This window comes from Odontesthes bonariensis, chromosome 24, assembly GCF_027942865.1.
Source record: "Odontesthes bonariensis isolate fOdoBon6 chromosome 24, fOdoBon6.hap1, whole genome shotgun sequence".
Lineage (NCBI taxonomy): Eukaryota > Metazoa > Chordata > Actinopteri > Atheriniformes > Atherinopsidae > Odontesthes > Odontesthes bonariensis.
In genome coordinates, this window is record NC_134529.1 from 25,068,972 (window position 1) to 25,198,467 (window position 129,496).

The window sequence follows — 129,496 nt, forward strand, 5'->3', positions numbered from 1 at the left end:
TTTAAATGTTCACGTTCCTCGAACCACAGGCAGAGGAGGAGGAGTGGCAGCTATCTTCAGATCAGGGTTACTCATCAGTCCCAGACCCAAGATTAGTTTTAGCTCTTTTGAATATCTGATTCTCAGTTTTTCCCATGCAAAGTGGAAATCCCAGAAACCTCTTGTGTTTGTTGTTGTGTATCGTCCACCTGGCCCTTATTCTGAGTTTCTGTCTGAATTCTCAGAGTTTTTATCCCAGTTAGTGCTGAGTACAGATAAAGTCATTGTAGTGGGTGACTTTAATATTCATGTAGATGTTGAAAATGACAGCCTGAATATGAACTTTAATTCTATATTGGACTCTATTGGATTTTCTCAGAGTGTTCACAGACCGACTCATTGCCTTAATCACACCCTTGATCTTGTGCTGACTTATGGCATTGAGAGTGAACAGTTAACAGTGTTCCCTCATAACCCTGTCTTATCTGACCATTTTCTGATAACCTTTGAGTTTACATTACTTGACTATACAGTTTCTGAGAAGAAATTTACGTATAGAAGGTGTTTATCAGAGGATGCTGTAACCAGATTTAAAGAATTAATTCCATCATCCTTTTCTTCACTGCCATGTGCAGATATGACAGAAGACGACTACCTAAACTTTACTCCAGCAGCACTTGACTCTCTTGTTGACAGCACTATAGTTTCAATGCGTACAGCACTGGACAATGTTGCCCCTCTGAAAAGGAAGGTAATCAGTCAGAAGAGGCTGGCTCCTTGGTATAATTCACAGCTGCGTGCTTTAAAGCAGACTGCAAGAAAGCTGGAGAGACAGTGGCGTTCCTCTAATTTAGAAGAGTCTTAGTTAGTCTGGAAAGAAAGTTTAACAATGTATAAGAAAGCCCTTCGTAAAGCTAGAACTGCTTATTATTCATCATTGATAGAAGAGAATAAGAATAATCCCAGGTTTCTTTTCAGCACTGTAGCCAGTCTGACTAAGAGTCCGAGCTCTGCTGAGCCAGTTATTCCTTTAACTCTCAGCAGTGATGATTTCATGAGCTTCTTTATTAATAAAATTGTTTCTATCAGAGAGAAGATTGATGGAGTCCTTCCCACTATTATTAGTGATGTATCATCAAGTACAGCAGCTTTAGAAGTATCTTTAGAACCTGATTTATATTTAGACGGCTTCTGCCCAGTTGATCTCTCTGATCTAACAACAGCAATAGTCTCTTCTAAACCATCAACTTGTGTTTTAGACCCAATCCCAACCAGACTGTTCAAGGAGGTTTTCCCATTAATTGACACTTCCATATTGGATTTGATCAATCTGTCTTTGTTGACAGGATATGTACCTCAGACTTTTAAGGTTGCTGTAATTAAACCTTTACTTAAAAAACCTACTCCTGACTCAGAAGTGTTGGCTCATTATATACCTATATCCAATCTCCCTTTTATGTCTAAAGTTCTTGAAAAAATAGTTGCAGCTCAGCTTTGTGATCATTTACACAGAAATAATCTGTTTGAAGAGTTTCAGTCAGGATTCAGAGTGCATCATAGCACAGAAACTGCACTGCTGAAAGTTACCAATGATCTCCTCTTAGCCTCTGATAGCGGACTTGTGTCTGTGCTTGTCCTGTTGGATCTCAGTGCTGCATTTGATACGGTCGATCACAGTATCTTATTACACAGACTTGAACATGTTATTGGGATTAAAGGAACTGCATTAGGCTGGTTTAAATCATATTTATCTGATAGATTTCAGTTTGTTCTTGTAAATGAAGAATCTTCCTCACACACCAGAGTAAGTCATGGAGTTCCCCAGGGTTCTGTGCTTGGACCGATTCTTTTTACTTTATACATGCTTCCATTAGGTAACATTATTAGACAGCATGGCATAAATTTCCATTGCTATGCTGATGATACTCAGCTGTACTTATCTATAAAACCAGATGAACCCAATAGGTTGGTCAGACTACAAGCATGTCTTAAAGACATAAAGACCTGGATGACTCAGAACTGTCTGCTGCTAAATTCAGACAAAACTGAAGTCGTTATCTTTGGACCTGAGCGTTTCAGGGAGAAATTGTCTAGCTATATAGTTACTCTAGATGGTATTTCCTTGGCTTCTAGTTCTACAGTGAGGAACCTTGGAGTTATTTTTGACCAGAACTTATCATTTGACTCGCATATAAAACAGGTTTCTAGGACTGCCTTCTTTCACCTTCGTAATATTGTTAAAATCAGGAACATCTTGTCTCAGAGTGATGCAGAAAAACTAATTCATGCATTTGTTACTTCAAGATTGGACTACTGTAATTCTTTATTATTGGGCTGTCCCACATATTCTCTGAAAAGCCTTCAGTTGATCCAAAATGCTGCAGCCAGAGTTTTGACGAGAACTAACAGGAGAGATCATATTTCTCCAGTTTTAGCTTCTCTTCATTGGCTCCCTGTTAAATTCAGAATAGAATTTAAGATTCTTCTCCTTACATATAAAGCTCTTAATGACCGAGCTCCATCATATCTTAAAGATCTCATTGTAAGATATTTTCCTAACAGAGCACTTCGTTCCCAAACTGCAGGTTTACTTGAGGTTCCCAGAGTTTCTAAAAGTAGAATGGGAGGCAGAGCCTTCAGTTATCAGGCCCCCCTATTGTGGAATAAGCTGGCAGTAAATGTTCGGGAAGCAGACACCCTTTCCACTTTTAAGACCAGGCTTAAAACTTTCCTTTTTGAAAAAGCTTATAGTTAGGGATGGCTCAGGTGATCCTGAAACATCCCATAGTTAAGCTGCTATAGGCCTAGACTGCTGGGGGGCCTCATCTGACACACCTTTCCTCACTTTACTCTCTTTATGTATATGTGATATTATTATGGTCATTAACTCGTGTTTCCCTGTTCCAACAGATATCCTTTGAATGGTGTTACAGTGCCGCCGTCGCGGTGGCCCCCTGCCCCCTCCCCCCCCCCCCTCCTTTCTGTCTTCTCAAACCCCAGCTGGTCGAGGCGGATGGCCACCCTTCCTGAGTCTGGTTCTGCCAGAGGTTTCTTCCTGTTAAAAGGGAGTCGTTTCTCTCCACAGTCGCCTCAGGCACGCTCAGGCCGGGAGATTGGACCGAAAAACAAAAAGTTTTCAGTGCAATCTGTTGGTTTTCTTAGCTAGGAAATTGTTTTTGAATTGGCTCTATATGAACGAATTGGATTATTTTATGAATTATGATTATTATTAATTAATTGAATTCCAATTGGCTTGAATTGGACTTACTATCTAAGTGCCTTGAGATGACATTTGTTGTATTTGGTGCTATATAAATAAAAATGAATTGAATTGAATTGAATTTAAATTATAATGTGAATATCAAGTTAAGTATAAAGTTGAAAGAGAAGGTAATATTTTGGTTTAAAAGATCGTTTTTATTTACATGTATTTACAAGGATATTTCATGAGACTTCATGTCAAGCTAAACTTTATGTTAAAAACAGTCAAACTTTGTTTGTTGCAGTTTTCACTCTGCCATGTGATGCCAGATTCTTCAAGTAAACAACAGTGAAATGTTAACTACAGTACGGACTCCTGGTTATTGCATCAGAGTTTAACTTGTTGGATAGCTTCAGTTAATACACTGCAGTGAGGACAACACAGTGAAAAGATTTTGAAGTTAGCATTGAACATCGAGTCAAGATGGAAACTAGATCTAATAAATCAAGCAGAAGTGGAAGCAGCTTTCATTCATCTGCCTCATCAACCAATGCTTTACTTCGCACACGAGCAAAAGCAGCAGCTACAAAAGTGCGTGCCGAATATGCTGAGCAAGAAGCCAAAGCTAGGATAGAAAAAGTTAAAAAAGAGACTGAGATTGAAACACTAGCCATATGCCGTGAAGCAGCAGAAGCTGAAGCCGTAGCAGCTGTCTGGGAGTCAGCAGTTACAGGGAGCAACCATTATATTGTGCTGGACGAAACAAAGTCAACAGAACAAAGCAAACTTGAACGAACAAGTGAATACATCCAAACTCACTTCCATTCCACTAACCCTGTCCAACAAACAGCCATGGAGGCTAGTCCGCCACCAACGCAGCCAACCACCTATGCTACTCTCAGTCACAGCCCGAACAACCCCTTTGTTTCACACCATCAGCCGCCTGTGTTTTCATATGACAACACAAACAATGTGGATTTTACAGACTATGACTTGGACTATGCACCACCAGCAGACAAACAGTCAGTCAGCCAGAATCCATTTGCCAGAGTAGGGTCCCGGGTCATTCCCAAGAGTCTCACTTCGCAGATCAGCGACTTGAATATTAGCGCTCCATCCTTCAACCCCCAGCAGACAAATACTCAAAGTATGTCTGCAACTGAACACCTGGCACAATATTTAGCTCGGCGTGACCTAGTGAATACAAGTTTGTACGAGTTTGATGATAAACCGGAAAATTATCGTGCTTGGTTGTCATCATACAAAAATACCACACAAGGACTTGGTCTCACAGCCACTGAGGAATTGGATTTGATGACACGATGGCTTGGAAAAGAATCCAGCAACCAGGTGAAACGTCTCCGTGCAGTGCACATAGCAAGCCCACAAATAGCACTGGTGAAAGCCTGGGAACGTCTTCAAGAGTGTTATGCAGCCCCAGAGGTGATTGAAAAGGCCCTCTTCACCCGGCTGGATGCATTTCCCAGAGTCTCAGCCAAGGAAAATCTGAAGCTACGAGAGCTAGCTGACCTGCTTATGGAAGTGCAGTGTGCAAAAGAAGATGGTTACTTACCAGGCCTGTCCTACCTGGACACGACGCGGGGAATTGAACCTATAGTGACCAAGCTGCCTTATGGACTCCAGGAAAAATGGATCTCGGCCGGTTCTAAGTATAAAGAAGCAAATGGAGGACGGTTCCCACCGTTTGATTACTTCACGAAATTCATATGTTATGATGCCAAGAAAAGAAATGACCCCAGCTTTGCCTTTTTAAATACCACTACAACATCATCTGTCCGAGCTGAAAGTGCCTTTCCTAAAACCATCCAGAAACCCATTGCAGTTCACAAGATCAATGTCACTCCTACAGAGACAAATGTCTCCAGTGATCCGAGTAAGATCTGCCCAATACATGCAAAACCCCACCCACTGAAGAAATGCAAAGCCTTCAGAGCCGAAACTCTGGATGACAGAAAGGCATTTCTGAAAGAAAACGGAATCTCCTTTAAGTGCTGTAGCTCAACCAACCATATGGCAAAGGACTGCACTACAATTGTGAAGTGTTTTGAGTGCAACAGCACCTGACATGTCTCAGCTATGCACCCGGGACCAGCACCTATGACTCCTCTGACCTCGCCACAGCATGGCGGGGAGGGAGAAGGGGTAAACAACACCAGTGAGATTAGCTCAAGCTGCACAGCAGTATGCGGCACAGGACAAGTTGGACGGTCATGCTCCAAGATATGCCTGGTAAGAGTGTACCAGAAAGACCACCCAGACAAAGCCATCAAGGCCTACATCGTGTTAGATGACCAAAGCAACCGATCGTTGGTCAAGTCCAGTTTCTTTGACAAGTTTGACATCCACGCTGAGCCATATCCTTACCAACTGAAAACATGTTCTGGGCTAGTAGAAACTTCTGGCAGAAGGGCATTCGATTTTATCGTGGAGTCCCTCAATGGATAAGTTACGATTCCCTTACCACCACTCACTGAGTGTAATGACTTACCTGATAATAGGTCCGAAATTCCCATACCAAGTGCTGCTCTTCATCAACCTCACCTGTCAAAGATAGCAGAACACATCCCAGAGCTGGACCACACAGCTGAGATCCTCCTGCTGCTAGGGACAGACGCAATCAGAGCACACAAAGTACGGGAACGAATAAATGGCCCCGCCAATGCGCCCTTCGCGCAACGCCTTGACTTAGGCTGGGTGCTGGTCGGAGAAGTCTGTCTAGGGAACACACACAAGCCAAACGTCAGTTCCTTCCGGACGACCATGGTCGACTGTCATCGGCCATCACTCTTTCAGCCATGCACAAGCCTTTTGCACATTAAAGAGGAACATCCCTACAGACTGCATAGAAACAGTGCCTTACCACCCAGAGCTAAAGAAGACAGTCTTGGTCAAAATGTGTTTGACCGCACCGAACAGGATAATAACCTAGCACCTTCAATTGAAGATGAAACCTTCATAAAAATGATGGACAAAGAAGTCTACAGAGACGATTCACACATGGATTGCTCCAATGCCGTTCAGACAACCAAGGCAACAGCTTCCCAACAACCGCGAACAAGCACTCAAACGGTTTGAATCACTCCAACGCCAATTCAGGAGGAAGCCAGAAATGCAACAGCAATACGTGGAATTCATGGGCAAACTGCTGAAAAACAACCATGCTGAGGTGGCACCAGAGCTAAGAGAAGAAGAGTGCTGGTATTTACCAAGCTTTGCAGTGTATCACCCACAGAAACCCGATCAAATGAGGGTTGTGTTTGATTCAAGTACCCAACAGTCTGGGATCTCCTTGAATAATGTGCTCTTGACTGGACCAGATCTGAACAATACCCTTCTAGGAGTGCTCATGCGGTTCCGAAAAGACAAGGTCGCTGTGATGGCGGATATTCAACAAATGTTCTATTGCTTCCTTGTGGCCGAAAAGCACAGAAACTACCTGCGATTCTTATGGTTCAAAGACAACAACGTAGCCAACGAGGTCATCGACTACAGAATGAAAGCGCATGTCTTTGGAAATAGCCCATCTCCTGCAGTGGCGATCTATGGGCTCAGAAGAGCCATCAGAGAAGGCGCCGAGAAATATGGAGCAGACACAGTCAACTTCGTCGAGCGGCACTTTTATGTTGACGACGGCCTCTGTTCTGTCCCAACTAATGCAGAGGCTATTGGGCTGCTCCATAGGACTCAAGCCTCACTTGCCGAGTCTAACTTGAGGCTCCACAAATTTGCCTCAAACAGTCAGGCTGTTCTGGAAGCCTTCCCAAGCGAGGACTGCATACAAGCCAAAAAGGATGTAGACCTCAGCGGAGATGAGTCACCCACCCAACGCAGCTTGGGGCTCCTGTGGGAAATAGCAAGCGACACATTCACCTTCTCTGTGTCAACCGACACCAAACCATTCACCCGTCGGGGGGTTCTTTCCATGGTGAACAGTGTCTTTGACCCTTTAGGGTTTCTGGCTCCAGTTACGATCAAAGGCAGGGAACTTTTCAGAGAGTTGAATTCTGAGACATCGGAGTGGGACACCCCATTGCCTGAAGATAAGTTAGGCAAGTGGGAAGCTTGGAGAAATTCGCTTCAAGACTTAAGGCACTTTCACATACCTAGGATGTACACAGGCATCTGTTCAACCAAGGCTGAGCGAGTAGAACTCCACGTCTTTAGCGATGCATCTGTGGAGGCCATTGGTGCCGTGGCCTACTTGAAAGCCATCCAAGGAGACACAGTGGACGTTGGATTTGTCATGGCAAAGGCCAAACTTTCCCCTCAATCAGACCCAACCATTCCCAGGCTTGAACTGTGTGCAGCAGTCTTGGCAGTGGAGATAGCTGAGCTGATTCAGGATGAATTGGATCTAAAGCTGGATGCCACCAAGTTCTACACTGATAGCAAAGTTGTCCTTGGATATATTTACAACCAGTCCAGACGGTTCTATGTGTACGTTCATAATCGTGTCCAGCGTATACGCCAGTCTACCATCCCTGAACAATGGCACTACGTGAACACCGAAGACAATCCAGCTGACCTGGCATCACGGTCGGTTCCATCAGCATGCCTCACACAGACGATGTGGTTCAACGGACCAACCTTCTTGCGCAAGCCCTCCATTCAGCCAGACCCAGCTCAGCCATTCAGCTTAGTCTCACCAGAGTCCGATGCAGAGGTCCGTCCAGTTGTGAAGAGCTACATCACTGATCTACAAGGGAAAGTTCTCAGCACAGAGCGCTTTGAAAGGTTCTCCACATTCGACACTGCAACGAGCCACCGCACTCCTGATTCACATAGCAAGATCCTTCAAGACTCCAACAGGCAAGTGTAAGGGATGGCATCGCTGTGACTTACCTCGCTCGGTGGATGAGCTTTCACAAGCAAGAGAAGTCATCCTCAGAGCTGTTCAGAGGAATACTTTCGTGAAAGAATTTGAAGCTTTGGAGAGAGGAAAGCAAGTTCCGTTAAACAGCAGCCTCCGCTCTCTCAACCCAGTCTTACAGGACGGCTTCCTTTGCCTTGGGGGCAGACTGAAGAATGCGGATGTGGCTATTGAACAAAAGAATCCTGTCATTCTCCCAAAAGAACACCACGTGTCCTTGCTTCTCACCAGATACCACCATGCCCAAGTAAAGCATCAGGGCCGTCATTTAACAGAAGGTGCTGTACGAGCTGCTGGGCTCTGGATCCTGGGAGGCAAGCGGCTTGTTAACTCAACTATTCACAAGTGCATCACCTGTCGCAGACTTAGAGGACGGGTGCAGGAACAATAAATGGCAGATTTGCCCACAGAGCGCCTTACAACCTGCCCTCCCTCCCTCCTATGTGGGCCTGGATGTCTTCGGACCTTGGCATGTTCACACCAGACGCACCAGAGGGACGCAACCTGAGAGCAAGTGCTGGACCATACTATTCTGCTGCATGAGCTCCAGAGCAGTTCACGTCGAGGTGATTACCTCAATGGACACCTCAAGCTGCATAAACGCATTGAGGCGTTTCTTTGCCATAAGAGGGCCAGCCAAACAACTGAGGTCAGACTGCGGCACAAATTTTATTGGGGCCTGTAAAGAACTCGTGCTGAGTGCAGATCAACCAGGCAGCGCGATGCAGAGGTACCTGCACCAACAAGGATGCTCCTGGGTGTTTAACCCGCCTCATGCCTCACACATGGAGGGTTCATGGGAGCGCCTCATTGGAGTAGCTCGAAGAATCCTGGATTCAATGCTCTGTGAATGCAAGACCATTAGTTCCAGTATCGAGTGATCCAGAGAATCCATACATCCTCACACCATCGATGCTGTTAACGCAGAAATTCTGTCAAGATTTAAGATACAAATAGCTGAAATGAATAAACCCTCATGTTAATGTGCCAGCACATCACAACTTTGTAGAAACAAACAAAAACAAAAAAACATCTCAACAGAGTGGGACAAAATGGTTCCTTTTTGGTTATGGGAGAACCTTACAGAGCAGAACCACCATCAGTTCAGCCCTCCTCAATAATAATAACAATAATAACACATTTTATTTAAAAGCGCTTTTCTAAATACTCAGACCAGAGCTATAGAGTAATACAGAGTTACGACACTCCCATTGACTCCCGTTGTAAAAAATGGCGGACGAAACTTTCAATTCAATTCAATTTATTTTTATTTATATAGCGCCAAATACAACAAATGTCATCTCAAGGCACTTAGATAATAAAGTCCAATTCAAGCCAATTGGAATTCAAATAATTGTAATCATAATTATTCATAAAATAATCCAATTCGTTCATATAGAGCCAATTCAAAAACAATTTCCTAGCCAAGGAAACCAACAGATTGCACTGAAACTTTGTTTTCCGTCCAATCTCCCGTCCTGAGCGTGCCTGAGGCGACTGTGGAGAGAAACGACTCCCTTTTAACAGGAAGAAACCTCTGGCAGAACCAGACTCAGGAAGGGTGGCCATCCGCCTCGACCAGCTGGGGTTTGAGCAATTACTGGTAAATTAATGAAATAACAGCATTTTAAACGTCTTTTACATTTTTTCAGAAGTATACTCTTAGACATCGTTTTTTTTTTTACATTTGGTTTGCATGAAATGTCAATGTTAATGTTAAAAAAGTAATGGATTTAGGGACCTAACTGAAAACGTCGTAACGGAGGCAAACGTGAGGTAATTAACGTGATAATTTCAAAGCCCGTTAACTTTTTATTGTCAGGTGACATTATGTAATGTTGTTTTGATTGTTAGGTTTTAAAACATTACCAAAATACTATTATATGCCTATAGTAATAATGCATTTAATATTTTTTTTTGGCATTGTGAGGCATTAGCTGACCGTTTTTTTAATTAATTAAGTAGGTTTTTTTCAGTATTACTTTGCAGCTGTGATAATGAATTGTTTCTCTGTTGTTGTTGTTGTTAGGGATCAGATGTGATGGTCGCTGCTGTCATGCTGCCATGGATGAACCATCATTAGGACTTCAGAACTTTTCTACAGTGTCCAAACCCTTAAATTTGATCAAATACAGTCACTGTTACATAATAATCTACCCAACAGTATAAATAGCAGTAAAATAACTTATTTATTAAGGCTTGTTTTACATTTTCCATGGTGACATTTTATAATAAAATGTTTGGGTGAAATCTTTTTTTTGTTTTTTTGCACATTTGACACAATCATTTTGTCATTTACTATGGTTTTAACCAGAAAAAAAGTTGTTGAATTAATATTTTAATAAATTAATTAATACTCTACAATAGTTTTCTGGATTGAAGCACAATAAACAGGGTTACAGATGTTTTGTTCAGTTCACAAGATATATAGAATTAAATTATATCTTCTACAGAAAAGAACAATTCATTCTGGCTCATCAGTCAAAGCATCTACAGCCACACATTTCCCTCTAAGTCATTTAAAGCTTCTTTAAAATTATTTATTTATCGCAGCTTTGCCATTCAGCTCATTTTTCATCTGACACCAGAGAGAATCGACAGACTTGTCAAGTGTGGTGTAGAAGGGGAGGACACGGATGCGGACTTTCAAAGAAAAGGGTTTATTCACAAAAACAAAATACTTGACTTGATCAATACTTGGGAAAACAAAACAAAACACTTAACATGGCATGGATAATAAATACTTAGCTTGCGTGGAAACGTGGCGTGGAAACTAACATCAACCTCAACAACAACAAAGATCCGGCAAACTGAAAGGGGAGGCAGGAAACTAAATAGGGATTGAGTGATTAAGTGAGTGGGTGCAGCTGGTGGGGAATGAACAGGTGAGGGGAATGAACTAATGGCCTGAGTGAGGGAAGTGAAGGGAAAACTAAACATGGACTGAAAAGAAACATAACCTAAACATGAAAACTAAAAACATGAGTCTCTGGGCGTGACAGAGCCCCCCCCTCAAGGGGTGGATCCCAGACATCCCAAAAAAGTCCAAGGGTGGGAGGGAGGGGCTCGAAGCCGGTCGGGGAACCAGAAACGGGCGTGGTACCGGCTTCGGGCAGCAGGAGGCAGTGGTCTGGCGGACGCCCAGACCGCAGACGGCGTAGCCGGAGCAGGCGGTGGTCTGGCGGACGCCCAGACCGCAGACGGCGTAGCCGGAGCAGGCGGTGGTCTGGCGGACGCCCAGACCGCAGACGGCGTAGCCGGAGCAGGCGGTGGTCTGGCGGACGCCCAGACCGCAGACGGCGTAGCCGGAGCAGGCGGTGGTCTGGCGGACGCCCAGACCGCAGACGGCGTAGCCGGAGCAGGCGGTGGTCTGGCGGACGCCCAGACCGCAGACGGCGTAGCCGGAGCAGGCGGTGGTCTGGCGGACGCCCAGACCGCAGACGGCGTAGCCGGAGCAGGCGGTGGTCTGGCGGACGCCCAGACCGCAGACGGCGTAGCCGGAACAGGCGGTGGTCTGGCGGACGCCCAGACCGCAGACGGCGTAGCCGGAACAGGCGGTGGTCTGGCGGACGCCCAGACTTCCGTCGGCGTGGCGGCAGGAGACGGCGGTGGTCTGGCGGACGCCCAGACTTCCGTCGGCGTGGCGGCAGGAGACGGCGGTGGTCTGGCGGACGCCCAGACCTCCGTCGGCGTGGCGGCAGGAGACGGCGGTGGTCTGGCGGACGCCCAGACTTCCGTCGGCGTGGCGGCAGGAGACGGCGGTGGTCTGGCGGACGCCCAGACTTCCGTCGGCGTGGCAGCAGGCGGTGGTCTGGCGGGCGGCCAGACATCCCGTGGCGTGGCAGCAGGAAGCGGTGGTCTGGCGGGCGGCCAGACATCCCGTGGCGTGGCAGCAGGAAGCGGTGGTCTGGCGGGCGGCCAGACATCCCGTGGCGTGGCAGCAGGAAGCGGTGGTCTGGCGGGCGGCCAGACATCCCGTGGCGTGGCAGCAGGAGGCGGTGGTCTGGCGGGCGGCCAGACATCCCGTGGCGTGGCAGCAGGAGGTGGTGGTCTGGCGGGCGGCCAGACATCCCGTGGCGTGGCAGCAGGAGGTGGTGGTCTGGCGGGCGGCCAGACATCCCGTGGCGTGGCAGCAGGAGGCGAAGACCGTCCCCCGGTCGGACGGACCTCCGACGGGGGGGGAGCCCCCCCTTTAAGGGATGGATCCCAGACATCCCCAAAGTCTGGGGGTGGGAGGGAGGGGCTCGAACCGGTGAGTCCATGTCGGGCCCTGTGGCCTCTTGGTCAGGCCCTGTGGCCTCTTGGTCGTGGTCAGGCCCTAAAGCCTCTTGGTCAGGCCCTGTGGCCTCGTGGTCAGGCCCTGTGGCCTCGTGGTCAGGCCCTAAAGCCCCTTGGTCAGGCCCTAAAGCCTCGTGGTCAGGCCCTGTGGCCTCTTGGTCGTGGTCAGGCCCTGTGGCCTCTTGGTCGTGGTCAGGCCCTGTGGCCTCTTGGTCGTGGTCAGGCCCTGTGGCCTCTTGGTCGTGGTCAGGCCCTGTGGCCTCGTGGTCGTGGTCAGGCCCTGCGGCCTCTTGGTCATGGTCAGGCCCTGCGGCCTCTTGGTCAGGCCCTGCGGCCTCGTGGTCAGGCCCTGCGGCCTCGTGGTCAGGCCCTGCGGCCTCGTGGTCAGGCCCTGCGGCCTCGTGGTCAGGCCCTGCGGCCTCTTGGTCAGGCCCTGCGGCCTCTTGGTCGTGGTCAGGCCCTGTGGCCTCTTGGTCGTGGTCAGGCCCTGTGGCCTCTTGGTCGTGGTCAGGCCCTGTGGCCTCGTGGTCGTGGTCAGGCCCTGCGGCCTCTTGGTCATGGTCAGGCCCTGCGGCCTCTTGGTCAGGCCCTGCGGCCTCGTGGTCAGGCCCTGCGGCCTCGTGGTCAGGCCCTGCGGCCTCGTGGTCAGGCCCTGTGGCCTCTATAGCTGGGACCAGCTCTGGAACGGCTGGGGCCAGCTCTGGAACGGCTGGGGCCAGCTCTGGGACGGCTGGGGCCAGCTCTGGGACGGCTGGGGCCAGCTCTGGGACGGCTGGGGCCAGCTCTGGGACGGCTGGGGCCAGCTCTGGGACGGCTGGGGCCAGCTCTGGGACGGCTGGGGCCGGGGCCAGCTCTGGGACGGCCGGGGCCAGCTCTGGAACGGCTGGGGCCAGCTCTGGAACGGCTGGGGCCAGCTCTGGAACGGCTGGGGCCAGCTCTGGAACGGCTGGGGCCAGCTCTGGAACGGCTGGGGCCAGCTCTGGGACGGCTGGGGCCAGCTCTGGGACGGCTGGGGCCGGGGCCAGCTCTGGGACGGCTGAGTCTCTGGTGACTGTGGCTGAGGAGAAGCTGTACAGCATGGTTACCTCGTATGGCTCCAAGCCAAAAATGTCCTGGGTTGCCGAGCGCTGCACGCCCATGACCTCCACCCAGATGTCCGCCACCTCCGGCAAGTGTCGGAGAACCTGTTTTTTTAAAAAGAAGTCCACCAGGTCATCAGCCACGTCCAATTGCTGCCAGGCGGTGCCGTCCCGGGCCAAGCAGCACCAGAACTTTGTGACCAGCCTCCAAAAAGCGTTCTCGTCCGCCGCGTCCATTTTTGGCCGGATCTTTCTGTCAAGTGTGGTGTAGAAGGGGAGGACACGGATGCGGACTTTCAAAGAAAAGGGTTTATTCACAAAAACAAAATACTTGACTTGATCAATACTTGGGAAAACAAAACAAAACACTTAACATGGCATGGATAATAAATACTTAGCTTGCGTGGAAACGTGGCGTGGAAACTAACATCAACCTCAACAACAACAAAGATCCGGCAAACTGAAAGGGGAGGCAGGAAACTAAATAGGGATTGAGTGATTAAGTGAGTGGGTGCAGCTGGTGGGGAATGAACAGGTGAGGGGAATGAACTAATGGCCTGAGTGAGGGAAGTGAAGGGAAAACTAAACATGGACTGAAAAGAAACATAACCTAAACATGAAAACTAAAAACATGAGTCTCTGGGCGTGACAAGACTGAATGACATCTTCTACAGATGGGGTGTTTGGGACAACAGGAGTAAATCCTGGGAACAGACATTAATATCATGCTCTTTTGAAGGATGTAGATCTGAAGGTAAGCTTCACTGGCATGATTAATAGTAGAGCGACTACAAGGCCAATATGGCAAGAATCGTGCAAATTATGATACAAGCGTGTAAATTGGCAGATATTGTCACGTCCATGGACTTATGTTGGGTTTTGTGTTTGGGATTTTCAGTTCATGTTTGGTGTTTCGGTCTTGCCATTAGTTTTCCCCTTCACTCTGTTAATTAGTTGATTCCCCTCACCTGTCTGTCATTGTCTCCAATCACGCCCAGCCCTCTATTTAGTCTCCTGTCTCCCCTGTCTGTCTGTCGGATCTTTTCATGTCTTCTGTGCCCTGTATGTGTGTGTTTTTCACCTGCCTGTATGCCATGCCACAACCTGTTCAGTTCTGAGATAAGTATTTATTGGTTCCTTTGTTATTTTGGTCATAATTAAATCCCGTTCATCTGAGGTCTGCATTCGTGTCCTTCCCTGAACTGCACCAACCCTGACAGATATGTGCCCAAGACCAATGCAATCAAATCTACCCGATTTGCCAGTTGATATGGCGGCCATTTTCCAAGATTGCCGCCAAAAAAGACCTCAGAAATTGATTTATTGCATAGAATTGACCATGCAAATTATGATACAAGCATGAAATTCAACTTAAGTGTGCTCAAGACCAATACAATGAAACCCACCTGATTTGCCACTTGAAATGGCGGCCATTTTCCAAGATGGCCGCCAAAAAAGACCCTAGCAATTGATTTGTTGTACAGAATTCTGCAAATGTGGTCTAAATAATTGTTCACTCTCCTTAAAAATGCTTTCATAGATGATGAAGGGATACAGATATTAAAGATGTTTCCCAATGACAAATAAGCCCCTTATAACACACTAATAACATGGTGATAACATGCTAATAACGCCAGTTCTCGATGTCAATGGAGGGCGGTGCGTGATGATGCCACTCGATATCGCCATGTTATGCTAATAACATGTTAATGGAGGGCGGTGTGTGCTGATGCCACCCCCTCCCCCCAATAAATAAGCCCCTTATGACTTATGACATCACTGCAATCTCTTGGGCTTCAAAACATGTGGCTTGAATTCGGTCAAGCAGCCAGTACACGCTGGCTTCCCATTGAGGAAATTGTGGCAGGCATTGGACCCCAAAAAACCAGAGGGTTGCTATGTTTCCATGCATTTACTGGCTGTGATGTTGTGTCATCGTTCCGTGGCAAAGGCAAAAGAACTGCATGGGAGACATGGAACATTTTTACAGAGATCTCTGACACCTTTGCTCTACTAAGTAATGTTCCAGAATCTGTGACTGATGCTGACATGGCAAATCTGGAAAAATTTGTCATCCTGATGTATGACCGATCAAGTTCAGCCTGCACAGTGGATGAGGCAAGATTGGATCTGTTTGCTCGCAAGAACAGGTCATACAACTCGATTCCACCAACGCAAGCAGCCTTGAGAGAGTGTGCGAAACGCGCTGCCTATCAGGCTGGAATAATCTGGGGCCAGACTACAATCGCCAGGCCAGATATTGATAATCCTGCTCAATGGGGTTGGATGAAATGTAATGACACATGGCAGGTTTGTTGGACAACTTTGCCTCCAATTGCAGCCAGCTGTCGAGAACTTACAAAGTGTTCATGCAAAAAAGGTTGCAACCATAGATGCAAGTGCTTCCGTTTTGGGCTTTTGTGCACAGCACTATGTGGTTGCATATGTGAATAGAAGATGTAGTTAGATAACAGTTACAGTGACTTTAGTTATCCCAAAGTTGATGGTGTTTTCTTAAAAACACAATTGAAAAATTGCTCATATTTGTTGTGAAACGGACTTTTATTTGTCCATGCTGATATACTTACTGTCATATTGTTGTTCTTGGCATCCAAGTTCTGTGCCTTGTTACAGTTACAAAAAAAACCCACAAAAAAACAAAACAAAACTAAAAAAAAAAACTAAAAAAAGAATGTTGTTATCGTCTTCTCTGGTTGTACATTCGGATTTTAGATAGGCAAGTTGGTGCATGGCTCTGTCTGTCCTGATGCTGTTCTCTGTTGCACTTGCTCTCTTCTATGTCCCTCATTGCTTCTGAGATTAATTTAGCTCTTTCAGGGTTTGTTGTCTTTGTACATAGTTCATTTGTCATTTGTGAAACACTGACTCTCAGTTATGTGCCTTTTTGCTTGAAAATTCATATCCATATCCGTAGGTCAGTTTATTGGCAGCCATTTTGGAAAAAAATGGAGCTGCCACTTTAAATTTCCATATGAAAAATTACTTCATCAGAAGGAATCACAAATGTAGTGAATGTGAACATTGATTAGATTGTATTGTTTTTTTTTTAGCACATTCATGACCAATTTTCATGCTTGTGTAATAACTTGCTTGATCAATTCTGTGCAACAAAATCCATTTCTATGGTATTTTTTGGCGGCCATCTTGGAAAATGGCCGCCATTTCAACTGGCAAATCAGGTGGATTTGATTGTATTGGTCTTGAGCACATGTATGTCCAATTTCATGCTTGTATCATAATTTGCTTTGTCATTTTTGTGCAATAAATCAATTTCTGATGTCTTTTTTGGCGGCCATCTTGGAAAATGGCCGCCATTTCAAGTGGCAAATCGGGTAGATTTGATTGCATTGGTCTTGAGCACATATCTGCCAATTTACACGCTTGTATCATAATTTGCACGATTTTTATTGTAGCCGCTCTACCATAAGTATAAAGGAGGATACGGTATAGCTGTCCCCTGCTAGCATGCAGGGGCACACTCTACGATTTAAAACAGTCTCTGCAGGTCCAAAAAAGAAAAACGTTGATAAGACACATAGTCAGTGTAGTAAAATGAATGCACATTTTTGGACAATATTTACCAAAAATTGCGTCGTAAATGTTAAAGTTGTCATTTTTGTGCTCCGTCCCGCTAAAACCCGTTCAAACTGACTGACAGCGCAGTGACGTTGGGAACTATTGAGGCTTACATGAACCACGTGACAGCCCTGGCGGCGACATCAAAGCGTGTCGCAACTCTGTATTTACTCTAAACACTTTACATAAAAACAACATAAAATCAGAAAAACAATATATAAAAATTTCTTCCTTAATATGAAGCACATGAAAACAAGCGTTGATTTTGTCAAACGGCATAAGAAAAACCTGAAGACTATGACAGACAAATTTAAGATTAGATTACTTTACTACACTTAACAACTGCAGGCATTGAGGAATTTGGGCTCTGACTGATCATTAACACGGTTCATGACGTCTTAAGATGTCCACTAAGGAAAGCTGTCATAACAGAACAAAATAATGTCTGGAAATATTTAAAAGATTCCACAATGTATCCATGTCATATATTTACTTAATAGCCTACTGGACACTTTAAGGACTGCATTTTGGAGGTACCTTGAGAACAAGGGTGAGCTTTCTTTAACAACTCTCTGGGTTTGCTTTCAGAGCAGTGGAAGCTCCGTGTCTGCTAATGCGGCAAAGCAAACTGACGCTAGTGTGACTGTGACACAAAACAAGACTTGGAATGTCCTGTATCTAAAAGTAGGGAGTCAGACTGAGTTCCACAGTCTCTCAGTACACTGAGGGAATGGCATTATAGCCAACAGCCGGTGATCTCCTCCAACAAATCCTAAAGCAGGGTTCAATCCACGTGCAAGGCTCTTGCTGGGCAGCGATTGGCCGAGACACTTAGTTATGTACCGCCTACGTGAGACTACGTCATCGCTGCGCTGTCTGGAAGTCTGCAGAACTGTGGGAGAGCCGCACTGCACACCGACAGAGCTGAACAGGGCGAGGCGGCGGTCCCAGTGTTGCCCTCATCCATCATCGCAATGGGAATTACCACAACGTTCAATGCGAGCCGTGCCCTCACCCAGTACTATCTGAAACCGCTCCACCTGGACACACAGACTATAAAGCACTGCAGTTGAGACTGTCGCTGCCCCAGAGCCTCTCTCCTCCGGAATACAGAGGATGATGATGATGAGGATGAGAAACATCTAGAGATGAGTAGTATTACTCAAGCAGACAACTTGGACAAGGACGTTTAGTTGACCCTCTTCTGTATTTTTTAAATCACTACGATGCCTGCCATGTGTGTGTCCGCAGTGGTAAGTTCATCACATTTTCATTCAACTCCCTATTCTAAGGACTCCATCAGCAGGTTCTTCATTTAAAGGGCCAGTGCCTGCCCCCCCCCCTCATTTTTTTGCCTCAACTTCAAATCAAGTAACCCAAATAATTTGCAACCCCGATAGTTAGATAAGTTGTAAAAATATGTTAAAATACCATTTTTACTTCAGTAAGCAAGTAATACATTATATTTTGGGTGAACAACACAGAAGTCAAGTGACTGGATGGACAAAGAAAGAACAGTCAGCAGTCTATTGTTATCCAGTTTTACTTCTAAACCTGAAATGTCAGTCAGCAGAACTGACATGCTGTGATGACCCCTTGTCATATCAAAGTTTTGCATGGTTCTACAGATTTTGAAAACACAATAACAAGGAAAAAAGAGAAAGGTTTAACATCTGTAACATCTGATTTTTCGCCCCCATTGAGTGTAAGACAAATGTTTTCATCAAGAAGCACATATTTTTTTATCATAGCATTGTAAATATTAATGATGGATGAATGGATATTTATATGGTTAGTTGGATTGATATTTTCAAATAACATGATCTGGCTGATGATGTAGGGTACGTACTGTAGTTGAGTAGTTGTGTCCTCATCCTCGCAGTCCAGCTCAGCGGGTGAGGCTCTGTCTTTGTCTCCTGTCTGACGCAGGAAGGCAGCAGCTGAACTGAAATGATGTTGACATGTGTAAACAAAGAATGGAGTCTGTCTATCAGCAAGTATCCAATGTATTTCTGATGACACTTGGAGGTGTTAGTTTGATTTAGTTTATCATTTTAGAAATGTATTTTGATAATATCTAAAAAGTGACAGCAATGATAAAGTAAAGAATAAAAAAGTCTTTATACAAACAATTTGAACCTTTTAATGTCCTGGCCGTGGAAACATAAACAAAATACACCCCATAAAAATATTTCTCTGCATTTTTAATTTGGGTGAGGTAAGAATAATGACCCTCTTTTTGTTCCCTGAACAAATGGTTGAGATGTCACTTCATAAAACCGTAATTGCATATCATATACCTATTAACATTACATACCTGAAGAGATGGCTCAGGCAGGTTACTTTCACAATTTTTTAATAATACCACTCATACAGTCACTGAAAAACAAAATGGCGGAATCTTTAGAATACAGGAAAAATGTTTTTGTGTAATTTAGAATGAAAGTATACATTTCATTCTTAACATTTCCTAACTTTGGAACCTCAACACTTCATAAAGTAACAGAATTAGTCAAAAATAACAATACTAGCTCTTATTTAGTTGCTATTTAGTCATAGCTGATGCAGTTTGGGGAGATCTGCAGCACAAGTTTGAACAGTTTGCAAGTCTGTAGTTGGCTCTGTGTGATGTTAATTTTTTCATATGATTATGCCCACAACGACTGATCTGTGTGCTCTGTTGATGAGCAGCCCTCAATTACTGACCACGTAGGAACAATATGCATCAAGTAACTTACAGCTATCCACTGTCTGGGAACCTGAAGGGCACGTCCTGTGTAGTTAGTAAATACATGTTGCCCAGTTGGGCAGGAAATCAAACTAAAAGCCAAGATATTGCACAAACCTTGGAATCGAATGATATTAAACAAAGTCAGAGTGAACTCAGTTACCGCGAGACGTGATGCCAATTCAACATGTTGAATGAAAAAAGATTTTGATGGAATCTGACAAAGGCGACTGTGCTCACATATTAAATCCTTTGCCATCAGGCTGATGTAAGATTTCAGCGTTCCACTCTGCGGTACGAATGCAACCAGAGTAAAAGCCCTTGAAAGTATTTCTGGAAGCTTCACAATCAGTATAACCATCTGAGAACTCAGTTAACTGTTGGGTCCAAATGGACCTTATGGTGTTAATCTGACTCAGTATAAAGACACAGTACATTCACAGTATAGCATGAAAAAAACAAGTAACAGTAGTTCATCACTGAATGTAGAAGTTATCAAAAGGAGAACACGTAGAATTGTATTGTATTTGCTCAATTTTAAATTCAGGTAAAATAACAACATTTGGCTATCTTTGCTCAGTTGCTTGAATGTCTACAGTATCAACATACAGTAATCACGTCATTCAGGAATTGAGCTAAACTTACCGAATAAACAAGTGAGGGTGCATCCTGTTTCAAGTTTTTTTTTTCTGAGGGTAGGGCCAATATAGAGCGTTAAAACTCCTGTTTGCAAGTGTTCAACACCCCATTGTTTTTCCTTTTGTATTACAAACTACAAGATTGTTCTTTTTAAATTAAAAAAATATATATATATTGTCAGTGATCGAGTGAAATGGAAAAAAAAATAAAAAGCTGTACACTCCCCATGACTGGATTTTATAGAATAGTGGTCAGACCAAAAGCGAATGCTTACTGATAAAAGAAGAAAGTATGTTTAGGTATGGTGATGACTCCCTAAACATATGGAGGAAGATCCTCTTGTCAGATGAGACTAAAAGTGAACCTTTTGGCCGTCAAGGAAAATGCTTTGTCTGGCGCTTTGTTGCATCACCCCAAAAACACCACCCCCACAGTAAAGCATGGTAGTGGAAGCATCATGCTGTGGGGGTGCTTTTCATTGGCACGGACTGGGAAACTGTTTGAGGAAATAATGGATGGTGCTATATACAGGGAAATTCTTGAAGAAATTGTGTTCCACATGGTTTTTCATATGGTTTTTCTTTAAGGTTGTTGAGATGTTGGATAAATCTTATTAAACCCCCAATTATATCTATTTTGACCCACCTTGAATATGCATAATTTTACCTGCACAAAATGGACACTATTTAGAGCTTTACAACAAAGACAACCCAAACCATCAGAGACCAAAGTTTTCAAGTTTTGTTTTAATAAAGTATGAGTGCAGTTTCCTCTCATTATCAGTAAACTGGATGCATCTACACAGTTAATCATTGCTGGCTATTGTCAGTGATAAATTCAGCACGACTGAGTCCAAACAAAGTCTCTTTCTCTAAGCTGCGGTACAAGATGACATTGGGACACACGGCAACAGGTGCTGGGTGAACTTGTGTGTGTGCTGGTGGAGGTTAAAAGGTGTGTGATAGTGCATCTGTGTTTTGCTGAGTGTTTATCTGCCACTGTGTTCATGTCTGTGCCTTTTGTGTATGTGTCTGCGTGGGGGGCCTTAAGTTAACAGTAACAGTGGACAGTCATTACAGCTTAAAGTCTTCTGCCACAACCATTCCACCCATGTATGTGTACACCACATAATGTAACACACAAGGTACACGATGGCACACACGTGCCATCTTAAACAGTAGTTTGATTGTTTCTGTTATGACTCACTATACTTAGTCAATGAAGTCAGTCCTGAAAATCTTCACCTTTTCTGTGGGCATTACAACTCTATGGCATCTAAAGCTCCTCAGATGGCCTCCTGTTGTGTGGTAAAGGTTAAAGCATTAATCATAAGCCTCGTAACAGGATGTGTTTGGTAAGTGTTGCAGTTTTCCAACACCTTCAGATCACAACATTTGCAGATGAACAGCTCGTCTCTGGCAGTCAGTCTGGATGTGGTGCCGACATGCAGGTTTGTCCATGTGTATGGTAATCACTTGTTTTTGGATGTTGTTTGGAAATGTTAAGACACTCATAGGCGCTTCTGTGTGTTGTCTGTCATATCATATTTCAGGTGGGTTGGTTCCTTTGGCATTTGTTTGGTTATCAAGGGTCTCAGATGCTTTGTGCTCCTGCGAGATGTTTAAGCATTGATTCAAAACAAATCCTATGACATGATTCAGCATTATTTAGAAAAGATAAGTGACATATACATACATATTTGCTACACTTTAATAGACTCTTTCTTTTTCAAATACACATCCAGATAACATCCTCTGTTGATAACCACCATTACATGATGAGTTATGCGTGGCAGCTCATCACATGTCTGAAATGTTCAGACAACTGACTGGTTCATGCTCACAAACAAAAACAGGGAAGTGAGACAGGGTGGTTCATGTTCAACCATCTGTCACCTAAAAAAGCAGTGACCTATCAGCTTCTCTTCTGCTTGGATGCCTGCGAGCAGCTTGAGCAGTTTGGGCGTGTCACTGGATGGCCCACAAGAACTGCTGTTGGAGGTAGAATTACAGGGTGCTCTACTTGGTTAGTCTCAAAGTTTAGGGTTGTGAAGTTGCTTTTCATTGAGACTATATGTGGTGTGTGATAGATGGGTGTGCTCAATAGAAACCAGCTCTGTAGGGGTGCAGTGGTGCCACACTGTTGCCAATAAGATGTAAACAAGACCTACCTGACTGATGCCTCCACTCTCATGTCTGTTTAATGTCCACTGTTATCCCTTGCACAGTTTCCACGAACAGATTAAACCTCAGAATGCAGCAGAATCGAATACTCCAGGATCAGGTTGCATCAGCTCTATATAAATAGATCCTCACGAATTCTGTAAAACAATATAAGTAGTATGAAAAGCTTTAGATCTGATCCCGGCACAGATAATGCACTTTATGGCAGTATAAGAGGTCAGAGAAAATTTGGCATTATAATGGAAGGGCTGGCAGCATGAGGACAGAAATGGATTCATGAATTGCTGATCAGAGGAGGTGGCCATGCAGAGGCTCCAGTCCAGACAGTGTCTGTCTTCTCTGTGTGTGTGTGTGTGCATATGAGTGTGTGAATACTGACAAAGTGCTACATCTGCACTTTGTTTCTTTCTCAGTTTTTTGTACCTTTTGTTGGCTTAGCATTTTGTCTCAATAGCTAACAGCTGGATCTTACCTAAATGTACAAAAAGGAGAGATTCTTGACCACAGATAGATACACACAGTCATACAACCAATTAGGAGCATGTATTTTGCTCTCATTAGCTCACTGAGCTGTTACCCTGACATGCTGAATAACAGCCGCCACAGTGATTATCTTCACTGGCGTAAAACCATAACTTCAGTCAGGGCTGGGTCATCTGAAGTCAGTGTCTTTTTCCAAACTCTGAATAGAATGTACAGAACAAAATCAGCTTCGTGAACAAGTGCATTTTCCCAATGATGCCTTCCAGGAGCTGTTATGAGTTCTATTGGCATCAGACATCAACATGTTCTTCCATAGGTACATAGACAGTGATTCTGAACCTTCATTCTTTCTGCTATATCCTTTTCTGAAGCATAGGTTTCTTGGTAACTGTGACTGTAATATTTGGATGACACCTTCTGACCAACTTTATCAATATCAGTTACAATGCGTGTGTGTAGACCTGCCGACCAACTTTATTGTGTGGTCTGACCAGTGGGTGCATATCACTGCTTGTGCAGGTAATTCCTTCTGACACATTCTCACCTGATTATGGCATTTGTGGCCACAGCTGTTTTTTTTTTTTATATATTCTACTGGCAGCTGTTGGTTTGTTGTAGTGGTGACAGGGAGCATGAATCATCTCAGAACTGACATGTATTTTTTGACCTTGTTAAGACAGTTGAACATGACTGGTTGAACACATGAGTAGACAACCAGAACCACGATTGATGAAATTTTGACAAGACTTTGCTGACAGATTAAAGTTCTTCATTTTAGACTTAAAAACGTTCAACAAACGCTGAGAAATTAACAGATAGTGGAACAAAGGGTTCATCAAGTCTACAAGTGATGGAGAAATTATTATGTAGTTCTTTCTTGTCTACCAACATTACGTTAGCATTTATTTCGTCGGTTCAATAATGTGCAAGTTTGCTAGCAAAGTGTTTTTTAATGTGCATTCTTTACATTGAATTTGACATTTCAATCAGTCTGTGCAACTTTGAATATTTGGGAGGATCTATCTACTGTTGTCAATTTTGTATTCTATTTGGCAATTAGAAGCTAGTTAGCATGATTTGCTATGGGCTAAAGTCACTGAGTTATTGTTTGGGGCCACCAGAATCCAATTTTTGAGTTTTCGTTTTAATCTTGAAAAGGGAATAATCAAATGATATACAGATTCTGCTGCCTCAACTTTTTATTCTTTTGTAGAATACATAATAACATATGGTGTATATATACACCATATCCTGTCATCCTATATAACACCATATCCTGTCATATTAGTTTATGTGGTCTATATTTAATTTGGTCATGTAGCTCTTAAAGTATAGTTGACACATGCAGTTACCAGGCTGTGAGAGTGATCTACAGAAGGATCACTTTCCATCACAGTGTTTACACAAAACAAGATGTCTGGTATTTCTTAATGAGCCCAACAAACATCAGCTCTGTGGGTACCAGCATGAAAAACTTGAGCTTGTCCTACATCAGAAAGTTCTTTTAATACTGGCATTGACTGGTAAACCTCAATTATGGTTGTGCTCAGAGCATGCTGTTTCAATAGTAAAATTCCCCAAACAAGCAGAGAGAACCATGGGGGGACTGTCCATTGGGTCCTGTAACAAGCAGAATTTTCTAATTTCTCTCTGAATGGGCTTCTTACCCTCATTTTACTTTGAGCACTGATGTGAATAAATACATTGATATTACTGATGCAACAGAGTTACAAGCTGCATGTTGAGAGCATACTCTGATGTTTATGGATGAGGTTCTGGGAATGAACACAAAGAAGTAAATATGTGGTGCAGTGAAAGGGCAATGTTGTGGTGGAAGAATGGATAGCTTCATCTCCATCCACTCTAATTGTAAAACCAGTTTTTTTAAATTAATACATTTTTTGTTCTTTCAAAATAATATAAATGATAAAAATACATTAAAACATATGCTTTATATAGAATGTAATTACTGTTAGAGTTAAACATGATACATTGATTTTATATTGTTATGACTCTAAACTGATGCCTTTTGTTCAGTAGGAGATTAGGATCTGTGTTCATGGTTAACAAACACACATGCGTCATCAGCTGAATTCCTCCCTCAGTGCACTGCTTCAAACCTACTAGTTCTGTTTGTTCTGCATAGCCTACATGCAGGGTGCTTGCGCAAGTCTTGAAAGTCTTAATAAGTATGGAATTTTGAAGCACTGTTTTCCAGACCTTGAAAAGTCTTGAATTTTGTGTGAAAGTCTTAATAAAGTATGGAAAATAAATGTATGGTAGAATTTTACAGTATGCTCAAAGGCATTGTGAAATGAGAAATAGGAAGGTAGGCTATAAAACTATAATTTTACTAACTGATCACGTACTGTATTAGCCTAATGGGATGAGATGTGAGTGAAAAGACTGAATTCTACATACATACATTCATCCATCCATTCATTTTTTTTTATAGATAGTTTTGGTGACACTTGTTTGATGTGAAATTCATGTACTTGTGATTTTCAGGTTTTGAAACGTTTTAATCAGTAAAAGCATCATTTACTGTGAATAATGCATTTGTTCATTGAATACTAGCCTATAAAAATTAACATTTCTAATAAACACAGTTGGTACAATCTCAACCAATGAAGTAGGCAGTAGGCACACAAGTTACAAGTACATAAAGTTAAGGTCTTGGGGAAAAAAAGTATCAGTTTTAAAAAAGTCTGGAAAAAGTCTGGAATTTTAATTTGGAAAAAGAGCAAGCACCCTGTACATGGGTAGTTGATCTTTACACTTGTTTATGGCCCTGTCACACTGTTGCGTATGGCACTAGCGTATGCCAGCGTATGAAAATTATCACTCATACGCTGGTATACGCTGACATACGCTAGGGGAACGTTAGGCATAGGTTGTATACGTTTCAAGCACGCTGGCATACGTTGGCATACGCTGAGGCAGAAATAAATTTTTGAACATGCTCAAAACTTTTGTGCGTATGGTTAATACGCTAAGCATACGCTTGGCATACGCTGAATACGCTAGAGGTACGATATAGGTACGTTACTGATAGGTCGAGAACGCTGGACATAAGTTGCCATACATTGGCATGAAGGTGTACCGTACAGCTAGCGTATTTATAGCCTCCGCCCGTCTGCCGCCTCCATCTCCGCCCGTCACTGACATATCTGAGGCAACCGACGATTCACGGGAGCAGTCAGGAGGAGGAGTTGGGGATCTTGATCGCTCAGAAGCATGTAACTCATCAGCCGCAGGTGCATCAGGCATTTCAGTAGTTTTGAGTGAGAATGATTCTTGTGTTTTTTTGCCTTTTCCTCGACCTCGGCCTCGGCCCAGGGCCCAGGCAAACTATGATTGCTTCTTGGGAGGCATGATCGAGATGAATGTCTTGAGAGATGTTGATAGCGCGTCGTCTACTGCAATAATGGAGCAATGTGGAAAGGCTGCTGATATAGGTGCGTTGAAACGTACGCTGGGCATGCGCAGTTCATATGCTACTCATACACTAGTCATACGCAAAGTACGCTGGTTATACGTTGTTCATACGCTGACATACGCTGGCCATACGCTGTCAATACGCTGACCATAAGCTACTCATACGCTACTCATAGGTTCAATACGGTAAGTATACGCACAATTCTTTATTTTCAAGGACTTTTCGTGCTTCTCTCATACGCAACAGTGTGACAGGGCCATTAGATATAAACATTTTGCAGCAGTGACCACACTTAACAACACATTTCATCACACACCGTCACATCTAGCCTTTAGTGTCTTCATCCTTGTCTGTTGTGTTTTGTCCTCATATCTCCATCTGTCTTGGTCCCTATTTTTCTGTTGTGACACAATAGTGTCTGATCCTTCATTAAGTTACAGGTAACATTTTCACTAGTGTGATACTTTTTGTCAAATTAGACATCAACATCATCAGATAATTAAACTTTTCGTCAGTGCTTACTACACTTAAAGCTGCCGTCGGCAACTTTTTTTAGTCATATTAGCTTGAACTGTCATGGGATTCTGGAAGTAGAATATTAAATAGGCTGTTTAGGAAAAATCCCGAATTCTGTAGCTCCCTCTGAAGCCTGTAATCGTGCTTGCAAAAATCGAGCGCTCCCGGCTGTTTTTAACCAATCACGTTAGGTTTATTATTTATCTATTATCTGAGCAGAGCAGTCACCAACCACGTCTTCCATGCTGAGCGTGAGTCTGCCCCCAGCTTGTGTGCGCGCACACTGGTGTGAACTCACGTGCACAACCTCGTCCACAGAGGGGGAGGGACCAGAAAGTTGTATCAGTTCGAATTTTACGACTTTAGACTTGGAATTTTGAAAACCTGCCGACGGCAGCTTTAAGACCCAGATGAACATAGAGAACAGGTGTTACAGTGTCTGCATAAACAGACAGAACAAGGATCCAAAGGGCTAGGGGGCCTATGTGCCAGAGTGTCTTAGAGGACAACATACACGCACGCACACACACACACACACACACACACACACACACACACACAATTGCACTCACACACCAACCTCAAAAGATTGTTTCCTTTCTGTAACTGACAGACCCAACCAAGTGCTTTCGCTAACAGTGTCTCCCTGGAGAGGTTATCTGACTGTGGCTTTTATCCTTTAAAGATATCATGTACTCTCCCTGACAAGCTTTACACAAAGCCCTCCTCTGTTGCTTCATTTAGAGGAATTAATTTACAATATTTCAATTAAACTAAATCAATTTCTTTTTAAAGCCCTTCTTCAAGAACTAATTCTGAGAGACCATAACTCATCCCCAGAGGCCCAAGATTAAAGTAGGTAGTTTAGTTTAGTAGCATTTAGTACCTCATTTAGTTTTCATTCAGATTTTCTGAAAAAGAGTGCTGGTGTGTGAGAAGCTCACTGTTCTCTCATAGTGCAAAAAGAGTGATGCCGCACAAAGAGTGGTAGCCAACTGGTAACAAGTTCACTGGAAGGAAATGAAACACTATTCCTCTGCTGCTTCTTCAAGTTGAACAGAGAAACAGGCTGCTGTTGGTTAGTTATTAAACTACATGAGAGAAGGCAAATTAATGTTTATTATTGTGGGGCATGCCAGATGGAGTTTCAGGTAGCCTTTACTCTATCACAATTCAGCTATTGCCTGGTTTTCATTACCATGATTGATTTTTTTTTTGGGTTGGCCTTTGAAAGTAGTTGCATAATCACCTCGTAGCAATTATTTTGAATAATCATAATACAATCATAATTGTGTTTCCTTATATGTAAACAGGTGGATACAAATAACATAATTGCTATCTCACCATCCAACATGATCTTCTCTGTTTAAGGTTTGATTCTCACCTTAAATTATGCTATTTCATTGTTGCTTCTTCTTCTTTCTGTTATGTTTCATTGACACCTAAGTGGATGGGTACTGCTACAAACTCCTTATTCCATCCATCCATCCATCCATCCATTATCTTCCGCTGGTCCGGGGATCGGGTCGCGGGGGCAGCAGCTTGAGCAAAGAGACCCAGACGTCCCTGTCCCCGGCCACTTCCTCCAGCTCTTCTGGGGGGACCCCGAGGCGTTCCCAGGCCAGCCGAGAGACATAGTCTCTCCAACGTGTCCTGGGTCTTCCCCGGGGTCTCCTCCCAGTGGGACGGGCCCGGAACACCTCACCGGGGAGGCGTCCAGGAGGCATTCTCACCAGATGCCCGAGCCACCTCATCTGACTCCTCTCGATGCGGAGGAGCAGCGGTTCTACTCCGAGCCCCTCCCGGATGACCGAGCTTCTCACCCTATCTCTAAGGGAGAGCCCAGACACCCTGCGGAGGAAACTCATTTCGGCCGCTTGTATTCGCGATCTCGTTCTTTCGGTCACTACCCACAGCTCGTGACCATAGGTGAGGGTAGGAACATAGATTGACCGGTAAATCGAGAGCTTCGCCTTCTGGCTCAGCTCCTTCTTCACCACGACGGGCCGGTGCAGAGCCCGCATCACTGCAGACGCCGCACCAATCCGTCTGTCAATCTCCTGTTCCATTCGTCCCTCACTCGTGAACAAGACCCCGAGATACTTGAACTCCTCCACTTGGGGAAGGATCTCATTCCCGACCCGGAGAGAGCATTCCACCCTTTTCCGGCCGAAGACCATGGTCTCAGATTTGGAGGTGCTGATGGTCATCCCAGCCGCTTCACACTCGGCTGCGAACCGCTCCAGTGAGAGCTGAAGGTCTCGGCCTGACGACGCCAACAGAACCAAATCGTCCGCAAAAAGCAGAGACCCGATTCTGAGGTCGCCAAACCGGACCCCCTCGACGCCCTGGCTGCGCCTAGAAATTCTGTCCATAAAAATTATGAACAGAATCGGTGACAAAGGGCAGCCCTGACGGAGTCCAACCCTCACAGGAAACATGTCCGACTTACTGCCGGCAATGCGGACCAGACTCTGACACCGGTCATACAGGGACCGAACAGCCCATATCAAGGAGTCCGGCACTCCATACTCCCGGAGCACCCCCCACAAGAGTCCCCGAGGGACACGGTCGAACGCCTTCTCCAAGTCCACAAAACACATGTAGACAGGTTGGGCGAACTCCCATGCTCCCTCCAGGATCCTGCGGAGGGTGAAGAGCTGGTCCACTGTTCCACGGCCAGGACGAAAACCACACTGCACCTCCTGAATCCGAGATTCGACTATCCGGCGGATCCTCCTCTCCAGTACCCCCGAAAAGACCTTACCAGGGAGGCTGAGGAGTGTGATCCCCCTATAGTTGGAACACACCCTCCGGTCCCCCCTTTTTAAAGAGGGGGACCACCACCCCGATCTGCCAGTCCAGAGGCACTGCCCCCGATGTCCACGCGATGCTGCAGAGGCGTGTCAACCAAGACAGCCCCACAACATCCAGAGCCTTGAGGAACTCAGGACGGACCTCATCCACCCCCGGGGCCTTGCCACCGAGGAGTTTTTTGACCACCTCGGCAACCTCAGCCCCAGAAATGGGAGGTCCCACGTCCGAGCTCCCCAACTCTGCTTCCTCATCGGAAGGCGTGTCGGTAGGATTGAGGAGGCCCTCGAAGTACTCCCCCCACCGACTCACGACGTCCCTAGTTGAAGTCAGCAGAGCCCCGCCCTCACCATACACGGTCTTGACGGTGCACCGCTTCCCCCCCCTGAGCCGCCGGATGGTGGACCAGAATCTCCTCGAGGCCGTCCGGAAATCGTTCTCCATGGCCTCCCCGAACTCCTCCCAAGCCCGAGTTTTTGCCTCAGCAACCGCCGAGGCTGCGTTCCGCTTGGCCTGTCGGTACCCATCAGCTGCTTCCAGAGTCCCACTGGCCAAAAAGGCCCGATAGGACTCCTTCTTCAGCTTGACGGCCTCCCTCACCACTGGGGTCCACCAGCGGGTTCGGGGATTGCCGCCACGACAGGCACCGACCACCTTGCGGCCACAACTCCTTATTCCATATGCCTAAATTCCAATATTTAACTGACTAAATCTTAATTAAATGTACAGTAAGTCACATTAATGTAATGGATTTAGGTGCAAAACCAAACATGACAACATCAATGTGGAGGCATTTGGTTTAAAACCAAATTAAGAAGGATCATTTAATGACTTGGAGGAAGGGATTAGACAGATCTGTAGCAGAGAGGAAGCAGTTTAAAGGTGTTATTAGTTGACCTATAGCAAAGATTGGCATCAAATGCATAGAAAAATACAATTTAAATGTAAATAACAGTAAGTGGTGTGACAGCTACTCATCGGATAATTTCTTATTTAATATTAACCCCAACCATAACCCTTAAGTTTACATAAACGGCACTGGAAAGCAATGCCGCCAACCAGCACCTTTCAATTGACATTCTTTTAACAACAAAAGTTCATATCATCAGATTCAGAATTCAGAAAATACTTTAACCTGATTATAAAAATTATTGACGGTATTGTCAAAGTATTTAACAACAACCGTAAAAAAAAAAAAGTACAACTAGTTGTTTTAAAGTAAAGTTGCTGTGTAAGCCCCTTTGTATTTGTCTGATATTATTGCACTGACATGACTCACTGTATGCGTGCATGTGTAAACCGAGACATGTGTGGGTCATTCCCCTAAATCCAGTGAGCTGTTGGATTCCCAGTAGGGGTGAGAGGGAAGGCTGAGCAGACAAAACAACAACAACAAGAAAAGCCTGCGTAAATTCTCAGCTGTGGACATAAAGCACATCCACACTGTTGAAAAGTAATACATTGGGATCCTAACAGCAACATGTATGGAAAGGAGGACTTTCTCAAATGTATTTATGCTTTCATGGCTGCCCAGGGATGTTTCATAATGAGTTTAGTCAGTTGGTCATTTTGTAAATTGGTTTGTGTACAAACTTGATATGTTCTCACTAATTTTACATTTGAAAATTTCCTTGTGTGTGTGTACACATATGTGTGTGTATGTCTGTCCTAAGAAAGTACAGTGTTGAGTTTGAAGTCATCTGGATGAACATCTCGTTGTAATGGACATTACACCAGTTAAATATTAATTTAGGAGGCATAAAGTAAAAAAAAGAGTCCCATTTAGGATGATGAGCTCTTGTTGTCTGTTTATTGTAATATGTAGCTATCTGTGCATCAGTCCATCTAATTGTCTATCCATGTAATTATTCATCCATCCATCCATCCATCCAGTCCCAGTTTTCTTTTTTACAATCAGCATCAAAATGTTGATATGAGAAACAAGTTCTGTTTTACAGACAGAATTGTGGGATCAAGTTCATACAGAAGTTTTATGTATCATACTATTCCACAACCTATTTTTAGGATAAATGTCAGACAAATGAATGCCATATGAATGTTAAAAGGTCTGCTTTGCTAGCTGATTTGTTCAGTGGGGTGTTCTGCTGATCATTTCGAAACCATTTACATTTGTTTTATTCTATGAAATAAATAAATTTCCACCAAAGAACAAATAATTCACAGGGCCTGCATCCTCATGGTTCTTTTCAAACTAATTTGAAATTAGTGTATATTTAAAAACTATTGCCCTGGTTTTTTAATCATAACTGTTGCCTCCTCTTCTTCTCTTAGCTCTTATGTACAGTCTTTGCTGACATCTCAGCTCGGGTTTTGACCACAACCAGCACAGATGACCAGCCCCCCCTTTCTCCGCGTCACTATCAACACATGGACCGAGACTCAGGCACCCAGCTGGTCTGCGACAAGTGCCCCGCAGGCACCTATGTCTCTGTCCACTGCTCTCCAACAGCCGTGAGGGAGTGCAGCCCCTGCCCTGAGGAGACCTTTACACGGCGTGAGAACGGTGTCCAGCAATGCCATCGCTGCCAGCCTCTGTGTCCTGCAGGCTTTATTGAGAAAACGTCCTGCACAGCCACCCAAGACCGCATCTGCACATGTCCACCCAACAACTACTTGTCAGGGGACGGAGGTGGAGAGTGTAAGCCCCACTCCCTGTGCCGCCCAGGCACCAGGGTGAAAAAGCGGGGCAGCGAAACAGAGGATGTGCTCTGTAAGCCATGCACTAAAGGCACATTTTCAGATGTGGTCTCCAGTGCGATGAAGTGCCGAAATCACACGGACTGCCAAGCCCGGGGGCTGGTGTTGCTTATACCAGGGACAAGAGAGACAGATAATATCTGTGGTCCCGCCTCTACTAGCCTGCCTTCTGTCACTCCAACCACTCAACTGGGCCCTGCACCAGCTGTGCTTGCACAAGAATCCTTGATTTCCTCAACCTCTCCATCACTGATTGGACCTGTACATAAAGGTGAGTATTGGAATTCTGTTTTTACTGCTGATCATGGTAGGTGTTAATGTGTTTAAAGTATGGATTGAGGTAGGTCATATGTTTTAGGATTTTCCTCTCAATTATACACAGTCACTGTCAAAATGGAAAGGACAAGTGGTCGAAGAGAGCAGGGAGATAGGGAGTTCTATTCAGGGATTCCCTACCAACATTATTAGTTCCCCATGGTTTCGACATGCTTGTATTTGTGTACTTATGGGTATTTCTATCTTTGTCTCTCATATTCTTTTCCACTTTTTATCAGAGAATGGAAAAAATCTCCAGCAATCACAAATGTTCAGCAGAAAATTTGCTTTGATTGTTTAAACTGGTATAAACTAGGTCTAGAAAAGGAGATATCAGTTGCTGATGAACAATAGCTCCAGCTGTACTAAAGAAACACTATTCCACTAAATACATATTTACCATGGAAGAAAGGTGACAATATTTAATCTTAATAGATACAGTCAATTTATAATTTGATTTATCAACAAATAGTCCTTTTAACAATTCATATGTGCTCATTTTCCTTTTTTATCACTCAAATACTACACACAGATAATTTGTATTAATTATCCTAATAAGCACAACATGTAAATTTAGTGGGGTTGGATATTATTATTGATATCCAAAATCAACTCAATTTCAAATTCAAAAGGCCTGAATAGGATTTGATTTCCATTTTTATTCTATATTGATTTAATTAGGGATATTTTGGAAGTGTCAGATTAAAGATTAAATATGAAGTCAAGCTTTTCCAAACTGCACTAACATTCAGATAATGTGTTATTTGGCAAGCATATGTTACACTGAAATTAAATGGCCCTAGGCGTTTTATACATTCTCCAAAGTTCCATCTTTTTTGCATCTTTTATGGATTTTTTTATACCTTTACACCAGGGCTGGACTGACAGTCTGGCATACCGGGCATTTTCCCGGTGGGCCGACGCCCCTCGAGGGCCGGTGATGTCGGTTTCTTTTTTTTTTTTTTTTTTGATTAATGTAAAAGCAGCCCCCAGTGCACGAGTGTCTCCGTAGAACAGTGTAGGCCAAACACAGAGGAAGAAGCTATCGAGGTGAATTCAGAGGTGGAAGAGGAGGAGACAGACGTGACCCAGGGACAGATTGAGGAGGTCAGAATAGCCAGCCCGGTAAGAAGTAGGCTAATGTTAGGCGAAATGTTAGCAGAATGACGACATGTTTTTTTAATGGGAGGACTGATGGCTCCCCGTGTGCGTGGAGACTTAAATGAGGTATTTATAGATAAACGACTGGTAGGCTACATCTTCACTACATCAGTATGGGGGGAATTGATCATGCTGAAATTATTACTTATTTTATCCAGTCAGACTGGAACACGAATAAAAAGCCTAGCCTGTTTTTTTGCACAACCTTGTTGGTTAGGAGGTGGTCACCGACTGTGGTGTGTGTGTGTGTGTGTGTGTCTGCGCGTGCGCGTTTCTGTCACAGAGATCATTCAGTCTTTATTTTCAACTAATGCTATGAGTAGATTTACTTTATTTGAAGATGTAAAAGTGGCATGCGCCTGTCATTAGCATTACAGTAAACCATCATTAATGTAGGCAAGCCTATAACGTATCTAGTGCCATTCCATTTTGTAGGCTTATGTAAAGTTGACTGGTGTGCAGATATTGCAAATACCCAATGACATCAGTCATAGATATCAAGTGTGTCATTAATGTTTATGACACTCTCATGTAGACACCAAAGTGTTCAGTGTTATTTTAGCTTGTGATAACTATATTTTTTGCAGGTGTTACAGGTTACAGTTGCCCATGTAATATTAGTGAAACATTGCTTTGCTGAAATGGATTGGTAGGTAACCGGAGAAATACGAAATTAATATTCCTGCCTCGGTCATTTTCGGTCATTTTCAACCCTCCGCTACATCAAACACAGACTGAGGAGTTGCCTTTCTGCCAGCAAACTGGAAGTCTTTATGTTGATGGCCACTGTGAAAGATGTTCTTGTGTCCCTTGATACTGACACAGTGATTGACAGAGTGGCAGAGAAGAGCGATTTAATGAAAAAACTGCTTTTGGAAGGTGAGGAGATTTATTTAAATGAATACATTTGTGTTAGGATTTAATTGCATTTTTCACAGAAAGTGATGAGATGTGTGATCGTATAAATATTCATGGTGGGCCGCCATGGCCAAAAAATGCCCGGGCCATTTTTTGGTCCCAGTCCAGCCCTGCTTTACACTGAGGGGCACTTCTTGGTGGAATTCTTGAAAACGCTCCACTGTCGCACCACCGTGTAAAGGATGAAAACGCAAAACTGCATTTCTCGTCACATAGAAATGACTTGGTAGTGTTGCCACCCAGCCATCTGGCGTGTTTACTGCATCGATAAATATGAAACGTCCCACACTTTTGCGTTTCCGTATGCACACAGATTTTCACCCTAAAACGCTCGTCTAAATGCAGATTTAAAAGTGAAAACGAAACACCACTTTTGCGTTTTGGTTTCAGATCGTTTCCGTGTAAAGGTAGCCTGAAGCATAAGTCCATATTGATATGGCTGAATTCCCAATAAAGCTGCTCTCATTCATATGTTTTCCAGTTTTTTTTTTTTTTAGAGCTAAACATGTTGCAAATTGTTGCTGAAAATCAATCCATTAAGAATATGTGTCACTTAAAGCATTTCCAGATTGTTGCTTGGTTTCAACAAAATCCTGGTTTTAGAACTGCAGTGTCATCTGATAAAATCAAAGTTCAAGTAAATTAAAGACAACTTCTGTGCAGTGAATTTGGTTGTACTTGTATGTACTATTGTCTGTCACAAAGTTCAAGTTCAAGTTTTAATTTGCAGAATGTCCTCAGCTTCTTTTCAAACAGTCCACAGCATCCTGCTGGTTCAATCGAAACAAAGTTAGATATGGACTAAAATCACACTGCTTTATCCTTTGGGGAGCATAAGTTTGTGCACCAAACATCATGAACACCCCTCAAAAGATAGTGATCACATATAGCTTCACATGCAACAGTTATATTTGATTGCCAAAAGTAGTTACATTTAATTTTTTCTTTGCGATATACATATGATACAAATATACAATATACATTTTTTACTTACATAACAGGTGGCATTTGCCACTTACGTCTTGTTTAATATTAGTACTCATATCAGCAAAGGAAGCTAGTATATAGTATTCACCTGTTTATAGTGTTAGATGTGCAGATGAAAATATGTAACAACTTGTTACATATAAACTAACAAACCAGTTTCCTTAGTGCTTGTCTTTAGATGTATGTACAATATGTGGACTCACAAATATTAACAATTATTATTGCCAATAAGCTATGATAGGACAGCTGAAGCATTATAGTACCTTAATGTCCCCTGTTTCTTCCTAAAATGTCACAGAGTTCAGGATGTGAGCCAAAATATCAGCATTGATTTAAAGGGGAACTCCGGGGCATTTGAAGCGCGTTTCCATTGCTAGAGGTTGTCAAATACTGATAGTAGGACACAGAGAGGTGCAAATCTGCGCTCCCTGTGTGGAGATCGCGCTGTTCGCACAGCGTGTCATGCGAGGCTAATACGTGGTGGCTAAGGGGCAACTGCTAACCCTTCCACGTAAAACAACAACTTGCACACAGCAGAAACGTTACACCACTTTATAAACCATCCGACAATAAAGTCACAAGCCTTACCATCAAAACCAAATGCATGGTTCTCACATTACTGGCATGGGGACGTTACAAAACAACATTATAAACAGCATGTAACTCACCGGCTGGTTGTAGGCTCGCGCATGTGAAAGCCCAAAAGAGTCGATGGACGATAATCCCATATACAAAACAATTATTTTCTCTAGAAAAACTGCGTTCAAGTATTTAAAACATTACAACAATACATGCCCAGTAATATTGTTGTAAATACATATATATACATAAGGCTGCACGGTGGTGTGGTGGTTAGCACTGTTGCCTCACAGCAAGAAGGTTCCAGGTTCAACACCCAGCTGGGGCCTTTCTGTGTGGAGTTTGCATGTTCTCCCCGTGTATGCGTGGGTTCTCTCCGGGTACTCCGGCTTCCTCCCACTGTCCAAAAAAATCATGCATGTTAGGTTGACCACCTGCTGGTGGTGGTCGGAGGGGCCGATGGCGCCGGTGCATGGCAGCCTCGCCTCCGTCAGTGTGCCCCAGGGCAGCTGTGGCTACAGTCCAGTAGTCTGCCACCATCAGCATAGCACTTTGAGATTCCGTATGAAATGAAAAGTGCTTTACAAATGTAATTGATTATTATTATTATTATTACATCAGATTTGTTCTTAAACTGTGCGTACGAGTGATTTAAGAGAATTTGCGCATTCACCAATCTTTTCGTATTTTACGTTTTCTTTCAGGTACGAACAGAATTTACGAGTGATCCAGACCTGTCGTAGGAGTTTCGTAAAATAGTCCGCTGTTATTCCAATCAAGTTTGCTTGACTAATGGATTGTATATTTAATTACTTTGAAGCAAACATAAATAAATATATACATTATACCCCATAACGATGCTGATATTATTCTGTTTGACTTAAATTATGCACTAATTGAAGGTTAATTTGAATCTGTATATAACAAGGTCAATGGGAAGCGTAACCAGCGGCTGACTTGCTTCTTTTGGATGCCTTAGCGCGTCAGGCTCTTGAAGAGACCGTGTAGATTTCCTTGTGGAGACAGACGAATGGCTGACATCGCGATTAAGACTGCCAAGGACTGTGCTGCTGCAAATATGCAGCTTGCTAGAGCCACAACTCCAGAGAGAAACACGCTGATCAAACCCAATTCCACCACACGTCCAGGTCCTCACCACCCTTGGATTTTTGGAACCTTTCAGAGGGAGATTGGAGATAGATCGGGGGTGTCCCAGTCCTCTGTGAGTCGTGCACTCCCCTTGGTCATCAAAGCTCTCATCAGTTTATCACCCATGGTACATCAAATTCCCATACTGTCCAACAAGTACAAATTAAGAGGGACTTATCCCGTGGCTGGACTGCCAATCATAATTGGAGCACGAGGCACATATACGCATCAAAGCACCCGTGCCCCTGTCGTGGAGCGCACTGAGCTGAAGGCCAGGTGGGTGTGTCTCGATACAGCGGGGGGCAAACTGCTCTATAGCCCAGAGAAGGCATTCCAGATTAGCACAATATTGCCATGAACGATGGTCTCCTACAACCTGAACCAGCCCAGGCAGACCAGAAGGTGTGGTGCCAGAAGACCCCCCTCATGGACCACCCCATTAAAGTGCCATCATGATGAGGCAACAACTGATTGCACGGCTTTACTTGCAGTCATCGAGCGCCTGCCCATGGCGAGACGTTTTTTTTTTTTTAAGCTACTTTCATCCATCCATTCATCATCTTCCACTTCTCCGGGGGTCGGGTCGCGGGGGCAGCAGCTTAAGCAGAGAAACCCAGACGTCCCTGTCCCTGGCCACTTCCTCCAGCTCTTCTGGGGGGACCCCGAGGCGTTCCCAGGCCAGCAGAGAAACATAGTGTCTCCAACGTGTCCTGGGTCTTCCCCGGGGCCTCCTCCCAGTGGGACGGGCCCGGAACACCTCACCAGGGAGGTGTCCAGGAGGCATCCTAACCAGATGCCCGAGCCACCTCATCTGACTCCTCCCGATGCGGAGGATCAACGGTTCTACTCTGAGCCCCTCCCGGATGACTGAGCTTCTCACCCTATCTCTAAGGGAGAGCCCAGACACCCTGCGGAGGAGACTCATTTCGGCCGCTTGTATTCGCGATCTCATTTTTTCGGTCACTACCCACAGCTCGTGACCATAGGTGAGGGTAGGAACATAGATTGACCAGTAAATCGAGAGCTTCGCCTTCTGGCTCAGCTCCTTTTTCACCACGACGGGCCGGTGCAGAGCCCGCATCACTGCAGATGCCTGTCAATCTCCTGCTCCAATCGTCCCTCACTCGTGAACAAGACCCCGAGATACTTGAACTCCTCCACTTGGGGAAGGATCTCATTCCTGACCTGGAGAGGGCATTCCACCCTTTTCCGGCCGAGGACCATGGCCTCAGATTTGGAGGTCCTGATTCTCATCCCAGCTGCTTCACACTCGGCTGCGAACCGCTCCAGTGAGAGCTGAAGGTCACAGCCCGACGACGCCAACAGAATCATATCGTCCGCAAAGAGCAGAGACCCGATTCTGAGGTTGCCAAAATGGACCCCCTCAACGCCCTGGCTGCAGCTATTTTCATATTAAACCATTTTTTTTTTTTTATTTCGGTGACATTACGAACTACAGGTGACAATGAATTAACAGCACTCCTAATTGCTTCCCATTTCTTCGCTTTAGCAGGTCCCGTAATTCCACTACTGACGCTGCTAAAAATGACAGATTTTCCTTTTTGGATCTCTGAAAGCAGAACTTCAATCTCAGAGCCCGTAAAGTTGTTCTTTTTGCGCCTTGATACCATTCTCATGACTCAACACTCAACTTTTACCGGCACAGGAGCGAGGAAGCACAGCCTTATATGGTATAATGTTGGGCGTGGAGTATGCAAATTTACTATCCTCGTGCACGTGCCCCTTAAATACGCACGGGTGGGATTCATCATTTACGCAGGTTGTTTACACACTTTTTCCGAAGTTAAGAGCGTTTGTTGAATCTGACGTGGCGTGTTTGTACGAGACCATCGTACGAAAAAAGTAAGAGAAATTTAGAATAAGAATACGAAAATGTTCTAGCATGAGGCCCAATGTTTTATGCCTGGATCAACCCATCTGCTTTGCTGTGTGGAGATCCTCTAGACTCGGCCTTAAAGGAGAAGTTATTTTTTTTAAAACCTAGACCTTATTTCTGGCATAAAATACGTTCATCTACTCACAGTTTGGTGAAAGTCGGCCTCCTTCGGAGCCCCTATTTAGATATCTCGAGAAACCGCGTATATCCATATAACAGGAGTGAACAGGGCATAAGCAATACAGCCTCTAAATAAGGCATTATCTCTCTTTATTTCACCAATACTTTAAGACGAATGAATGAATGAACGCGTACTATTGCACTGTTAGTTCAAAGCTGCCGTGTTGTTGTGATTGGGGGCTATCGGGGGGCTTTTTTAAAAATGTTTTTATTTTTTATTTTTTTATTTTTTACTGAGGCTGCTAATTTGCACATATTGTATTCAGTTACTTATGTTATTTTATGTTAGCTTTATTTTATTTTTTATTTTATTTTACTTACTTTCCCTCTTGTACCTTAATTGTTGCAGAGCAATTTCCCTCGGGATAAATAAAGCTTTTTGAATCTTTGAATCTTGAATCTATAGGAAGCTTTCTACACACGCGTCTAGTGGGATGATGTCATCGATGCACACCGCTGCAGCACAGCTCATTCACTCCGGTAAGGACGTCCATCGAACTCAAAGTTGTCGTCCACATCGTCAAAATCTGATAAATATCCTGCCATGTTGCACAAAACTAGCAGTAGCAAACTCTGTGTGAAATTAGACTGTCAAAGAGCAAGGAGTGAATGAGCTGTGCTGCAGCGCCGCATGACGATGAAGTCATCCCAATAGACACGTATGTAGAAAGCCCCCAATAAGCCCCCCGATAGCCCCCAATAACAACAACACGGCAGCTCTGAGCTAACAGTGCAATAGTACGTGTTCATTTGTCTTAAAGGAGAAGTTTGTTTTTTTTAAACCTGGACCTTATTTCTGGCATAAAATACGTTCATCTACTCACCGATAACAGTTTGGTGAAAGTCGGCCTCCTTCGGAAGCTATTTAGATTTCTCGAGATCCGCGTATATCCATATAACGGGAGTGAACGGGGCATTGGCAATACAGCCTCTAAATAAGGCATTATCTGTCTTTATTTCAACAATACTTTAAGACGAATGAATGAATGAACGCGTACTATTGCACTGTTAGCTCAGAGCTGCCCGTGTTGTTGTTATTATGTGTCATATCAAGGCACTTTAAAGATACAATCCAAATTAAGCCAATTAGAATCGAGTTCATTGCAATACCATCATGTTCCAATCAAATCCTATTCATTAAATTCAAAATTAGTCTAATTCATACATACAGAGCCAATTCAAAGAAAGAAACCTAGCTAAGGAAACCAAAAGATTTCACCTAAACTTCTCTTCGATCCAATCTCCTGCCCTGAGAATGCATGAGGTGACTATGGAAAGACAAAACTCCCTTTTAACTGGAAGAAACATCTGGCAGAACCAGGGTGGCCATCCGCCTCGACCAGCTTGGGTTTGAGAGGACAGGAAAGAGGGGACAATAATCATCAAAGCCAGGGATACCTGCTGAGAAAGAGAAACACAAATTAATGACAACAATAATGTTAAATGTACAGAGAGAAAAAAAGAGAACAGAGTGAGGAAAGGTGTTTCATGAGAGGTCCCTCAACAATCTCGGCCTATAGCGGCTTAACTATGGGGTGTTTCAGGATCACCTGAGCTACCCCTAACTATAAGCTTTGTCAAAAAGGAAAGATTTAAGCCTAATCTTAAAGTTAGAGAGAGTGTCTGCTTCCCGTACATACTGGCAGCTGGTTCCACAAGAGAGGGGCCTGATAACTGAAGTCTCTGCTTCCCATTCTACTTTTAGCTAAAAAACTGGAGAAATATGATCTCTATTGTTAGTTCTCTTCAGAACTCTGGCTGCAGCATTTTGGATCAGCTGGAAGCTTTTCAGAATTTTTTTTGGACAGCCCAATAATAAAGAATTACAGTAATCCAAACTTAAAGTAACAAATGCATGGAGCAATTTTTCTGCATCACTCTGAGACAGGATGTTCCTGATTTTGGCAATATTACGAAGGTGAAAGAAGGCAGTCCTACAAACCTTTTTTATATGTTCGTCAACAAAGATTCTGGTCCAAAATAACTCCAAGGTTGCTCAATGTAGTACTAGAAGCCAAAGAAATGCCATCTAGACTAAGTTTATAACTAGACAGTTATATACAACTTTCTTTTCTGAGAAGCAAATTTAGATCCAAACCCATGTCCTGCTTGATCCTGGCTAATAGAATGAGCTACTAGAAATAATCAATCAGTAGAATCTCTCTTTATTGTATCTTTATAACTGTCTTTCACAATTACTAAACATAACACCTAACATAATCACTGTGTTTTTTATTTTTATTTAAACTTTTCCTATTTAATTTATGTATTTTTGTTCCTGCAACTTTGTGACGCTTTTTTCATGTACCATGAAAAATCCACTTTGGCTCGAATCATACCCAACTGTAATCACTTTGCCAAATGACTGCAAATGTATTCAGAACACATTGCAAATTGTTCTCAACTATCAAATCTCAAAAGTCACAGCAACTTTTAATTGAGACCACTTTAGAATACGCCGTTCACCATGGGCGTCAGTTTGATTTCAGAAGTGCTGGGGACAATTACTATAAACCTGAGTAAGGTTTGAAAAGTGCTGGGGACAATTACAAGCTAGGCCCATTACTTCCGAATTGAGGTTTCATGATAAATAATAGGCATTGCATTAGATGATGCAAATTGACGCGATATTGTCCCCATATTAAAAGTTAAAAGCCATCTGCGCGGTCTTGTTTAGGCTGTCGGAAACATCCTGTTCGGTTATTACACAGCCCTTGACACACCAACAAATCTCAGACAAACCTCGACCAAGCAAGAGCACATCAGGAGACGTAGCCTGGCTACAAACAGCCCTTGCCCTGACAAAGTTTTCGAACATTGCCAGGCTATGAAACGACGGGCAAGAGTGAACGAGCAGCAACGCCTCTGTGAAATAAGTTTTCATTCATTGTCTATCTCGCCTGATATGCATCATAAACACTGACGAATCTTCACCTGCAACACCAGCGACGTCTTTCATCGCTCGTTACACTGTAACAGACTGCAGACCGCAAGCGCAGTGTGTGGGAGCCAGTGACGGACTGGGGTAAAAAAACGGCCCTGGCATTTTGCAACCACAAGCGGCCCCGTTGACCAGCATTTGCCAAAAGCCGCCCCCCCCCACCACACACACACACACACACACACACACACTTCACCACATGACGCATACTGTAAGCATTTATTGACACGCAATGTCATACTACATAAATAGGCAAAGAAGATGGAATGATGAGGCGATTCGCAATAGTAATTACTTGCAACACACAGACATATAGAAAAATGGTGACGCGCACCTTCAATAGAAACATTGGTGAGCGCACCACATCAACATCCAAAACTCAAGTTTCAGAAACCGAAATTAAGCTTCAAACTAGAAAAAACAGGCACCGGGCATCAAACTTGCCTGCACGCACGCACAGACAGACAGACAGACAGACAGACAGACAGACAGACAGACAGACAGACAGACAGACAGACAGAAAGACAGACACACACACACACACACACATTCGTCCACTTTGCTCCTGCACCCTGTGTTTATATGCAAAAGTCCCTTCTTTAGATCCCTGTCCACTCGAGAGAGACCCAGCTAATACTTCATGACAAGACAGTTATGGTAGTCCAACTTCTATGCTAACCAGAATTGTATCTAAATACAAAGCAACATGGAGATACTGTAAAATTGTCAGCTAGACAAGCCGTTAAATCGAGAACCCATTATCAAGTCATGAAGATAGGAATAAGAACAACTACAACAGCCCTGCCATAGATTACCAGGCAGTTACCACAAGCTAAACAGGTTTACACATCGTGAAAAGTGTGCCTTGTATTACTCTTTAGGTTAGCCAGACTAGCCACAGACTAGCTTATGACAGTAGGCTCCACACTGATTTAGAAAAGTGAGTGACAATACAGACAGACCCTACGTGAAGGAGATAAGATGAAATATAAAAAAAAAAAATAGTGCCACGGCGGACACAATGATTAGTGGAAATCCTTCGGCCCCTACCTTGTCTTGTTCGTAGCGTCTGTGCAACACATCTTGTTAATATCCATATTTGTGTAGTTGCTATCCCATTGTGAACGTATTTCTTGGCGATTGCAGAGACAAATCTGTTCAATTTGTCCCTCTTTTTCTCCGCTCTCCCCTTCTGTCGTTTAATACCTCCTCCTGGTCCTCGATTCATTTTTTTAAATTGTTGTAAGTAATCCATCCGCGACATCTACCGTCCCCGTTTATCTGTTACTTTTACCAACAAGCTACAGAATGTTGAATTTTCTACGTTCAATTTTTTTTTTTTGGCGGGAGCCGGGTAAATGAAATTCCCACAAGGCAGTGCTTTACTCCAGTTGTCTCAAACACATACAAAATATAGATAGATATACATTTATTTTATTTTAAACATTTTTACATCGTACGAAGATATATTCAGATAAAATAAAATAATGTAATGTAAATTAACCATAATAAAACACATCATCAAGGTTGCACCGTCAGTGTGTAATGTATAGGGATTTCAGTGGTATATATAGCGAAAAGGTGCCATTGAAACGTCAGTAACAAAGAACTTTTTAGGGTGACGAGGGAGCGTGATGACCGACCGGGACTGCTCAGTCCGTGCCTGATGGGAGCGGAGTGGATTCAACATAGTTGCTATTCAGCAATGGGGGCTGATCGCAAGCGCATTCATACAAGGAGAGTGAAAGCAGAGCGGATCAAATAGTCTTTGGTTAGGAGAATGCCATGATATAAAATTATAGTTTTTAGAAAAAGCGGCGTTTGCACTTTCTCTACTTTTTGAAAGTGGTGGGGACAAATCTGCTCGTCAGACAAAGTGCCGGGGACGCGTCCCCACCGTCCCCGGCGGAAATGACGCGCCTGCCGTTCACTAAAATAAAGGAAGTCAGTCAGAGAAACAGATGTCGGAAAGCAGAAGGGTTGGTTACTCTTGTTTGTGTAGCAGATTGCTTGCATGGATTAAAGTGTTAGGATTCCCTCCTGTGATGCCGTCTGTTTTTACTGTCAGGGTTTAGCATATCTCCCAAGTGAATTAAATTATCTCCATTGCTGTCTCTCTGTGGCCTCTTATCCCTTACTCCTGTTCTATCTCATATTTTGCTCTATTTGTTTTGTTTCTTTTTCTTGCTATCTTAATCTTTGTGTCCATCAATTGCTTTGTCTTTCATCACAGGTACCTACAGCCAGTCAGCAGCCATTCAAATGAGAGAAATTGTGGGTGGGGAAGACCACAGAGCAGAGGAGGTACTGCTTAGCCATACAGGCACTTCCGATCCACCAAATCATTATCCCCCACGGACTCAACAGCCCCCAGCTCGCAAGCAATCCATGGGTGGAGAGCATCATCTGGGGCAGCCTAATTCAGACTCCGGGCTAAGGTCCAACAAGCAGGCAATGGAGGGTCTGGAGGTTGCAGAAGTAGTCAGGGTTGGAACAGGTATCACTAAGGTTGCTAGCCAGGGAAGCGCAGCTGGGGTCTCATGCTTCTATAGGCCTACTCGCAGAGGTTCCCCAAGGCCGAGCACCCATGATCACTTTGACATCAATGAGCACCTGCCCTGGATGATAGTTTTGCTGCTCTTGCTGGTGCTGGTGGTAATCGTGGTGTGTAGTGTGAAGCGGAGCTCCCGGGTACTGAAGAAGGGCCCAATGCAGGACCCCAGTAGCATCGTGGAGAAGGCAATTCAGAAAAAAACGTCTGCTCCTCCAACGCAGGTCAGAGAGAAGTGGATCTACTACTCCAATGGACAAGGTAATCCTTTGATTTAATCTTTGATTTCAAAGTCTTGGAAGCTGTTTTAAGACTGTTGTGGGTTACAAATAGTAACAACAACAACAAGAAAAAGTGCTCTAATAAGGTACTATTTAACTGCAACTCTCCACAACAACTTCATTTTTTGCTGGTCTAAAACTTAAGTTGGGGAAGAGCAGCATTTTTTTCATCTGGGGTTTGGCGTAGATTTTGAAGAACAGTAATTAGCTTCTCTATAAACAAGCATCAATCATTACACAGCTTGCATGTTTTCTCAGGACTATTTTCCATAGGCTCTACAAGTATAGCTTGCATGTGAGGATAGTAATTCCTAGTTGCACACTGATTGTTTCAGTCTAGTGTCATGATGTCCATTAGTTTTGCTTTTGAGTTTTGTAGAACCATCTGTTGATATGATCGAAATGCTGTTTGCATCTAATCCAATCAATTCTACCCCAGAGCACATGGTGTAGAGGGCGATGGTTATACAAACAAGGACATGACCCTGTTGTAGTACCACCCTATTGTCACCATCCACCCCCAACATGCACACTCAGGTTCCCTTACAGATCTCAGTTCTCCAATTTCAACTCGGTGCAGTCTTGCTTTCCACTTTTGTCTTGTTTACGTTTGTCTTCTCAGTCTCTGCCTTTGTCATTTCTTCACACTTTCTTTTGCTCATTTCCTCTTTTGTTTGTGTTCTTTTTTTTTTAACTCCTCCTGTCCTTCTTTTTTTGTTAACCTGCCTGTGTATTGGCTTCCAGTTTTTTTTTTTACGTGAATAACTCTAAAACTTGTTTACTTCATTTATCCTTTTCTCTATCATTTTATCATTTCCCTTCTCGCTTTCTGTTTCCAATCAACTCTCAACAAGCTCTCTTTCTTGTCACTATTACATCATGGCCACAGGTAGGGAACATTTTTCTCCACTCTTTCAATTTCACTCTGACATCGAGAATGAGAACCAAACTCAGGGGACACCTCCTGCCTGAGATACCCGAGTCTCCACTTAGAAACTTAGTGAATGTGTGTGTGTGTGTGTGTGATAAAGCTGAGCCACCCGTTACTCTCTCCCTGCTCCCTCGGTGACTGACCACAGAGAACTGGAATTATCTGGTTTCAGCTGCATCAGGGTTGTTGTTTGGTTGGCAAGGCACATCAGTGGGTCAATTGGGTCTTTTACAGGACAACAAAGAGATATATAGAGAGAAGGAAATGAAGAGAGAGCGTGAGTGCAGGGTGTGTGTGCTTATGTGTGTAGTAAAGGTTGCATGTTTGACATGGGCAACATTGTTGTTGACTAACCACACTGGACTTCCCTGACATTACCGTACAGCTTTAATAGCGCAGATACTTAAGATGTTTGATAAGGAGAAATACAGAGTTTGAAAGGAGGAATCAGAGACAGACCCCGGTGGAGATTCAATTCAATTCAATTAATTTTTATTTATATAGCGCCAAATACAACAAATGTCATCTCAAGGCACTTAGATAGTAAGTCCAATTCAAGCCAATTGGAATTCAATTGATGTATTTATCCTTCAGGCTTCCACCAAGGGCGAATAATTTGGGAAATATGACCAGATGAAACGCAGTTGCGTTTGACAATCACCTCTGAGGCTTTTGAAAATGTAACATAATACAGGCTGGTTTTCAAATTAACCTTTTTAAAGTGCGTACGTGTGTTTTTTACGTTCATGTAAACATTCGTGTCCCCCTGATTAGATGTGTAATCCCGAGCCCATGTGTATGCATTTATGTGAAGATGTATGTATGCACATGCAACTCAAACAGCCAGTTTACACTGCTATTTACTCTCTGGAACATAAAACAAAACTGTTTCTTAATCCTTCCAAGGTGTGTGGCTGGCTCCGCTTGAAGGTTGTAATACCCCTTTACTAGAGCTGTTAAAGCACTTGGGCAATAAAGGAGAAAAGGGGAAACGTCAAAGCACAGATCACACACATACAGTGCTTAGCATTTGCTTAGAGCTGGTCAGGATAAAGTGAAGACTGCTACTCCTCCACAGCAGGGCTGAATGGGGCTTTCCGGGGCCACAGGCCAGGTTTTTCTATTGCATAGGAGCTGAAAAAAGTTATGTGCTTATCTCAAATGAAGGTGTAGCTGTCAGATTAAAGGAATCACAGAAATGTTTTAGAAATGTTACCTTGAGAGAATTAACTGTCTGCTGATTTTCCCATCTATTACCTAAACTTATTACCAGAATAAAATTTACTGGCCACATGGTATCAGTTAAAGGGACATTATGTAATTTCTTCCCCCATCTAGTGGTGCAATTTTATTTTGCAAAGTCGAATGAATTTGCTCTCTAGCGCCTTGCGTTTTCAAATGTGCGTTGCAACTTCTTGAACTACGGCAGGCGGTATGTGTCAAGATTCAAGAAGCTATAGCTTCAGACTCAAGGTCCATACAAACAAAAAGACATCAAGACACACAGTACAAAGGATTACATAACACACATACAACAACACTATAAATACAGATGACAGATAACATGTCAGATAACATAAGTTGACATAGCCTTTGGTGTACAAATCATATTCCGGGAGTTACCGGAAGTGACGTTGACGCAGCGGTAGCGTTAGCAGCAGTGTGTAGTTGCTATCTGGATGTTCTTTTAAATAAACTCCCAGTAAACTTACAAACTTTCTAATGCCTCGTTTTGTGAGTTAAGAGCCTATGTGTACTACGACAGAAGTTTGGTAACAATCAATGCATTATTAGTGGGATAATTTACGAGATAAAATCTATTTACCATTAGCGCCGGTAGCGGACGTGACGTCAAAATGACATAATTTCCGCTTCCAGGCCTGGCGTTGGGGATACGTACCCTACCCGGGGACCATATGATCCAAATTGATTTTTGGAACAGGGGGCTTACTCCGTCCACTCCACGCATTGACCTGGTATTGCAGTATCTCCAGGAACGGTGCACTAAAAAAAAAAAAAAAGGCCTGGCGTTGGGGAAAACGCGATTCGAAGTGCTTTTTGTCCCTCTGGGCACTTCGTCGTTTTTCATAGACCGGAAGGACATGGCAGCCTCCATAGAGCTTGTCCATTCTATGTAGATACAGACAAGTTATTCTTCACTCAGGAGGTGAGATTTTTGACAGAGATAATTTTACACCAATGAGGACTAATTTATGAATGAATATGTTGATTTGAGCTAATAAATGACTTAATTTATTACATAGTGTCCCTTTAAGAGAAATATGCTGCGAATGCACCCACGCTCACACATACACGCAGACACACGGCAAATATTTATTTACACCCCAATCCAGAACAATTGGTGACACTTTTTCTTTCATAGAACAGTAATGGCTAATAATTGTATATCTTTCTTCAAGAATTAGATGTCAGCAGTGATATTTGTGACAACCTGTAACACACCTTTGTTTTTATTACTAAAGTCACTGACAGGAATATAGTGCTAAATGGGAGAATAGCCTTTGAACTTGCATGTTTTGACAGTCTGTGGGTACCTTCATGTCCTTGATAATCTTAAGCTTTTCGTATACATTCTCCTTTTAATATTTCCTTTACACTAAATCAGACTGAGGGTGAGCGGGCTAATTTTCATAGCTGAGATATTCTATGTCCTCAAGGATGGAAATGTAAATGTGCAAACAAAACGGGAAATAATTACCACCCAAATCATGCTCATATACCCATTTTACATTTCCCCGTTTTACATTTAGAGCATCTTCACACTGCTTCATGTTTGATTCCCCCACTTCGAGGGGTTTGAACCCAAAGTTGGTAACCTAAGCTCTGGACTGCACTAGAGTAATTTATGCTCTTCCAGGCATCACTTGCTTGACTGAAGTCAATCACAATTAGCATTTTATTGGTGACAGCTTTTTGGAAATTACAAGCTGTTCAGTAATTTAAATTTGAGAGGAAACTTTAAAAAATATTATTATAATGTGAATTTGATAATCTCTTGTTTTAGAATAATTACTCCTTCTAGGTTTTTTTTGTCATTAAAATGCCATATACAGGTCAACCAATAGTGGTGTATAAAGTAGGCAAAACACTTTCACACTTTCTCAGCTATCCTAGTTCCATCATGATGTGCCACCGTCAGACTTTCCAGCATCGAAACCTGCTTTCGTGAATGGATCACATTCATCTTTAAAGATTCCTATATTCAAGCTACACCAGTTTAATCCTTCATCGCGTATATTTTCTGATGTTGTGACTGTCTCTGATGTCTAATAAGATGGGTCAAATGATGACTGTGCTGCTCCTTTACACAAAATCACTTTTTACACACTCACACACACGTCTATCAATAACCAACAAAGGCTAACAAAGACCAAATAAATTTGTTTTCACACCTTGGTGAAATGATTAATAACCACTGACACACTTCAAGGTGCAGATCAGTTCAAAACCATATTGTATAAATCAGCACCAATGTTGAGTTTAATCATAACAAATGAAAAACATCACTATAAAAGTTTAAGAGCAACAAGTAAAAGTAGTCTGTGCTGGGTGTGGTCGGCAGCCATATTATTTACAACATATATATCCAAAGTAAGATGCAGATTGTTGAGGAAAACATGAAGGAAAACAACATTGTACCTACCCACCATCCTTCCTTGTTAAACATCCACACTTTTAATAATGCCAAGTTCCACATCCAAGCCCAGCGGGGAGCCATGTGCCAGAATATACAGCTCTTTGCAGTATCAGGGTGGGCGGGGTAGCCTGCTCTCACTTCAGCCTGGGACTGATTGTGAAGAGTAGAATTTGAGGAGGTTGTTGCTTGGTTGGAGGTACACAGCGCCTGCTGCGCTCCCACACATCTGCACACACATTTCATCAATTTAATTTACTGTGTTCCTAAATTGCAATGAACATGAGAGGACTGTGTCATGTGATTAATTCAAGAGAATGGTATTTGTAGAGATGCTGACACACACAACACCCCTTCTTTAGTTCATGATGCACAATATTACAGGGTATAGAGGTTAGACAACTCACAGGGTTCTATTTGTTTTTTTATTTTTTATTTGAATTACTCTCATTTGAGTGTAAAGTGGTCAATCCTTTGTCCTGGACAATTCCCTGGAACAATATTCGCATAGTCGTCTACAGTAATCAGTCTTTTTTTTTTTTTTTTTTTTTTTTACTGAGGCTCCTAAAAAATTTAAGTTAAATTTTAAGAACAATTTTTTTTCTATCTGAGGATTCACATTTTCCCTCAAAATCAAATTAGCACACATCTTTCAAGTCTGCTAAAGTAACCAGTCTATTTCAGCACATTTTTCATAGAAGGTTGTATTACTTGGTTTATTACAAACATAAATTTGAAAGACAAGTTTACATTAAACATTTCCTGTCTCAGTTTCACACCATGTTAAGGGATTCTTTTTTTCTTTTGAATTGGGGTTGTGTAAAATGTTGGCATCTTACCCACAGTAAACAGCTGTTAAGCACTCTCAATTTTAAGAACCAGCCAACTTGGCATGCTATAAGTCTAAAAGAGGTTGAATTGGCTTTTGGATTCAAGGTAAACACAAAAAACTTGTGCTAAAGGAAAAAAAAAATGGACCAGACTCGGTGAATAATAAGGTGAAATTCATTCTTCTCTGTCAATTTTTTTGTAATGACCAGATCAGAAAACCTGATAATTCAACCAGACACAAGCTTAGTGAGAAAGATTTATTAGACCAAAGGTGCTGGACAGAAGCTGAATAATGCAGGAGTCAGTATACTTCTCCAATAAAGATGTTGATCCGCAAAAGGTCAGATTCTGCTCCTGGATGCAGAGAACAGGGCTAGACAAGTCAGTCAGGGGTAATCTAAAAACAGGAATTTTCCTGAGGATCCAAGAAGTAGTGATGTTACCTCCAACACTGAAGCTTCGAAGCACGCTTCAAACTCGACGGTAGTTACACCAAGCACACCCCCAAAGAAAACATGAATGACAATCCAAAAATGTTCACATTGTTTTTAAATTATTATTGTTTCATGGGTACATCTTTAATGAGGTACTAAAAACACATATATACAACACAGATAATATATATATGACATTATAGTGTTATTATACACACAAGAGATGCATCACATTCGCAGGGCTTCATTTGGTGCAACAATCGCTACTGCCGGTATATGTCACCCAACCAAATTGGTTATCATAACCAAATTGAATGAAGCTTCGGGTAGTCCACCACTTTATGACACAATGGTTCAAAATGATTCAATGCTTCAAAAAGCCTCATTTTGCCATCACTACCAAGTAGCTCTTCCAGAGGCAGAGGTTCTAATCCACAAAACAAACTCAAGGTAAGGCGGCAGGCAATGGTCATGGACAGTAGATCAAAAAAGGCAAGGCAGCGAGGTGAAGCTAGATATCTGCTGGCTGTGAGGCTTGAGATAATCTGGCAGGGAACTCTGGCTGGAAGGAGCTAATATAGGCAGAGACCAGAGTGAGAGACAGCAATCATTAATCAGGGACAGGTGAACATCATGAGAACAATTAGTGGCAGAGCAAGGAGCAGACCAGAAGATGAGCAGATTCCAGCCTGCAACATTACAGTTTTGGGAAGATGTTTGCTTAGCTAGTCCATTAGAGCGCTCTGATTGCTGTCTACTGTTGGCAAGACTACTCAAATGTATGCACAAAATGTCCCCGTAACACCATGGGATGTGCAGGTTGTGGGACCAGTTCATTCTATGCTTGCAGAAATTATTTGTGGCTATAATAACTGAGGTGTTCTAAGTAGGTCATTTTATATTTTGGTAATGGCAGTTACTGAAAGCAGCAGGGAGAGGTGCAGCCTGTGTGATGTGAGGGAGAAATAGAGTGGGAAGGAAATGATGAGTAATCACAAAAAAAGCATTTGAACTAGTTGTTATTTACATCTAATTTAAATGTTTTTTAAAAATTCAAATCAGACAGTGAAGAGACAATTATGTGATATTCCCATAGCTGTGGATGCTCACACTCAATCCTAGGGTCAATTTTAGAATAACCTATTAACCTAACACATGTTTTTGGATGGGGGGACGAAGTCGGAGTACCCAGAGAGAACCTACATGAGGGGCACATGCAAAGTCCACACAGAAAGGTCCCAGCCAAGATTTGAACCAGGAACCCTCTTACTTTGAGGTAAAGGTGCTAACCACCACACCACTATGCAGCCCACGTTCATAGGTCACCATCCAAAATTCTCAATTAGGAAAAAAAAAAAAAATTTAAACTAGTTATTGTTCATTTCTCCTTTTTTTCATGACCTCTAAACTATCATCCTATGATTTTCAGAACACCATGAGCAATGGAGCAATGCAAAGAAGTACCAGAATATTATCTATGACAAACCATCACGATACTCAAAATCAGATTATGACAAAAACATGCGCTTTATTTGATCATTGTTACACTCTGATAAAAGCAAGACAAAGCTTCCTCAATTGAAAAACAGCCTTGTTCACCCACAATGGATAGTAATACCTGAATGGTTCCTCAATTGACCAGTCAATTCACTTTTGTTTTCTAACTGCCCGCTTCAATGCTTTCCAATGACAACTTCCCAGAGGGTCCTGCTTAACAAACCATCTCCTACATTGATCCTCCTTGATGCATATCTTAAAGCTATTCTTGGTACATCAAATGAAGAACATGTAGACTCAGAATACATTGAGGTTGAACTATTTCTGGCACTGGGGTTGCCTTGCCCCCAAAGTCACGTGGATAATAGATTTTTGGGATTTGGGACACAGCACATTGAACCCCCTCATATTTATACTTCCAAAGAGAAAGAAAGAGGCAGTAGCATGTGAAACTTATAACAATAAACTCACTTGATCATAGTTCTTCCCAAGGCAAAAACTTAAACATGTCAGCATATTGATATACTGAATCATCACAAAACTATGTAGGTAATTTAAGTGTATCCACTTAGCTGTGGCAGTGAGGCATACAACGCAGGGGGATTTCTCTTCTGTCACTTTGTGTCAAAAAAGTGTCAAAGTGGATGAGGCTTGACAGGCTCTCAGCCCAGAAGGTCAGCATGCGAGCTCCTCTGGCTCTCTGTAGGATCATGCGAGTTTTGAGCAGAAGAAGGGGACATGTGTGTTTCCCTTTTACTTGTTTCCATTTGAAAGCTGTTTTAGAGGAGTCACTGCAAAATTAGGTCAAATTCAATTCAGTTTTATTTATATAGCACCAAATTACAACAAATATCATCTCAAGGCACTTAAATAGTATAGTCCAATTCAAGCCAATTGGAATTCAATTAATTGTAATCATAATTATTTTCAAAATAATCCAATTGAAGAGGTTTCTGGTTTTGGGTGAGATTTAGTTATAGTGTAAGGGGCTCTTCTTAAGGTTAGCTTAGGTTTAGGAATTGGGTTCATGGTTCAACTAAGACTACTGTTTTGGATTCCAAGTGAAGAATAATTTGGCATGTGAGACATGTCAGAGTGTCTTTGTAAGCATGTGTACAGACTTCACATGTCAGTGTAGACATGCCTCTTGACTTGTGCATGCTTTCATTTCTGTGTATTTACAGTTCTGTACACGTGAGTGCTTGCATGTCTGTGTCAAGCCATACTACTGGCTTACGTCCATTTAATCTCTCTGCTCTTGCCCGACTGACTCCTCAGAGATTTGTGCACTTACCATATTTGCTGCTACATACAGTAATCAGGGATCAACCTGATGCTTATCAAAAGCAGTAGATTTATTTCTGTGAGGGTTCTACACAGAGTCATGGCCAAAGCGGTTCACTAAGCTAAATGTGTTGAGACTGAATTAGAAAAAAATCATGTGACTTTCATTCTTGCCTTTTAAATAGTGACTGATAATTTGTTGTGGTTGTCTGAGGATATCAGTTAAAAAAAAAAAAAAAAAAAAAAAAACCCGATACAAATAGAGCTAAATACAGCTCTACATCATAACACATCGGAATTGGATTGGTGATATGGTTGGCAGGATTAGATGATCAACGGATTGTCCCTTGATTCTCATGGTTAATGTGAGATCACTGGCAGGTAAAGAGGACAAACTTTGAGCTTTTATGAGAATGCAACAGGAATATGGGGAAGGCAACATTATTTGTTTGTCTCACAGATACATGGCCTAAGGAATGACTTAACACCTCTATCTGACATTCAAACTGTATGGGTGTACAAATACTGCAGACAGTGAAGGAGGAGGGATTGCAGTGCTTGTTAACAACTGATAGTGTAATCCTGGACACATTACTGAGATGAAGTGTCTCTGCAGCCTAGATGTTCGCTATAAGATTCTGTTCATGTTGACTACTGAGAGAGCTCACCTGAGTAATTTTCTGACGCTACAAAAACAACACCTCAATTCATTCATTTTTATAAAAATCCTTAATAAAACCTCTCTTTGCTAAACTTCAACTTTTCAAAAAAATTGTAACAAATTGTATTTATTTTCTATCATAACAACAATTTTATACTGCAACAGTATAATTTCCTTTTGGGTATTATCAAAATATTATATATATGTATATATAAAATTGATACTGTAAGGAGGAGTTTCAACTCCCACCTCCGGCAGAGCTTCAACCATGTCCCGGGGGAGGTGGGGGACATTGAGCCCGAATGGGCCATGTTCCATGCCTCCATTGTTGAGGCGGCCGACCGGAGCTGTGGCCGTAAGGTGGTCGGTGCCTGTCGTGGTGGCAATCCCCGAACCCGCTGGTGGACACCGTCAAGCTGAAGAAGGAATCCTATCGGGCCTTTTTGGCCAGTGGGACTCTGGAAGCAGCTGATGGGTACCGACAGGCCAAGCGGAACGCGGCCTCGGCGGTTGCTGAGGCAAAAACTCGGGCTTGGGAGGAGTTCGGGGAGGCCATGGAGAACGACTTCCGGACGGCCTCGAGGAGATTCTGGTCCACCATCCGGCGACTCAGGGGGGGAAAGTGGTGCACCGTCAACACCGTGTATGGTGAGGGCGGGGCTCTGCTGACTTCTACTAGGGACGTCGTGAGTCGGTGGGGGGAATACTTCGAGGGCCTCCTCAATCCTACCGACACGCCTTCCGATGAGGAAGCAGAGTTGGGGAGCTCGGACGTGGGACCTCCCATCTCTGGGGCTGAGGTCGCCGAGGTGGTCAAAAAACTCCTCGGTGGCAAGGCCCCGGGGGTGGATGAGGTCCGTCCTGAGTTCCTCAAGGCTCTGGATGTTGTGGGGCTGTCTTGGTTGACACGCCTCTGCAGCATCGCGTGGACATCGGGGGCAGTGCCTCTGGACTGGCAGATCGGGGTGGTGGTCCCCCTCTTTAAAAAGGGGGACCGGAGGGTGTGTTCCAACTATAGGGGGATCACACTCCTCAGCCTCCCTGGTAAGGTCTTTTCGGGGGTACTGGAGAGGAGGATCCGACGGATAGTCGAATCTCGGATTCAGGAGGTGCAGTGTGGTTTTCATCCTGGCCGTGGAACAGTGGACCAGCTCTATACCCTCCGCAGGATCCTGGAGGGAGCATGGGAGGTCGCCCAACCGGTCTACATGTGTTTTGTGGACTTGGAGAAGGCGTTCGACCGTGTCCCTCGGGGACTATTGTGGGGGGTGCTCCGGGAGTATGGAGTGCCGGACTCCTTGATATGGGCTGTTCGGTCTCTGTATGACCGGTGTCAGAGTTTGGTCTGCATTGCCGGCAGTAAGTCGGACATGTTTCTTGTGAGGGTTGGACTCCATCAGGGCTGCCCTTTGTCACCGATTCTGTTCATAATTTTTATGGACAGAATTTCTAGGCGCAGCCAGGGCGTTGAGGGGGTCCGTTTTGGCGACCTCAGAATCGGGTCTCTGCTTTTTGCGGACGATGTGGTTCTGTTGGCGTCGTCGGGCCGTGACCTTCAGCTCTCACTGGAGCGGTTTGCAGCCGAGTGTGAAGCGGCTGGGATGAGAATCAGCACCTCCAAATCCGAGACCATGGTCTTCGGCCGGAAAAGGGTGGAATGCTCTCTCCGGGTCGGGAATGAGATCCTTCCCCAAGTGGAGGAGTTCAAGTATCTCGGGGTCTTGTTCACGAGTGAGGGACGAATGGAGCAGGAGATTGACAGACGGATCGGTGCGGCGTCTGCAGTGATGCGGGCTCTGCACCGGCCCGTCGTGGTGAAGAAGGAGCTGAGCCAGAAGGCGAAGCTCTCGATTTACCGGTCAATCTATGTTCCTATCCTCACCTATGGTCACGAGCTGTGGGTAGTGACCGAAAGAACGAGATCGCGAATACAAGCGGCCGAAATGAGTTTCCTCCGCAGGGTGTCTGGGCTCTCCCTTAGAGATAGGGTGAGAAGCTCGGTCATCCGGGAGGGGCTCGGAGTAGAACCGCTGCTCCTCCGCATCGAGAGGAGTCAGATGAGGTGGCTCGGGCATCTAGTGAGAATGCCTCCTGGACGCCTCCCCGGTGAGGTGTTCCGGGCCCGTCCCACTGGGAGGAGGCCCCGGGGAAGACCCAGGACACGTTGGAGAGACTATGTCTCTCGGCTGGCCTGGGAACGCCTCGGGGTCCCCCCAGAAGAGCTGGAGGAAGTGGCCAGGGACAGGGACGTCTGGGTCTCTTTGCTCAAGCTGCTGCCCCCGCGACCCGATCCCCGGACCAGCGGAAGATGATGGATGGATGGATGGATGGATGGATAAAATTGATATTTAGCTAAATCAGCATAATAAGCAGTCTTCCATCATTATCCATTTATTAAGGCGTTCTGTTAAAAGAAGGGTCATGTTCATTGCAATGAAATAGCATGCTATCCAGTCTAATAGTTTTTAGATGGAAAGTTAAATAACTTGGATGACTTGCATAGGTTTTATCAATATTATTTAATGTTATAATCCTGTCCTATATAAAACCATGATGTAATTAATTCTGTCATTATATCTTGTAATAACTACAAGACAGTTTGTCTTGGCTGCTAATAGATTAATTCTTTTAGCAGTGTGTATGTGAATGCATCTTGGTCAGACTGAACCGTTCTGCACTTGGTTACTCATCTGTGGCTAATACTGGCCATTCTTTTCTTACATACATTAAATTATTTTGGCAGGCAGGTTTCAGTACTAGGCTATGTTGATGTAGGTGGACGTCAGTTTGCAAAGTTGGACTGATGTACTGTTGAGTATATGCTTATTTGCATATAGCACAGAGAAGTGAACTTTTTCATGCCATACTTAAACTGTCGCATATGTCTACTTGGTATTGAGTCACCCAGGATGCACTAATGTCATCTACATCTTTGCCTTTGTACATGTCCAGTCATAATTCATAATTAATTTTGATGGGCTTTTTTATTTGCAGTTTCAGCACATATTAACTCACCAGCTGGTAGAACACCAGTCACAACCAGTGCACATTATTTCATCATTAAGAGTTATTACAGAGGACAACTCAAGTCTTCTGAGATTATAAACTTTCTAATGGTTGAATATTAGGCTTAAGGTTTACCATCAGTAAGTAGTCCAAATTTATACAATGAAATTACCCAAAGCTGAACTCAGCATGAAACATTGATGTAAAAAACATTCCCATCCTTAAGCAGATGATGTTTGTGTGAATAAAAGCCTTACTTATATAGTCAAAAGCAATTTACTGTGCTTTGTATTATGAATCATGTACAGCAGATAATATGAAGCAGCATAACAGTTCTTTATAGAAACACTATAGTCCATATACTTTAGATAAACCACTCAGGGGATAAAAATAAGGTCAGCTTCAACATGAAGCACCTCAAAGAAGCACAATAACTCATTCTGTAATTAGGTTAAGACAGATTTCCTGACCTAATTTTTCATTTGTCAGTTTTGTTTCATGTATAGCTCACAAGATGGTGTGAAAAAAAAAAAAAAACCTAAAACCTGTCTCTACACACACACACACACACACACACTCACATTTGCGCTGCCTTTTCTGTGTCAAACAAAACAAGGGAGCTACTGTATTTCCCCCCCCTCGGATGAGTCAGCGTTCATGTTTCCAGCCGAATCTTTGTCATGTCATATAACAGTTGGAAAGGAAGTGGCGCAGAGAGGGTATGAACAGGATGTTTGGAGTGGCATTAATGAAAAATCAGTAGTCATGGCAGGAGAGATGCCAAGTGAGTGTTCCTCATGAGAGAGGCTGTGATATACAATGTGAAGCAGTTAAAGAAATGACTGGATCCCGATTTAAAGCGGCACAGTCAAAATGTGCTGTAGTCCGAAGGCAACTTCCTCCAGCACAATTTACAAGTCTGACAGCTGTCTGCACAGCTTTGACAGTTGTTTGATTAGTTGACCAAATGAAACCCATCCAGTTAATCTGTACATGTCTACAAACAACACCTGTTTGCAGCTGAAGAAGGACAGCTTTCCTTAAAGGCCAACTTCAGTCCTGTCATAAAAGTGCCAGTAGTTGGAAAACAAGTAGAAGAGTCAGATGTTTCACCTAAGGTCCGTGGTTAAGTGCAATTCAACTCAAAAGCCACAAATAAAATATATTTTCATTAAAGCTATGGTAAGTAATCCTAGAGAGCTAGCAAGAGAGCTAGCAAGATTCGAAAGTGTCCCCTCCTCTAAGCTCCCTCCCCATTCCGTCAGTGCTTCATCCAAAGCCGGTAGAACCGCGTGCGCACACGGAGCAGAGAGCCGATAGAGGGGGGCGTAGGCAGAAAGCAGAGGCATCTGATTGGTTTTTTGTAGGCTGATCTCGGATTGGTCAGCTTTTTCTCAGTCCTGCAGCTGCCACAGAGGTCTGATTATTTTCGTCCCTTTTTCTAAATACATCTTGTATAGATTTCTCTCAGGATAGACGGACCATTTCACCCAGTATTACAAAATGTGTTTCTGAACAGGATTACCAACCATGTCTTTAATGGAGCCGCCTAAAGTTATTTTAGCACAGACGCTGTTCTTTTCCTGTGCCCCACCATGTCCCTTTTTCTAAGTCTTTTGATCCTGAAGCTTTTTTTTTTTTTTATTCAAGATGGACTGTAAATACAACCCCTTAAACATAGACACAAAGTAGTTGTCAACATCTGGCCATGGACTAGCTCTGCTAGTGTGTTGAGGGGATAGTTTTGCATTGCTCTAACTGGACATTTATTTTCAAAGGTTTCTGTGTTATACATTTTTATTGTAAATTTTGACTGTTTCATCAACCCATGCCAAATTCGCTTTTGTTTTGTTTTTCAGTCATCTCTGTGTGCTGGAAATGATCTCTTGGCAATTGTTAGTGTCCACTGCAGTCATTGGTCAACCTAAAATGCAAATGAAAAAGTGAAGGAATCCACAAAGTTGAATAAAAGTTGAGATTAGATCCTTCTAACGGTTGTTGAGACAACCATCCAATAAGTGTGACTGGTTGTCAGACTAATTTTTTTCCTAAATCAGTCAAAGCTGATGGAATTGAGGCTGAGTTGACTCGACTTTTAGTTCAACTGTTTACACAATGTAACTGAGTTTGACATGGCTGCTTAGTGCCCATGTCTAAACTCCTTTGTTGTTTCCAAACCCAAGCTGTGATCAGATGATGTCACTTGACTGGGTTTCCTGGGCTTGACAAAGCTCCCTCAGATCCACAGAAGTCATGACACAATTCTTGACCAGCTGAGTGCATTTCTAAATGGTGGAATATCCATTCAAAGCCACCATATAAAATGGTTTACATATTGGTTTGAACATTCACATTTTGTCAAGAGTCTACGACGACAACACTATCATTTTTTCAAATATTTTGTTTGATTTTAGAAGCATATAATTGTATGTGTTAGATATGTCAAATAAAAGATTCATTAAAGATAAATAAGAAATAGTAAAACTAAGAAAAGCTTGTTTTTTTTATGTGTCATAGAGTTTTGATCAGATATATGAAGGTATGGAACTTTTAATGTTCTTTATACCAACTCTGAATGACATTTCTTGTAGTTTGATTTATTTAACTGCTCATGGGTTAAAAAGTTTCAGTATGGATTTTCTAACTTTTCTTTGTCTCTATCTGTTTATACGCTCAGGGGTGGATATCCTGAAGCTGGTAGCAGCCCAAGTGGGCACCCAGTGGATCGACATATATCAGTCGTTGGCCAATGCAACGGAGCGTGAGGTAGCCGCTTTCTCCAACAGCTACTCATCTGATCATGAGCGAGCATATGCCGCTCTGCAGCACTGGACCATCCGGGACAGCGATGCCAACCTGGCCAAGCTGATCAACGCTCTGCACCGGCAGCGTCGCATCGATGTGGTTGAGAAAATCCGCTGTGTCATGGAGGACAACCCACAGGTAGGTTGGATGGAAGTGTGGACAAGACTTTCTGTTACCATTGTGCCCTGCTCTGAATGAGTTAATTTATTCAGGAGTAAAGCAGGGAAATGTTTGTGACTTTTTCAATCTCCATATCTTCTCCATCAGTAGATCTGTCAACATCCGTAAGATGTACTATAGTAGACACTGTTCCCTGTATGTCTCCTCCGTTAACATCTAATCAGGAAGGAAAGCTTTCTGGTTTGTCTCCCAGAGGTTTAGCTGCATTCCTCACATTAAAGTAACAGTTTACTTTGAGAGGATGATTTCATGTTTCAGCACAAATTGCAGTCTGTGTTGCAGCTGGTCCCTGCATTCTGCAAAGTTTGGAAAATTGCTTGTTGGGGTAAGTGGGTTAGTAAGGAAGTGGCGTAACTTTAGATCACATTTCTCTCTGTATGAGGCCAGAATGACTGTGGAGGCTTAGAAAAAACCTTCCAAAGTTCTATTATGCTGAAAGATCATCTTGCTCAGGTGGTTTGGGTCTATTAGGAGGGAATGATCACAGCAAATCAATACAAAGTTGTTCTGAATGATCACCTTTATCCTATGATGAAACATATTTATCTTGATGGAACTAATCTATTCCAGGATGACAATACTTCGATCCAAAGGATGAAAATAATGATAATAATGATGTTTATCTTGGGCTGTCTGGTCATATCTCATGTGATTGGTTAAAATGCCAGATGACAACTCCCTTTTCTTTTTTTTCCAAAATGGTTAGCATTGAAGCAAGCACATTTTATTGAGAAGACATCAAAGTCAAATATTGTGACATTTTTTTTTGCAGAATTATTTGTTAAACAACTGTTTTTTATGAATGTCAACTGTAGTGGACATTAATACAGTAATGTTTTGATGAATGAGCTTAATGGCTCCAAATCATTGTAAGAGATCGAACTGAAGGAAAAAGCAGGTAGTTGAGATAGATTCAGATTTGGACCTTTCAGGTAATAGAAAAGAGGAGGACTTTGAACATGTGAAACTAGGAGATGATGCGGCAAGAACCAGGAGTAGCACATATGTTTTTATTTCTGTTCGGTCTCATTGCAAAAAAAAACTTTGTAGTCATGGAAATGGACACAGAATTTGCCAATATTGACACCCAGTGACAAAATACAGTAAATTACAATTTACTGTGATTGGGTTTTTCTACAAACTGTAACAACCGTAACGCATGCATATTGCTATGTATCAACAGCCTTATTTCAATCAGTAATCCCTATGGACTTTGTATTTCCCAAGTATTGTCATAGAATATATGCAAATTATATTAGATAAACACTTCTCTCTGCTCTCTGGGCTTTCTCTCTGCCTTAAATTCAATTCAGTACTTACTTTTCTCAGGTAATTGACATTATATCCAGATATGACAGCATACACAAACCAAAGAGAGCTCCATATAATTGCAGTACATTCAGTTCTAATTGGAAATGTGTAATCATCTTTCTGACTAAAATGCATGGAAAATCATTTTTTATTTTTCCCAAACTATGGGATGTGCTGGATATATTTTATGTTATTATTCACATAAAGATTTGATCAAAACAAAACAATATCAAGAAATCAAAGTAAATGTGACTTTATTGTCTTACATTTACATTCCCAACTTTTTTGTTTCCATCTCTCCACACCTTACAATATCTTAAGAATTAAAATATTGTACAACTGGGTAAACTAGCTATGTAGGCATACGTATACCAACAACACAGAATTAAGTGACAATGGCCCTCTCAGATAAATGGTTGATGACCTAGTTTATCAGTAATAGTGGATATCAACAAACCACAGGGCTTGTGTTCTGCATTGCAAGTGCACTGCAACTGTTATATTGCCTCTGCTCTCACGTGTTTTCTTCTCTTCTAAAAATTACTTCTATAGGGGCCAAGCTATTTTCATGCCATGGTCCTGTCTCACAAACAAAAACCTGATACCTTGTCGCTCTGTCTCCACTACATTCTGTTAAACCTCCACATATACACTGACACGATGCAGCCTGTTGCATGCATGAAGCAGGATGATGGCAAGTCGATAGCTCAATGGTTTCAGCAAAGAACTCATATGTCCAGCCTCACTATCAGTCCCTTGAGAGCAGCATGGTATTAGCCTTACACTCTAATCACAGAGGAACAGACGGGACACACTGGATCCATCATCAACATTTACTTTGCTTCTCCACTTCCTCCTTCTCCTCTTACATTTCACCAGTTTGTATCAAATTAGTGCTCTTGACCGCACTGTCCAAGGTCAGTACTGCAACACTTAGATTCTTGTTCTCAAAAAGACATGTCAGTCAGTTTTAAATGTTTTTTTCATCACTTAGTAATTATCATCAGATCATCTCTAGCAAATGATCAATACTTGATAAGATAGCAGATACAAAATAGTTTCATGAGGAAGGCATGGCTGATTTATCAAATGGAAAGAACTTAGAATTAACCTAGACATTTTCTATTCTTTCTGTCTTAGGCTGTTTTTCATGTCAAGCACAAAGGTAGGTCCATTAATTAATGGTTTTACCCGAATGATAGATAGATATCTCATTTATTTATATAGGATAGATATAGATATAGATATATGAACACAACAGTTAAGTACTACCCAGAGGTCACTGGGAGTTTCACATCTTTCAACATCAGTCACCTTTATTTAGATGACTGATCTGTGTTTGATAAGGCTGGAGTTTGTGCTTAGGTATGCCTTTCCTCTCCCAAAGGGTTAAAGCCATCTTTTCCTTGGCCTCAGTTATATCCTTGATGGCTCTGCTCCCTGCCACTGGAATGATGCCAAGCTGAACGCTCTGTAGAGCGATTACCCCATGGATCCAAGCGAAAGACAGGCTGTTTAAGATTTGGTTTGTTTTCTGAAGTCTGTATAGTTCAAGAAGTCTCACTGGCCTGCATTGCTTATATAACCCTCAAGGTTCTCTCAGAAGACAAGAAAAATAAGAACATGTTTAGTATTTGGGCTTTTACAAAAGTCAGTGAACTGTTACTATTTTCACAGCAGGTCAGTATGACTCCCTTATGGAAAGCGTGTCTATGCGTCTGTTACATAACAGTGATATCCGAGACTACTTGTTGCATTGTCTCAATATCAGTGATATTCCCACTGGAAACATTAAGGCCTCTGATGGATATTTCTATTTTTGTCTCTGCTGCTTTGTGAGAGCTGAAACCATACAGAAATTGAATGTGACTTCCCCTTCTCTTTCATTTCTGTTTCTTCTCACTGTAAACTTATAGGCATCTTCTAAAGAATTTGAGAAAGTCATGCATTTAAAATAATAATATGACCACGATTAGGTTTTGTGGATATAAGGATACTAACTGATGCAGCAGCAAGTCTAAAAATATTTAACTTTTCCCACTCAAGTGCTACAAACTGTGTGCTGAATCATTAACAGGAAGACGATTGATCCTACTTACCATCATTAGTAACCTTACTCATGGGATTAGTTTGGTAAAGTAATAAAGATTGTTGTGCCTACCTGCTTCTATGATCTTGGCATGAGTATGTACAAAAAAACTGATCAAAGAGAAGCCATACTGTTTCTCTTGTGTTTGGGTAATGGAGGCCTCATATCAAACTGTAGCAAATTGAGCTGCTGTCCACAGGAAGGACTTTTAAAACTGAGGGAATCAGCAAACAGGAAAGATGAGATTTATTAGGATTTAAGAAATACCTTTTTTAACAGTTTAGGAATTTTTCAGACTACTGTGTTATTATGAGCACAACTTTGAACTACCTTATCAACCAAGACCACTTAAAAAGGGCCTAATACTGCTAAAACAAAATACAAAGAAAACCAAATATACTACTATATTCTGTTGAAGGGGTTGTTGAGCACAACGAATACTCAAAAGTTATTTGGTCAAGTGCTGAGAACTCTGGCTCTAAAAACCTAATATTCTGTTTTGGCTATGTGTTGCCAGCTGATTAGAATTTGAACTTCTCTGGAGTTATGGGTGTGTTTGGTGTTGTGAAGGGAAGTGCGGAAGAAGCTCAGTCCTCTCACCAGGAATATTACACAACATTACTCTAGTTATCGCACGGCAGCATGCATCAATCATGTCATATCCACCAACTTTAGGTCTGAGGAGACATCACAGTGGATAACAAGTCCAGTAGTATATGATTGTATTCTCCTGGGCAAGGACAACATTAGCTAAACTTGTCCAAAAATCAAAATTTTAGTTTAATATGCAGCTAAATATAAAAAAATTATAAATAATCAGGGTCCTATATCCTCTTATTTTTGAGCTGCGCCAGTCAGCATCCAGGAAACCTATTGACTCTATTAACAACTAAAACACAAAAGTGAATGTAGTTGATTTACCTAGAGGAAAATTTACTGAGGAGTCAGTCTCCTGTTTACTTTCCTTTGTCTCATACCATCCTCTAAGATGTTTCTTTAAAGAAAAAAAAACTATAACTCTACAGTGGTCTTTTCTTTTCCTGCAGCAACGAGGCACGATCAAATGCAATTTCTGACCTAATTGAGTGTTTATGACTAAAGTCCTGTTAGATGCCTTTCAGTCCCTTCCATAACAAGCCCCATAAGGTAATAAAATGAAACCACATCCATTACTTTCTGAAGAAAAGGACAGACAATTCCCAGAAACTGCTCTGATTCTTTAAAATGCAACTGAGGGAGATAATCAGGAAATGTTTTCAAGTATATATGGCATTAAGTGTGTTTTTATGCAGTCTGGAGAGGGCCTGTTTACTGTAGATCTGATTAAGGTGTCATACTGTTGATATTATATTTGTGTTAAAGGCTGAACCTGACATCACACAGTGACCATGGGTCCTCAGCTGTGACAGCTCATCTGTTTTTGCAGTATCTACAGTTGGGCAAGATTCTTTGCTGTAACACTTTTGATCTAATTAATGGAAATATCCCCAGTGTGTGTGTCTGTCCCAGACGTCCTTCATCCTGCTGCAATCTGCCAGCTCTGTAAAGTGAGCCTCACTGGCCCAGTTTTTATGTGTGTGCTCATATAAATGAGCTCTGTGCCAGGTGTGTGTATGCGCATCAAACTTCTCTCCCCACCAGGCCCTTGTGTTGTGCTGACAGGAGTAGTCAGCAACTCAGCCTGATCGTTTTCTCCCTCACACACACATTGGTCTGGGAGTTTTCTGGAACAGTCATTCTGTTAATCTCAGTGACTGCAGCTTTATCCTCTGCAGCTCTGCTGTGAGTTCTGCATGGCTGGTGGCATTAGGAAACAAAACTCAATCTATTTCAAGGGGCTTTCTGAAGGACTTGCATTTGCAAAAGTTCCATCTGAGTGGTCCCTCATGCTGTAATGAGGGGACAAAGCAAGTGAGGTTTGTCAACATGTGAAGTTGCACCTCTGCTCTGGGGTCTAACTGTTAACTGTTAATGCGCATGTGCGCCCGGGGGGGGGGGGGGGGGGGGGGGGGGGTACTCGTTCCTACCGAGAGATTGTAATGGCGGTTTTGTGAATATGGCTCAGTAAAGTTTGAAGTTGTTGTGGAGAAAAGGAGTCGAATACGCGTCGGTCAGCCTTCCATTGGGGAATTTATTGGAACAGTCGTCACAGCAAACGTGCTTACGGAATGTTCACAAATGTCCAAAGAACTCATTTTGCGACACCCTTTTATACTGCCTTGGATCATAACAAGCGTACGTGGCCCTTTCTGGAGGCGCCTAGCTTTCGCCGTAATCATAAAGAAGCTCATTCTAACTATCAACAATATTCATATGAACCCGTCAACAAGGCACACGATGTAATTATGACATGTCATGAGGACTGTCATGACATTCCTCTCCCACATAGTCCCCCCTGAAATCACTTATCAGTGATTTAATAAAGAAATAATCTAAAATGAAAGAAAATCATCCCACATAGTTAATTAAGAATTAATTACCATAATCAACACTAAATTACTCTAATAATTCTACAAACTCACTCAAAGGGAACATTTTGAATAAATGAAAAGGAATATATATGTACCCGAATCACATTAAATGATTAAATGAATTCAACAATAACACAAATTTTAACATCGCCATCACACTTGTCCACTGTTCGCAGTGCATAGGAGCGAAAAACCCACCGGCTGCTACTTTTGTAACTCATGTTCTTATTTTGGGAAAACTCACCTACGGCCCCACCCCACTTAGCGACCGACCACTGTACCAAAGGTCGCACTCCGAACAGTTGACTAACACAACTGGCAATGGACATAACAGTGATCAGTTCTGATTGATAATACACATAGAATGAATACACCACCATCAAATCAATTAATCACAGTTTTGTACCAAGTACAATACATAAAATTATGGATTATCACACAACAATAGTAATAAAATGCAACGTAATGCAGCTCTTCCAGTCCCATCCCATCTCCCATACTCTGGTGTCGTCTGCTCCTGGCCGAACATCCGTCCGGCTGGGTCTGGAACTGCTAAGCTAACTCTGGGAGGAGAGGTCGCCAGTACGTCACTCCCAATCAAAGAGATCTTCAACATCTCTTCTCACTGTCAGGCTATACTTGGTTCCACCCCGAGGAAAGAATCTTGTGAACCGTCCGTTGATAACCTTCATTCGTTGACCAGCTCTTCCATGCGTTGGTCCTCAGACCTGGTCTCGCAAGGTCATCTGCCTCCTGATTCCTTCCACTGTTCGTTTGAACATCACTTGCCGCAACCACCTTCTCAGAATGGTATAATGCGACACACCAATAGGGAGACCATTATCACTATCAACAATATTGCTATTCCCGCTTTAACTGTCATCGCTCCCCCTTCTCCCAAAATCCCAAACAGACCAGTCCACCACCATTTGCTCCCACTAGCATTACCCTTCAGCTCCTCTTTCAGTTCTCTGATCTTCTTCACGGCCGTTGTAAACGTCCCATCAGCTGCAGTGTTCCCGGGTATAAATGTACAACATTTTCCCCAACCACTGGCAAACATCACTTTTCCCTTCTAATATTCCACCTAAAACTTGTCTGTTCTACCAAGCCTTCATACTCGTCTCATGTAGTTGTTCTCCAAAGGCTACAAGCCCTTCACTCTTGTAGTTACGAATTCTCTGTTCGTTGTAGTATATGTAATTAATCCACTCCACATTTTTGTTAATTGTGATCCACGGCAAAATAGACTCAAATCCAGCTGCAATCTCACTGCGTGCTTTGAACTCAAAAGGAATCCCTCTCGGCTGCCCTATTGCATCCAAGCAAACGTGCTTATCCATGATGTAGTTACCACTAGATCTTTTAACTCTCCCTTTTTCCACATCAAACCCCAGTAACTCGTTTACCTTGTCATACACTAACACAACCGATGTCTTCCTCCTCACCAGTGCCTAAAGACCTATCCACCGTTTGGTTCAAACATTTAACAAAACATCATCTCCACACATCCAGTACCTCTCAGCTATTGGGTGTGTCTGATCCCCAAAAAGATATAGAGTTAGAACTGTCATTTCTATATTTTCACATTTTTGATCCAAATAAATAAATCCTAATAAATATTGGTTTCATATTTGCGTGTGGAAACCAAGATAAAACCCATGTGACATTGCATTTAACAGTAGTACTAAATCCATCACTTGTAAAGCATACAAACTCACTATCGTAGTCTACTCTATAATCAGTCGGAGGCCCATCCTGTGTTGTACTCAGATTAAATTCAGCACAAGAAGACTCCAATTTGTGGCCCTTCCTTATTTTGAAAACAATTATATAATTTATTCGGCCCAACATCAATCTGCACTTAATACCACACATAGGAAACAATAACCATTTATCCTCTTCCGATGTGAACCTACCTTCACTGCATTCCCGCTGCTGGACCACCGCACAGTCCCTGAAGGTGTGTGGCTCTGGAACAACAACAGGCAATGCTCCTGGAGCGTCTGCGCATATGAGACACTCCGTCGCTGTCAGTTCTCTCGTAGTGTACAATGCCCATCTATACCACATATTCTGTGCTGCCTTAAACCATCTTCCACAGTTACACTGTTTTCCTGATTCTACCTGTGCATGTACACTCCGTCTGTTCTTGGATTAACATGAGTATTCTGTCCTGTAGTGCTAATGGTATCAAGTCTCCCTAGACTTTCACTAGAAATCTTTCTATTCTTACAACCATTGTGAACAACTTCTTCTGACTCGAGGACAACATGATCTTACCAGATTGCCCCTTTGTCGTGGTGTCCAGAGGCGGTGATTTGGTCGTCTCCTCCTCCGGACCCATGATCCACACTTCCTCACACTTCCTCACACTTCCTCACACTTCCTCACACTTCCTCACACTTCCTCACACTTCCTCACACTTCCTCACACTTCCTCACACTTCCTCATACTTCCTCACACTTCCACCATCCTTTATTCCCATGTACTTAAACTCACGCTTAACCGATACCTCTTCACGACTAGCTCTGGTGTGTATTGCTGGCAAAGTTCATGGCGTGGCATGGTCTGAGTGGGTGTGTATTGTTGCATCATACTCATCTGACCCAGGCTGGCTACTTCCCCTGCGGGGTGGCTTCATCACGGGACTCTTCCAGCCTCTCCTGTTTGCGGGATCCCGTCCAACATCTCCAGGCTTCGTTCTCCTGAGCCCATGCTATCGGCCAACACCCACACCTGGATTCTCATTAGTGTCAGAAATCTTAACCTCTTCCTTTTGTTCATCCTCTCCCTCGGACTCAACTCCGACTGTGTCTTTAGTCCGAACCTTAGTGCAGTGATTCAAATGGTACCATGTGTTGCTACCTTCCATTTGAACTGCTGTTGGCGTTGCTCGCACCATTGTGTACGGACCTTTTCGTCTTGGCTCAAGCCACTTCCTCCGGAACACTCTTGATGTGCACCTGGGGTCCGTTTCACAAAGCAGGTTCAACCAACTATGAGTCTATTCCTGATCTCTGAGTTGATCTACTCTGAGATAGAAAACCCTGAGTTTTCGGTTCCAGAAACGCTGATTTGAGTGAGGTTAATCAACTCTGAGTAGGTTCACCTTGAGTTTAGCGCGTGCACCACAACTTTAAAAAGCCAGCATCAATGGAGCCCCGATTCGACGAGTCACCTTGGCAACGGGGAAGAGGAGGGGCTACGTTTTTCACCAACCTCGAATTGGAAATCTTAATGCGCTCATACGGCGAGTTTCAATACGTTTTTAGAAATAAGTGCAACACCGTTGCAGCAGCAAAAGTGTAAGTTTAAATGTAGTCCTTTGCAATCCCAATAATATTACAGGGAAACTGCTTGAATGGTAGCCCATTCATTTATTTCATTTAGGTGCAATCCCGCGGGGGAGAAGCGCACTTGGCACCAGTTTAAGATGAAATATAAAAACATTGTTCAAACAGATGAGACCTCGGCATGGAGGTACCTCATTTTGATCATGTTTTACACTGTAAAGTAAATATTAAGTGGCTATTTGACTGTGCAGTTATTTTATTCCCAACATAATGCTGTTTTCACACACATAAACTATGTCTTCTCATCTATATCATCCATCCATCCATTATCTATACCGCTGAATCCGTCAGTCGGGTTGCGGGGGGGCTGGAGCCTATCCCAGCGGTCAATGGGCAAGAGGCGGGATACACCCTGGACAGGCCGCCAGTCCATCACAGGGCCACATAGAGACAAACGAGACAAACAACCATGCACACTCACACTCACTCCTAAGGACAATTTAGAGTCATCATCTATATCATGTTCTGTTAAATGATTAAGCCTATTTAAACTAACACAGACTTCTACTGAGCCAACAGAAAGAAGGCAGATGCCCGTAAAACGGGTGGTTCCCAGCACCACCACCTCTAATGGGAGGGCAGTGGCTGAGGGAATCCCTGGAGGGGTTACTCCGGTAACTGACCGAGAGGTTAAGTTACCTCTCTTTGTGAAACAGGCTAGAGTTACCCCTCTTTCTCGGGGTTGAGTTACCTCCAAGACACGAGTGCCTTTATAAAATATAATAGGCCTATGTCTTTTTTAAGCCTATTCATACAAATATTTATTTGTCTTTTATGTCTTTTTTTTCTTTTGTCCCAACACATTCTGATAGTGCCGCTCAAAAAGATAATTGTCTGTAAATGCAAAAATCTATGCGCGGTCTGATAACCATATCCGACGAATATTTATTTCTCTGCGCAATAATGCTGCACCTTCATCCACGGGATCGTTGTCAAAAGGACATGTTCGTGAAAAAAGTCGTCTCCTACTGTGCCTAATGGACTTCTAGAAGTAGAAGAACTCGCTCTGCTGACTGAATGAATGAGGAAATCAAATGGCGTGTGTGGCTGAAAGAGGGCGGAGACAGAAAGAAACTCGAGGTTTCTTGAATAAAACCTGGTCCCGACCAGGTTAGGTTCAGAGAGTCTGTTACTCCGGTAACTGACCGAGAGGTTAAGTTACCTCTCTTTGTGAAACGGAAAACTCAGGGTTTCCCTCATTTCAGGGTTAACCAACTCAGAGTTTTCACTAAACCTGCTACGTGAAACGGACCTCTGGTCGCCTGGCACCACTGGTCTCTCAGCTGTTTGAGACCTGAGTCTCTGGTCTCCTCCTGTAGATAGATTGTTCTGTGGATTGCAGTTAATTGCTTCATGTAAGCTGTCCACTCTGTTTGCACCTGCTCAAGTGGGGGGCCCTTTAAAGGGACCTCTCAACTGAGGTGCCGGCATGGGTCGACCCGTTAGCATTTTATACGGTATTAGTGCGTGACTCTATGAGTCTGCATACGATAGCTCATTAGTGCAAGCGGCAAAGCATCTAGTTTAGTTTAGTTGAAGCACAGATTCAATTCAATTTCACTTTCCAGGTTCCATTGATCCTCTTAACCATCCCTTGACTCTGTGGATGATAAACGGCCCCACAGCGCTGCTTGATTCGCAGCTGCTGCAGAATGCTTCTTGCACTTTTCTAAACAACACTTAACCAATATTTGAGCTAATCTCTGATGGAATGACAAACAGATGAATCAATTCTCTTACCCAAAAATTTTACGACTATCTACCCAATATGTATAACCCATATCCATGTTGTGGCGTGACATCTGGCTCCAGTGACACCATTGGTGCCAAAGCCGCAAGCTGGCACTTTGATGCTACTTTCGCTGCTTCATCAGCCGCGTTATTACCTTACCGACCATTTCGTTACCTTTACGATTATCTGACACTTTATCACTGCCAGTTTTGCGAAGAGCATCATGACTGCAATCAGCTCCTTCATTTGGACCTCATGTCACACTGGACTTCCGTCTGCCCTCCTGAACCCTCTCTGCTTCAAAACTGCTTCAAACAAATAGCAAATATCATGAGCATATGCAGAATCTGTGTACACATTCGTAACCTTACCTTTCACCAGTAGATATGCTTCCGTTAATGCCCTCAGCTCAGCCAACTCTGCGGAACATGGCTGTTCACACTTCTCAGCTTTCACCGTCACAAAGTTTTCCACCTTCCTGTTTCACGACTGTAAAACCTGCATGATCACCCAAATGATCTCAAAACATGATCCATACACAACATAAGTGACGTCGGGACTCGGGGATGCAGGGAAGTTGAGCAGACGTGCCAGTCCTGTGCTCTCAAGCTTATCCGCTAATAGGATAAAAAAACAACGCTAAACTAATTTGTGGACTGGGCAAACAAAGGATAATATACAAGTAGTGTGGAATGGAATCACGGCTTCAAAACAAAGACTGAAAGAAAGATAAGAAGGATGAAAAATCTGTTGTTAGCAAAGAAGGGGTGGCTAAGGCTAACGTTAGTCGAAGCGAGACAGATATGGCGGCTCGGGACATGAGTTCAACTCCGGACGAAGAGGGAGATATCCAATTCAGGGGAGGACTTCCAAGTGTACTCAAGGAAATACGTGAGTTAAATAAGAGTCTTTCGGAGAAAATTGACCTGAGTTCAGTACAGCTCCAGACTTCCATCAATGGAGTGAAAGCTACGCTGGATAAAGTGCTAACGAGGGTAGCAGAAGCTGAGAATCGAATTAGCGAAACTGAGGACGCTGTATCCGAGCTGAAACAGCTGACGAAGCAGCTGAAAGGTGACAATGAGTTCCTTAAAAAGAAAATTGACCAGCTTGAAAATTATAGCAGGAGAAACAATATTCGAGTGTTGGGATTAAAAGAAGGCGCTGAGGGGGCAGACCTTGTGAAATTCTTCAAAACCTGGATACCGGAGGTGTTGGGGGCAGGCGGCCCGGACGCAGCGGCTCAGCGGCTGGAGGTGGAAATTGAACGAGCACATAGAACCATAGCTATGGAGCCTAGACCGGGTGAGCCACCTCGCATCACCCCGAGACCCGTCCTAATTCGTCTCCTGCGAGTTCAAGATCGAGAGAAGATTTTGGCTTTGGCTAAAAAGAGAGGAAATATCAGCTTCGACAACATGAAAATCAGCTTTTTTCCTGATATGAGCCCAGAACTAGCCAGACGCCCAAGACAACTCGTCCCCGCGCTGATAGCAATCAAAGCAAGAAACATCCCCTGCTTCCTCATCTACCCGGCACGCCTGAAGGTCCAACCAGAAGTCGGAAGACCCCGTTTTTTTGACTATGCTGATGAAGCCTTTAAATTTATCAACAGCCTGGAGCAACGGGAGCAACAGATGTCAGCGACCAGTGATCACTGATTACTTTCTGCGAGTCAGAATCCGGAGCAGAATGGAGGGTTTAGGTGTGTGTCTTCAGGTTTACTCCAGAGTCAGTGAACTGGACCCTTGCTGGCTTCTGGATAAGTGGTGGCACAGTGAGTTATCCTATTCCCTCAAATTACATGCTTTATTATTATGGACTACCGGTCTTTTCTATTCTATTTTAGTTTTGTACTAGGGGGTTAGTGAATACCAGTACTTATGGCATATTCTTTAATTGTGCTTTACTCTTTTGAAAGTTTAGAATATTGCTTACAATTCATTGGTTTGCCAGTCTTTTGTTTTATTATATTGTATAATTGCCCATACATCTGGGGGGCCAAGGATGCCTCTATGACGGTGAAGATGTATATTCCAAGGGAAATGCGACAGCGTTTGTTTTTATTATTTGAATTGTTGTGAGAGCTCACGGGTTAGGTTTATAGGTTAGTTTAGAAAGAAGGAGAGGTGAGCATCCTTGAGTCATTACGTTAGGTTTATATTTGGTTGCCAGGATGTTGAGGTGGCAATCGAGAAGAGTGGTGAATGTTAAATGTATTGTCATATTATTTTGTGTCTTCCTTTGTTCCTGCCCTTACCCCCTGCCTTCCCTACCAAATTCTGAGAGACGGGATGGAGTAGGATTTGTTAATTTTGGTTTGGTTCGGTCACTTAGAGAACCTGCTGGTTAACTTTTATCATAGCCAATGTTAATAAGTCCATTGAAATTTGTAACATTTAATGTTAAAGGATTGAATAGCTCTATAAAAAGAAAAAGAGTCTATACTTACCTGAAGAAATTAAAACCAGATATCGTTTATTTACAAGAAACACATTTGTCCGACAGGGAACATAAAAGCTTAAAAGAGACTGAGTGGGTCAAGTCTTTTTCTCTTCATTTAGCTCCAAATCGAGAGGAACAGCAATCTTATTGCATAAAAACTTACCTTTTGTTGCCATTAAAACTATATCAGACCCTTCGGGTAGATACATTATGGTGCAAGGGCAAATGTATTCAGAGTCCTGGACGTTTATGAATATATACGCCCCTAATTATGACGATAGTTTATTCATGCAGGATGTTTTTCTCCAGGTCTCCCAAGCGCCGGGGCTTCTTGTGGTAGGAGGGGACTTTAATTTTTGTTTAGATACGGTGCTTGACAGATCTTCTGATAGACCGTGTCCCCTCACTAAATCAGCTAAAATAACAACTTAATTTATGGAAGATTTAAAATTAACAGATTTTTGGAGGCGGATGCATCCACAGGTTAGAGATTATTCATTTTATTCGCAACCACACAATACCCATACTAGAATAGATCATTTTTTGATCTCCAGTCGGATATTTTATCAAGTGATGGATAGTGAATATCTTCCAAGATTACTTAGCGATCACTCTCCGTTGGTGATGTCGGTGTCTGTCCCTGACAAGGTAGAAGAAAGGTATATGTGGAGACTTAATCTCACCCTCTTAAAACAACCTGAATTCTGTGCTTTCATTAGGGAAGAAATAATTTTTTTTATTTTAACAAATAGGCCATCTGCTCCAAATATATTTATTTTTTGGGACACTTTAAAAGCTTTTCTGAGGGGCCAAATTATATCATATACTAAGGGAGTAAAAAAGAAATATAACTCCGAGCTTAACATTTTGGAAAGACAAATTTCTGACCTTGAGAAAACATACCAAATTGCCCCAACAAAGGACTTTAACTTAAAACTGAGGAAAACAAACGAACAATTAACGCTATTGAAAACCCCCAAAATGTTATAATGTATAATCCTGGAGAAATTAACGAGGCCTTTAAAAGGTACTATTCGGATCTTTATACATCTCAATTTCAGGGGGATGTTGGTGAAACTGAGTCCTTTTTATCCTCCATTGAATTGCCGCGTCTATCAGAGGAGGGCAGAGATAATTTGGATAAACCCTTTGTTAGATCGGAGTTACTCGAGGTTCTTAAATCACTCCCGGGAAATAAATCCCCTGGTGAGGATGGTTACCCATCTGAGTTTTATAAAGAGTTCCAAGATCTTCTAGTACCACTTTTGATGGATGTTCTCGAGCAGGGTAGAAGAGAAGGGGGCCTTCCAGACTCCTTTGCCCAAGCTGTTATAACGGTCATCCATAAAAAAGGAAAAGATCCTCTAAAATCTTCTTCCTATAGACCAATTTCACTCCTCAATACCGATTATAAATTAGTTACAAAAATGATAGCAAAAAGATTGGAAAGGTATTTACCCCTTCTGATCAATCCCGATCTCCATTCTCCACTGATAATTTGAGACGATTGCTTGACATAATCTATATTGCTAATAAAAAAAAGATACCGAGTGTAGCCGTGTCACTTGATGCCGAAAAGGCTTTCGATATGGTTGAATGGCAATACCTTTTTTCTGTCCTTAGGAAGTTCGGTTTTGGTGATGGGTTTGTTAATTTGATACAATCTCTTTATAGATCCCCTCAAGCTAGAGTGGTCACCAATGGGATCACCTCTGACTCATTTAGGCTTTATAGGGGCAACAGACAGGGAGATCCATTTAGTCCCGCCCTATTTGTGCTCGCTATTGAGCCCTTGGCTGAGGCCATTAGGAAAAATTCTAATATTAGCGGGTTTGAGATACGGACATATACAAGATTTCGCTTTTTGCAGACGATATCATTTTATTTTTAACCAATCCGGAATATGCTCTTTGTCACCTTCAGGACTTATTGGGTAGATACAGTTCAATATTTGGGTACAAAGTTAATTTGGAAAAAAGTGAGGTTTTACCGATTTCTGTATTTGACCACAATAAAGTTAAAAATGTGTCTAATTTCAAGTGGTCTCCTGAGGGCTTCAAATATTTAGGATTAAATGTGGATGGTAACCTCAAAAACCTCTTTAAACTAAATTTACCTAGCCTTCTTCGGAAGGTGACTGAGGATTTAGGAAAATGGATGGACTTACCTCTCACATTATTTGGTAGAATTAATGTCATTAAGATGAATATCCTTCCTAGGTTTCTATATGTGTTTCAATCACTCCCAATTCACATCCCAAACGCATTCTTTATATCTCTTAAAAAAACAATTAGGAAGTTTATCTGGCACGGTAAGCCACCAAGACTTAGCATGGATAAGTTATCGCTGCAATATGAGGATGGAGGTCTCAGGCTCCCTAATTTTCAAATCTATTATTATGCGGCTCAGTTTAGGTTCTTGGCACAGATGTTTGATGTGCAGGCTCCTCCGTCGTGGCTCAAAATTGAGACAACAGAGATAAAAGAGGAGGTGCCAATAAATTTGCTTTATAAGTGGGATAATAAATCTATTAAGAATGAAACTGACAACCCGTTAATAATTCAGTCAATCCAAATTTGGATTAAAATTCGTGAACTGTTTAGGCTAAAGGGTTCTCTTTCCCCTAAGTCCCCATTATGGGGAAATGGATTGCTACCAAAGATTTTTCAGTCTGGTAGCTTTAGATCCTGGCAGGAAAAGGGTATCTGCCGACTGGAGCAATGTTATGAAAAGGGAGTATTCATATCATTACAACAGTTAAAAGATAAGTTTAAATTGACGAATAAAGATTTCTTTGTCTACCTCCAAATTCGTGACTTTATAAGAACTGATCAAAAAGGAAGTTGGAAGTTACCGTCTATGTCTCCAGTTGAGGAAATGTGTCATGCCAATCAGCGATTAGGTAAAATCATTTCAAGGGTGTATGCAGCACTCATGTCAACTTTAACTATATCTGGTATGGATGCTTCCAGAATCAGATGGGAAAAGGATTTGGGTATATCTATTGAGAGGCAGTTATGGAATGATTTGTGCAGGGGGGGTCTCACCTCTACTCTGAATGCTCAATTTAGACTAGTGCAATTCAATTTTTTACATCAATTATATATCACCCCACAAAAATTAAATAGATATAATTCTAATATATCATATCTTTGTTTCAGATGTGGCATGGAGGAAGGGACGTTCCTCCATGCCACCTGGCAATGCTCTAAGTTGCAGGATTTTTGGAAGGGGGTTTGTGAAACATTATCAGACATTCATGGCACCATGATTCCAACAGACCCGGAGATTTGTTTATTAGGGAACTTTACAAATTCCAATCTAAAGACTGTTTATGGTAAGAAACTTACAGAGATCCTTTTGGCAATTGCTAAGAAATGTATTACAACAAAATGGAAATCGGATGCCCCCATCCCAATTAAAATGTGGTTGGGTGAGATTAATAGATGTGTGACACTTGAAAAAATAACCTACTGGATGCAAGGTAGAGGTGGGACTTTTAATAAAATATGGCAACCATTTTTGAGGTATATGCAAAATCTCCTAGCACAGTGGATTTACTGACCGTCATGTTGTCGAGCTGGAATCGACAAGATATATGAGAGAATCTGATACCATCTGTCCTTCGATATATTCTTGATTTATATATATATTTTTTCTATCCTTATGGATTATACTCCTCCCTCATCTTACACCCCCCCCCCCCCCCCAGCCCCTCTTGTCATTTGGTTGTTGTGTTATATTGTTGTGAGTGTATTTTACTTTAAGTATGTCTTATTGTTTGAATTGTGTCTTATTGTGATTTTTTGTGATGTCATTATTAAAATTTTAAAATAAAATATTCTAAAAAAAAAAAAACATAAGTGACGTCAGCTTGCACAAGTGAAGTTGCTTCTAAGTCAGGTCTCAGTTTAATGTATCTCACAGCCTCTGCCACACACTCATGCGGTTCTCCTTCAAACTCACGTGGAATGACATCCGCAGGATCCGATGTTGTACACTTCTGTATTCTCACATCTGGATGTGTCAAAAGATGCACAACCTGCAAACATCCTGTCTGAGTCACAACATACCTACTCTGTTTTATTAGTTCTGAAATCTTATGGTGTCTATTGGAGACATATAAGAAAAATGGCTTCCCATAGTCTAGTGTTGCCCGTTTTGGATGACTTTTGCTAATTTTGTTTCAAACTTTCAAAGGCTAACTTAGCCTCGTTTGTCCTCTCCAGTTGTGCTTTCAACCCTTGATCTTTGGATTTTTCATGATTCCTTTCAGAGGAAGCAAATTTTATTGCAAAATCTTCCCAAGAAAAAAGATCATACTTGTTTTATTTTTAATTTTATTTATTTACATTTATTTATTTTGGACATGGCGCTTTACTTACTCCCTCCACGTGGGATGGAGAGATATCAGTAGTTCCCTATGGGATAGATAGATACTCTAATTTAGGCTAACAATGCTAAAATTAGAAACGTTTTGTTTAAATTTCAGAAATTTGTAATAGTGGCCCTTTTAATTTTAAATTTAGAAACTTTGTTTTGTTTTGTAATAATGACACACATTTAAATTTAAGTTTTAGAAATTTTGTAATAGTGACATTTAGTTTTAAATTTAGAAACTTAGTTTTGTTTTGTAATAATGACACACATATTTAAATTTAAGTTTTAGAAATTTTGTAAGTGACACATTTAAAGCTATAATATGTAATATTTCACGGACAATGAATGTCTCCATGTCGCTCCGCCATTTTAAAACTACGGGATTTGTAGAAGGACATGTCATCAGCTTCGCATTTTCCGTTTCCAATGATGACATGTCCTTCTACAAATCCCGTAGTTTTAAAATGGCGGAGCAACATGGAGACGTTCATTGGAGTGTAACACTCTTATGTACATTCGTATGCTGAATATAAAGAATATAAGAACACTGCACTTTTGTGATGGAGGTAATTAATAACGATTGAGGTAATACTTGTGAATGATAAGACTCAAATTTGTTAATAGACAACGTGAAATATTACACATTATGGCTTTAACTTAAAAAAAAACTTTGTTTTGTTTTGTAATAATGACACACATGAGGGCGGTTTTTAAACCCTCGAGTACGTCTGGTGTAAGTGTACTTCTTACCTCTATATGTCAATGCAAACAAATACTGGGATTCCTCTGCCAGAGGAACGCCATGGACCTGCCGGGCCACTTGCTCCGCCCCGCAGGGACTGGCCACGGTCCTGCCGAACACTCGGGTTTCTCGGTGCTCTCGGACAGCTGTAAACAAAGTGTCCCCTCTCGCCACAGGCCCAACATGCTCCCGAGGACCTTCGTCCTCCAGGTGCATCTCTTCTTAACCTTTGACAGGGTCGACGATGGACTTGCCGCTGTAATGGCTGTTCAGCGGCCCCCGCTGTCATGGCCTCATTTTGTACTTCTTGCTTCGCTTGCAGTTCTTCTAACTGCAACCGTGCAAGTTCCCTTTGCATATCCTCCTCCTGCTCCTTCCGTTTCAGTTCTTTTCTGTATATGTTTACTGCATGCACCACGTGGTCTCGGAATTGCCCGTGTGACATTGAATTCAACCCCACCACATCCTCCAGCCTCCCCTGAACTGGGGCAGGCAGAGCCTCTTTGATGGAAACTCTGAACAATGTCACCCACGCTGGGCTCTTTTCAATTTCTCCCTCAGACTCTTGTCTCCATTTCTTCAATTGTTGTGCAATATACACAGCCGGACTCTCTGTTTCTGACAGTGGCTCCCCCTTTAATGCTTGCAGGTCCACTCTTACAGGAAACTCAGCTCGTAATGCTCTCCAGAGTGCAGCTCGATATGCATTAAAATCAGTTCCATCAGCTCGGTGGCTTAACATCCAGTCATTCTCACTGTGTCTCAAAATGCCCTCAATAGTAGAAGTTCCAAAACACAGTGCCCACACTGCCTTAATGTGTCCCACAGTCAACAGTTTATCCACAGTCTCTTGTTCAAAAGCTCTTATCCATTTGCTTGCACCTATGTGAACATCCGGCAATCGAGCAACCAGCCCCGCAAGGTCGAGCATCTGCCACGGCACATACTGTCCCTGCGTCATTTCTATCAAACTCGGTGCTGATGCTATTGGACTCTTATGTTCTTCAGAAGATGCCTTTTGAACTGGAGGTGCCAGTTCTGGTGATTTTTGATATTGTGGGAGCTGTCCTCTTGCCTGATCTGAATTACAGACGGTGTCTGGCTCAGGAGCTCCATGACTGCTTGATGTAGCTATTTGTGGTTCTGGACGTTCATGAGATATTTTGTGATTTTTTTTATTTCAGAATCTCCTTGTATGTTTACTGCTCCTGGCAGTGTTGGATATAGCTCTGCATTTTCAAAGAAATGTAAAACTTTTAATTCAAGCTCTCTCTTTTCCTGTCTCTTTTTGCTTTTGTCCTTTGGTTTGTAAGCTTTAATCCTTTGTTCCATAATCTTACAGGCAGCTCCATTGAAAGTGCCAACTTTTGGCCAGGGTGAGAAATTATTTTTTGTTCGTTTTTCTCATTTTTGAGATATCTTTTTAATATCTCTGGAATGTTCAGGATGCTTGGCGCTGATGGTTATTGTTGGTGTTACATCCATTGTTTCACCTAGTTAGTTCCCTTCTTTTGACTTTTCTTTTTTTATTTACTTTTTTATTTTTCCTAATTTTATTTTATTATTATTATTATTTTCCCTTTTTTTTTTTGCTTTTTTTTTTAACAACTCTTGAAAGTCAATTTAAATTTAACTAACTACTCAATGCTAATTTAATGCTCAGCTAAATTTAGCTTAGATGCTGCTAATTATGCTAATTGTTGGATTGGATATTGTCAATGCTAATGTTAGGCTAATTTAGCTTGTTGCTATTTTGATTCCTAGTTTGGAGTTAGGTTCCTATTAGCTTATTGTTAATGCTATTGTTTGCTATCCAATGCCAATTGATGTTAGCCTCCTAGCTGTTGCTAATGAATACTAACTGATCGCTACTTTAGACTTAAACCACTATTTGCCTTATTGCTACTTAATGCTAATTGTATTTCTGATCAATGCTAATTATTGCTAAGAAATGCTAACAAATGCTAACTATGCTAACCAATGCTAGTTATTGCTAATCAATACTAATTATTGCTAATCAATACCAGCTGTATTACCAATGCTAAACAATGTTAATTTATTGCTAATCGAAAGCTCAGTTAATGCTTACTCTGTTTAAAGTGACTCAGGCTTGGCGCCGCCCCAACTTTTGCTCACATCCGGATGCTTCCGATCCAAACCATACACAATGTCTCTCCACCAATCCAGATGATACAATGCACGTCACAGCTACGTCAATTCTGACCAACGACATGAAAATTTTTTGACCAATGAAATCTGAACACACCTCTAAATCTACCTCCAATGAAACACGTCTGGGACACGTAACTTCTAACCAATCAAATATGAACACACCTCTAAACCTGCCTCCCAGGCTCTTATTAAGTCCTCCTAATCTGCAATCTTATGAACAAGACATAACAATTGAACCACACCCTAACTCAAAATGGCGTTTGTCACACTTTTGTAACAAATTAAGAAAGAGAAAGAAATTCAATCTGTCCAGCCGTGGACAGGGAGAAAAACAAACCAAACAATACAGAAATAACAATTGCACTATTCTTCAACTCAAAATGGCGTTTGTTAAGAAAGAGAAAGAAATACAATTTAACACCCTGTGGACAGGGAGAAATACAGACCCGAAGATACAGCAACGAGGCATAAGCGAAAAACTTTCTTTATCAGGAATGTCAAAAATCACGTCGAATGGCGAAGGGACAGAGACTCTCCCCTAACATTGCGAAACCCTCCTTTACTCGACTGATAACAACTCTGCAATTAGCACATTACCTAAAGAAAACTAATAATTATTACAGTTCAACCATAAAGTGCCCTGGAAGACAAAAAGGAAAGAAAATGTGGTTACACACGAACATTGTGGAACAGCATGTCAAGGACGAGACAGCGTGTATCCGCACAAGCAGCGTGCACGCGCAGCACCTCGCTGTCCTCCCTGAAATCCAAACACCTTCAACAAGCCTGTTGAAAATAGACCTTTAGAAACACAAATCACAGCAGTATTCAATAATCCAATAATATTATTATGCACTCAACCAAAATTCACAATATTAAAGAAATCAGCACACAGCGTTTAAAAATCACAGCTCATCACTGTAACAACACCTTATTCCAACAAACTATCAATGCGGCAACTATAACAATGAAGCAAATTATAACAATGAAGCAAATCTGAGTGTCTCTGCACTCGCTTAATCTTTTATTTAGCCTAAGATTATATGTAAGACGTTGTGTTAACTCTATGTGTTAACTCAAAATGACTAAAAATACTCAAAGGTCAAGGGATGAGATGAGTTGGAATCTTCTTTTTTTTTTTTTTTTTTTTTAGATTCACATTAAGCAGCCGGATTTCACACACATCGACAGACAAAGACAAAGACCGGTCACACACACACCAAGTCAGTCGATCAAAGTTTTGTGTCAGTCACCGTTCAAATCCTTACAGTTTTAAATTAACAATTTCTTTCATTTAGACTTTTAATTTTTCAGGAGATGTTGGTGTTGGCAATATATGAAATACAAAATGTGTTTTCTCTACAAGCCTTGTGATATGGTCTCTAAGGACCAAAGCAACAAATGCTGACGTGTACTTTATCAGCTTCCCTATGACCTCTTATAATAATCTCCTGTGGCCAATTCATGAACGAATTTGAATTTTCTTCTCAAAATGTCTTTATACTGAGGTCTCGGATAACTCCAAAGAGTTCTAAGCAGATATAAAATGATATAAACATATATTTAAAATGTGCCCCTATAGAACTGGATTTTTCATTTCAGAGTTTTCTTGAAAGTCTTATCGATCCAACCGTCAAACTTTTATGTTCGCAAGTCAATCAATTATCAGTATTCGTCTACTCCTTGACTAGTGAAAATGATTTCCACATATATTTAATGAATATAATGTGCCCCGTACTTCCGCCAGTATTCCCCCCCCAATGCATTGAAGGATGGCTGGTGGCCGCAAGAAACACCATTAACGATTGCTCAACAACCTGCTCGCCTCTTTAAAGCTTATTCATTAATCCAGTTTGAATTCATCCGATTCATTACCTGCGGGAGCGTTAGCGACTAGCCCTTTTAAATTACCACAAAAATCCAACAACACATTAGCCAGACCAACTGCTCACAGCTGTCCGTTTCACAAAACACGTCTCACATAAGCTGCTGTTTACCCAATTTTTATCTCAATTCAAACATTCGGCTCCTCTTGGCCCAAAATTTCCAAAACAATTTCAACAGCCCCCCTGCGCAGAGGTAAACAATGAAATGCTTACCGAATGTATTCGTCCTTCTCCTGTGTTCTTTTAATTTGTGGAACTGCCAGAAAAAGCCGTCAGCTGTGCTCCACCAACAGGAATCCGCTGTATAATGGTAGGGAAAAAGTCCCACCTGCCGGCTCTCACAGCTGATGTCGGTTGTCGGGGCACAGAGGACACGCTCCGCCGGGATCCAGATGCAAAATCTCACGAATTCGGGGTCACCATTATGTTGTGGAGAAAAGGAGTCGAATACGTGTCGGTCAGCCTTCCATTGGGGAATTTATTGGAACAGTCGTCACAGCAAACGTGCTTACAGAATGTTCACAAATGTCCAAAGAACTCATTTTGCGACACCCTTTTATACTGCCTTGGATCATAACAAGCGTACGTGGCCCTCTCTGGAGGCGCCTAGCTTTCGCCGTAATCATAAAGAAGCTCATTCTAACTATCAACAATATTCATATGAACCCGTCAACAAGGAACACGATGTAATTATGACATGTCATGAGGACTGTCATGACATTCCTCTCCCACATAGTTCATTTAAAACGAGTGTCGTCTTTGTACACTAAAATTGGTAGCAGAGGATGTCGGCACATAGCTACAAAGGGCCGCCTCCGTTTGACGAAAACAAATCGGATTATGAAAGTTGGAAGAATGAACTCAAGATCTGGAAGCTAGTTACCGAGTTGGACCAGAGGAAACAGGCGCTAGCGGTAGCCCTATCGCTAACTGGAAGAGCGAGGAGTATAGCACTGGAAATATCCGCGGATGACTTGAACAAAGATCAGGGATTAACAACGCTTTTGGAGAAATTGGACACGGTGTATTTGAAAGAGGAAAAAGACCGTCAGTACAATGCCTACACGGAGTTCGACAACATCAAAAGAGAGAGCAATGTTACCATGTTGGATTACATCGTTGCATTCGAACGAGTATACAACAAAATGAGTAAGTTGAAAATGAAACTACCTGATGCTGTTCTCGCATTTAAATTACTTGATACCGCTGGACTTTCAGTTAAAGACAAACAATTGGCTCTTACCGCTTGCTCCGATGTAACATTCAGTGCCATGAAATCAGCTTTGAAAAGGATATTTGGTGATAATTCACCGCCAGATGGTGCTAGTGCATCAAGTGATCCTGACTGTGCGTACATCACCAGATTTACTGGAAAAAAGTCAAGTTCTCAAAGTCAAATTCCTGTGCCACCTGGGTCAAACCCATTAGACAAATATGGAAGAAGATCACGTTGTGCTATCTGTCAGAGCACTTACCACTGGGCAAAGGACTGTCCTCACAAAAACGAACAGGCAAAATTAACAGAAAATGTTGAGAGCCACACAGAAAATACTGATGAGTGTCACATCACTTTGTTGTCAAAGGAAACATTGTCTGAAACAGAGATATTCATGGTGGAGGCTTTAGGATCAGCTGTCATTGACTTTTTACCATCTCAGAAACATCAACAGAATTAAAGGTTTCCTCTCCCAAAAAGACCAGGAGAAACTCATCCATGCATTCATCTCCAGTAGACTCGATTACTGTAATGCTCTTTTAACTGGACTTCCCAAAAAGAGCATTAAACATCTGCAGCTCATCCAGAACGCTGCTGCTCGAGTTTTAACTAAGAGATCTGAACACATCACACCAGTTTTGAAATCTTTACACTAGCTTCCAGTCAGTCACAGAATAGATTTTAAAAGCCTGCTGATGGTTTACAAATCCCAGAACGGTTTAGGCCCAAAATACATCTGTGATATGTTCAGAGAATATAAACCCAGCAGAGCTCTGAGATCCAAGGACTCAGGTCAGCTGGTCCAGTCCAGAGTCCAGACTAAACATGGAGAAGCAGCATTTAGCTGTTATGCTGCAAACAAGTGGAACAAACTGCCAGTGGAGATTAAACTCTCACCAAATGGAGACATTTTTAAATCCAGGTTAAAGACATTTCTGTTCTCATGTGTCTATGCATGAAATATCTTTTAACTTATCTAGACTGTTGCTTGTTTTTAAATTCATTTAAATTATTTTTATGTGTTTCTCTTTATAATCTTTTATGTATTTTTAATGCTTCTTACACTCCCTGCTGCAATGCTTTTATTTTATGTAAAGCACTTTGAACTGTTTGTACATGAAATGTGCTATATAAATAAATTTGATTTGATTTGATTTGATTTGATTTGATTTGATTTGATTTGATTGACACTGCCTGCACCAGAACGGTTTGTGGAGAAAAATGGCTTGACAACTATGTTGATGGACTGAAGCAGAGTGAGCTTGAGACCCAAACCAGTGCCAAAGCATTCCAATTTGGAGATGGTAGAGTTATTCATTCCACAAAGCGTGTGACAATTCCCGCTGTGATCGGTCAGACTAAATGCCATATAGAAACAGAAGTTGTGCCAGTCGACATTCCCTTGCTTTTGAGCAAAACATCACTGAAAAGAGCAGGTGCAGTCCTGGACATTGAGAATGATGAAGCCACTATGTTCAAGCAGCCAGTGAAACTTGAGCTGACCTCCTCAGGTCACTATTGTGTTAACATAAAAGCAAACGATAATTCAGTAGACAATGACATCAAGAATGATGAAGAAGTTCGGACTGTAACTGAAAATATGACAAAACAGGAAAAACAGAAGGTTCTGTTAAAACTACACAAACAATTTGGACATGCCTCTGTAGAAAAGCTGAAAAAATTGCTGGACTGCGCAGGCAACCATGATGACGACTGCCTTGCAATTCTCAATGACATTGTAAGCAAATGTGACACATGCATACGATACAGCAAGCCAAAGCCAAAGCCTGCAGTGGGCCTACCCATGGCCTCAACCTACAATGAGACAGTGGCTGTGGACTTACATGAGTTGGAACCAGGGGTATGGTATCTCCATGTCATTGATCACTTCACACGTTTCAGTGCAGGGAGTATTGTGACAACCAAGAAACCCAAAGACATCGTGAAGCATCTCATCCACTGCTGGATAAGTGTGCATGGACCCCCACATAAGCTGTTTAGTGACAATGGTGGTGAATTTAACAATGAAGAAATGAGAGATATGGCTGAAAAATTCAACATTGAACTAAAAACCACTGCAGCCTATAGCCCATGGAGCAATGGCCTTTTGGAAAGGCATAACCACACCCTCACCGACATCCTGTTGAAGGTGAAAAAGGAAAATGAATGCAGCTGGTCAATGGCTCTAGACTGGGCCCTGATGGCAAAGAACTCATTGCACAATGTGCATGGCTACAGCCCACACCAACTGGTGTTTGGACAAAATCCCAACATGCCGTCAGTTCTAACTGATAAACCACCAGCACTTGAAAGTCCTACAATGAATACCTGGATGGCTCAGCATATTACAACTTTGCATGCAGCACGCCAAGCATTCACAGAAGCGGAGTGCTCTGAAAGGATCAAACGAGCCCTTCGCAAACAACTGCAAGCCAATGATGATCAATACGAAACTGGGGACAAAGTATACTACAAACGAGCTGACTTCCCACAGTGGAAAGGTCCAGAGATGGTCATCGGCCAAGATGGTGTGGTAGTCTTTGTCAGGCACGGGGGCACCTATGTTCGTGTGCATCACACCAGACTGAGAAAGATTGATGCCCAACAAACAGTGCTAGAAGATATGGACATTCAGCAAGAGGTGACTGACAAACAAACATTGCCGGATTCTGGACTTAACCACGAGGATGACGATACTGACAGCAGAGAAGAGACCAATACTCATGACCCACCAGAATCAGAAAATCATGCTGAAGCCGCTCCACTTGCTCCTGAATACAGACCAAATGCTGACACAGTACAGACTGACACACTCACAAAACATGGAGATGTGCGACTAAAAGCTGGACAAACAGTGACATATACAGATAGAGAAAGTGGACAAACATTAACAGGAACGATTCTAAGTCGTGCAGGAAAGGCCACTGGAAAACACAGAAACTGGTACAATGTACAGTTCAGTGGATCTGGGGACCTTGCTGGTTCCACAGGCTCAGTAAATCTGGGTGAAATGAACAATGTTCAAACAGTACCAGCAGAGCACACTGTCTTATGTGAGGAAAGCAGTATAGAGGGCCCTCTGATGGTCGATGACGGGATCTTTGATGCTGCAAAACAAGCAGAGTTATGCAACTGGAAGAAGAATGATGTCTTTGAGGAAGTGAATGACGAAGGACAGAAATGCATCTCCACAAGGTGGGTGTGTACACTGCAGGAAACCACTGATGGTGTCGCACCTAAAGCTAGACTAGTCGCCAGAGATTTTGAGGAAATGCATATTCAAGAACTTCCAAAAGATTCCCCAACATGTGCCTCAGAGTCACTAAGAATGATCATGGCCGTCATATGTCAAAAGAAATGGCAATTGAATTCTATGGATATAAAAGCAGCTTTTTTGCAAGGCAAAGAATTGACTCGAAGCATCTACATTCACCCACCACCAGAGGCTCAGAGCCGAGGCGTTCTGTGGAGACTGAAGAAGTGTGTCTATGGACTAGCAGATGCCTCTCTTTATTGGTATAATAAAGTGAAGGACACAATGCAGCAGTTGGGAGCAGTCGTGTCACAAGTTGATCCAGCAGTCTTCTACTGGCTAGATGACTCCTCCAATGTCATGGGAGTACTCGGCTGTCATGTGGATGATTTTATCTGGGGAGGTTCTGAAAGGTTTGCCACAAAAGTCATACCACAGTTAAAAACAGCTTTCCAAGTTGGACGGGAAGAGCACAACACCTTCAGCTATATTGGAATGGAGTTCTCTTTCCTTGAATGGCACAGTACAGGTACAGCAGAGCATGTACATCAAGAATCTCCAGCCCATTCCTGTGAACCTGGCTAGAGTTGCTGAGCGAGATGCTCCCCGAACAAATCAAGAAATTGACATGCTTAGATCAAAAATTGGCCAAATATTGTGGGTGGCAAGACAAACAAGGCCAGATGCAATGTGTGATGTGTCCATCTTAGCATCCAGTATGAAAGCTGCTACTGTTCAAACTCTGCACTCTATAAACAAACTGATCCAGAAACTCAAATCTGATGAAGTGACCTTGAAATTCCAGCACCTTGGCAAAGACAGTTCCCTACAGCTTGTCGTGTTCAGTGATTCGTCAATGGGCAACCTTCCTGATGGTGGCACCCAGGGTGGTCATCTAATCATGCTCATGGGAGAGAATGGAAGATTCTCACCTATATCCTGGCAGTCAAAAAGAATAAGAAGAGTGGTGAGAAGTACTCTTGCAGGGGAGACAGTGGCCCTTGCAGATGGCATTGATAATGCTATATTTCTGGCCACACTCTACTCAGAACTTACTGTAGGTGACTGCAAGCACAGAGGCTTACCCATAATATGTATAACTGACAATCACTCACTCCTGGATGCTGTAAAGTCTACCAAATCAGTCACAGAGAAGAGACTGCGGCTTGAAATTAGCAATGTCAAGGAGCTCATCCAGTCCGGAATCATTCGACACATCATGTGGTCAGCGACCAAAGACCAGCTTGCTGACTGCTTGACAAAGAAAGGAGCGTCAGCTCTCCTCCTCCTAAAGGCCTTTAGCGAAGGTGTATGGCACCTCAAGGAATAAAAGAACAAGACAAAAATTTAATAGACTCAAAATATGAAGGCAGTATTTTTTATTTTTGTGCTTTGAACAGTAGTATACTTGAGTTTATTTTCTTTAAAGAAAAAGGGGGAGTTTGTTAACTGTTAATGCGCATGTGCGCCGGGGGGGGTAGTCGTTCCTACCGAGAGATTGTAATGGCGGTATTGTGAATATGGCTCAGTAAAGTTTGAAGTTCATTTAAAACGAGTGTCGTCTTTGTACACTAACACAACTCATCCCAGTTGGGTTGCCACCATTTTATTGAGGAAAATAGATTGATTAATTCAACACTCCATCACTGTTCTTCTTGGTCAAACAGCCCTTACACAGTCTGCTGTCATCATTCTGTTTAAAAACGCATGATTGTCTTGCTTCAACCAGACAAGATGATGTGTCATTGTAAGATGTTTGCAGCCATGCTGTTTTGGATTAAATAGCCAAATTAATACTGCAGTCTGCTGTCTTCAGCATATTTCTAATCTGTAAAAAAAATGGTCAGAATTAAGACAAAACCAATGAATACTTTGACTGTCATGTCCAAGGCTTAAGGTTGATAAAAAAGATAACAAATTGCATGTACTGTTATTTTGTACACAACATTTCAGGAAAAACAAATTGCCATTTTAACCACATTTATTGGACTGTCCTATTTTGTCCTATCTTTACAACTTCTTATACTCATAAGGTCTTAGTATTCATTTTTTCTATTATCATTATTTCTTTTCCTCTCACGCTTTATTTCAGCATTATTCTGAGAGAAAAATTCAAAACTGATCCATTGTAGGTAATAATAAGTTTCTACCACAGAAGTGAGTTTCAGTTTTCCTGGAGCTGATGCTAGCAGGACTTCAGGATCTGCTCTCAAAAAACACATTTGTTCTTGTTACATCTTCTACAATGTAAGAGGCAGGGTGTCTTTGTCACAATGTGCATCTGTGTGACCATGTCTTCATTAGCGAAACACAGCATGTTTGTCTGGTCAGAATCATATTTGTTTTGTCCTGCTGGAGCCCAACAAACCCTTATGAAATAGAGCAAGAGATTATAACTATTGTTTCTGTGTAATCTCGTTAGCAGGAATCAATTGCAGATCAATTCTTCATGACATGAAAACTGATTTTATTTTATTTTTTTCAAATGAAAAATGTTTAGCTGACTTCAATTTCCTTGGTGTTGTGTGTTTGAAAATTACCCCTCTACTACTGCAACCTTTCAGTCCAAATGTGCTCATTCAGTGAAAAACAAGAAGGGCTCTCATGAGCTCATCCCCAAACCAGTTGCTACTGGTTTAAAACACAGGTTCATTACCACACCAAAGACAGAAGGAGGGGAGATAGAGGGGGGAAAAAAGAAAGACATTAGGAAATTGAGAGATGGGGAGAAATAGAAACAAAGAGGCAGATTAAGATGAAAAGAGGGACAACAGATGGAGGGACTGAGGATGGAGAGAGAGAGATGGTTAAAGTATTTATCATTTAAGAAAGGAGGAAGTCAGGTTATGCTAACTGCATCATTATTTCTTAGGGAAATGTAAAGGATAAGCCAGTCTGTTTAAGATTTTTAGAAACTTTTGATTGTCCTGAGGGGCTAGAGTTGATCCCAGCTGCCACAGGGCAAAATGGGGGTTATAGACTGAATTGTGCCAATAGGATAGGTACCATAATTAAGATTAAAAACAAAATTCACCAAAATTGTGTGACTGTTTGTGACGAGGATGAAGGCGACACAGGGGACACCTTCTAGTAACATCTGACAACAGGAAACCAAGAAACAATTTTTTTAAATGACTTTACTGTGGCCGCCTCATTTTTCTGTTATTATTTTTTATTATTCTTTCTGTTTTTTGGTGATTTCAGATTGGCTGTAGGTAAAAGCATGAGTGCGCATAGTTCTTTGTGCCTCTGTGTAAGCTCTGTGATGGCCTGCTCAGTCTCTTTTGCATTGGCATTTGGGATTTACTCCATCACATTCAAGACTCTGAACTGGATAAAGTTGGTATAGGCAATGGATAGATGGAAGCTGAAAGTTTTTAAAATGGAGTCAGATGGAGTCAGGTCCTTTTTAGAACGACTGATTTGCACTTGAAGGAATTTATGCACTTTCTACTACTTAAAATCGCATTAGTTGCTGCTTGGTGGTAATTTCATTAAGTGTATCGCAGAGATACCAGTGGTGTCAAACGTGTCATATAACATAATGAGAAAATGCTGTATTGCTTGATAAACTTTTTTTTTGGAGCCCACTTGATTTGGGTTGTCGGCTGCACAGTGGTGTGGTGGTTAGCACTGTCATCTCACAGCAAGGGTTCCTGGTTTGAAATCCAGCTGGAGCCTTTTGTGTGTGGAGTTTGCATGTTTTCCCTGTCTATGTGTGGGCATTATGTTTTGCGTGCATTTTGAATTTTAAAATATGTTTCCATCATCACCACATTTGAAAAGTTTTCCTCCCCCTCTTCTTCCTCCTTTTTTCCGTACTCTTCTCTACTTCCTTGCATATCCCCATTTATATTTTCAGTTTGACATCAACCAGCTGATGACCTCAGTGAATGTAAGCCATAGCCTCATTCCCATCCATAAGCTGCTTGAATCTCCCAGCAGCATGGGCAGTAGCACCAGTGGGAGTGTGGGCCGAGCCAGCAGTGTGGGCGTGGAGCAGTCACCAATGGACCGCACTAAAGGTTTTTTCCCTGACGAATCTGAACCTCTCCTTCGCTGTGACTCAACTTCCAGCAAAGACTCTGCCCTCAGCAGGAACGGCTCATTCATTACCAAAGGTAAGAGGTGAACATAGGAGGGACATAATACCTAGCTGATCCTAAACCTAGTGTGTTCTCTTTTTTAAAAATACTGCTCTCAAATCAATTTAAAAGCAATTTAGAATCTGGAACCACTTGTGATCTTGTTATGTGTCATTTATATCATTTTTATCTATAGGTATGATTTCAAACATTTGGTTCTCCAAATATTTTGAAAAAGATCATATCTGCACTTATTAAAATTTTAAGCTTACTGTATTTTTTTATATACTTTTTGCAACATATTGTAGCCATGGTCTCTGTTGCTCTAGCCTGTGTAACTTCTCTTTCTCAGCTTATACCACCTTGTTGCATTTGTCTATTATGTATCATATTCAGTGTGGGTCAAAAAATATCTTGTTAGAAAAAGGAGGTTGCTTTAAAAGTAAAGCATGCAAATGTCATGTGTTAGCACCTCCAGCTGGCAGAAAAAAGCAATCCACCGAAATGGCTCAGCTTAGAAATAACACATGTAAAATGATAAACCAGACTGGTCTATGCAACAACCCCAATTCTAAAAAAGTTGTGATGCTGTGTCAGATATAAATAAAAACAGACTTTGATTGCAAATCTTATAAATAGTTCTTTATTTTTTGCAATACAACATTGAAAACTTTTCAAATGTCTAAAACATTTGACTATTTCTTAGATGTATTTTACGTTTCTTGATGCGCCAAATGTTTTCACTTTAGGAAGGCCAGTCTAGAAGTGCACTGATGTGCACACTAATGCACCCCTCATACCATCAGAGATACTGACTTTTGAAACTAGCGCTGCTAACAAACCACATGGTCCCTCTTTTCTTCAGTTGGGAGGGTGTGACATATATGATTTCCAAAAAGAATTTTTAAATTTCGATTCATCTGACCTCAGAGCAGTTTTCCATTCTGCCTCAGTCCATTTTAAATGTGTTTTAGCCCAAAGAAGATGTGAGCATTTCTGGATCATGCTCACATAAGGCTTCTTCTTAAACCTGCTTTTGTGGATGGTACAGCAAACTGTGTTCCCTAACAGCAATTTCTGGAAGTGATCCTGAGCCAATGCAGTGATTGCCATGACAGAATCCTTCATGTTTTTAATGAAATGCACCTTGAGGGTTTGAAAATCATAGTCACCCACTATTTATTTTTGCAATCCTGCGCACAGGGATGACTCCAGATTCCTGCAATCTTTCGATAATGTTTTTGTAGATGATGGAATATTATTCAAAGCAATTTTTTGCAGATCGCTGAACCTCTACCAATCTTCACATCTGAGAGACTGCTCTTCTAAGGTGCTCTTTTTGTACTCAGTTGTGTTTCTGACCTGTTGCCAAATCATCTTGATTTGTTACATGTTCCTCCCACTATTTCCTTTTTTTTTTTTTAGTCCAACTAATTTTTTGTTTACATTTTATACAGCGACCCAACTTTTTTGGAAATAGGTTATACATAACTGATGCAATTAAAGAATAGAGAGGAAAATTGTATCCTTTATGAGTCGAATTCATCACTTTAAATTCAATTCAATTCATTTTTATTTATATAGCGCCAAATACAACAAATGTCATCTCAAGGCACTTAGATAGTAAGTCCAATTCAAGCCAATTGGAATTCAAGGGGAGGGGGCCGCGGCGGCACTGTAACACCATTCAAAGGATATCTGTTGGAACAGGGAAACACGAGTTAATGACCACAATAATATCACATATACATAAAGAGAGTAAAGTGAGGAAAGGTGTGACAGATGAGGCCCCCCAGCAGTCTAGGCCTATAGCAGCTTAACTATGGGATGTTTCAGGATTACCTGAGCCATCCCTATTCAAGGTAAACACAAGAAACTTGTGCTAACGAAAAACAAAAAAAATAAATAAATAAATAAATAAAGGACCAGACTCAGTGAGTAATTCCCTATACCCCCTATATAGATCTGCTCCTCACACCACAACAACCATCTTTTTACAGCCACAAGCTACCTCAGCCTCTCACCAACTGCACACCAGTCACAGCGGGGTGGGGATGCAAACCCTGGTTCGGGTAGGGGGAGAAATAAAAGAGGTAAGATAAGCGGGAATGGGATTCAAACCCTGGTTCGGGTAGGGGGTAATGAAAGTATAGAAGGTGCCAGAGGTGGAGGCAGGACAAGACACACTAGCAGATACAGCAGAAAAATTCACCTAAACAGTCCTATAATCACTAAAAATACCAGCAAAAACAAAGCCATACAGCTCACTCTCACCAACTGCACACCAGTCACAGCGGGGTGGGGATGCAAACCCTGGTTCGGGTAGGGGGAGAAATAAAAGAGGTAAGATAGGCGGGAATGGGATTCAAACCCTGGTTCGGGTAGGGGGTAATGAAAATATAGAGGGTGCCAGAGGTGGAGGCAGAACAAGACACACTAGCAGACACACTATCAGATTCAACAGACCTAACTATAAGCTTTATAAAATAGGAAAGTTTTAAGCCTGGTCTTAAAAGTGGAAAGGTGCTTCCCGGACATTTACTGGCAGCTTATTCCACAATAGAGGGGCCTGATAACTAAAGGCTCTGCCTCCCATTCTACTTTTAGAAACTCTGGGAACCTCAAGTAAACCTGCAGTTTGGGAACGAAGTGCTCTGTTAGGAAAATATCTTACAATGAGATCTTTAAGATATGATGGAGCTCGGTCATTAAGAGCTTTATATGTAAGGAGAAGAATCTTAAATTCTATTCTGAATTTAACAGGGAGCCAATGAAGAGAAGCTAAAACTGGAGAAATAGGATCTCTCCTGTTAGTTCTCATCAAAACTCTGGCTGCAGCATTTTGGATCAACTGAAGGCTTTTCAGAGAATATGTGGGACAGCCCAATAATAAAGAATTACAGTAGTCCAATCTTGAAGTAACAAATGCATGGACTAGTTTTTCTGCATCACTCTGAGACAAGATGTTCCTGATTTTAACAATATTACGAAGATGAAAGAAGGCAGTCCTAGAAACCTGTTTTATATGCGAGTCAAATGATAAGTTCTGGTCAAAAATAACTCCAAGGTTCCTCACTGTAGAACTAGAAGCCAAGGAAATACCATCTAGAGTAACTATATAGCTAGACAATTTCTCCCTGAAACGCTCAGGTCCAAAGATAACGACTTCAGTTTTGTCTGAATTTAGCAGCAGACAGTTCTGAGTCATCCAGGTCTTTATGTCTTTAAGACATGCTTGTAGTCTGACCAACCTATTGGGTTCATCTGGTTTTATAGATAAGTACAGCTGAGTATCATTAGCATAGCAATGGAAATTTATGCAATGCTGTCTAATAATGTTACCTAATGTATAAAGTGAAAAGAATCGGTCCAAGCACAGAACCCTGGGGAACTCCATGACTTACTCTGGTGTGTGAGGAAGATTCTTCATTTACAAGAACAAACTGAAATCTATCAGATAAATATGACTTAAACCAGCCTAATGCAGTTCCTTTAATCCCAATAACATGTTCAAGTCTGTGTAATAAGATACTGTGATCGACCGTATCAAATGCAGCACTGAGATCCAACAGGACAAGCACAGACACAAGTCCGCTATCAGAGGCTAAGAGGAGATCATTGGTAACTTTCACCAGTGCAGTTTCTGTGCTATGATGCACTCTGAATCCTGACTGAAACTCTTCAAACAGATTATTTCTGTGTAAATGATCACAAAGCTGAGCTGCAACTATTTTTTCAAGAACTTTAGACATAAAAGGGAGATTGGATATAGGTCTATAATGAGCCAACACTTCTGAATCAAGAGTAGGTTTTTTAAGTAAAGGTTTAATTACAGCAACCTTAAAAGTCTGAGGTACATATCCTGTCAACAAAGACAGATTGATCAAATCCAATATGGAAGTGTCAATTAATGGGAAAACCTCCTTGAACAGTCTGGTTGGGATTGGGTCTAAAACACAAGTTGATGGTTTAGAAGAGACTATTGCTGTCGTTAGTTCAGAGAGATCAACTGGGCAGAAGCCGTCTAAATATAAATCAGGTTCTAAAGATACTTCTAAAGCTGCTGTACTTGATGATACATCACTGATAATAGTGGGAAGGACTCCATCAATCTTCTCTCTGATAGAAACAATTTTATTAATAAAGAAGCTCATGAAATCATCACTGCTGAGAGTTAAAGGAATAACTGGGTCAGCAGAGCTCGGACTCTTAGTCAGACTGGCTACAGTGCTGAAAAGAAACCTGGGATTATTCTTATTCTCTTCTATCAATGATGAATAATAAGCAGTTCTAGCTTTACGAAGGGCTTTCTTATACATTGTTAAACTATCTTTCCAGACTAACTGAGACTCTTCTAAATTAGAGGAACGCCACTGTCTCTCCAGCTTTCTTGCAGTCTGCTTTAAAGCACGCAGCTGTGAATTGTACCAAGGAGCCAACCTCTTCTGACTGATTACCTTCCTTTTCAGAGGGGCAACATTGTCCAGTGCTGTACGCATTGAAACTATAGTGCTGTCAACAAGAGAGTCAAGTGCTGCTGGAGTAAAGTTTAGGTAGTCGTCTTCTGTCATATCTGCACATGGCAGTGAAGAAAAGGATGATGGAATTAATTCTTTAAATCTGGTTACAGCATCCTCTGATAGACACCTTCTATATGTAAATTTCTTCTCAGAAACTGTATAGTCAAGTAATGTAAACTCAAAGGTTATCAGAAAATGGTCAGATAAGACAGGGTTATGAGGGAACACTGTTAACTGTTCACTCTCAATGCCATAAGTCAGAACAAGATCAAGGGTGTGATTAAGGCAGTGAGTCGGTCCGTGAACACTCTGAGAAAATCCAATAGAGTCCAATATAGAATTAAAGTTCATATTCAGGCTGTCATTTTCAACATCTACATGAATATTAAAGTCACCCACTACAATGACTTTATCTGTACTCAGCACTAACTGGGATAAAAACTCTGAGAATTCAGACAGAAACTCAGAATAAGGGCCAGGTGGTGGACGATACACAACAACAAACACAAGAGATTTCTGGGATTTCCACTTTGCGTGGGAAAAACTGAGAATCAGAGATTCAAAAGAGCTCAAACTAATCTTGGGTCTGGGACTGATTAGCAACCCTGATCTGAAAATAGCTGCCACTCCTCCTCCTCTGCCTGTGGTTCGAGGAACGTGAACATTTAAACAGTCACAGGGAGTTGATTCATTAATGCTAACATGATCCTCCTGCTGCAGCCAGGTTTCTGTAAGACAAAATATATCAATATGATGGTCACAAATCAACTCATTCACTAACAGAGACTTCGAAAGGAGAGATCTGATATTCAGCAAACCACATTTAATAGTTTGATGTTTTTGTTCAGTTAAAGTTTTTGTTTTAATAATTTCTTTTTGCACAAGAGGATTTGCTCCTTTTGTGTTAATCGATTGGGTGGGTAGCAGCAGGTGGGAAGCTGCAGAGAAGTGTGTAAGACTACAACTCTGCATCCTGGTCTGAGCCCTGGGTTGTCATGTTTTAGGGTGGCAAATAAATTCATCCATATTTCTAGAAATGAGAGCTGCTCCTTCCAAAGTGGGATGGATGCCGTCTCTCCTCATCAGACTAGGTTTTCTCCAGAAAGATTGCCAATTATCTATGTAGCCCACGTTGTTTGCTGGACACCATCTAGACAACCAGCGATTGTAGGACGACATGCGGCTAAACATGTCATCACTGGTCAGATTTGGCAGGGGTCCAGAGAAAACTACGGAGTCCGACATTGTTTTGGCAAAATTACACACCGATGCAACATTAATTTTAGTGACCTCCGATTGGCGTAACCGGGTGTCATTAACGCCGACGTGAATAACTATTTTACCATATTTACGTTTATCCTAGCAAGCAGTTTTAAATAGGATTCTATGTCGCCCGCTCTGGCCCCTGGAATGCATTTGACTATGGCCGCTGGTGTCTCTAATCTCACGTTTCTGACTATAGAGCTGCCAATTACCAGGGTTTTTTCCTCAGCGGGTGTGTCGCTGAGTGGGGAAAATCTGTTTGAAGCGTGGACAGGTCGATGGTGAACAACGGGCTTGACTTTAGAGCTATGCCTCTTCCTGACAGTCACCCAGCCACGTTGTAATCCTGGCTGCTCAGGTTCTGCTAGGGGGAGGCTAATTGAGCTAGCTACGCTAGGTGGCTCTACACTGGCAAAAGGGACCTGGCTCGCTATCGGTTGATTTTCAACAGTGCTGAGCCGAGCTTCCAATTCAGATAACCTCGCCTCCAAAACTACAAAAAGACTACATTTGTTACATGTACCATTATCGCTAAAGGAGGCAGAGGAGTAACTAAACATCTGACACACGGAGCAGGTGAAAGCAGGAGAAGGAGGAAGAGAACCGGTAGCCATGCTACGCTAGAGAACCAGACACACCGTTAAAAAGTGAGAATAAAGATCTGTAGGAGTGTGTTAGAACAGAACGGTAAGCTATAGAGTTTAACTATGCAAAATTGTGTAAGTTATAGATCGAAATAAAGTGATTATCAGTACTCCAAGCGGAGCAAGAAATTCCACAGTGCACAAGCAAGGTAACAGGAAGTGATGCAACACGTCTTATCGCAAAGCGTCACAGCGTGTTGCATCATTTCAGACACTACATTCTAGATTCATAAAGCAAATGGAGCAAATCTACAGTGTTCTCAGTGTTCTCTGTTGAGTCGATACCAGTTGATTTGATAAGTTACGTATATATATACATTCAACACTTTCTTTCAGGTATAGCTTTTTCATTTCTCCACTACAGCAGCTACTGTGCCAGACTACAAGTTTGTTTTAAATGCCACTGCCATCAGTGACGAAACACAAAATGCAAAGTGATCTAAACTGAATTCATGATATTTGAGGCCTGTCAAACATACTTCAATGATGTAACAACTTCTTTATTTCCCAAATAAGCTAAAAAAATAAACCAAAGCTAAGATGTGTAAAAACATACAAGTTCACACCCCACATTTTCAGTTTTCTTTTTTTGATGTTGTTGTTGTTATGTTGATGTAAAGACAGATAAAAAAAAATTCAAAGGGGTACTTTTTGGCCATAACTTATCTTCATGTAATTTAAACATCACTTAGACTTACTTATGTACATGTATCTCATGATGGCTGGAAATGATGTGATGACAGAGCTCCTAGTTCTGATACTGATGTGTGGCTGACCTCATGTGGACATTGCTGCAAATTTTTTGCTTTGCTGCAACTATAAATTTGAATGAATCTTTACGATAAATCAGTACAAAAAAAAAGGAAATTTAGAATTGCTGGGTGACATTTTTCCCATGTACTCCTGAAAACAAGCATTGATGATAAACTGTCGTTGCTGTGCTAATGTATCAAAAAATGAACATAGAAGATTTAAAACATGTTTACACCAAGCCTGTCTTTTGTTTGCCCTTTTGTTGCTTTACACAAAGAAGACAAAGGATGGAAAGTTGATAGTGTTACATAGCTTAAAAGAAGGGAGTGCATTTGCTCAACTGTGCTGATTTGCAGAGATTGGCTTTATTTAATCAATTAATTGACTAACAATGATTCTGTTATATAAAATTGATATTTATAAGACAATATTGTCAATGAAAATGATTTTCTAAAGAAAACTTTGTTTCAAATATTTTTTCACCACTGGATGGCAGATGAAACCACCAATAAAAATGTTCAAGTTTACTAAATGATGGACAAAGGAACACCTTTGCAAACATTCGCTTGGTAATACATCCAATTGATATAGCTTTAAAGTCCAAATAAACCCACAAAGGTGTTTACCCTAATGGAGTGATGTCAGAAATAAAATTCCCAAACTAACCAGCAAATTATCACTTGTGCTACATAAAAAATGAGGTAAGGGGGTAATAGCAATCTACTGATTTTGGTAATTACAGAAACTACAGCTCTCAAGTCAAGAATTGTCTAACATTCTTATTTCCCATACTGCAGCTCCCAGTATCTAGTCTAGAAGAGGAGTTTAAATATACTAAAACTGGGAGTAAAGATGTGGTAGTTAGTAAGGTGGTTCCAAACCCAACCAAGAGGAGGAAGTGGAATCCAAGAACGGCAGCTCAGGAGGCAGAAGCAACTCTTAGACATGCAGAGATTGTGGGTAATGTGCAAATAGGCCGAGGAGGCTTGGGGCTTGGCCCAGGCAAACCAGTGTGGAGTAGAGCAGGTCCCAAGGAGAAGAGAAAGCTAGTTGTTGAGCCGGTTCGTAAACAGGAGAACATGTGCAAAGGCAGTGGCTCAGGCTAAGCAAGGACGGTGGTTGAATTGGGAAGGTGTAGAGAAGAAAAAGCTTAGCTGGAAAGAGCTGTGGAGTATGGAGGAAAGGAGTTTTAGATTTTTGATAGGGGCAACATATGATGTATTGCCAACTCCCCAGAACCTAAAACTCTGGGTAGATGGAGACCCGTTATGTTCGTTATGTTCAGATACTGCAACTCTAAGGCATATTTTGTCAGGTTGTAAGGTTACCAGCTGTTCGATCCGATTCTTTATATTGGAAGCCCAAGAACCAGTTGGAGCAGTCGTAAGTTAAACAAAGTGTTTATTGGAGGTCACAGGTCAAGTATCAGCGCTGGACTCGGAGAGACAGAGTTCTCGCATGAAATCCGTCTGGCCAAGCCCCGAGATCTGGAAACATTTCATATTTATGTTCACTCTTATCTCAGAGGTTGTACCTACATTTGACGACGCATCATTGAATATTTACTCATGCTGTGAGCAGGCCATCCACCGTCTTTGTCATGTTCTTTGGATGTGATAAGCGATGTGTGTGTGTGTGCGTGTTGTTTCAGGCGTGCATCTACTGTACCAGACCTATCTGTCCTAAGAGCCGCTTTATCTGACCCAGTTATTTTATCCCGCTACGTCATCTTAAAGTGTTGGACATACATTTGCGTTGTATGAGCAGAGTGTACCGTACAAACTAGGACAATAGATTATCTAGAGAACTACAGAATATGAATACATAAAGTCTAAGAATAAAGCCAATTTATAACAGCCTGTCACAAGGCTGGTATACATGGCGACATGACCAAGTATCAAGAAGCTTAGCTGCAGGTATTGAAGATAAACGAAGGCAGGTAAACTTAGGAGGGCCTAAGGTGAAGAGAGTTGCAATTCAGTTTGTTTAAGATGGGGAGAAAGTTAATAAGACGATAAGGAGGCACGGCAGCTTGGAAGATGCTTGTGAGAGTCTATTTCATAGAGCTGACTGTTCCTTGGGAGGAATTAGTAGCAGAAGCATATGAAAGGAAAAAGCTTAGGTATGTGGAGTTGGGGGCAGAAGCAAAGCAGTGAGGATGGAAAGTTAGAATATGTCCAGTGGAAGTAGGATGTAGAGGATTTGTTGCAAAGTCTGTTGTCTCATTGTTGAGGGAGCTGGGTGTAAGTGGACAGAGTGTGAGGAAAATAGTGAAGGAAGTGTCAGATGAGGCAGGAAAGTCCAGTCAGTGGATTTGGATTAGAAGAAGCAATAGCAGCTGGGAGCCCAGCAGGGGGAGAACTTAGGGTTAACAGACTTTTGGAAGAAGCAAATAAGGATTAAGATATTTAAGTGGAGGGTGTGACCCATGTGAGCCTTTTGAAACCAGGCAGCCATTTTGGGTGTGTTGGCCTTGAGTGAGTTGTATGGCTTTGTTTTTGCTGGCATTTTTAGTGATTTTAGGGCTGTTTAGGTGAATTTGTCTGCTGTATCTGCTAGTGTGTCTTGTCCTGCCTCCACCTCTGGCACCTTCTATACTTTCATTACCCCCTACCCGAACCAGGGTTTGAATCCCCACCCCACTATGACTGGTGTGCAGTTGGTGAGAGGCTGAGGTAGCTTGTGGCTGTGGAAAAAAAAAGAAGATGGTTGTTGTGGTGTGAGGAGCAGTGTTGGCTGGTATTAGGGGGATGAGTCTGGGACGCCAATGGTCATTGTCTAGCCTCCTGGAGGTGTTGTGGGCCCAACTAGACGAAACACTGATGAAAGGAGGTTCCCACCTGATGACACCAATGACATGTTGGTCAGCACTGTTCACTGATCTATATAGGGAGTATAGGGAATTATTCACGGAGTCTGGTCCATTTTTTTTTCTTTAGCACAAGTTTCTTATGTTTACCTCAAATCCCTCTAATTTCTCCTCCAGAGAAGAAAGACACGGTGCTCCGACAGGTGCGTCTGGATCCATGTGACCTGCAGCCCATCTTTGACGACATGCTGCACATTCTGAACCCTGAGGAGCTGCACATCCTTGAGGAGATCCCAGCGGCTGAGGACAAGCTGGACCGACTCTTTGAGATAGCTGGAGTCAAGAGTCAGGAAGCCAGCCAGACGCTGCTGGACTCTGTCTACAGTCACCTTCCTGACCTGTTATAGTGGAGGAATGAAGAAGAAACCACCTGGACAGGAATGAAAAGGAATATGTACATGGTAGGGATGAGACATATGTGGTATTGTTGAGATTTAGCTTGTATGGATGTTTGATATAATAGAGTTTGACTCATCATGCCACTGTGTAACAAGATTCCAGCTGTTTGATTACTTTATGTCTGTTCCCTCTGATGAGTCTGTTAAATCTTAATTGGTACTTTACACCTTCTTCTCTTGTCTTGTGTGTACTCCTTCGAAGCATTCTATCCTCTACCATGTTACATGGTCAATTCTCAATGTAACAATGTAAGTACTGTGACCTTAAGCGTGACACTTAAAGGCCTCTTAACCTAGAAAAGTTTGGTTGAAAGGAGATAATGTAACAACTCCACACAAATAGCACTTTATTTATCTTAAATGGCCAATGCCTTCATGTTTAAAGGATAATACCGGTGTTTTTTGTTGTTTGTGCCAATAACTAAGGCTTCTCTTGCCTTAAACATAATTTCAGTGTAAAAATTATATCTAATATAAACACAACACTCAACGATAAATGACTGCATGAAATGAAACTACAAAAAGGCAGCAGTGAATAAGCTATAACTCTAAATGACACTGATATTATTCTTTGATTTCAAGGTTCTTCTAAACCACATTCTCATGTTTGCCCAGGTGTGGATAGACCCATAAGTCATGTGCCTGAACTTAATCCTTTTCACTCCTCCTCTTTCTTTTCACATCCTTCAGTTGCCTGAACCTGAGGCAACTGATCGTAGCTTTTAACCAGCTGCAGGTAATAGCATCAGTTAAATGACTGACCTGCAGCTCTGAAACCCTTTCCATGTATCAAAATCTATGACTTGAGTAACATTGAGCACATCTGATATTATCATATTTGGTTTTGCTCTATACAATTTTATGTTGGAATTAGCTAACTGCCGCAGACTGTTTCTCACGAAGCTCTTGGAGATGTTGTGGGCAGGATACAATAAATCCTGAAATAAGCACGCGCACCAATATAAACCTGTTTGCCTCTACAAATGTAGCATTGATTTACTGTTCTTGATACATTTTGGAGCTTCATGTTGGTGTACTTTGCAACTTGATCTGATTATTTCAGTGCTAAAGTAAAAATAATAACACAACATATTTTCTTTTCTAGTCATTAACTGCAACATACTTTGTGGTTGATATTAAATTTAATGATTGCTTTCTGTTAGAGTTAGATATATACTGTTTTTTCTTTCTCTCATCCTGAATTGTTTTAACAAATATTTGGTTTTGTTGTTGTTATTTTCATATTTTCATATTTACTTTGATCTATGATGTTATTGTTTCATCTGTCTGTTGCATTTGGATTTTTTTCGTCATGGGCATTTACATGTTATTTTACCCCAACTTGGTAATTCAAGGTGACCTGGCTGGGATGTAAGATATGCATACTCCATACTCTACTTGAAGTCTGTCCTCCTGTGTTACTTTATTTAAATAAGGAAGGTAATGTAGTCCATCACCTTGTTCCAGATCCAGCTTTCTCAAAAGCATAATATACCTGAAAACCACAACCAGAAAACTCATCAGTGCTCGGAAAAGGTTTTTGCAACAAGAGCAGCAAACAACTAACATTTTCCCCTAGTCGTTTTTTATCAAAGCTACTCTGGAGCTAGATGTGAACTCTCACCAGTCTGCCTGGCATAAGGAAAGGACATCAACCCGGACTAATGACTATTTATAGTTTTCCAGTCTGGGTGTATAAGAATAAAGGTTGTGTTGATGTGGACTGTGAACTGTTGAGGATGATGATGGTGATGATGATGAGGATGTATGAACTTGTTCTCCCCAGCACTGTGGGAAAGCTGCAGGATGTGAGCTTTTTATTTTGTGAAAGGATGACGGTGAGAAATGTATTGCACATGTTGCTTGAGTGGATGATTTAATCAAATTTCACACGTGTAACCAGTATGTTTACTATGTAACCTCCTAAAATCAACAAATTAAAACAAAAAATATTTGTCATAATTTTGTGTACAATAGTTATATTCATAAACCTTCTACCTTTTCTAAAAATAACTATATTTTCCAACAAGGTTTTCTGGCAAAATATGAAAGCATGGCACAAATTGAAAATTGCTGTTTGTACTTACGGACGTGAAAGATTTAAATTGTGCATACGAGTGATTTAAGAGAATTTGCGCATTCACCAATCTTTTCGTATTTTACGTTTTCGTTCAGGTACGAACAGAATGTACGAGTGATCCAGACCTCTCGTTACCTGACTCCCGCCCTCTGGTATTCGCATACCATCTGGGACGAGCCCACAACCGACATGATTTCAAATGGGGCTATTTTTTCTAAAACTCGTGCATATGATTGGATGAAGAATCTGTCCGTCATCTTGACTGACACGCCACCTCAGCCACTCCCAATGACTCAACCTGTGACGTAGCTCAGAGCGACACCAGGACCACTATGCAACCAGCTAGCCTTTCATAACAAACACCATTGCGGCAGATAGTATGAAACGGAGCGAGGAGCGATCAGTGAACGATTATTGTCGTATGTGCAAAGAAAATCTCAGGATTAAAGGCATTCATCCAAAGTCCCACCCAGCGATTAATGATTGGCTCTGATTATTTTCTAATCGGACGAAACACCAATGACTCCCAGGCTCCTCAGATGGCTGTGTGAGGAAAGGGAACGCCCCCGCGTGTAGTTGGTGAACGCAGCCAGATGACGTAAGTCAGGTTAGTCAATCCATTACTAACAAACAGAAGTTCAATAACAAAACACCACTCAGGTTTAGATCAGGGAGGCTATTCCTCCCAATCACTTCCATCCAAGAAGACCGGATACTCTAAACTGCTGTTTGATTCATATGCGAAAACCAGAGTCTGCAACTTGTGGCTGCACCAGGCACCAGGAATCCCCCCCGAGGCCTTCCTCCTGGATGTGCTCTGGTTTCCCTTTTCTGGAAAAAGTTACACTAAATCTCTGGAGTCTTTCCTTCATGACCTTGGAATCGCCCTCTGTGTGACCCCTCCCCTGAGAACAATTTGCCATATGAGACGCTGCCAGGGTCCAAGACCCCAAAAACACAGCTTTCAGGATTTTCACAGTTTCATCCATAAAGTAAAACTTTTACTTGCCAACAAAACATAAGGAGACTGATAGCGAAAGCCAAAGGGCACTTTCCCATAACCAACAGCTTAGTGGGAAGCCATTGAGTGATTAAGGTAATACAGGTGAGTCAAGTTGTTTACTTGTAGTCTAAGTGGCAGGAAAAAATTACGAGACCCAAACATCCTCATGCCAAGCATTATCAAGTAGAAGTTGTCAGTATTAGAGGGTAAAGTTCAACTAACAAGAAAATTGCATTTTTCTTTTGTAAACATCAGCCTGGTATGTTGCAACTTTTTTTCTGACAATCATAAAGTAATAAAGTGTAACATAATCATTGCATTTTCACTTAAACTCTTGTGCTCTTTTCAACAATGGGATAATGGGTTTAAAAAAACTCAACTCATTAGGATTCAAACCATAACAGAATGCCCCTAGTATTGGATTGACTTGACCCATCGTAGAAGTGCTTTTACTTTGTTACCTTTTAAAACAGTTGTGCCCTCTCGGTGTTTCTAATCTAATATCAAGCGCTTATGATGATCATTTACAGAAAGAATGAGAAACTACTTAAAGGGATAGTTCGCCTCTTTTGACATGAAGCTGTACGACATCCCATACAAATGGTGGTGCACTTGTTCGAAGCGCCCAGTGATGCCAACGCTTTATTTGTGAAGCCCCAGCCAACTAGCCGGACTACTTACTTCACCGCCAAAACAAGGCTGTAACTCAGCTCACAGGACGCAGCGGGGGGTAGGAAAATGTTCATAAATAATATTACTAGTATGGGATGTCATACAGCTTCATGTCAAAAGAGGCGAACTATCCCTTTAATCTTAAGTACGTAGTATCAAAAATTGATTTATGTCTTAGTGTTCAAAAAGCAAAGTGAAATTTCACACATTTTAGATATTTTGTTACTTTCACAACTTGGGCTCATTAAATTTAGTATCATTCTTTTTTTTAACATATTTGTATTATCGTTCCTAAGCTTTCTTACTCAATCCCCACATTAAAAAAAACTAAGAATGCATGCATGCATAAATCTTTTGTTATCTGTATGAACAACCCATTGATTCTCTCCCAGTCCTTTACACACCCACACTGACTTATTGTTGTAAATCCTTCATTTTCTCATTCAGCTACCTACAGTGAACAAGGTCAGTGTGGCTCCAGTTACACTCACTGATATGGGAGCAGCATTTGAAAAATCTTCTTCCACCTGTGAATTGTTGTGTGTGTGTGTGTGTGTGTGTGTGTCCATGACTAACTTTTCTGTACCACACTGAGGAAGTACTGTACTGACATCCAGAGTCGCTAAAAGACATGCCATTTATTATAGAAGAATATTGGGTGTGTAATGTATTTATCTATTAGCAGCCATGTTGGAGGTCAGAAGATGGAGAGATGATTTTTTATCCTTAATGTACTCATTTTTCTCAACATAATAAAATAAAAACTGATGATATGGTCTCTCTTTAATGGTAAACAGGCCATCTTTTGAGTGATTAGTTGATATGACCACTGGTTGGGATGATGATGCTGTTGCCATTTGTGTATGAATTGAATAAGTGTTAGGGTGAAAGATAGAAATACATGGTCCCATACTAAAATTACAAGTCATAATGTACTTTCTTTGCATTGCAACTTGTCAATGTAATTAGTATTTTTTTATTTTTAATCTTTATCTAACCATAGCTAAGAACAGTTGATTATCATCACTTAGCTGTTGTCATTTCCGTGCTAAATAACTTTTATAAATCACAAATTAAACTGTATTTCTGACCTAAAAGAAATCTAGAAAAAGAAATCCTAAAAGTCAACATTTGCATCTTCCTTCTATCCACTTTCCCACAGGGTATCGCTGGGGTAATGAGTCAACAAAACACCAGAGATATCCACTTTCGCTTTGTTCTTCATTGGTCTGTCTCTGGGACCTTTTGGGGCATCTAAGCTTCTTTTGTTTCAATCTTGGGATAGCATAGAGCAGACCCACAGATTTCTTATCCTACCTTATAGAGCAACAATAAATGGACTCTACTTGTAAAGCACTTTTCTAGTCTAGCTGACCACTCAAAGTGCTAAAACACTACATTACACATTAACTCTATGTCATCATTAACTTAGTCTAGAGAGCTACACAGTGCTTCTACATTCACACATAGGTTGGCAATGTTCAGTGTCTTGCCAAGAACACTTCGACATGTGGGTGAATCAAACCAACGACCTTCTGATTGGAAGTCGACTGTGCTTCCTCTTGAGCTACATTTGTCCTGTCTTAGAAAATAAATAAATGATGAATAAATAAATGATTATAACATGTGTGAGAGCCTTTGTTTGCCAAGTGCACCCTGCTAAGGTGTGTGATACGTTTCAGTACTTTAAGCAATGTACAAAAGCTGCTTATCTGATTAAAAAAAAAAAAAAAAAAAAAAGATTTTCATCCTGACACCTCAAAGTGACCAAACAATCAAAACTGCCAGGGGAGTCACCAGAGACATTGTACATAACTGGCCATATGAATACTTTACTTTGTTTCAATGTACATTTATTGTTTTGCTTTCAATAAGCTTGTGTTGATCAAGTTTAAAAAATTGTGGCTTTGCCATGCCATCAAGCTGTTGGTATTCTACACGTAGATAGAATTGAGTTACAACACTACATGTGTTGAAGCGCACTCATTCAAACACATATGTAGACAGCTGACCCAATCTCATGGCAAAAAGTATGTACACCACACTGGTCCACAGTACAAAACTTTGCAAGCATTGAATATTACACAATGACAACATTGTCCACATTGATTTCCATTTGTGTATATAGAAATGTTTGAGATGACATAGATGTTAAAAGTTTACCCACAATCTCATCGTGTGAAGACGTTCAACTGCCATGCGTCACTTCATGATGACACTGTTTACCTCTGAGGTCGTGCTACATAACAAAGTACACATTTCAAACTTTTATGTGCTTTTTTTAAGGAGGAGATGTGGTTCTTCCCATGCAAGACACTACGAGATCAAGACCCATATGACAGAATTTCATATGGGTCACAGTCTTTTCATGGTCTTTGCTTTTACTCCTCTCCATTGTCACCTAGTACTTGCTCAGGATGGGGAAAAAAATGAAAAGAAGATCTGATGCCATTTGTTGTTTTCCCTAGATAGGCAACTTTTTATGACTTGGAATTAGACTAATTGAGATTTTGATAAATTGAGTTGGGCTTATATTGAATTGAATTGGACTGTATATTTAATGTTCCTTGAGCTACCTATTGAGTTTGCTTGTGAACTAGTGAATTTGCAGTACATAAATAAAACTGAATTACAGTTAACTGAATTATTACATTAATTCAAAGATCATATTTAGGTTTTGCACAGTGAAAATTAAATGAAAGACTTTAAAACAATGAAAAAAACATATACATTATACAACACTGAAAGTAAAGTTTTTTTTTTTACTTTTACATCTGTGAAACTGAAAAAGAAAACTGATGAAAAACTGATTAAGTGCTGCAGACACTCAGAATCTAGTTGTGTTCCAAACAGTCAAGTACCAGTGATAAAGAACCTGTGTAACCAGACACATATTTCTTGGACTTCCTTAATGGCTAAACAGTACACCTGCACAGTGAGAACATGTTTGCCTCACATTTCCTCATTTCTCTTTGGTTCAGCTGTAACATGTTTCCAAAACGTTGGGACAGGGCCACGTTTATCACTGTGTAGCATCCCCTCTTCTATTAACAATTAAAAAATACCTGGGACTGAGAGGACCAGCTGCTAGTCCTTTGAAAATGCAATGTTGTCCAGTCAACAATCCTGTGTCTTCTTTGTCATATTTTGAATTCAATGAAGCGCCAAATGTTTTCAATTGGTTAATGGTCTGAACTGCAGGTAGGCCGGTTCAGCACGCAGAATCTTCTACTATATAGCCATGTTGTACATGGATTTTTGTACATGTTGTGATAGTTGCTGTATGTATTTTAACATTGTCTCGCTGAAATACGAAAGATCTTTCCTGAAAAAGATGCCTATGAATTGAATTCCAGCATTGATGGTGCTATGCCACATTTTCAAGTCACTAGTCAATACTCAAAGACAAACAGTCATAAACCCTATTGATACATTTAGAATCACCACTAACCTAACATACATGTTTTGGAATTCAGGAGGAAACTGGAGTAACTGGAGAAAACACACACACAGAGAACATGCTTACGCTGTAAAGAAAGACCACAGTCTAGATTTGAACCAAATTCTCCTGGTTGTGAGATGAAAGTAAGTAGCTTTGGATAAAAATATCTGTTGATGACTGAATGAAATTAATGAATTCCAAAAGTAAATGAATTATTTTTCTACAGTGACAACAAAGCTCATTCTCCAAGAAACTCATTTACTTGCTTCTAGCAACTATAAAAAACAACTGAAAGGTAAAGTCAGTCACATTGCTCATCTTGTTAAAATGCAATGTTCTGCTGGGAAAACCTGGATCCTGACATTCACATGAATGGACTTTGACACTCTCACTTACCAAAACATTTTTGCAGACCAGTCACCTGATAGACGCAAGAGCTATAGATACGTACTCTATTGTGCATGAGCCTATTGTGTGAGTCTCTTGCAGTTTGCAAGTGAACCTGAAGTTTTCCCAATTGAAAAGATTAGAAATTGAATTTGTATAATAAAAGATAGTAACATTTTAACAGGTTTTTAAACCAAGATGAGAAATATTTCTTTAAAAAGAAAACAGCTGATTCAAAACAAGCTCTTTTAACTCACATAACATGAAATGTAATACAGGTGACCAGACTAGTCTCTAAAGCTCAAGAGATAGACACACAAAATACTGGTTTTAAATTACAGTAGAAGCACTCAGGGAAAATAATGTGGTTTGAGAGGCATTGAGTCGCAAATTCAAATAGGAAGTGCTGAGAAACCAGCAGAGTGAGTCCTCCAGCCGTCACGTTGCCTCTGTTGTGCTTACCATGACTCAGTGCCACTATGTACAGTGGAGTCCATAGAGTCTGTTGCTCATATTGACCAACCACAAAAGGGGCTGAGGGAGAGGTTTGGCACAGAGGCAGATTAAAGGCCTTCGCACGCCAGGTTGTTTTTTTTCAGTCACCTGGAAAAATCATTTAAAAACTGGCACACTGAGTCTGATGTGTTTTATCTGTTGTGTACATTCACTATATGAGGCAAATTAGATTGAATAAAAAAAATCACTATTCACTAGTCTACTCACAATAGAAAAAGAAAGAGTAAACACAAGGGTCTAAGAGCAAGAGCTAAGAGAGTTTCACCAGATGATAAAATAGGTAGACAGACTTTTTTCCATCATTTTGGGTGAATAACTGGCTGGTTATTGCACTTGTGCACAGTGAGGAAATGGTTAGATGAAGAATTCTGTATAAAGTTACCACAGGTGATACTACTTGTCAGAACATGTCATGGAGTCCAAGGAACGTTTGTGTTGTTGTGGAGAAATTAGAGTCGAATCCCGCGTTGGTCAGCCGTCCATTGGGGAGTTTATTGAACAAACCGTCACAGCAAATGTGCATACAGAATGTACAAAATGTCCACTGTCTTCATACTGTGAACCAACTTTATACTGGTTTAATCATAACATGCATGCGTCATCCGGACTCAATCTCTTTCTGCGACGCCGAGCGTCTGCCCTAAATGTAAACAGCCCATACTACCTTTTACCCATATTCATATGAACCAGTCAACAAGGCCCAGGATGTAACTAGGCCAGAAGTCATGAGCATGTCATGACATCCTTCTCCCACATAGTCCCCCCTGAAATCACTTATCAGTGATTTAATAAAGAAATAATCTAAAATGAAAGAAAATCATCCCACATAGTTAATTAAGAATTAATTAACATAATCAACACTAAATTATTCTAATAATTCTACAATATCAATCAACGGAACCATTTTGAATAAATGAAAAGGAATATATATATGCGTACTCTAATCACATTAAATGATTAAATTAAATTACACGATATTGAATTCAACAACACTACAAGTTTTACATTGCCATCACACTTGTCTACTGTTCGCAGTGCATAGGTGCGAAAAACCCACCGGCTGCTACTTTCGTAACTTTCGTAACTCATGTTCTTATCTTGGGAAAATTCACCTACGGCCCCCCCCACTGGCGACCGACCACTTTACCAAGGTCGCACTCCGAACAGTTGACTGACACAATTGGCAATGGACATATCAGTGATCAGTTTTGATTGATAATACACATAGACTGAATACACCACCTTCAAATCAGTTAATCACCGTTTTGTATCAAGTACAATACATAAAATTATGGATTATCACACAACCAAAGTAATAAAAAGCAATGTAATGCAGCTCCTCCAGTCCCGTCCCATCTCCTGTGCTCTGGTGTCATCTGCTTCTGGCCGAACATCCGTCCGGCTGGGTCTGGAACTGCTAAGCTAACTCTGGGAGGAGAGGTCGCCAGTACGTCACTCCCAATCAAAGAGATCTTCAGCATCTCTTCTCCCTGTCAGACTATACTTGGTTCCACCCTCGAAGAAAGAAACTTGTGAACCGTCCGTTGGTAACCTTCATTCGTTGACCCGCTCTTCCCATGCGTTGGTCCTCAGACCTGGTCTCGCATGGTCATCTGCCTCCTGATTCCTTCCACTGTTTGTTTGAACATCCCTTGCAGCAAACACCTTCTCAGAATGGGTATAATGCAACACCCCAATAGGGAAACCATCCTCACTATCAACAATATTGCTATTCCCGCCTTAACTGTCATCGCTCCCCCTTCTCCCAAAATCCCAAACAGACCAGTCCACCACCGTTCACCTCCACCAGCATCACACGTCAGCTCCTCTCTCCGTTCTCTGAACTCCTTCACGGCCGTTGTAAACGTTCTATCAGCTGCAGTTCCCGGGTATAAATGTACAACATTTTCCCCAACCATCTGGCACACACCATTTTCCCTTCTAATATACATTCTAAAACTTGTCTGTTCTACCAAGCCATCATACTCGTCTCATGTAGTTGTTCTCCAAAGCCTGCAAACCCTTCACTCGTGTAGCTAAGAATTCCCTGTTGGTTGTATTATATGTAATTAGTCCATTCCCCATTTTGTTAAATATGATCCACTGCAAACCAGCCTCAAATCCAGCTGCAACCTCCCTGCGTGCTTTGAGCTCAAAGGAATCCCTCTCGGCTGCCCTATTGCATCCAAGTAAACGTGCTTATCCCTGATGTAGCCATCACTAGATCTTTTAACTCTCCCTTTTTCCACATCCAAACCTCGCATCTCGTTTACCTTGTCATACACTAACACAACTGATGTGTTCCTCCTCACCAGTGCCCAAAGACCTATCCACCTGTTGGGTAGCACATTTAACAAAACATCATCTCCACACATCCAGGAACTCTCAGCTACTGGGTGTGTCTGATCCCCAAAAAGATATAGAGTTAAAATGATCATTTCTATATTTTCACATTTTGATCCAAATAAATAAATCCCAATAAATCTTGTTTTCATTTAACAGTAGTACTACCTACGCGAGTTCCAAAAGCATTCAAACTCACCATCGTAATCTACTCTATAATCCGTGGGAGGCCCATCCTGTGATGTACTGTGATTAAATTCCGCACAAGAAGACTCAAATTTGTGGCCCTCCCTTATTTTGAAAATAACTATGTAATTTATTTGGCCCAAACATCAATCTGCACTTAATACCACACATAGGAAACAATAACCATTTATCCTCTGCCGATGTGAACCTACCTTCTCTGCATTCCCGTTGCTGGACCACTGCACAGTCCCTGAAGGTGTGTGGCTCTGGAACAACAACAGGCAATGCTCCTGGAGCGTCTGCACATACGAGACACTCCGTCGCTGTCAGTTCCCTCGTAGTATACCATGCCCATCTATACCACATATTCTGTGCTGCCTTAACCCATTTTCCACAGTTACACTGTTTTCCTGACTTTACCTGTGCATGTACACTCCGTCTGTTCTTGGATTAACATGATTATTCTGTCCTGTAGTGCTAATGGTATCCAATCCCCCTAGACTTCCCCAAAAAATCTTTCTATTCTTACAACCATTGTGAACAACTACTTCTGACCCGATCTGACATGATCTTACCAGATTGCCCCTTTGTCGTGGCGTCCAGAGGTGGTGATTTGGTCGTCTCCTCCACCGGACCCATGATCCACCCCTCCTCAAATCGTTTATTCCATGAACTTAAATTCAAGCTTAGCAGATACCTAACTCCTTCACGACTAGCTCTAGTGTGTATTGCTGGCAAAGTTTGTGGCGTGGCATGGTCTGAGTGGGTGTGTATTGTTGCATCATACTCATCTGACCCAGGCTGGCTACTTCCCTGCGGGGTGGCTTCATCACGGGACCCTTCCAGCCTCTCCTGTTTGCGGGATCCCGTCCAACATTTCCAGGCTTCGTTCTCCTGAGCCCACGCTGTCGGCCAACACCCACACCTGGATGCTCACAGTGTCAGAAATCTTAACCTCTTCCTTTTGTTCATCCTTTCCCTCGGACTTAACTCCGTCTGTGTCTTTAGTCCGAACCTTGGTGCAGTGATTCAAATGGTACCATGTGTTGCTACCTTCCACTTGAACTGCTGTTGACGTTACTCGCACCATTGTGTACGGTCCTTTCCGTCTTGGCACAAGCCACTTCCTTCGGAACACTTCGATGTGCACCTGGTCGCCTGGCACCACTGGCCTCTCAACCAGCTGTTTGAGACTCAAGTCTCTGAACTCCTCCTGTAGATAGATTGTTCTGTGGATTGCAGTTAGTTGCCTCATGTAAGCTGTCCACTCTGTTTGCACCTGCTCAAGTGGGAACTGAGGTGCCGGCATGGGTCGACCCGTTAGCATTTTATGCGGTGTTAGTGCATGACTCTATGAGTCTGCATACGAAAGCTCATTAGTGCAAGCGGCAAAGCATCTAGTTAGTTTAGTTGAAGCACAGATTCAATTCAATTTCACTTTCCAGGTTCCATTGATCCTCTCAACCATCCCTTGACTCTGTGGATGATAAACGGCCCCACAGCGCTGCTTGATTCGCAGCTGCTGCAGAATGCCTCTTGCACTTTTATAAACAAACACTTAACCATTATTTGAGCTAATCTCTGATGGAATGACAAACAGATGAATCAATTCTCTTACCAAAAAAATTTACGACTATTTATCCAATATGTATGACCAATATCCTTGTGATGGCGCGACCTCTGGCTCCAGTAACACCATTGGTGCCAAAACAGCAAGCTGGCACTTTGATGCTACTTTCGCTGCTTCATCAGCCGTGTTATTACCTTTACCGACCATTTTGTTACCTTTACGATTATTTGACACTTTAACACTGCCAATTTTCAATTTTCATGACTGCAATCCGCTCCTTCATTTGGACCTCCTGTCGCGCTGGACTTCCGTCTGACCTCCTGAACCCTCTCTGCTTCCAAACTGCTTCAAACAAATAGCAAATATCATGAGCATATGCAGAATCTGTGTACACATTCGTAACCTTACCTTCCACCAGTCAACATGCTTCCGTTAGTGCCTTCAGTTCAGCCAACTGTGCCGAACATGGCCATTCACACTTCTCAGCTTTCACCGTCACAAAGTTTTCCACCTTCCTGTTTCACAACTGCAAAACCTCATGATCACCCAAATGATCTCACAACATGAACCATGCACAACATAAGTGACGTCAGCCTGCACAAGTGAAGTTGCTTCTAAGTCAGGTCTCAGTTTAATGTATCTCACAGCTTCTAACACACGCTCATGTGGTTCTCCTTCAAACTCACGTGGAATGACATCCGCAGATCCCGATGTAGCACACTTCTGTATTCACATCTGGACGTGTCAAAAGATGCACAACCTGAAAACATCCTGTCCGAGTCACAACATACCTACTCTGATTTATTAGTTCTGAAATCTTATGGTTTTTATTGGAGACATATAAGAAAAATGGCTTCTCATAGACTAGTGTTGGCCGTTTTGGATGACTTTTGCTAATTTCGTTTCAAATTTTCAAAGGCTAACTTAGCCTCGGTTGTCCTCTCCAGTTGTGCTTTCAACCTTTGATCTTTGGACCCTTCATGATTCCTTCCAGAGGAAGCGCATTTCTTGCATAATCCTCCCAAAAGAAGATCATACTTGTTGTATTTTCATTTTACTTATTTATTCATTAGATATTTATTTATTTATTTTGGACATGGTGCTTTTCTTACTCCCTCCAAGTGGGATGGAGAGATATCAGTAATTCCCTATGGGCTAAATAGATACTCTAATTCAGACTATCAATGCTAAAATTTAAATTAGAAACTTTGTTCCGTTCAAATTTTAGAACTTCGTAATAGTGGCACATTTAAATTTTAAATTCAGAAACTTTGTTTTGTTCTGTCCTAGTAACAGTGACCTATTTAAATTCAAGTTTTAGAAACTTAGTAGTCGTGACACATTTAACTTAAAAACTTTGTTTTGTTTTGTAATGATGACACACCTGAGGGCGGTTTTTAAACCCTTTTGAGTACGTCCGATGTAAGTGTACTTCTTACCTCTATATGTCAATGTAAACCAATACTGGGATTCCTCTGCCAGAGGAACGCCTTGGACCTGCCGGGCCACTTGCTCCGCCCCGCAGGGACTAGCCACGGTCCTTCCGAACACTCGGGTTTCTCGGTGCTCTCGGACAGCTGTAAACAAAGTGTCCCCTCTCGCCACAGGCCCAACATGCTCCCGAGGACCTTCGTCCTCCAGGTGCATCTCTTCTTGACCTTTGACAGGGTCGACGATGGACTTGCCCCTGTGATGGCTGTTCAGCGGCCCCCGCTGTCATGGCCTCATCTCGTACTTCTTGCTTCGCTTGCAGTTCTTCTAACTGCAACCGTGCAAGTTCCCTTTGCATATCCTTCTCCTGCTCCTTCCGTTTCAGTTCTTTTCTGTATTTGTTTACTGCATGCACCACGTGGTCTCGGAATTGTCCATGTGACATTGAATTCAACCCCACCACATCCTCCAGCCGCCCCTGAACTGGGGCAGGCAGAGCCTCTTTGATGGAAACTCTGAACAATGTCACCCAAGCTGGGCTCTTCTCGATTTCTCCCTCAGACTCTTGTCTCCATTTCTTCAATTGTTGTGCAATGTACACAACTGGACTCTCTGTTCCTGACAGTGGTTCCCCCTTTAATGCTTCGAGGTCCACTCCCACAGGAAACTCAGCTCGTAACTCTCTCCAGAGTGCAGCTCGATATGCATTAAAGTCAGTTCCATCAGCTCGGTGGCTTAACATCCAGTCATTCTCACTGTGTCTCAAAATGCCCTCCATGGTAGAAGTTTCAAAACACAGTGCCCACACTGCCTTAATGTGTCCCACAGTCAACAGTTTATGCACAGTCTCTTGTTCAAAAGCTCTTATCCATCTACTTGCACCTCTGTGAATGTCCGGCAATCGAGCAACCAGCCCCCCTAGGTCGAGCGTCTGCCACGGCACATACTGTCCCTGCGTCATTTCTATCAAACTCGGTGCTGACGCTGTTGGACTCTTATGTTCTTCAGAAGATGCCTTTTGAACTGGTGGTGCCAGTTCTGGTGATTTTTGGTATTGTGGGAGCTGTCCCCTTGCCTGATCTGAATTACAGATGGCGTCTGGCTCAGGAGCTCCATGACTGCTTGATGTAGCTATTTGTAGTTCTGGACGTTCATGAGATATTTTATGATCTTTTATTTCAGAATCTCCTTGTATGTTTGCTGCTCCTGGCAGTGTTGGATATAGCTCTGCATTTGCAAAGAAATGTAAAACTTTTAATTCAAGCTCTCTCTTTTCCTGTCTCTTTTTGCTTTTGTCCTTTGGTTCGTAAGCTTTAATCCTTTGTTCCATAATCTTACAGGTAGTTACATTGAAAGTGCCACCTTTTTGCCAGGGTGAGACGTTATTTTTTGTTCGTTTTTCCCATTTTAGAGATATCTTTTTAATATCTTTGGAATGTTCAGGATGTTTGGCGCTGATGATTATTGTTGGTGTTACATCCATTGTTTCACCTAGTTAGTTCCCTTCTATTGACTTTTGACTTTTCCTTTTTATTTACTTATCTATTTTCTAAATTTCCCTTATTTATTATTCGTATTCCCCCTTTTTTTTTTTTTTTTTTTTTTTTTTTTTGAAAGTCAATTTAAATTAACTTAATTATTTAACTCTAATCAATGCTAATTTAATGCTCGGCTAAATTTAGCTTAGATGCAGCTAATTATTGGATTGGATGTTGTCAATGCTAATGTTAAGGTTAGCCTACGTTAGCTTTGAAAGCTTATGCTCTAGGTTGTTCTTTTTTTTAAATTAAACCAATGTTAATTCAATGTTAGGCTAATTTAGCTTTTTGACTTCCGGTTTGGAGTTCGGTTACTATTATTGCTAATGTTAATGTTTGCTAACCAATGCCAATTGATGTTAGCTTCCTAGCTGTTGCTAATAAATGCTAACCTCTTGCTAATTAAGATTTAAACCAATATTTGCCTTATTGCTATTGCTAATCAATGCTAATTGTCTTTCTGATCAATGCTAATTATGGCTAACAAAATGCTAACAAATGCTACTAATGCTAACCAATGCTAACTATTGCTAATCAATACTAGCTTCCTTGTTGACCAATGCTAATTGAATGCTAATTATGCTATTCAACGCTAGTGATTGCTAATCAATGCTAGTTATTGCTAATCAATACTATTAATTGCTAATCAACGCTAATCAATGCTAAACAATGCTAGTTATTGCTAATCAATACTAATTATTGCTAATCAATACTTGCTGTATTGCTAATGCTACCCAATGTTAATTTATTGCTAATCAAAAGCTCAGTTAATGCTTACTCTGTTTGAAGTGACTCAGGCTAAAGGCGCTGCCCCAACTTTTGCTCACATCCGTATGTTGCCGATCCAATCCACACACAATGTCCTCCACCAATCCAGATGATCCAATGTACGTCACAGCTACGTCAATTCTGACCAATGAAATAAATTTATTTTTTATTTTTTTTTATTATTTTTTTTATTTTTTTGACCAATGAAATCTGAACACACCTCTAAATCTATCTCCAATGAAACACGTCTGAGACACGTAACTTCTAACCAATAAAATATGAACACACCTCTAAGATTGCCTCCAATGAACCACGTGAATTTCTAACAAATCAAATATGAACACACCATTACATCTACTTCCTAGACTGCTATTAACTCCTCCCAAGCATAACAATTGAACCAGACATAACAATTGAACCACACCCCAACTCAAAATGGCGTTTGTCACACTTTTTGTTACAAGTTGAGAAAAAGGAGGAAATACAAACTTTCAGCTGGACAGAGAAGAAATACAATTTAACACAGAAATAACAGTTGCACTTTTCTTCACCTCGAAATGGCATTTGTTAAGAAAGAGAAAGAAATACAATTTAACACGCTGTGGACCGGGAAACTACAAATCAAAAGATACAGAAACAATGCATAAGCGAAAAACTTTCTTTATCAGGAATGTCACATTCAACTTGACTAGAGACAGAAACTCTCCTCTAGAATTGCGAAACCCTCATTACTCGACTGATAACAACTCCGCAATTAGCACATTACCTAAAGAAACTAATAATTATTACAGTTCAACCATAAATTGCCCCTGGAAGACACAAGGAAAGAAAATGTGATCACACACGAACATTTGCAGCAGCAGGAAACTCTCAAGGACAGAGCACGCTCCTTCCCACCAGCCTCGTGAACGCGCAGCACCCTCTGTCCCCCTGAAAGCCAAAACACCTTCACTCGCCTGTTGAGAATAGAACTTTAGAAACTTAACACCAATCACAGCAGTATTCAATAATAACAAGATGCACGCAACGAAAATACAGAATCTTAAAGAAATAAACACTCTGCGTTTAAAAGTCATAGCACATTACTGCAACAACTTCTTATCTCCCCAAGTTATTAATGTGGCAACTATAACAATGAAGCAAATTATAACAATGAAGCAAATCTGAGTTTAACTTAAAATACTACGAATACTCAAACGTCAAGGGATGATATGAGTCAGAACCTTTTTTCTTTTCTTCTCTTTCTTGATTCACACAAACTAGCAGGACTCCACACACATTGACACACAAACAGAGACCGGTCCCACGCACCCACACCAAGTCAGTCGATCAAAGTTTTGTCAGTCACCGTTCAAATCTTCACATTTTTAAATTATCAATTTCTTTCATTTAGACTTTTAATTTTTCCAGGAGATGTGTGTGTCGGCAATATATGGAATACAAAATGTGTTTTCCCTACAAGCCTTGTGATATGGTTTCTTGACCAAAGCAACAGATGCTGACGTGTACTTTACCAGCTTCGCTGTGACCTCTCAATAATAATCTCCTGTGGCCAATTTCATAAACGAATTTGAATTTTCTTCTCAAAATGTCTTTATACTGAGGTCTCGGATAACTCCAAAGAGTTCTAAGCAGATATATAAAATGATATAAACATATATACTTAAAATGTGCTCCTCATAGAACTGGATTTTTTCATTTCAGAGTTTTTTTTGAAAGCCTGATTGATTCAATCGTTGAACTTTAATGTTCGCCAGTCAATCAATTATCAGTATTCGTTTTACTCCTTGACTAGTGAAAATAATTTTCACGTATGTTTAATGAGTCTAGTGTTCCCCGTACTCCCGTCAGTGTTCCTCCCCCCAATGCATTGAAGGATGGCTGATAGAATGCAAGAGGTACCATTGATGGTCGCTCAACGACCTACCCGCTTCTTTACAGCTATTAATTAATCCAGTTTGAATTCATCCGATTCACAATTGGCCGGAGCGCAGCGACTATAGTCCTTCTTAATTACCAACAAAAAAAATACAATACAACCACACAAGCCAGACCAACTGACCACAGCTGTCTGCTTTTACAACTCACATCAGCTGCTGTTTACCCAATTTTATCCCAATTCACACATATGGCACCTCTTGGCCCAAAATTTCCCAAACAATTTCAGCAGCCCCCCTGCGCAGAGGTAACAATGGAAGGGCTTACCGTGTGCAGGATCCGTCTCTCTCCTGTGTTCTTTTAAATTTGGGGAAGCCGGAAGAAGCCGTCAGCTGTGCTCCACTAACAGAGATCAACTGTAATGGTAGGAACAAAATCCCACCTGCCGGCTTGTTACAGCTGATGTCGGTTGTCGGGGCACAGAGGACACGCTCCGCCGGGATCCAGATGCAAACTCTCACGAATTCGGGGTCACCATTATGTTGTGGAGAAATTAGAGTCGAATCCCGCGTTGGTCAGCCGTCCATTGGGGAGTTTATTGAACAAACCGTCACAGCAAATGTGCATACAGAATGTACAAAATGTCCACCGTCTTCATACTGTGAACCAACTTTATACTGGTTTAATCATAACATGCATGCGTCATCCGGACTCAATCTCTTTCTGCGACGCCGAGCGTCTGCCCTAAATGTAAACAGCCCATACTACCTTTTACCCATATTCATATGAACCAGTCAACAAGGCCCAGGATGTAACTAGGCCAGAAGTCATGAGCATGTCATGACATCCTTCTCCCACAGTGTACCTCTGTGATAAAAATGTTCCAACATCAGAATCCAGAAATATGTAGAACCAAATGTCATAGTTCAACATTAAAGGTCCCATGGCATGAAAATTTCACTTTCAGAGGTTTTTGAGCCTTAAAATGAGTTTCTCTAGCCTCCTTAAGTCACCCCAGTGAGTAGAAATTGCGAAATGTATTCACTGAGCAGTACAGCATTTCCTCCGTGTTTTGAACAGAGCGCCTCCAAGTGTCTCGTTGACTCAAGGCTCCTGGCATGACGTCATGCCAGGATAGAGCTCATCAAAATTTCCCTCCCCCTCTCTCCGCCACGCCCTCTGTCTCCACCCACTGCTGGTAAACTACCTGTATCTTACCCGCCCAACTCATGTGGAGTAGACCGAGACGCGCCACGACTGAAGACAGTCACAGAAGATACAGCAATGGCTTCCAAACGACTTTACCATGCGAAATGTACTGTGCCAGGATGTGAAGATGAAGAGAAGAATATGTTTCCGCTTCCATCCTCTGTCCCTTTGAAAACGGAATGGCTAATTTCATTTAGAGGTACGGGTGCCCATGCATGTTCCAAAGAGCGTCAGTGTTTGCGCGACACATTTCAGAGGAATGATTTCACAACTTGGGACAGTACAGGGCAGGTTTTGCCCTACACCTGAAGTTGAAGCCTGGATCAGTGCCAAGCCTTGCCGGTCCATCAGCTACCCACACCGATCAAGTAAGTCATAATTATTTGCTAGCCGCTAGCACTTTATGGGTACCAGCTAACTAGCCAACATTAGCTGTGGAGGTATTTATCCATGAAACCTACACTGCGCTACAAAACCAATACTCTGTTAAACTGGTTAGATTTGGAAAATTGGTTGTAAAACAAGACATTTGTCTTTTGACCAAGTATCTTACGTGTAGGGGACTACATACAGCATGAATACTTAGGTAAGCAAGTCTAGTTATGTTCTGCGGCTAGATACGTCTGTTACACGGAAAATGACCCCCGACGATAACAATTCATATTTTGTAAGCCTTTCTTTAGATTGGTGACTTTATATTTTGAAAGCATTTGTTACGGTTTGGTGACTTTTTTTTTTTTAACGTCGAGTCGTTTCTGCGTCTTTCGTGTGTGATATGCGATCGGGTGTTGTGGCTGGGTGAAGGGTAGGGATGTTTAGCAAACGTTTGCTGACTTCCCTCGAACATACACCATAATGTATCTGTCAATTCGAACACAATTTTGACTTAAAATCTGTCGTGACACGTCAGTTTATCACGAGTGTAATGCTCGGCTTTCGAACCATGAGATGTGTGCTCTCTGTCTGCATCAGGTTCAACTCTTCACTGGCCAGCACATCAAGTGCTCACGTCCAGACATCCCGGACCAGGGATGCTGCCTGCCAGACTGACCCCATTGTCAATAGGACTGCAGCCACACCGAAGAATGTTGTCTTTCTCTATATTGGAATGCTTTGCAGGTGAGATGTTTTACCTTGTAGTTGTTGAAAGTTTTTGTCTGAAATGTCATTATTGAGCCGGGTTTCTCCAGCACTGTAAGGCACGAAACACCTAGACCAGGTCCCCTGAAAAGATTGTCTTGTGAATGTAATTTATATTTGATTTACCAAAAAATGTATACCTTTAGGGGGTTTTCAGATCATAGTTCCTATGAAACTTCACAATATATGAAAAGCTTTTTCCAAAATGTTTTTTACCTACTTTCAAAAATATTGTTTTATTTGTTACTACCATTAAAAGCAGCATTTAAATGTTTCAAATGCTATCTCAGCTGATATCACTTTCCTGATGCTTGAAATCAGATTTAAAAAAAAGTAATGAGAACAGCTTCTATAGCATTTTGGAAAAGAGCTTTTCATATGCTCTCCCATGATGCATGTGTCTCTACCAGCTAACCCCCACCACCATGACAAATGAAAATTCTGTGAGAAACACCGTTTACATTGTTTCTTGTACTTTCAGACTGTACTTGGCGGCGATCCACTTTAATGAAAATGCAAACCGACCACAGGCCCAGACAGCAGACGGTGTACCTCTCTTCAAAATCTCCTTTCCCAAATTCAAGAAGGGAGAGTGCAGTCAAACGTCAAAAGACTAAGCCAACCTTTGGTAAGACCTCAAAAGTTCAAGAATTCAAGTCCAACTACTTTTGCCTTTATCAAATTTACTGAGGTTAATTCCAACAAATAGGAATACAAAAAATGTGAGAAATAGAAATCTAAACAAACATAAATATATATATAGAACAAATATAAATATATAAATAAACATTGAAATGTACAAATGACTAACTGAAATATACAAATGTTGTGCGTGTACAGTGTGTATGAATGTTCTGTGTGAAAGGGTATGTGGATGTCCTGATGGACCTAATTTTTCGCATGCGAGGGAGTCTAAACCCGGTGCAGTGTCCTTCATCATCGGGGTACTCGGCACGGATACGCAGGACCACACAGGCAGGAATGACCACTCTGATCCGGCGACCCAAAAAGCCCCAGCACCACGCCACGAACTGCCTGTAGGCCAAATACCTGAAGCGCCTGGAAGAACAGATAGAAAAAATGACACTTGAAGAGAATGTGGTTGTTCTTCTGTTATTGCTATGTTGTACATATTTACATATTCCTATGGATTATTCTTGATTGTGTTTTAATAATGTCTTGTAAATAAATATACAAACACTCTTCATACTGTCTGCATAGTTGAATTATCAGGCTCTGTTGGGTGGGTGTACTGTAAACTCTATGTATGTGGCTATGAGTGATTATTTTACAACGCTTACCGATGCGTTCTTCTCAGGCGTAAACTGCCAAATAGGTAGATCCAAATGTTTACAGTGTTACCTGAGGGATCTCCATGCAGCATCTATTCTCCCTTTCTGTGGGCATTATCTCGCAAATTCCACATTGACACCTATTATTTAAAAAAAAAAGGCAGTGTAATGATATTCTGTTTTCAGGTAATGCCGGCAAATATAACAATGAAACATCTTTAGTGGCAAGTAAATGAGTTAACATGTGAGCATGGAGAATAATTACATGCTGGTCAGACTACTATCATGTTTTTTGCATGCCATAGGCTACTGTATAACTACATGGGCAACGCACAGCTGGCTGTTCCCAGTGAAGACAGGCTACTAAAAAAGGTGTACACAGAAATATGTGGCATAAGTTTCACTTTGTGTAGTTACACTTTGGATCCAGCACCTGGTCAGGATATGATGAGGTATGTTTTTTTTTTTGTTTTTTTTTGTATATTACAGCATGTAAACCTTTTTGTCTAGAAAACTTGGTTATAAATCGCTCCCCTTATGTCAACACTGGGTGGAGAATCATTTGCCAAACAGGACAGTGTTTGTGGGGGTAATTGCAATTGCAATTTTCATGAAATTACCCACCGCCAGCGTTTATTACAGTTGTTTTTCATAACATGTTGGCAATGTGTACTATGGGAAATACTTTGGCAGTGTTACTGTTGTACAATGCAAGGCGACATTGAGAAAGTTACTTGGTGTAGAGACTGGAGATGCCAGCAGCCATACTCACTAATGTTAGCACTGCAAATACGTGCCCACATTGCAAAATAAGTTGGGAACTTATACGTTTTGTAAGCAAAAATAATATTTTAGGTAGTCCTGATGTAGTGACTAATTTCTGCTCTAATTAGGCTACCGTAGGCTAAGCGACTGCTATATCTGCTCACCTCTGGTTCGGACCGACCCAACTATAAACGTTTCCAGACATAACATTTCAAACTCACCATTCTGAGACGTTTTGCTGAAGGCGCTGCTGATCTGCAGTTTGTTGCTGAACTGCCTGCGCCTCGGCTTCAGGGTCCGATTCCGGGTCGAAGGCGAACGGTACGATGGTTTGCTCACCTGCCATTTCTATTTTTTTTTCCTACTACCAGGCAGCTAACATGCGCGGAGCCAAAACAGAGAATCAGACACGCCCCCATTCAGCCATGACACACCCCTCGCGCTCCTCCTTGCTTCTCATTAGGAAAACAGGGCACTGGAGAGAGCGCTGAAATGCGGCTTTCTTCTAAGTGGCCAAATCTGCGTTTTCCGGGTGAATTTTGAGAACGCCTTGGGGTATAACATCCTGAAGCCTCCGAAAGCCCATTTAAAGTGCCGCTACTATACCATGCCATGGGAACTTTAATAGTAGCTTTATCTCTTTAGAGATACAGTATTTGATAGACAAATGACTATCTTAGGAGCACTTTATCAGTAAGACTACATGGTAGAGTGGCGACATTATGGAGTCAGCAAGAGGCAGACAGAGAATGAGGAAAAAGATTTTCCTGGAATCAGTAAAAGGCAGACAGCAGAGGAAAAATATTTTTTATGATTAGGAAAAAAAAAAAGTCAAATCTCAGAGTCAGTAGAAACCCTCTGTGCTTCTCAAACATGGTTACAACCAACCTTACCTTGAAACATGGTGGTGACAGTATCATCCATGGTCAGAGTTGGGAAAAGGATGAATATACCACAACACAGAAAAGTTTTTAATGAAAACCTGCTCAAGAAAGGGGGAACCTAACTTCGGACAATACAGCACTTGGAACAGCAATATTATGAAAGTTGACAAAGCTACCTTTCCCGGCGAAAACAATGTTCTTGATAAAAGGCTGGATTTCAATTCAATTCAATTCATTTTTATTTATATAGTGCCAAATACAACAAATGTCATCTCAAGGCACTTAGTTAGTAAGTCCAATTCAAGCCAATTGGAATTCAATTAATTAATAATAATCATAATTCATAAAATATTTCAATTCGTTCATATAGAGCCAATTCGAAAACAATTTCCTAGCTAAGAAAACCAACAGATTGCACTGAAAACTTTTTGTTTTTCGGTCCAATCTCCTGAGCCTGAGGCGACTGTGGAGAAAAACGACTCCCTTTTAACAGGAAGAAACCTGTGGCAGAACCAGACTCAGGAAGGGTGGCCATCCGCCTCGACCAGCTGGGGTTTGAGAAGACAGAAAGGGGGGGGGGGGGGGGGGGGGGGGGGCGCGGCGGCACTGTAACACCATTCAAAGGATATCTGTTGGAACAGGGAAACACGAGTTAATGACCACAATAATATCACATATACATAAAGAGAGTAAAGTGTGGAAAGGTGTGACAGATGAGGCCCCCCAGCAGTCTAGGCCTATAGCAGCTTAACTATGGGATGTTTCAGGATCACCTGAGCCATCCCTAACTATAAGCTTTATCAAAAAGGAAAGTTTTAAGCCTGGTCTTAAAAGTGGAAAGGGTGTCTGCTTCCCGGACATTTACTGGCAGCTTATTCCACAATAGAGATATCCTTTGAATGGTGTTACAGTGCCGCCGCCGCCGCGGCCCCCTCCCCCCCTTTCTGTCTTCTCAAACCCCAGCTGGTCGAGGCGGATGGCCACCCTTCCTGAGTCTGGTTCTGCCAGAGGTTTCTTCCTGTTAAAAGAAAGTCGTTTCTCTCCACAGTCGCCTCAGGCACGCTCAGGCCAGGAGATTGGACTGAAAAACAAAAGTTTTCAGTGCAATCTGTTGGTTTTCTTAGCTAGGAAATTGTTTTTGAATTGGCTCTGCGGAGGAAACTCATTTCGGGCGCTTGTATTCGCAATCTCGTTCTTTCGGTCACTACCCACAGCTTGTGACTATAGGTGAGGGTAGGAACATAGATTGACCGGTAAATTGGATTATTTTATGAATTATGATTATTATTAATTAATTGAATTCCAATTGGCTTGAATTGGACTTACTATCTAAGTGTCTTGAGATGACATTTGTTGTATTTGGCGCTATATAAATAAAAATGAATTGAATTGAATTGAATTATTCAGATTGGCTACAGTGCTGAAAAGAAACCTGGGATTATTCTTATTCTCTTCTATCAATGATGAATAATAAGCAGTTCTAGCTTTACGAAGGGCTTTCTTATACATTGTTAAACTATCTTTCCAGACTAACTGAGACTCTTCTAAATTAGAGGAACGCCACTGTCTCTCCAGCTTTCTTGCAGTCTGCTTTAAAGCACGCAGCTGTGAATTATACCAAGGAGCCAACCTCTTCTGACTGATTACCTTCCTTTTCAGAGGGGCAACATTGTCCAGTGCTGTACGCATTGAAACTATAGTGCTGTCAACAAGAGAGTCAAGTGCTGCTGGAGTAAAGTTTAGGTAGTCGTCCTCTGTCATATCTGCACATGGCAGTGAAGAAAAGGATGATGGAATTAATTCTTTAAATCTGGTTACAGCATCCTCTGATAGACACCTTCTATATGTAAATTTCTTCTCAGAAACTGTATAGTCATAGCCTGGGAATTCCCATGCTGCTTTGCGCTCGATTTCATTCTCACGTGATACAATTGGCTATGAATCGCGCGCAAAGCAGCATGGGAAGAACCTGACGTCATTTGATAGACATTCGTAGCGCCCAATAAACGGCTCTAGGCATTCGTAAACCACGCCTCAAATACGAGAAAATGCACACCTAGTTCCCAGACCACCATCTCATCGAGATTGTGGACGCGTCAGCCAGGCTAGTATAGTCAAGTAATGTAAACTCAAAGGTTATCAGAAAATGGTCAGATAAGACAGGGTTATGAGGGAACACTGTTAACTGTTCACTCTCAATGCCATAAGTCAGAACAAGATCAAGGGTGTGATTAAGGCAGTGAGTCGGTCCGTGAACACTCTGAGAAAATCCAATAGAGTCCAATATAGAATTAAAGTTCATATTCAGGCTGTCATTTTCAACATCTACATGAATATTAAAGTCACCCACTACAATGACTTTATCTGTACTCAGCACTAACTGGGATAAAAACTCTGAGAATTCAGACAGAAACTCAGAATAAGGGCCAGGTGGTGGACGATACACAACAACAAACACAAGAGGTTTCTGGGATTTCCACTTTGCGTGGGAAAAACTGAGAATCAGAGATTCAAAAGAGCTCAAACTAATCTTGGGTCTGGGACTGATGAGTAACCCTGATCTGAAAATAGCTGCCACTCCTCCTCCTCTCCCTGTGGTTCGAGGAACGTGAACATTTAAACAGTCAGAGGGAGTTGATTCATTAATGCTAACATGATCCTCCTGCTGCAGCCAGGTTTCTGTAAGACTAAATATATTAATATGATGATCACAAATCAACTCATTCACTAACAGAGACTTCGAAAGGAGAGATCTGATATTCAGCAAACCACATTTAATAGTTTGATGTTTTTGTTCAGTTAAAGCTATGGTAGGTAATCCTAGAGAGCTAGCAAGAGAGCTAGCAAGATTCGAAAGTGTCCCCTCCTCTAAGCTCCACCCCCCCCTCCCCATTCCGTCAGTGCTTCATCCAAAGCCGGTAGAACCGCATGCGCACACGGAGCAGGGAGCCGACAGAGGGGGGCGTAGGCAGAAAGCAGAGGCATCTGATTGGTTTTTGTAGGCGCTCCAATCCGAGATCAGCGGGACGCTGATCTCGGATTGGTCAGCTTTTTCTCAGTCCTGCAGCTGCCACAGAGGTCTGATTATTTTCGTCCCTTTTTCTAAATACATCTTGTATAGATTTCTCTCAGGACAGACGGACCATTTCACCCAGTATTACAAAATGTGTTTCTGAACAGGATTACCAACCATGCCTTTAAAGTTTTTGTTTTAATAATTTCTTTTTGCACAAGAGAAATTGCTCCTTTTGTGTTAATCGATTGGGTGGGTAGCAGCAGGTGGGAAGCTGCAGAGAAGTGTGTAAGACTACAACTCTGCATCCTGGTCTGAGCCCTGGGTTGTCATGTTTTAGGGTGGCAAATAAATTCATCCATATTTCTAGAATTGAGAGCTGCTCCTTCCAAAGTGGGATGGATGCCGTCTCTCCTCATCAGACCAGGTTTTCTCCAGAAAGATTGCCAATTATCTCTGTAGCCCACGTTGTTTGCTGGACACCATCTAGACAACCAGCGATTGTAGGACAACATGCGGCTAAACATGTCATCACTGGTCAGATTTGGCAGGGGTCCAGAGAAAACTACGGAGTCCGACATTGTTTTGGCAAAATTACACACCGATGCAACATTAATTTTAGTGACCTCCGATTGGCGTAACCGGGTGTCATTAACGCCGACGTGAATAACTATTTTACCATATTTACGTTTATCCTTAGCCAGCAGTTTTAAATAATTACAAATTAATGCACTCCGATAATTATCTTTCAAATGAGCAATTTGGAATACATAAAAGCTGTGTTACGAAAAAATAGGGAAAAATATATTTTTTAAGGGAGGTTGAATCGGGTAATATTTTTTAATTAGTATACTGTATTTCTCCCTAAAACCCCTTAAGATGGATACCAACATCAGTCATTTTAATTTTTACACAACAGGTGTTGTGAAATTATAAGTTTAGATATGCAAATGAGGCATTATCTAATAAGATTTACACTTCTTGATGTTAATATGATATGTTAAA

At 41.9% G+C, this 129,496-nt stretch overlaps 1 protein-coding gene across 1 annotated transcript; it reads left to right on the forward strand.

The window, feature by feature from the left end:
• Positions 1-17,894: 17,894 nt before the first annotated feature.
• Positions 17,895-105,776, forward strand: tnfrsf21 (tumor necrosis factor receptor superfamily, member 21). The gene is made up of 6 exons (XM_075458565.1): positions 17,895-18,279; positions 32,121-32,817; positions 44,907-45,485; positions 60,482-60,747; positions 91,705-91,963; positions 102,094-105,776. Exons 1-6 carry the CDS (start codon positions 18,253-18,255, stop codon positions 102,321-102,323), a joined length of 2,058 nt encoding a protein of 685 aa, XP_075314680.1. The 5' UTR covers positions 17,895-18,252; the 3' UTR covers positions 102,324-105,776.
• The last annotated feature ends 23,720 nt before the right edge of the window (positions 105,777-129,496 follow it).

Bases quoted from the DNA above. Each gene is read 5' to 3' on its own strand.
- tnfrsf21 (XM_075458565.1), top strand. From the start codon at position 18,253: ATGCCTGCCATGTGTGTGTCCGCAGTG. The intron at 60,748-91,704 runs GTAGGTTGGATG...TTATATTTTCAG, and splicing joins TCATGGAGGACAACCCACAG to TTTGACATCAACCAGCTGAT. The intron at 91,964-102,093 runs GTAAGAGGTGAA...TTTCTCCTCCAG, and splicing joins CGGCTCATTCATTACCAAAG to AGAAGAAAGACACGGTGCTC.